Here is a 144,179-nt window from a genome sequence, read left to right as displayed (position 1 = left end):
CGACTGATACTGAGATTTGTTGTTGATTCCCAACTTGATTGGCAGCATTGTCTTCAACAGTCATTCCTTCATAGAAGTATACAGAAGATCTATAATCTTCTAATTTTCTAAAATCATCAGCTTGGACTTCTGCATGCTCATAAAAATTTACATTTTCACTTTCCACTATCTTGTTAGTGTTAGTGTTCAAACACTTATATGCCTTACTTCTAGTGGAGTATCCAAGAAATATGACTTCATCACTTTTTGCATCAAACTTGCCATTTCTAGTATCTTTAAGAATATATAATTTACAACCAAAGACTTTGAAATGTTTTAAATTAGGTGATTGACCATACCATAGTTCAAAAGGTGTTGCAATTGTTCCTTTCTTTACTTGGACTCTTTTCAAGGTGTAATCAATAGTACTTACAGCTTCTCTCTAGTACTTTAGAGCAACATTTTTCTCCATCATCAAGTTTCTAGCATAGTCTATTATTGATCTATTCCTTCTTTTAGGAATTCCATTCTAAGGTGGAGTTCTTAGTGCTAATATTTTCCTTTTGATACCTTTGTCATTGCAGAATATCTCAAATTCCTTTGATGTAAACTTTCCTCCTCTATCTGATCTTATTCATTTTAGACTCTTACCTATTTCCTTCTCAACTTTGGCTAAATACCACTTAAACATTTGAAATGCATCAGATTTTTGTTTCAAAAACATGTCAGTCATCATTATAGAGTAGTCACCCACAAATAGCATTATGTATCTGTCTCCTAGGTAGCTTTGTACTTCTATTGGTCCACATAAGTCTGTATGGAATAGCTCTAGTAATTCTTTGGAAATGTATGTTTTTCTTTTGAAACTAGATTTAGTCACCTTCCCTAGTTGACATTGTTTGCACATTGTGTTTTTAGGCTTGTTTAGTTCAGGCAAACCTTTGACTTTCTTCTTTTTGCTGATGCTAATCAGATTGTCAAAATTGACATGACATAATCTTTTATGCCATAACCACACATCATCAAGTCTAACAACAAGACAAGTTGCATCTTCCATATCTAGGTAAAAAAAGTTACTTCTGGTTTGTTCACCTTTTTCTATCAAATTTCCATTAGTGTCATACATTTTGGTAGATTTCTTTCCAAATTCTACTTTACAACCTACATTGCCTAATTGTGATACACTCAACAAATTGTAGTTCAATCCTTCAACATAGTATGCATTATCACATGAAATTTTCTCTATAAGTTTAATTGAACCTTTTTCTTTGATTTGACATGGAGCATCATTTCCAAATCTAACACTATTTCCATCATATTGAGTAAAGGTAATAAACTTACTTGTGTCTCCTGGCATGTGATGTGAGCAACCATTGTCTATGATCCACTTGTCATTCTTGTTCACACAAGTCACCAGTGTTGTTGTTTCATCTTCATCTGATTCATCCTTTATAGCTACATAGACTACTTCATCATCATTTTCATCAAAATCTTCTTCAAAAATGTAGCATATTTTTCCTTTGTCCTCATAATCTCTGCTATCATCTTCTCTTTTGTTCTTGTACTTGTTTCTTTCTTTGTAGTTTTTCTTCTATGTACACCTTGCAGCAATATGACCTACTTCATTGCAATTAAAACAAATGATAGGGAGCTTACCTTTGAATTTACTTTTGCCTCTATGGAATCATCTAGCCAGTAGTGCTTCTAACTATTCCACATCTTCTTCATCTATTCTATTGTCACTGGATGCATGCTTTCCTTTTCTACTCTTATTCCTTGATGTCACCTCCTTAGTATCTTTCAAAGTTCAATAACTCGAATACAATAAGTCTTCCCACTATTCCTTCAAAGGTTAGTGTGTTTCCTTGTACACACCTTAGTTCTTGGATGGCTAAAATTCTAATAGCATAGATAGGAAGCAAGGTCCTTATGTATTTTCTATTAATAGTCTCTTCTTCCAATTGACCACCCAGACTTCTTATTGCACTTACCACTTCTTTCATTCTAGCAACATATTGAGCAACATTTTCACCTTCTACCATTTTCATGTCATCAAACTTTCCTCTAAGGCTTTCTCTCTTTTCTCTTTGGATATTCTGATCTCCTCCATAGATATATGACAAGGCTTTCTACATCTTGAATGCAGTATCATAACCTTTGACGTCATCAAATTCAACATAACTGAGTGCAGAGGCAATCTCCAACACTACCTGATTGTGCTCCTTCCTTTTCTTCAAATCATTTGCAGAGAGGGGTCCAACTAGGTCTACATGTTCTATTTCAATTGAGGTTTTTGCATAATCACCCATTGATCCAAGGTACAATTTCATCAGACTCTTCCATGCAACAAAGTTGTCTTTGTTGAGCTTGGGAACTTCTCTTTTGGACATCCTAATCTTCCTGCTTCTAGTACCTTGAAACTAAATCAGTAGATGGCTCTGATACCAATTGTTAGAAATGATTTAGAATAACTGAGAGGGGGGTGAATCAGTTATTCAAGGTCCATATGTCTAATTCAAACTTTTTACTAAGTGTAGTGAGCCCATTCGACCATTCATTCATCCAAGCTTTAACTTTCCTATTCAACAAGTTATTGTAAATCAACATGCAAGCATAATAGATAAAAAGTTCAACACATAACATAGTGATTTACATAGAAACCCAATTTCAGAAAAATCACCAGTAACATGCTACTCAATTCTTACTCTTCTGAAGTGATGCCCTGTGAAAGGTCTCCCTTTTTAAGGCTACAACACACTGTTAAATGTGATCTAGTTAAAGGATTTAACCACCCTGTTAGAAGTGGGCCTAGTTAGAGGACTTTAGAACATTCACTTAGAATGACACCCTATTAAAGGATTTACAAATGGCTATTAAACCACCCTAAGTCAATAGGATTTTCCTTTTCTCTAAATAATACAATTGTTAGAGAGTAACAATAAGGGATCTTGACCTGATTACAATTCACAACTTATCTTGCAGATCTCAAACCACTATTCAACTCTTCACATTGCCTATCTTTTAGTCTCTGTAGCTCTAATAACTTGTGATCCTTTCAAGCTTTGTCTCCTTGAGTCTCCATGTTCAATGTACCAATACAATCCTCTCTTTTTGACCACTTGTCGAAGCAGAGTCTCTATGCTCTATTCTTCCTTCTCCTAGATGCCTTCTCCTTGAAACTCTTCAACTACTTTGCAATTTGGCACACCAGCAGCTCTTGCTTCTTGGTTTGTGACTCCTTAAATGGAAGTCTTGGAATTTCTTTTCCCACTCAATTCTTCCCTCCTTTAATTTTAATTTGTATGGATTAGGTAGGATTCATTGGATCTAACCCACATTTTATTTCTGCTAGAAACATCATGAAGAATCCTTTGGAATTTAGTCAAAAATGGCTTACATAGAATTTTGTGCCACCAACTCATCATCCTTATCCTCCAATTGGTTCACAAAATTCAAGGTAACAACTCTGTTGACTCAGATTTGGAAAATCTTTGACATTTTCAATAATGTAGCAGCTTGACACTATTGAAATTCTGGTGCTCGACACATACTGTGTTACTTAGCACCAACTATGTTTTACTGATGCTCGACACTTGAAGTTTACTCAACACCTACTAAGATTTTCTGACACTTGGCTCCTTCTATATCACTCGGCACCTGAAGTTCATTGGCACACACTAGATTTTGCATTTGCTCGGCTCCAATTGAAAATTTTCTTGACTTAAACTAGCTTGCTCGGCACCCACTGATGAACTTAGTTTAAGCTTTGTAGTCAACCTTATTACAACTTATTTCTCCAATGTTTCTAAGTGTTTCCAGCTTCTATATTCTCAAGTATGTTATTAATACATTATTTAACCATTGTATTAACCGATCCTTGCACTTCATTACAAAACCACAACTCAACCTTTCCCTTAGGTACTCTTGTTACATATTGTTGATTAAATCCTCTTCATCAATCAACTAAGTGATAGTACTCGGATCTTATAAGAAAATGTCATTCCTAAGAATAGCAGGTTTGACATCAATGAAAAAATAATGATTGAAAACATTCTTTTAACAACAATCTCCCTCTTTCAATCAATCTTCTTCATCAAGATCTTTTCAATTAGATTTTCAACATCCTGAAGAGATTTATCCTCACTCTAGATAGAGGTTTGGTGAGTATGTCTACTATCTAATCTATAGTGCAAATGTATTTCAATTTTATAGTATTCCTATGTACCATATCTCTTACATAATGATAAATAATTTTGATATGCTTGGACCTATCATGAAGAATTGGATTCACCAAAAGCTTGATGGAACTCTGATTATCACAATGAATAATCATAAGATTCATGGCTTGCCCAAATGATCCCACAAGTAACTTAATTATCCAAACTACTTCTCAAGAGGTCATCACTACTACAATGTATTCAACTTCTATGGAGCTTTAAGCTACTAAAGATTGCTTTTTGCATATCCAAGATATCATAGCTAATCCTAAATTGAAACAACATCCTAAAGTACTTTTTATGACTTTAACACTTCCACCCCCATCTGAGTCATTTAATCCATGTAAATCTAAATCAACTTTCTCATATAGAAGGTCTTGTATTTACCAAGAACACGAGGCATTAAGGAAAAATTGACTTAATGCATTAACAACATAGCAAATAGTAGGTCTTGTATTTGTAGACACCTAAAAACCTTTAGAAAATAAAGTATTTTTATTTTCTGAAAAAGTTCTGATGACATCATCATTAATTAATTAATTAATTAATTTTTATGCCATTAAATCCCTTTATCTTAATTAAAAATATTTAATTAAGGAATCCCTCCCAAAAATGTTTAAATCTTATTTAAACATTATTTTCTTATTTATTAATTATTTAATTAATAAATTGACCAAAAATCCTAAAATAAATAAATAAATTATTTTTTGCCCAAAACTTGGCCAATTTCTTTATGACCAATAACCTCTTCCAAAATCTTCTAATCCTTCTTTAATTTCGATTAAAGGCTAATCTCATCATTTCCTACCCCTAATCCCAACTCAAAATATTTAATTAAGATTAAATATTAATCCTCATGTTTATTAAAAAAGTTTTAATAAATATCTCCTCAACCCAAACCCTTGAAATAAATAAAACTTTATTTATTTCCTAAAAATCTAACTTATCCTCATCCTAAGAAGTTCTAGACTCTTCTAGAAAGTCTTCATCCTTATCCTAGGAAATTCTAGACTATTCTAGAAAGTCTTTATCCTCATCCAAAGTCTAGACTCTTCTAGAAGATGTCTTTAAACCTAATCCTAATCCCCCCCTAACCTTGTCACATTCCCTAAACATGGGTTAAGAATTACTAACCCAAGCCAAAGTTAACAAATATCTCCTCCTTCACCCACCCTCATTAAATGCCATCCACTTGCCTATCCCTAAGCTAATCCTAAACCATCCTAATCCATCCTCTAATCATTTGCACAAGCCTAAGCAAGCTTAAAACCTTCCTAATCAAGTCCAAGTCGAATTTTCTCTCATCACCCTCAAAATATCTCAACCATAAAACTTTATGAAGTCCACTAGGTCATAAATGACTCTTACAAGCCCTTTTATTGCTCTTACAAGTCATTATGAGGGTCTTTATGAAGATTTTATCCCTTGAGCCTCCTTTGTTGACTCATCTTTCCCCTTTTCTCCATCCTCTCACCATGTGACATGTGTCACTCCTTGATTGGTTGTAAGGAAGCACAATCCATGTGCTCTCCTCTCATGCAATCTAAGCCCTCCATGAGCTTTTTCCCATCCTTGCATCTTAGCCCTCAATCCCTCAAGCCTCTTGCCTATAAATTGGATCCTTCCCCTTTGCAAAATAAAACAATCCATGAAGTAAAGTTATAATGCTATTTTGAGAGCCAAATCCATACTAAAGCCATCTATCCACACCAAAAATCCACAATCATCCATTGAAGCCCTTTTTGAAGCATAAAGCTTGAGCATACATCCTATCTATTTAGACAAAGCTACTCAACAAGAGAGCTTCTTATTGAGAGAGCCCATTAATGGCTCATATTCTCAATTAAGAGCTCATCTTAGTCTATCTTGAAGTTTATGAATTTTGTTTAGTTTGTAGAAGCTTTATTTAAATTTGGTTTCTATTAGCATACTAACATTTTCTCATATACAGTATTTACCAAGTACACAAGGGATCCAATCATCTATCTGTAGAGTAGAATCTATGGAAGGTGATTATGCTATTACTTCTTTAAATTTATGTAGATTAATCTCCATTGGAGAAGACACAAAATTTAAATTCCACATTCCAAGTCTCTTCAAAATATTTGATGTATACTTCACTTGATTAAGTATAATGCTATTAGAATTATATTGTACTTCTAGCCTTAGGAAGTAATGAAGGAGTCCCAAATCTTTCATCTTGAATTCTCCAATTAGATCTTTCTTGCATTGATCTATGAGATGATCATCACATGTTATTAGTAAATCATCAACATACACTATTAGAATTATCATATCATCTTTATCTCTTTTATAATATAAATTTGGACAAGCTTCATTTTTGGAAAATCCTTAGCCAGTGAAATACTTATTAATTCTTTCATACCAAGCTCTTGGAGCCTGGTTAAGCCCATAGACAGCTTTCTTGATCCTAGAAAAAAAAAATTTAGAATCATGAGTTTCAAATCCTTCAAGTTGCTTCAAATAAACTTGTTCTGTAATCTTTCCATTTATAAATGTTGTTTTTCCATCCATCTAATGTACTTTTCATCCCTTTAATACTGCAATGGCTAGAATTACTCTTATAGAGGTATATCTGGCAACAAGAGAAAATGTTTCTTCATAATCAATCCACCCTTTTTGAGAGAATCTTCTGGTTACAAATCTACCTATATATTTCTCAATGCTACCATCAGTAGCATGCTTTATTTCAAATATCCACTTGGAAGAAATAATAGATTTTCCTTTAGGTCTTGGAACAATTTCTTAAACAACATTCTTCATAATAGATTGGTATTCTTTTGTCATAGCTTTTTTTAAAGCTATATGTTTAATAGCATCTGAAGGAATGGTTGGTTCTATTTTGGACAAATCATTCATGTTTGTTGTATAACTAGAAAATCTTTTGGGTCTTTTGCTTTCTCTGACTATTCCAAAAAGGTGTAGCAAAGTTTTGTGCTTCCTTGATAGTTTTAATGGCCCAAAGTGGTCTTTTCTTTGAATTTTGAGTTTCTCCAAGATTTATATTTTGAATTTCATCTTTAATTTATTCCATGTTCTCCCTTTGAGATGCAGACTTAGTATTTCTTTCAGAACTAGGTAAAGGAGAGGATTCTTCAGAACTTAGGGCTCTTTTGAATGCTAGATCTTCAAAAATTACATCCCTACTAAGTTAATATTTTTTTTTATCTTGGTATGAAAATCTTATATGCTTTATATGTTTCACTGTACCCTACAAAAATACTTTTCCTTTCGAAGGGTTCTAACTTAGTTCTCTTTTCTTTTGGAACATGTATGTATACAGGGCACCCAAAAATTCTAAGATGACTTATATTGGGTTTGACCTTAGTAAAGACTTCTTCAAGAGTTTTATCTCTAAGGTAAGAGTGATGGATTCTATTTTGAATATAGACAACAATACAAGAGACTTCTACCCAAAGGTAATATTCTATATTTTGATCAAATATCATAGCTCTAGTAGCTTCCATAATTGTTCTATTCTTTCTTTCTGCTACCCTATTTTGTTGTGGATTATAATGGCGTACTCCCTCTTAATTATTGTTTCTTTACAAAATATTTTAAACAAATTTGAGGTGTATTCTCCTCCATTATCAGTTCTAAGAGTTTTGATTTTATGTCCTAATAAGATTTTAGTTAATGTTTTGAATTTTTTAAATCTCTTTAGGATTTATTCTGATTCTTTGCATTTTAAGAAGTAAATCCATGTTTTCTTAGAGGAGTCATCTATGAAAAAAATATAGTATCAAAATCCTCCAAGAGAAGGAACAAACATAGGTCCACATAAATCTAAATGAATTAATTCCAAAATATTGTTGGTTTTTCAAGTGCTATCATGAAAAGGACTTTTGGTGTTCTCACCCAAAGCACATGCTTTGCATATGCTTGAGTGTTCTTTATTTAGTTTAGGTAAACTAGTAACCATCTTCTCCATAGTTGATAAGATTTTGAAATTTAGATGTCCTAACCTTCTGTTCCATATTTCATTTATGTCTTTAGCTTCATGAATTAAAGCTTTAATAGGTTGACTATGTTATGAATTTATTCATACAAATACCCTTTTCTTTGACCAATCAACTTCACTTTCTTAATTGAGGAGTCTTTAGCCTAGGTTATTACTTTACCATTCATAAAAGCAACATTATGTCCATCATCTTCAAGTGTGGTAACCGAGATCAGATTTCTTCTTATTTATGGTACATAGAGTACTCCTTTGAGAAGAAGAGAATTTCCTAATTTTAGTTTCAAGGTGCAATTTCCAATTCCTTCGATAGAATGTGTTGAATTATCACCAATGGTGACTTCACCATTAACCTTTCTTGATATAGAGTCTAGTGCTTCTTTGTATCCTATTATATGTCTAGAATCTATCCACTATCAATTAACCATTCTTTACTTGAGTTTTCATTTGATAGTGATGAATAAATTACATGATTCTCCGGAGCATAGTTATCTTCTTCCCTAGTAACATTTGTACAATTTACTTGTTGTTTACAATTCTCAGGATAATTAGATTTGTAATGTCTAAATTTCTCACATCTAAAATGTTGGAACTTAGAAGTGGAAAGTATATTTTTGCGAGAAGGGTGGGGGGGTGAATCAGAAGTATCAAGCTCTAACAAATAAAACTTTTTAACTTAAATCAATTCATGCATGTAACATAATTAAATAAGATGAAATTAAAAGCGTGCATGAAGATAGTTGACACCAGATTTGATCACCCAGAAACCCTCCAAAATGAGAATGTAAAACTAGGGTGGGGATGACACCCACAACTTATCACTGTAGCAAAAATGTAACTTGTTAAGGTTACAATGTTTAACCACGAGCCATGGTCTATCATATGAGGGTCCTGCCCTGTTAAGGCTCTTATGCCTTGTTAAAAGTGTAAATGTCTAAAGGATTTACAAAATATTTACTTGGAATGTCACCCCATTAAAGGATTTATACAATGGCTGTTAAACCAACCTATCTCCATAGGATTTCATTCCACTAATTTAATTATTAGAAAGTATAGTAGAATGTTTGACCTAATCACTTGCAATCTACTACTATTGATTTTAGATTGCTATTCAATCCAATCCAATCCTTGCTGATTTCATATGAAGCTATTTGTAGTACTAATACTCTGTTCTTCTAACTAATCTTGCAATTTGCTAAGTCACCTTGTATCTCCTCTTAACACTTCAACCCTTGTTCCTTCTATTCTTTGCTCACTCACATTCTATTTTTTCTATTGAATTATAGGGCTTTGACCTCCTTAAAAGGTTTTCGTGACTTAGGGTTAGGTATGAATCTATAGTTGAGATTCATCCTTTTTGCCTCTTTAGCATTCCATTTTTCTAATTGGTTGCATGTTGATTACATAGGGAATCATATAGATTCAATCTAATCTCTAATCTTTGAGATCTATCCATTAGTTGACATGCAAAATAGTTTAAATCTTAGTTTGTGAAGGCACAAACTCATATGTTGATTCTGTGTTACTTGGCACTTGATAAAACTGTTTCTCGACACATACTATAATTCTATCTAGCTTGGCACCTAAATATGCTCAACATTTGTTATTCACTTAGCACACATACTTGCTTGATATTGTCTATTTGCTTAGCACCTAAATGACTTGACACTTACTATCTTTCTAACTTGACACCTATTGCAACTTGACGCTTGCATATATCATGCTCGGCATATGTTGCTAGCTTGATATGAACTTAGAAAATGGCTTAAGTGTGTTGACACTCAATTGTCAAAACCATTATAAGATCAACATAAAACACTTTATTTTGGATAGATATTTCTTAGGTTTGCCATTCTTTTGATTTTTCCTTTTCTTATTGAAATGATTCTTCTTGCCCTTATAGGAGTTTGTATTAAGAACATGAAGTTCTTCATCTTCTATTTTTTGTTTCCCTCCTTTCTTTAGTTTTCTAGATTCTTCTTGAAGACAATTTCCCTTAAGTCTATTGGAGTCAGGAACTTTATCTCTACCACTTATTCCTTATGCAAAAGTTTCTCATGAATCTGGTAATCCATCTATAGCCATTAGTTTTAGTTCCATGTCACTAATAATGGTTCCTATACTTGAAAGTTCATCTCTTATACTAGCAACCCTTAGGAAGTAAGAATTCATTGATTCTCCTTTTTTTATTTGTATGTGATTTAGTTTCCTTTTTAGTGCAAGAACTCTAATTGCATTGTTGACCTCATATGTATTTAGTAATACATACATCATATCAAATGATGTCTAATGTTTTGTTAGCATAGGTACAATATCATTCTTTACTCCATATAATATGATTTGAATGGCTTTTCTATTTCCATTACTCCATATAGTTTTACGAGGTTCAACATTAGGTTGTTTGGATGTTGAATCAACAAATTGTTTTACATCATTTTCTTCAGGAATCATCATGATTATGAATTTCTAGACATCAAAGTGTTTTTTCCATTGAACCTGTCATGGGGCTAATTACATATGCCATCGAAGATAGGAGAATGATGCTAGATATATAAGGTTTGATTACTTAAATCTGTAGAGCCTAGGTTTTGTTAGTGGAGTTTTTTATTTTTCCTATATTACTAAGTTTTTCCTACACTTTTAATAATCTTACTTAGGTTAATAAAGCATGTCTTATTAGGTGAATGGTTGTGAGGTGTCACCTTCCTACATGTGAGCATCCATTAGCTATCTTGAGAAGATTCTTTGCTATCTTTAGTCCGATAGATGGTTGCTCCTCATTGGTTTGTGTTGCCACCTCCTCCCTCTTCCTAGCCTATATAAGTATTTTACCTGGCTTGTATTTGCATCTCTTATTTTTGCATCCTCTTAATGCTATTTTGCTTCTAGCATTTGCATTTCTCTCTTGGAGACTAACTCTATATTACTATTTTAATTTTATCAGTTGCATTCATAGCTTAAATATCTATTCTTTGCACTAGTTTTTTGGGTTATCAATCTTTTTAGATTTTAACATGGTATCAGAGGTTTTCTATGTGCAAGAGTAGATTTTAGTTTCCTTATTTGAGTGATTCGAAGTCTTTTTTGAAAAATGAAGTATACTCTTCTCTTGCATCTTTGGATGATCTTGAGAATCAGAAAAGTTTTGACAAAAACATTTTTAATCTCTGGGGTTTCAATCTCAAATCTAACAACCAACATGCATATTTGAAGTTTTCAATCAGTATTACAGGTTCTAGCATCTCATTGATGGACTTAGGAAGCTGATCCAACATTTCCATGTCAAATTTTGGTTGCTGGGGACATTTCTTGATTTTTTGAGCCATTTTTTATTGTTAAAGGCGTTTAATTTACACTATAGCTACATATTTTGTACATCAGCAAGAAAAATGCTTTCTGGGTTTTGTTTGTAGCCCCAAAAAACCATCTGGGTATCTTTTAAATTTTGCATGCAATCTATATATTTTGTAGAATTGAGCATGAAAAGTTACAGTTGTACCCCTCTCCGTTGGCAGTCGCATATTTGAACGCAATTTTCAAATGTCTCATTCTTGCTCATATGGACTCCAATTTTGATGATTCTTGTTATGACCTTGACTATTTTTTTGTGCTCTATCCACTAGTGGAGTTTTTTATTTTATTTTTATGCATGAATTCTTCAAAAATTGTAGATTCTTGGCTATGACTGTGCATAGTTCTCATTTTGGAAACTTCGGAGGATCATAACTTTCTCATACAACCTCGTATCGAAGTGATTATTTTTTTGAAAGTGCATGATTTTACGAGTAGATCATAGTGGTGCTATTTGTTTCCTTGATTATTGTGTCTAAGTTTCACTTTCAGCATATGCTCTTCAGGAGGGTTTGTAATGCATTGAAATCAAGACCACTATGTATTTCTTTCTAGTGGTAATTATAAATGCACTAAAATAAAGTGCAAAATCATATTTCTTTTGGGCGGGGGGGGGGGGGGGGGGTTCTTTGATTGAGTAAACAGGGGGGGCATTGTCGTGGCTGGGTTCTCTTCTTTTTCGCATTTCTTCTCTACATTTCTTCATCAGGGATCAAACAAATATGCCCATCCTAACTCCATACAATTACTTTGAGTGGAAATTATGTATGAAAATTCACTTAAGAAAAGCTGGATTAAATAGGATAACTATGGGACTTGAAACCGAACTTGATAAAGATGAAGATAAGCCTAAGTGGTTTAACAAATCTGATGAGGCATATGGAACATTGTGTTTGTCTATTTCTCCTGACTTGCTATTTCACACTGAGTCTTTGGATACACCAAATGAAATATGGACAAAGCTAGAAACACTATTTGGCACACAAGATTCAATGAGGGGTAATATGTTGGAAAATGAATTAATTAGTTTAAGTCTAGGCAATTTCAATACAATCCAAGATTTCTTCACCAAATTGAAATCACTAAGGCTGTAGTTAAAACAATGTGGAATTGAAAAGAAAGATGAACAACTAATTCTTAATATTCTCTCTAAGCTAAGTTCAAAATATTATGTGTTTGTCTCTATCTTCTATGCTACTAAGGGTGCACTTGGTACTCAATTCACCATGCCATCTTTAGATGATTTTGCTGTCAATCTCACTCGAGAACAAGACAAGCTAATCTAGATGGGCACTCTTAAGTCCTCTAAGTCACATGCCTTGGTTACTAACCAAGACACAAAAGAAGAAAAAGGAAAAAGTAGTAACAACAATAGTAAGGAAAAGAAACAAAAGAATAACAAGGAGAAGAAGGATCAAATACCAGTTGCTTCAAAAGAAACTATTGATACACCATCTTCTAAGGGTGATAAGCCTAAGAAAGAAAAGGTCCAATGTGCCTATTGTAAAAGACCTGGTCATGATGAACATAAATGTTTGAAGAAACAAATTGATCACTTGACGCACATTCTTGAGAAGAATAATATTAGTGTTCCTAAGTCTATCAAACAAAGTTCTAATGAAGGGTCTAACAAGGAAAAAGAAAATAGCAAGGAGAAAGGAAAGGGCAAGGCCCTTGTTATAGTTGCTTCCTCACCATCCACTTGGGTTCTTGATTCAGGTGGTTCACACCACATGGCTTCATCTAAGGAAGAACTTGCATCCTTGGAGCCGTGTACTATGCCTTCTATTTTGATGGGTGATGACACTCCTTTTGAGGTGTGTGGGAGAGGGTCTGTTGATGTGGGGGATGGCACATTTAATGATGTTCTTTGTGTACCCTCATTGTCAACTAATATCTTATCAGTATACTAGATCACTGACACAAGTTCAGGCAAATGAGGTTAGTTCACTCCTGATTTAGCGGAGATACGTGAGCTGCACAATGATTCTACAGTTGTAGTTTGGAGAGCAGATCATCAGTCACAACTCTATATATTTTCTCACTTTGTTCCTAATCCTCCTTTGGCTATTTTTCTCACTCACACTAATGATGTGAGTAAATTATGGGATGAGTGATTTGGCCATATTAACTTCTATTACTTGCATCAACTTAACCAACAGAGCATGGTCATAGGGTTGCCTTCTACTTTGACATTGGAGTCACTTGGAATATATGACAGATCTTCTGATGAGTCAAATTCACTTGAGCAGTCTTCTACTTCCACTTCTGATGCAGAGAGTGATTCAGAGGACTCACCTCCTTTCTCTCCTAGTCATCATTCACAGGTTGATGATTCTCCTCTAGATTCTCCATCTTCTAGTCCACTTTGGGCTAGACAGACCTTGCAGTCTGCAGGGGATTAGGTTGGGGATCCATCAGACACCAAGCAAAATCGTTCACAATTCTAGGATGCTCCACATATCTTCATTGCTCTTTCCTTAGATCCATAGTCCTTTCATGAAGCTTCTGGTATTCTTGAGTGGGATACAGCTACACAGGAAGAGTATAGTTCCTTGATGAGGAACCACACTTGGGATCTTGTCCCTTTTCCCAAGGGAAGAAAAATTGTTCAATGTAAGTGGATCTATTGGACAAAATTTGTAAGCTTTGTTGGGGGTGTGGGATGCTTCATCTTTTGGAGGGGCCTCTTCCTCTCACTTGGAGTCCTATTTTTTTTTTGGGGAGTCTCTTTTCTCTCTCTTTTGATGGAATTTTATGTACATGGGTACCTCATCAGGCTTGACTTGTCGGGACCCATTTCTACATCCACCTAAGCTTCACTTATGGGGGGGTGTTAGTGTAATTTTTTGTTTTTCCTATATTACTAGGTTTTTCCTACACTTTTAATAATCTTGCTAAGGTTAATAAAGCATGTCTTATTAGGTGAATAGTTGTGAGGTGTCACCTTCCTACATGTGAGCATCCATTAGCTATCTTGGGAAGATACTTTGCAATCTTTAGTCTGATAGATGGTTGCTCCTCATTGGTTGGTGTTGCCACCTCCTCCCTCTTCCTAGCCTTTATAATCATGCTACTTTGCTTGTATTTGCATCTCTTGTTTTTACATCCTCTTAATGCTATTTTGCTTCTAGCATTTGAATTTCTCTCTTGGAGACTAACTCTATGTTGCTATTTTGATTTTATTAGTTGCATTCATAGTTTAAATATCTATTCTTTGCACTAGTTTTCTAGCTTATCAATCTTTTCAGATTCTAATAGGTTTGACTACCAGAGCTCTGATACCATGTAAAGTTTTTACAAATTCTGTACTAAATAATTCAGACTTGTATTGTATACTTTGTTGCTGAAAATGATCTTCTTATTATTCTGAAGTATGGAGGAGTTGTCAACTCTTATTCTAATTTGAATATTATTTATTTCTTCAAAAAAATCAAATTGGTATTATTTCTTTAGGGAGAAAAATTGTAATTATTGTGTATCCTAAAACTATAATAATTCCTACCCTATATATCAAGACCAAAGGACATCTCCCTTAAAGGGACATGACCCTATCTAGGTCGGCCAAACACCTCTTATAGAAATCAATGCGTAGAAGGAAGTAACACAAGATTAACTAACATAACCATTAGTTACAATTAGTATACAATGTAATCTCTACCCAAAGATCACCACCCATTCTAGAGTCAAGAATGATGTATATATATGTCATCTATAATATAATAGGTGAAGATAAAAGTGTGCTCTGCACTTTCTCAAACAAGTATAATTATCAATGTTAATATTTTACATGGTTTGATTACTTTATCCAATTTATTTGGTTTGAAGTTTTGTGGTTTATGATATATTATTTAGACTTAATTATTTGATTAGTATTTTGATTGCATAATTTATTTTTTTGAAAGATATGGTTTACATCAAATAAAGATAACTCTATGGAAAGTTCATAGAACACTTAGAAAAGTTCATGTTTGATCCAAGGTTAAATTAAGATGTTTTGGCTAACTTTGATGAATCTCTTGTGATAACAAGTATTATGGTGATATGTAAATAATGTGCAATATTGGAATTATGCCTACTTTTCCTTGCATCAATTGTGGTAATTGAATTTCTTGGTGTCATACATATATGTTGAAAAAAAGTGAAAAATCGTAGCTATTCCATGTTAGATCAATGAGCAGTTGAATTTGGTGTCCAACTAAAATTGGAAAATGATATATTATGGTATGGCATTATATTTTTGTGGGATAGAAATGAAATTAAAATGTCATTCATTTTTATTGAGGTGGTGGCTACCCTGACAAGTGAAAGATATTTTTATATTGTACTTTATTAAATTTACAAGTTTTTAGATCACAAATACAAGGTGTGGTCAAGTAATTTTGTTGATAATCTGCAAGAAGAGGGAGCATTTGTGCTTAATTTGGTCTATATAATAAAATGAGAAGTGTTAATTTCATATCATATTCCTTTTTGAATTCTAATAGGTCTAATTATTAAATCCATTAAACTAGGTGGCTCATTAGTTTGGGCTTCATAGAGATGATCAACTAGATTCTTTCTCACATCTTCTCCCTTGAAGCTCAGAAATACATGATACTTCTTATTGCTCTCAATAGGCATAATTGTGAGAGGGATGTATTCTTCAATCTTGAATTCTTCCATGTTAAGTGTAGCAACTGGAAAAAAAAAGTAGAGGATTGAACCCAAATCTAAGTAGCTTATGCAAAACAAGAACTATCATACATTCTAGGGTAGGTATAAAGATTAAAGTAGAATATTAAAAGTTGTTCACAAGATTATAAATGGTATTTGTTATTGCAAATTTTATTTATTATGGATAAATTATATACAAAGCATAGAATTCTTATTCCTAAACCCAAGTACATAATTTGAGCTCACAAACATGATTGTAACTTGCATTGAGGAGTGCTTCATATTTGTTGAAATAGAATAAGTGTTATGATCATATGAATTTTATAATGAGATCTTGAAGTTATATATAATTAATTCCTAATAATTATCAGTTTTTGTTTTGGATTAAGGTAAAATTAGGTTTTGAGGGGACATAAAACTCCATACAAAAAAAAAGAAGATAAATGATAAAGAGTCCACCTAGTTTTACAAGGACCTGAAATCTACAAGTAGCAATCTAAAAAAAACCAACTGGAAAGTAAAATCATAGTAAAAAATAACTAGCACAAAGGTATAGAACCAGAACCAAAAACCTATACCAATGATCATGGCTAGAAAAAGGAGAAAAGGAAAACCTTGTCACTGGAGCTCCTCGACAACCTTAGTCAAATCATTGGTGGTATCAGTAATCCCTTGAAGGATATCCTCATTAATTGATGTTAGGATTAACCACAAACAGAAAGCTCTTTTCTATACAAGTATTTTAGCCACTTTAGGGTCAAAATTAGTTACAACATGTTGGCCCAAAAGTATGGATAAAATAGCCCCAAAACAAAATTTCTTTGAGGATCGGGCTAGCCTCAAACCCCACCAAGGAATTATGGAGTATGCATAGTAATTCCTTGATTAGTCACTACAAACTAACAATATCCCACTTGGGGATTGATCAAGATCCACACTAGATAACAATCTCCCACTTGTAGACTAATCCTATACCAATGTTGCTACTCCATGAGGCTCATACTAGAACATCAAACCAGCCTAGAATCAATTTTTCTTTTATTGTGCTCAATTGAGAAGACCAACCAAAGTTGAAGAGGATTTCAGATTCTCCCTTGTCACTACTTTAGTAAACATATCTACTAGATTTTCATTTGTATGTATATTTTCCAACATCCAAAACTGACCGAATGAAATGGTGCCACAATTGTATGTGTTTTGTCTTTGTATGTCGAGCATAATTCTTTGTAAGATGAGTGACACTCTAGCTATCTGTAAACATATAATTATCCCTCTAAGGGTGTCCAATTCTTCTAGGAAAAATTAAAGCCATACCATCACCATGGTTGCCTCTATACCAAAAATATACTTTATCTCTATAGTGGATAAAGCATTAACCTTCTACAATTGAGAAACCTAGCTCACTACTACCCCACCAATAGTAAATACATAATCTGTATGACTCCACCTAGTATCAAAGTCCCCTCCCAAATCTAAGTCAAAATAGCCCTGTAAGTCAGTAGTAAAGCCCCCAAAGTGTAAACACTTAGTGGATGTTCCTCTTAAATATATGAGAATCCATTTGACTACATTTCAATGCTCAATTCCTAGATGAGGCATATAATTGCTAATGACCCCCATTGCATTTACAATATCTAACCTTGTATATACCATATCATACATCAAGCTTCCTATAGCTAAAGAATAAGGTACCTTGGACATTTTATCCTCCTCTTCTTATGTCTTTGGACACATCTCCTTAGTCAACTTCAAACGATCAAGTAAAGTTGTGCTGACAGCTTTAACATTCTCCATAGAGAAACGTTGCAACACCTTCTCAATATAATTAGCCTAAGATAATGTCAATATTTTGTTCTTTCTATCACTACAAATTTTCATACCAAGGATTTTTTTTACTATCCCCAAATCCTTCATAGAAAATGAATGTGCTAATTATTCTTTTAACCCCTTAATGTGATCCATGTTAGACCCAAAGTCAAGCATATCATCAACATATAAACATAAAATAATTTAGTTGTCATCCTCTAACCACTTAAAGTAAACACAATGATTTGAATGACACCTACTATGGCCATGCTTATGCATAAAACTATCAAATTTTAGATACCATTACCGAGGTGCTTTCTTCAAGCCATATAAACTTTTATGCAATCTACATACTAAGTTCTCCTTACCTTTGACCTCAAATCCCCATGGTTGTGCCATATAGATCTCTTCATCCAAATCACCATGAAGAATTTTCTTTTTTAAGATCAAGATGCTCCAAATCAAAATCAATGCACTTTTTCTAAGCCAATCATTTTACAACTAACCTAGCTTTAAATATTTCATTACCTCCATCCTCTTATTTCAACCTATAAACCCATTATTCTATAAAGTCATTTTACCTACAGGTAGCTTACATAAATCTCAAGTCTAATTTTTTAGCAAGAAGTCCATTTTTTCTTTCATTGTAGATTCCCACTGAATCTTAATATCCACCTACACAACTTCATCATAACATTTTGATTCACCAACATAAGTTAATAAAAAAGAGTACAAAGAGGAAGAAAATATTTTTGAAGGTCTACTTAACCTTGTTGACTATCTAACATTCACTGGGGTGTGTGGTATTTTTTGTTGTGGTTGTTGTAGATCATGAGGAACTACTAGAACATCATCTTTTGGAGTATCATTCAACACTACATAATCATTTTATTTCTTCCCATACTAGTGCAATAGATATTTGTACAATACTTTCTCATTGAATATGACATCCTTGCTTCTTACAAATTTATGTTTCTCAAAATCCTAAAGCCTATAACCAAATTCATCAATGCCATAACCAACAAATATACATTTCTTTGAGTTAGCTTCTAGCTTGGTTCTAATTTCAGAATCTATATGTGCAAATGCTTCACAACCAAAATTTTTGAGGGAAAAATAACTCATCTCCTTACAAGTCCATGCTTCCTCTAGAATACCATAGCCTAAAGGAGTCTACAGAGGGACCTCTATTGATAAAATATATAGTAGTATTGGTAGCCTCCACTAACATGTTTAAGAGAAACCCAACATGTAACCTCATGCTCCTTGCACACTCCATTATTATCCTATTCATGCATTCGACCACTCCATTTTCCTATGGAGTCCTTGGAATAATTTTCTATCTATGAATACCATTATTGGAGAAATAATATTCAAATTCATGACTATAAGACTCACCACCATTATCAGATCTGAGACATTTTAATCTTTTACCTATCTCATTTTCAACCAAGCATTTCCATTTCTTAAAAGTTTGAAATACATTAGATTTCTATCTAAAGAAATAAATCCATATTTTATAGTTGCATCATCAAAAAATGTAACATAATAATGAAAGCCACCAAGGGAAGATACTTGGTCTAGTCCCTATACATTTTTCTTTTCCTTCCCACTCTTCACAAAACCCACTCTCTTTTGTTTTCTATACACACAACTTTCATAGAAATCTATATTAGTGCATTTTAGACCTAGTAAAACTTGATTTAAATGAATTAATTTCATACCTTTATCACTCATGTACCTAAGTTTTCTATGTCATAGAGCTATATTAGAATCTACAATAACTATTTGTTCTCCTTGCTTAATTATAGCAACTATTTCTGAATATTCATTTTTCTCTAAAATAATTAAAGTAGAAGGAATAGTATGACCTGTACAAAGATATAAGATGCCTACTTTCACACCTTTTTCAACTACAAGGGGACCTTTTGAAACCTTCCAATTTGTATCATTAAAAGTAACAACACAACCTTCATCATCGAGTTGCCTTGCTGAAATTAAATTCCTACTCAGCCTTGGAACATGTCTTACCTCATGTAGTAGCCAATGATTCCCATTCTACAACTTAATCTTAACTTTTCCATTTCCAACAATCTAACAGGGTTCATTATCCCTCAAATAAAAAATCTCAAAATCTCCTTGGACATAATCAATAAAATAACCTCTATGGGGTGTAGCATGAAATGAAGCCTCAAAATCTTAAACCCAAGAATCATCAACACTTTCTAAAGAAAAAAGCAAAGCATCCTCTTCAGATTTGTTACTTACCACATTTTTCTCCTTGTTATCATCTTGTTTGTCTCCTTCATTGTTCTTTCAATTCCAACAATCTTTCTTCTTATTCCCTAGTTTACCATATGTTGAGATAATGGGTATTGCACACATTTCATAATATTTTTGTATTGTACTATTTTATTTTATTATGTAATGTTGTACCTAGGAGTACCTAGATGGATATGCAACATGTAAAGATTCCCATGAGATATACTTGATGAGTTGTATTGTAACATTGTAATAATATTTCATATAATTATTTAATATTGGCAAAAAGAATTAAATGCCCAATATTAAAAGTGGGGTGAATGGGTTAGGTAGCACATGGTTTTGGCACATAGTTTATGTATTACCACTTGGTAGTTTTGTGAGACTTGCTACTATATAAGCAACTACAAGGGTAGTTGTTGGTGTGACAAGGAGAAGAAAAAAGGCAAGAGTTGAGCAGGACAAAGCTTGACAGGTTAGCCAAGGGAGGATTTGTGAAGGTTGGAAGCATGGCATGGGATGTGCAGATTCGTGCTTGTTCACGTAATTTTTTGGGTGGTGGCTATGGCTTTGAAGACTTCCATGGTTGTATGAAAATGGTGTTTTTGCTAAATAATACATGAATATGGATGCTTTTGGAGGCTATTTTTTTTCTTCAATGAGGGTTTCCCAAGGTATATCTTGTGTCACATTTTTTTGTGGGTATGTTGTCTATTCTCTTACATGTGGATTTTAATTTCATGTTTATTTCATATCTATTATGGGTTATGTGGAAATGGTTATATTATTTCTCGCAAGTTTCCTTACACGATAGTACCAACAATCTCTCGATCCTCTAGATTGAGACCTCTTCCCCTTTGACTTTCCTCTTGATTTTCCACAATTTCCAGAATTACTTCCTCTCTTAGTTGTTTTGTCTATGCTTTGTGCATTCAAAGAACTTCCTGATGTAGATCCACTTTAGGTTTTCCTATGAGTTTTCTCACTCAAAATAATACCAATCACATCATCATATTTTAGGGTATTATATCCAAAAAAAAATTACTTATAGCCATTACCAAGCCATTCCAACTTTCAGACAAAGAACATAAAATCAAGAGAGCCCTAATTTCTTCTTCAAAATTAATATTCATAGAAGATAATGTTGGGATAAAGATAGGGTAACTGAGGAGAGGGGGGGGGGGGGGGCAGGGGTTCAATCAGTTACTTACAAAAATTAATCTACAAATCCCTTAGATGTCTTAAAGATCTAGTTACTGTTGATACTCGGTAAACAAATGTTGTAACTCAGTAAATTAAACTATTACTTATTTTTTAGGCATTCATGCATGTAACTTAAAAAAAAATCAACACAAGAGACACTAGATTTAGCATGGAAACCCAATATGGGAAAAACCACCAAGTAACTAATCACCAATTTTTCACTCTTCTGAAGTGAGCCCTATTAGGATTCAACCTTGTTAAAGGTTACAATACACACTATTAGGTGTGACCCTGTTAGAGGATTTTAAATCACCCTATTAGGAGTGGCCTTGCTAGAGGTCTTTAGAAAAATTCAACTGAACTGTCACCTTGTTAGAGGATTTGCAAAATGGCTGTTGAACCAACTCTGTTAAGAGATTTGAAATCACTGCTATAATGGTTATAAAGAAATAATAAATTGACCTGAACAAGATGCAACTGAATTTGCTAGTTACAGGTCTCTGTTCAACATCATTAGATCCTCCTTGATCAAATATGGCTTTGTTGCTCCTCAGTGATCTCTGATCATCCTTCAAATTTTCTTTCACAATAATCAATCTTCATATTATATTAATTCCACACCCCATACTCTTAGAATTCATGACTTGACCTCTTACTTATACCATTCAGATTGTCAAGCTGGCCCATTTACATGTTACATTTACCAATAAACCATACATCAGTTGACTACATATATTACTATGAACAAATAAATGTTATTTCATTAAACAATGAAATCCTTTACTGGCTGACCCTGCTCGGTAAATACTGCTTCCATAAATTACCCGAGTTAATCATCTTGACTCGGTTAACATTGCAATATCTATAAAATCTTTTGGCTACCAAGTTTACTCAGTAAGAACTAAATTCTTTTATGAGAGCTCAGTAAGAACTAATTTTGCCACATTTCTTTTGATGACCGAGTGAGCTCGATAATAACTACTTCAGTCACATCTCCTTTGATGACTGAGTGAGCTTGGTAAGAATTGCTTCAGTCACATTTCCTTTGATGACTGGGTGAGCTCGGTAGATTTTGTCCTTTTGCCTCACTGACCATCTGAGCTCGGTAGACACTGTCCTTTGCCTTGCTGACCTTCTAAGCTTGGTAGATATTGTCCTTTTCCTTGCTAACCTTCTGAGCTTGGTAGACACTATCCTTTGCCTTCCTGACTTTTTGTGCTTGGTAGGTACTATCTGATGACTGATATAATATTTGTGTGACATCAAAGACAATACACAATTTGAACAATTGTATCTGATAGATAATTGACTAATAACAATGTTAAACTCATTTAAATGATCTATAATAGATCCACTTTCTTCCATCTTCATATTAAATAAATGCTTCATGAGAAATACCTTATTTGAAGCAAAAGGCTTTTCATATAGTGTTTCTAGGGTTTCCATCAACTCTTCCATCATCTTCACTTTTGTAATGTTAAATGTCATTGATGGTGCTAGGCATAATCAAATACTTCCAAGTGCTTTTCTATCTAAAATTTTCCATTCCTCTTCTGCCATTCCTTTCTTCTCAATTTTTCCTTCCAATGACTTCCATAAATCCTTTTGATAAAGATAGTCCTCCATTTGCATTTTCCATGATTGAAATTTCTTCCCATTAAACTCATCAACCTTCAACTTACCCTCAGTTGTCATCATAGCCACTCAACTGTGAGACTTTCCAAAAAAGGATAACTAAAAAACTACCTAGCTCTAATACCACTTGTTAGGATTAACCATAGACAAATAAAAATTACATGCAAATATAACCAATATCAGAAAATAATAAATCATATAGAAGAGAACACAAGACACCAAGATTTAATGTGGTTCACCTAATCCCTAGGCTACATCCACCAAATAGAAAGTCCAATATTATTACCCTCCACTAATTACAACCTAATTACAATCTATAATCCCTTACAGCTCAATATTGACACATGAAGCAATTTTCACATCACACATTATACTAACAAACTAACAAAAAATGGAGATAGGGGAAACTTTAATGGCCCTTTTAGTACTCCATCTTGTCCTTCTACTAGGTCCACGAGTCATTTTGTTATGGATAGGAGAGATAATTTCCTTAGTTCTCCTTCTGGCCAAACTAAGTATTGCCACACATAAATGGGTAGTTATCATGGCCATCTTCTCTCTATTGTCCTTGATCAATTGCCTAAGGCCATCTTTGTAGGCCACTAGTTTCTCAGGAATATTCCCAATTTTCCCTTCAAGCTCAATTCTTTTGTTTCTTTCAATATCTACATTCTTCTACAACTATTTAACATTTTTCATTAATGGAATGATTTGATTATAGAGTCATGTATCAGCTTGTAGAGTCACATCTGCCTTCATTTTCACTTTGTCAAGAAACAAAAGTCTTCCACTAAAGCTCTTTTCCCCAACCTCCTTGTTCACACTCTTCAGCTCATGGTGGCAAGAATCCATGTGGGTCTCTTTTTGTGTAGCCTCTTCCAACCTAGATTTGGTGTCCCCAACAAAGTACTTTCCCTCCTTATTAATAGTATTTGGATCATGGGTAGTAAGCATAGTATTATCATCCTTCTTGGTTTCCATTTGGCCCCCTTCTTCCCCAACATCTTTATTTTTGTGTGTAATATATGTCACCTCAATATCTTTGTCCTTTGAAATCAAAGAATTTTCTAGATTCTTAATTTCAAGTTTCAGAGAACCCACATTACTCCCCATCCCACCTAACTTATCCATAGAGTCATCCTAACTACCCGAATACCCTTCATTGTTTGAGCCAAACTCTCCACTCTCTATTTCTCCTTCCTCTTCATTCTCATTCTCTACTTCTATGGTGCTCTTTTCCTCTTCCTAGCTATCTTAGCTAACCTCAAGTTTTTTCTTACATTTCCTTTCACCTTTAACCTTCCTATTTTACATTTTAATTAGACTTTCCTTCTCACTAGCACAGTCACTATCTAACTTGGTATAATTTTCTTAATCTCCTCTTGATTTTAACATTGTGTGTTTTAACTTTTTGACACTAGAATTATCCTGAATCTCCTTCCTAGAGGTCATTTTTCTTTTACCATTTGATAGAGAGAGCTTAATCATGTTGTCCCTGCAATATGCCTCAATAAGAAGGATCAATCCTTCATGAAGAATAGGCCTAGGAATCTTTTTCTTATGTGTAGTGAGGTTGTTTAACAAGGAATACTTCAAGTAGAATGGAAAATAAACCATGTTCTTATATTTGAAGTGATTTAATAAAAAATAAATAAAATTATGCACTCTTTTGGATCCCCCATCAAGGATGAAATACTCATGAATGCATGATAGAACATATTTTCATATAACCTTAATCTAGTTAAGATTAAATAAGTCCCCTTAATCAATTTTCTCTCTTCTTTAGGGTTCTTCATAAATTTTTTGAGGGAAACATTCAAGATTTTAGTCTCTTTCTTGAATTTTATTTCCCCAAAAAAATCCCATTTATTTCCACAATAAACTCTTCCATAATATTCATAGAAAGCCCATGCAAAGTCACAACATCCCTAGTCTAGTTTCTAAAAAAACTTCACTAATATGGGTTTTTTAGCCATGAAATTTTCCTAGGTAATCAATAATGTTACCTTTATGAAGAACATTCCAGACCTCTGTTTTCTCCTTCCAATGCTTACATTTTATCGGTTCTTGCTTCCTTGGCTCACCACCTATTTTGTGATTCATTCTAATCACCAAACTTTGGCAATGAAGAAACATGTTGTAATAATAGAAAAATAAATATTTCTCATTACAATTTGAGATAACCCACAATACGTGTAAATCTAAGAGGGTGATAATTAAGAGTTACCTCCTTCAATATTAGTGAAAAACTTAATCAAAATAACAACAAAAATAGGGGAAGCTTCAATAGCCCTTTTAGTACTTTACCTTGTCCTTCTACTAGGTCCATGAGTCATTTTTGTATGTATAGGAGAAAAAATTTCCTTAGTGCTCTTCCTACCCAAACTAACCATCATTGCACATAAATGGGTAGTTATCATACCCATCTTCTGTCTACTATCCTTGACCAATTTCCTAAGGCCATCTTCATAGGCCACTAATTTCTTAAGAATATTCCCAAATTTCCCTTCAAGCTCAATCTTTTTGTTTCTTTCAATATCTACATTCTTTTGCAACTCTTTAAAAAATTTCTTTAATGAAATGATTTCATTATAGAGTCACATCTGCCTTCATTTTAGCTTTATCAAGAAACAAAAGCCTTCCACTGAAGTTCTTCACCCCAAACTCCTTGTTCACACTCTTTAGCTCATGGTGACCAGAATCCATGTGGGTCTCTTCTAGTGTAGCCTCTTCTGGTTTAGATTTTGTGTCCCCAACAAAGTACTTTTCCTCCTTACCAATAGTATTTGAATCGTGGATAGTAAGCATAGTATTATCATACTTCTTGGTTTCCATTCGACACCCTTCTTCCCTCACGTCTTCTTTTGTGGGTGTAATATCTACCACCTTAATATCTTTGTCCTTTGAAATCAAAGAACTATCTAGGTTCTTAATTTTAGGGTTCCAAGAACCAACATTACTCCTTGTTCTGCCTGACTTAGCCATAGAATAATCCTGACTACCTAAATACCCTTCATTTTTTGAGATAAAATATCCACTCTTAGTTTCTCCTTCCTCTTCATTCTCATGCTCTGTTTCCATAGTGTTCTTTTCCTCTTTTGAGCTATGTTATTTAACCTCAAGTTTAATCTTACATTTCATTTCACCTTTAACCTTCATGTTTTTCTTTTTCTTTGCACTTTCCTTCTGACTAGCCAAATCACTATCTCACTTAGTATCCATTTCCTTGATCTCCTTAGTATTAACATTGTGCATTTTGACTTTTTTGACACTAGAATTATCCATAATCTCTTTCCTAGAGATTTTCTTTCTTTTACCATTTGATAGAGAGAGCTTAATAGTGCTATCCCTAAAATATTTCTTAGTAAGAAGGATCATTCCTTCATGACAAATAGGCCTAGAAATATATTTCATGTGTATTGAGGTTGTTTACCAAGGAAAACTTCAAGTAGAATGGAAAAGAAACCATGTCCATGTATCTGAAGTGATTTTAAAAAATAAAATAAAAAAATTATGCACTTTTTTGGATCTCCCATCAAGGATGAAATAATCATGAATGCATGATAGAACATCTTTCCATAGAACCTTAATCTAGTTAAGATTGAAGAAGTCCCCTTAACTAGTTTTCTCTCTTCTTCAGGGTTCTTCAGAAATTTTTTGAGGGAGACATTTAAGATTTTAGTCTCTTTCTTAAATTTTATTTCCCCAAAAAATAGCCCAATTATTTGCACAATAAACTCTTCCATAATATTCACATAAACCCCATGCAAAGTCACAACATCTCTATCCCAATTTCTAAAGAAATCTTCAGTAATATTAGGTTTTTAGCCATGCAATCTTTCAAGGTAATCAATAACCTTACCTTTATGAAGAACATTCTATACCATCATTTTCTCTTTCCAATGCTTACATTTCACTAGCTCTTGCTTCCTTGGCTCACCACCAATTCTATGACTCACTCTAATCACAAAACTCCTATATTGAAGAATGATGTTACAATAATAGGAAAAACAATCTTTCTCATTGCAATTTGAGATCAGCCACAATATGCACCAATCTAAGAGGGTAATAATTAAGAGTCACCTCCTCAAAAAAACAAGACCATTATCATTAAAGTTACAACCTCCTTCGATATTAGTGAAAAAATAAATCAAAGCTTGCATTAAATTTAGCTTCAATTGCATTTGTCCCCTCAAGTTGAATTCAATCGACTTTAAATTTTCTTCCTTGCTTAGGTTATCTGTCCACAAAAGTTGTTTGTTCATACTCCCAACTTTTTTGGTTAGCTAGTCAGCAATCCTATTACCCTAACGGTAAATATGGGTGATAATATTTTTTTCAAAATTATTAAGAAGACTTTTGATTTTTGCGATAATCATTTCAATATTCCAAGTAACCAAATAATTATTATTAAGCATATTAACAGTAATCAAAGAATCTCCTTCCAGTCATAGTATCCTAATTTGAGTTGCCATGACCTTACAAACAATAAACAAAGAAGTGCTCACTTTTGCCCTGTGACTAGGAGCAATGCCAATAGGAATAGCCACAACATCCACCACTCTATAGTTACGATCTCTAAGGACTCCCCCACACCTAGCTCTCCCTAGGTAACCTTTCATAGAGCCATCAAAATGATCTTTGATCCATCCATTTGGAGGTGATTTCTAGATTACACCCTCTTTGATGGTATTATATTTCATCTCTTTGTATTTGATTGGATGATTAATATCAAATTGACCAATATTGTTGTTTTGATTAAGGAAATTTTTCTTAAGGTCCCTAACAATTTTGTGGCCAACCACCCAATAGGACATTCTTTCTCTCTAAATATTGTATTATTTTTTCCTTCCCAAAGTCCCCAACATAGATGTGGGAGAGAAAGGTTCCAAAGGGATCGAACTAAAGAACAATTTGTATGACATTTCCAATACAGAAAACAATCCATAAGGTTACTAGTTTGAACCCATTGAATATTCTAGTACTCCAAAAGGATATTGAAGACATTATGACTGCAATTACAATGAATGAAAAGGTGATCACTATCTTTATTGGCCTTTTTACATAGAATATATCTATTAAATATATATATATATATATATATATATATATATATATATATATATATATATATCCATTTTTTGGAGATTGTCTATAGTTAAGATTTTATTTTGAAGAGAAATCCAAAAGAAAATTTCAATCTTAGGGATAAGACCATTTCTCCAAGCTTTTCATCAAGGAGGGTGAATTGCATTAGTGTCAAATTTGAAGATAGAGGCCACTTTATAATTTCCACTTGGGTTAGAACCCCAGATAAGGGTCGTCCTTGCCCCCTTTTAGGCAAAAGGTATTGAGAGAAGTTTAAATAAACAACAGATGAGGACTAATTCCACAAGATTCACCCACCCATCATTCCTCCAATATTTAGAAATATAACACCCATGTGTTTGTTTAATTCTTTCAATAGAAAAGACATTAAAATAACCTAATTCAACAAAATGTCTAAAATCCATATGTCCTCCCTAAACTTCATCATTTTTCTATTTCCCAATTCCCATCTGCAACCTCTTTGAAGAGTATCTTTTACTCCTTAAACAACATTCCATATAGAAGAAGGGTTAATAATCCCAAGAAGGTCCAAATACTCAGAGAGAGAGTAGGCATTTTAAAGATATTTGTGCTTCCATATAGTGCTCCATTCCTTATCTTCCTAATAAATTTTCCACCCTTGCTTAGCTAACAAATCTTTATTCACTCTTAATTTTCCTAATACTAAGTTCACCTAAACATTTAGGCTAACAAATATTACATCATGCAATTAAGGGAAAACTTTTTATGTCTTCTGATCTGGTACATAAAAAAATCTTGAGGATCTTATCAATTGCCTTTGCATATTTACCTAGAATTTTAAAGAGGCTAAGGCCATAGGTCGGAAGCCTTTAGAGAGCTGACTTAAGAAGGGTCACTTTACCATATTGACTGAGCCTATTTCCTTTCCAACCTACCAAATTTTTATTAAACTTCTCAATTAGATTCTCCCAAAAAGAATCAAGGGGTTTTTGGCCCAGAGGAAGGCCAAGATAAGTTCCTAGAAAATCACCAATAGTACAACCCATTATATTAGCAATCTTCCTTTTCTTGGGAAAAGAAGTTTTTAAGGAAGAATAAAAAACTTTTCTCCAATTAACCAGTTTCTCTAAAGTATCAGAGTACAAATTAAGGGCCCTTTTATAGCTTCTAGCCTCCTTGATAGTAGCCAATCCCCAAATAAATATTATCATCAACAAATTGTTCATGAGAGAAACTTAGATGATGAGAAGAAGGATTAATACCATGAATATCTCCCTTAACCACAAGAGCCTTGATATACCTTCCCAAACATTTAGCCATAATAGTAAACAAAATTAGAGATATATGATCTCCTTGCCCTAGCCCTCTAGAAGGTTTGGAAAAATTGGTAGAGACCCCATTAACCAAATTTCCAACAAAAGTTGTAGTCACTAATTAAGATATCAATTGAAAACATTTGTCACCAAAACCAGAAGTCTTCAGAACTCTAAAAAGGAAACTCCATTGTATACAATCATAGGGTTTTGCAATATCTGCTTTCATCACATAACCCTCGCTTTTAGAAGAAGCCATAGAGTGAATATTTTCATGCACCACAATAATAGAATTCAAAATTTTCATTCTCAGAACAAAACCTTTTTTTTGTTTAGAAATATGATTTGTAAGAATCTTTAAAATACAAATAGTGAAAACTTTAGAGATAATTTTATAAATCAAATTGCAAAGGCTAATAGGTCTAAAGAACTTTGGAACATCTGCTCCCACCTTTTTTGGAGTCAAGCATAAAAATGTTGAATTTATCTCTTTAAGAAATTTTCTAGCTCCATAGAACTCCTTAACAACATTACACACATCTTTTCCAACCACTTCACATAACAATTGGAAGAAAACTTAGGAAATCCATTCGAGCTTGGGCATTTATCTCCTTCAAAAGATTGAATTGCCTCAAAAATTTCTTTCTTAGAGGGAATAGCAATTAACCCATGAATCTACTCTTCAAAAACAACTTTAGGGATAGTTACAAGAAATTCTTCCTCCGTTGTCCTATCAATATTTTGATCAATAGTTAGGAGAGAAGAAAAAAAAGGAAACCAGTTCATCAACAATCTCATTCTCTTTAGTCACTTCATTTAGGCCCACCTTCAATTCAATTAGTTGATTGGAAACCCTATGATTCATAGTAGTCAAGTGAAAAAATTTGGAGTTTCTATCTCCTTCCTGAAGCCATATTGATCTAGACCTCTACCTCCAAAAGGTATGTTCCTTTGAAACAATATTGTGAAAATTGACCATTTTTTGATTTTCTTCAGCAAGAATGACCTCAAAATAACCTTCCATCTGAATTGTATCATGAATATCTTTTAGTTCCATCAACATATTAGATTTTTCCTTAAAGATATCTTCAATTTCACTTGTATTCCATTCCTTGACTTTCCTTTTAACATGCCTAAGTTTATTGGCTAAGCAATAGAGAGAAGTCTCTTCCACCTTTAAATTCCACCAAGTTTTTCATCACTAAGCAAAATCTGGGTGTTGGGTCCACACTTTTTCAAATCTAAAAGGAAAGTTTTTCTTTTCCTTAATCAAATCTACCACAAAAACCAAAGTTAAATGGTGATGAGCCACATTAGAGATATGAAACAAGGAGAAAGAGAACACTTGAGCCCAATCAGGAGGGATAATGACCCTATCCAAGTGAGCTTGAATACAATTCTCTCTCATTCTTTTATTATTCTAGGTGTAACAAATTCCTTGAAGGTCCATATCCATCAACCCTCATCTATTGATAAAGTCCATCAGATCCAATCTACCATCAAGCTGTCTTAGATTGTCTCCCATTTTTTCATGTTGATAGAGAGGATCATTGAAGTCCCCCAACATAACCAAACTACCATTATAATCCTTACTTTTAAGATTTGACAATCTATTCCAAAACTTTTTCCTCAAATTCTTAGTGTTAGGGGCATAAATATTAACCAAATTCCAATTGACACCAAAATGTAAATGTTAAATCTTAACTACGAAGAACTTCTTATTCAAATCAATAAGATCTCCAAAAATAACAGCTTGATTCCACATAATAAGAGTTCCCCCTGAAGCCCCTTCAAAACTACTAACCAACACCTCACAAGTTTTGAAAAGCCTTAAATTTTTCCTTCTCCATTTTAGTCTCTTGAATGACTAAATTATTAGGTTTATAATCTCTAACAAGATTTGTAACCACCTCCATCTTATGAATACTATTAAGACCCCTTATATTCCATGAGATAGTTTTCATTTTTTGGGGGGTAAATTCCAGAATAGTAGCTTGATTTCCATCTACTATATTCTACAAACTCTCCATCTCCCTCAAATTCTTAATTGTTTCCTTTCCTTCTTTAATTGAAGATCCAACATCCACTTTCAATTTAGGGGAGATTTTTTCCATTTTCTTCATCCTAGTTGAAACTCTAGAAGATGACATTGAAGGGCAACCTTCCTTATCAAATTTCTTCTTTGAACTTGCCTTCTATTTTTTCTCACCTTTAGCAATTTTTTGGTCCTTTTGCTTGATAAAATCCTTTAGGTTAATGCCAAGTACCATATCACCCAAAAAAGAATTTTCAATAATAAGTTCATAAAAGGGAAGATTAAAATCATCAAGAAATATATCCATACTCATTCCCAAAGTCTCAATGGGGTTCTCCTCTTGAATTTCCCCACCCTCAAATCCACCCTCTAGAGGAGAGTCTTCTTTATCTTCCAACAATATTTGGGAAAAAAATATGGTTGAGAGTGCTCCATATCTAACTTTGAACTATTCATGAGAGGGGAATGAAGAGAGGACACCTCCTTTCTTAAGGCCATATCATCTCGATCTTTCTTCTCGACATAGTTTGCTTTCTCCTTCCCTACTAAATCAATTTCTTTGTCTGCCTTCTCAATCATGATACTATAAATTTCCTTACCTACCATCTCTTTGTCCACCTCATTATTTTTAACATTGATAACATTCTTCACAAGATTAGAGACATTTTCTTTTGGATATTTAGGTTTTTAGACTAGGGTAGGGGATTTCTTCTTTTCACAAACCACCTTATTTTCCTGTACCATCTAAGTAATTTATTTTTTTTTTTGGGAATTTTTTAGCCAAATGGCCCACTTTCTTGCAATAAAAACATACATTAGGAAAATCTTCAAATTCTACCTCCTAAGACCTATTTCCTAGTTTAGAAAAAATGTCCAACTTTTGAGGTAAATCCTTAAACTGAGAAATTTTCACACAAATCCTAGCATACAAAAGTCTAGTTCTAGCAGTAGTCATATTATCAATAGTTATAATCTCCCAAAAGGGTCCAATAATCCCTTTAAAAATATCTTCATGCCAAAATTCCTATGGGAGACCTAGAAACCGAACCCAAATAGGTGTAGTAATTAAGGAAGAAGGCATGAGATAAATCCTAATTAGGTTCCCATTTCTTAACTGTAAGGGGAAAACTTCCAAATAACCAAGGTCTCTTACAAAGAATCATATTCAAATCCTCCTTATAGGTAAACACAAATGAGAAGAAATATTTAGGGATAATTGCTATGTCAAATTGACCCAAGAGGACCCATTTTCTCTTGACCATATTCCTTAAAGAGTCAATATCCAACCAAACCCCCCAAAATTTACCAACAAGTGTAAAGTCCATATAAGAGATATAGGAATCAACAATCGGGTCTGGCACAAATATTTGGAACTTACCTTTCTCTCAAGAAAATTTTGAAGAAACAATGGGAAAAGGAGACTTATTTGCATGCTTTTTACCAAAGAGCGATGACCATCTTCTCCCCTTGACATCTCCTACTTTATCATTCATGCCAAATTCACATGGAACCTTGATCTCCTAACTGACCAAATGTAACAAACCATCTCCTCTATTTTATTGAAGTGGGTCCCCAATATTACCTTGGTCAGTGGAACAACATGAAGCACCATTCTGCACTTTTTGAGATCCCCCCTCTAACTTTTTGTCCTTACCATCATTTGATTCCTCGTTGATTCCTTCTAGATTTCAAGTTGCATCTCCATCGCCATGCTATGCATCCACATTCCCGCCCTTCCTTCCCAACAACTCCATTCAAAAATTTAAAAGTTAATGTAAGATGTTAATATTATTATAATTATCAGTTCTTGTTACTTACAATTATTATTAGGGTGATTTCTAGATTAGATTGAATTCTTTAATGGATCATATTATCTCAAGACCCAATTGTACTATTCAAGATAAATTATCTTCTTGGACTTCTAGTTTCATTGTTTTTTATGTTGCTTTTGAGATGAATATTTTTTTAGCAATGGATACCTTTTTAACTACTAATACAAAATTCCATCTCACATTACTCTCTTATCAGAGAATGCTCATCATTGTTTCCCCTATACTATCAGAGGAAATCATATATATATATATATATATATATATATATATATATATATATATATCAAGGATACAAGGCTCATTCATATGTAATTCATAAAATTTTGAGTTTTTTTGTTGTATCCATTAATTTATTTTTGTTAAGAGTAATATAAAATAATGGGGTCTCATGGAAGGTTGGGTTGTTGCTGCAATGTCTACTTCCATGGGTCCATGGAGTTCATTTGTCTATAATATTGTAAATATATAGTCTATACTTGATATTGTAGGGAAGCAATTTTGTAGGATGAATCTATGTTTCTAGTTGTTGTGGGGTGTTGGAACAAAAACTTGTATTGCGCCCATTGTCCCATGAACTCATATGTTTGTAAAATTGCAAGTTTAGGATCTAAACATGAAATTATGGGGAAAATATTTCATGGAATGAATCTAGGATACTAGTTGTGGTGGGGTACATGAATTTTCCATAATAGCAAATAAATTATTAGCATTTTCTTGGCCAAATAGTAGTTTCTTTGTTTATTTCTATTTTTTAATAATTCATTCTCTTTCAAATCTATACACCTGTTAGTGATTTCAATGAATAATTTTTTAAATGTGTCACTCTAGGTAAATGGATTATTGAATTTTGCAAGTATTACTTAAGAAGGGAAACTACTAGATGACAAAAGAAGAAACACATTTTAAAAGAGAAATGGTTTCGTTATGTTTTTGCTTTGTTCAATTCATTTCACTTTTACGTGTATTATTGTCATCAAACACTTGTTGCTTCTATTTTGAAAATCTAAAGGCTTGCTTATTTTACTAGATGACAGAAATAATTAAATTTATTATTTTTTCTTGATTTTTGAATTTCTTTTGTAAGTTTTCTACATTTGACAACACCTCCACATACCCTTACATATTAAAATACTTATAGCATTAAGTACACAACCCCTCATTTGCATAGTGGATTGAAAGTAATTTGTGAAAGACTAATGGTAGGAAACCCAATCATTATTTTGTGTGTTACATTCAAGAATGAATCCATGCCTTAAACTCATCCACTATTGAGCCCTGTTAGTCAACATTATCATGCCAATAAATACATATAAATAATTATAAAGTTTTATTTTTGACTTCTATATATGCATGTATGATTGTAATTCTTGGTGAATATGTTTGTGTATGGAAATCATATAGTTATATTTTGAACTTTTGTTGGTAAATGTAGTTGTGTATCATTTATATTTTAGATTTATATTCATCGATAAGCATAATGATAATGAAATTTTGAGAATATATTTACTAAAATTGGGGAAAATCCAAATTTGTTCAAAGGATTTAGTTGCTACCCATGTTAATTAAACTTCCTGGTGGGCTCCTTCTAAAACCTCTTACATAAAGTTGGTAAAGCTTGTTAGAGATTTCCTTTGTGCTTCAGGAGCTTCAGTGTCATGGATTTTACAGAGTTTCTTAGGAATACTATTATTTTCCCAATCAATCTAGAGGGCTTGGCCTCATTTCTACTCAGAATTAGGGAATTTCTTTATGTGCTAAATGGGTCATCTAATCCCCCACTAGACATGAAGCTTGAAAAATTCTTCCTAGTCATTGCATTTCCTCTGGATTCCCATTTAATAGACCCAATTGGAAGGGGATTGATTTTTGAACCTTTCTTGTTATGCTAGAACAAGTACAAATCCAAGGCTCTTTTGTTGTCAAAAGCATCTAGAGAATCTCAAAATCCATCAAATTGTGGCTTTTTTGGGTTGGTAGTGGTTTTAGAGATGGGATTTCTATGAACCAATACAATCTTTGGTGGTCACCCTTATTTTCCATTCAAAGTGTGTCTCTTGCTAAGGTTTAGGGTGGTAGTACATTGTATTTTTTCAAATGTAGCATCAAGACTCCCAAAAACTTTTTTCCAAAAGTTACCATGTGCCTCGAATCGTGGGAGGATTGTAGGTCCAATTTTGTCTATCTCAGCTAGATCGACAGACTTTTGACCTAGAGGTCTCTGCATTGCCACCCCATATGCTTCACAAGCTAGGTGTCTAGCCCATCAAACCATAGTGAAAGGACTGGAAACAATATCCATCAACTCTTCTTGTCAATTACAAGCCCAAGATGGGATACCTTTGGCTAGTGCCTCATTTTCCTATGGTTGACACTCTCAACCAATTTTGGCACCTCTAGTCTTCATAGAAAAATTGGAGATATAGGTTTAATACTATTTGGAATTCCAGCATTGAGCTGAAGATTGTAGACTTTATTTGCTGTGTCCTTTTCCAAGGATTTCCTCTAGGTCCTTAGCTCAAGCACTTGGGTAAACCTGACCCCCGTTTTACTTTTTGTGGGAAACTTGAGTCTTTCCTGCACATCTTTTGGTTTAGTCACAAAGCTCATTGTTATTGGCTCTAGATTCATGACTTTTTCAAGCCTTTTACGTGAGAGCCCTTTTATTGGCATATGGTTCTCTTGGGGGAATTCCCCTAGAATCTCTTTTAAGTATACCAAAATTTGGCTTAGTTTATGGAAGGATAGAAATGATATTCTTTTCACTCACAACTTTCTAGATATAAATGTATCTATGTAAATTAAAGCTTACATATGTAATAATGTGACAATACATATTCAAGTTCACACCAACAAGGTGGCTTGCTTGTATGAGCTACTTGATCATTGGGGTAATGTGCCTTGTATGATTTCCTAGGTTCCATAGATTAGACTCCACCCTATAGTCACTGATGGGATCATAGCTCCTTGGCCTACCCCTCACAGATGTCGCATTCCTAGGCCCCTCGTCACTCTCTCGGCTTTGGTTGGGATGACTGCCATTGCCACTTTTCCTCTCTATGGTGAGGTTCTAGCTGGTCCCCAGTTGTTCCTCCTGGTACCGTTGGTTGGCCTTCCTCTAGTAGAGATCGCAAGTGGTCATTCTCTCGCCTAGACCTAGAAATTTTGCCTCCCATGGCGAAGGGAGAAGAAGATAAAGAGAAAGATTATGTTGTTGATGAGCGGGTTCCTCCTAGGCTACTCACTAATCTTGCCAATGTATGGGGTTTTAATGATTGACAAGATCCACAACCCTCTATTGGAACTGCCTTAGCTACCTAAAAGTTGTTTACATGTGTTTTTCAAGAATAATTGTTAGATTTTCATCTTTGTCATGTAGACTTTTGCTAGGTTTTTTTTGTATCCCCCAACCCTATTTTTTGTGAGTATATAATTTTAATATTTAATTAATTAAAAAGAGAGTATTCATTAATTTTTTTTTATAAATTTACAAAACAACATAAACATTTGACATTGCCACTTACCACCAAATGTTCCAATACCATTAGAACATTGTCACATTCTAACATCAACTATGGACTTTGAGTAGAAGAGACAGATTCAACTTAAAATTTTATTTTTCTTTCCATAGATTGAACTCCTATTCAACTTAAGAAAATTATTTTTCTTTCCATAGATGGAACCCCTTCAAGCTTTGTTTGTGGAGAATTTATATAATTTCCACATGGAGTTCACTTATCCAACATACTTAACCATTATCGATAGATCATGATAACATATAATAAACCCATTTAAAAAGTCTAATTTGACTATTTAACACTTTTGGTCTAGGAATTAAACTTAGTCTGTGATGTTTAAGTTGTTCCCCATTTAGGGAGAAGCATACTATACTTAGTCTTGTAGTTGTTCTAAAGATGATCATCGAATTTACCAGTGATCTCATTGAAGAAGTTCAAGTCCCATCTGGAAGTCATCTTAGCATTGATGTTGGCAACAACAAATCTAGAGTTGACACTATCACAACACTACAAGAAGTAGGTAGTAACATCATTGTCACAATACTACAAGAAGTAGACAGTAACATCATAACTCTGGTCTGAAGTCTCTCCACTACATGGGCTAACCCAGTAAGAAGACATAAAGGGAAAGCATGATCAGGCTGCACTGAAATAGGAGAATCATCATAGCAAGGAGCTCAAAACAGCAAAAGACCTACATGTAATCATTGTGAAAAGTTAGGGCATACATCAAACAAATGTTGGAGCAATGGAAAGTCTAAGTCTAAAGGTAAATTTTATACTTGTAACAAGTGAATGCACAAAGAAGATTGAGTTTGAAGGAAAATGCTTCACATGTAACAAACAAGGCCATAAATCTTCAGAGTATAGAGCCAAGAAATTAAAACCTACTGAACAACATGCTAAAGCTATCTTTGGTTGGGATTACAACACATGGTACATATATTATCTATGTGGTGAATATGAACACATTCGAGCTAGTTGTATGAAGACTTGGTTTATAAAAAGGAATCCTACCAAAAGATGTTATGTATGCAAAGAACTTGGTCATCTAGTAAAGAACTGTATGAACCGAGCTATAGTTGAAGATAAAAAGAAAACAAAAGATGATAAAATCAGGACTCAAATGAAGTAGTAATGGGTGAGGAAATATCCAAAGAGCTCAAACCAAAACAATGAAGTTATTGACACCCAAGGCAATGAGTTGGGTGATCCAATCACCTTTGTATAAGCATGCAAAAAGACCATTGGAACTATGAACAAAATCATATTCTACATTAGTTCTAGTCATGCAAACAAGAAAGTCCAAATCAACATAATAGATGCACTAGGACAAATGGAAGAATCATGTCAAGTCTTGGTTATAACCAAGCTGTCAGTCCTTACCCAAATACACTTAAGGTTTAACCGAGCAAGGTCAGACTCAACTAAGTCATTGACTAAACTGAGCGTAGTCAACTAATCTTAACCGAACTTCATGGTGCAATCGAGTTTGAAGACTTAACCAAGCATTCTTGACCTACCTAAGTACAAAGCATTAATGAGGCCCTAAAAATTGAAAATTTGATAAAAGGAGAAATCCAGAGAAGGGGTCCAGACTGTTATGTAATTTTTAGTTTCTATTAGGTTTACATTCGGTCCAGTTTCCTTGACGCTAATTTTATGATGTATTTTCTCTGCAAGTCTAAGAATACATTAACTTTCAAAGATCATGTTGCTTTGTCTTGATTTGTTTTGACTTTTATTTCAATGTTATATAATTTTCAAAGAGAATTAATACAAAGATGAACTATCACCATATCTTTTTCTCTGAATCTTGTTTTCATTGTTATTGATTCGTTATCTTTAGGTTGTATGGACAAAGCTTGTTCAATTTAATGCAACTAGAATAGGTTGTATATCAATTCACTATTGCTTTTAATTCAAGGAATTAAGTAAATGCTCCAGTGATATGATAGGATTTCCAACCAATAAAAAGGATATGTATAATAGTTAGTTTTAAAGAAAATTGCTGATAATATTGATTGTAAGGCAATCAATTAGATCAAAATAGTTGGGTAGACTCTGATAACAAGTCTTCTTAGGGAGAAGCATTAATGACAGATCATGATAACAGGAAATAAACCCATTTAGGGAGAAGCATACTGAGCCTTGTAGTTCTTCCAAAGCTTATCAACGGATTTACCAGTAATCTGTTTAAAGAAGTTCAAGTCCCATCCGGAAGCCATCTTAGCATTAATGTTGGCAACAGATCCAGAGCTGACACTGTCACAATACTGCAAGAAGTAGGCACTAACATCATAACTCTGGTCCCAATTGTATCCACTGCATGGGCTAACCCTGCAGTCAGGCTCACGTACCCTACAATTCCTTCAATGAGATCAACAGGAGCATTCCCTTGGCTGTTCCAGTGCCACACGTGAGTCATCTCGTGGTACAAAACTCCTCTTATTTCCACCACCACGTCCCCTACAAAGTTGCCAACATGAGTTATATCGTGGTACAAAATTCCTCTTATTTCCGCCACCACGTCCCCTACAAAGTTGCCAACATAGTCTGCGCTCAGGTGAATTTCGTCAGCACTTGTGTATGCAACGTCGTCCATGCTTTCCACGATGAGAGATGAAATCAGTAGAGGAGCTCATGATTTCAAAGTACCTCCTGGTCGAATCTGTCGCCGCTGGTAGTTACTTGCGCATGATTGGAGTATTCGAAAACCAGCGCTCCAGAAGTATATTGACACATTAAAATAGCTATTAATCCAGACATGTTACCCAGAATAACAGAGGGAGGATTAATTATATTAATTTCAGAAAGAGAGATTAATTTTTAGCTAAACCAACTTTCTCTCTTTCCATACTTTTCTCTCTTCACGTACTAAAACTTTTAGAGAGAAGTTCGGGGTTTGAGTTTGAGTTTCACTCTCGCCTCAACATTTTCTCTCTCCCCGTACTCAAACTTTTAGAGAGAAGTATGGGTTTGGGTTTGGATTTTCTCACTCAAATTTTCTCTCTCCACGTACTAAAATACTCTCTCACTACGTACTCCAACTTTTTGCCCTAATCCTAACCCAAACTCCAACTTTCAAATAACTGCAGGTGGCAGATACAAGGCAGAATTTCCAGCACGTTAATCCTCAAGAAAAGCATGTAACTTCGTTGCATTTCTTAGCAAACCATGGCATTCTAGAGAACCAAACAAGGCATGAGAACTATTTGGAAAGTGGACTTCAATTTACCTGCAAGAATCCTAAAGATTGAGAATTGAAACTTAATCGTTTCACATGAAATCCCAAGAAGTGGCATCTACATCTACAGAATGGTGGGACGTTCTACATGAAGAAAGTTGTGTTAAGCTCCAGCAAAAATGATTGGTAAAGTTGTTCAAATGTCCTGACTTCAATTTACTTCCATAACATAATTGACTTGAGCCATGACATTCCAATGGAAACATAGTCAAGGCACGTATTCTATTTCTCTTGTGTGACCTGCGGCCTGGAGGAAAATCAGCAATATCATCTGTAAAAACCATTTTTGAAATGCCTGATACAATGTGGTAATGCATTGGAAATTATGTGAGCATTTACCAAGTCAAAATTTCAAGCCAGATGTGTGCTCGTATTTGTGATATGGTAGCTATGGCACAAATTATTAATACCACTCCAGCGATTTCAGAGCTAGACGAATAATCATTCTGGCAACATTCAAACAAGTTTTCTAATGTTTTTGATGAAGATGTACTTTATAAAATGTTTTTGAAGCTGATCTAGTGTTGAATATTATCAAGAGGAATTAACTCTTTTGTATTAAGAATTCAGAGAGATTCGGGCAGAGTGTGGCTTTTAGGCAATTCTTATTACTTCTAAAATATTTAGAAGAACCATTGGAGAGTCAATGCTCTTAAAAGGATAATGTGAAATAATCTACATCTTCTTAGCCTACAATAGTTCAATGAAAATATCAAAGTGCATGGAAACTACTTGACAAAATGCCAAATCTATGTGTACCCACATTTGTCTAGCAGAGTTGCTGAATTGTTTGACGAAATGCCTCTATTGTATATGAGATGTGTGCATTGTTTAGAAGAAGAGAAAATTGACATATGGTTGAAAAACATCAGATGGAAAAATGATAGCATGAATCAAAAAGTGAGTGAAGAGGAGCAAAACTTGAACTCCTGCAAGTTATTGAATAGAAAAAGGCCTTGGGGGATATACCGATGATCATAGAAGGCATTCCTATTAGTGTAGAGGCAAAAATCAGCACCGAACTTGGCAGTACACAAAGTTCAGATGCTAGCATCATGACAAGAGTGAGTAGTCTCTCAGCACATTGGACTCCTATACTCAAAACTTATCTAGTTATGTCATATAGTTGGATGATGTTAAAAAGAGACATTAGCTATTCAAGTTGAAGATACAGAGTTTAATCATCATTAAACACAAGACTTTGGCTCAGGTCATCAAATCATTTAGAGCGTACAAGGAAAACTTGACTCAGCTACTCACAAACCTACAGATTAAGGAACGAGTTTAGGGATATCAGTGATTAGAGTCAATAGTTAGAAGTGTATTTGTCTAAAGTTGTCTTAGAATTTTATTTATGTATTTTGTAAAAAGGTCAACTTTAGAATTAAGTTTGGTTGGTTTTTCTAACTATAGTTAAGCTTTAAAAGTTAGAGTTGGTTATGAACCATCTTCGAAATAGTCCAAACACTAACTTTTTGAGTAGTTATGAACCAGAAAGGTTAGTTATTCTAGAATAGCTATAAATTCCTAAAAATAATGTAATAAGGGACTTTTTGGACTTGGATACAGGGAACACTTATGCTCTGATAATAAAGCAATTTTTGGAAAGTGTGTACAATTGTTGTTTTTGTGTAATCAATTATTTCTTTCTTTCTTGGTGCAAGAAATAAAAGGAAGTACATTTTGCATTCTCTCTCCAAGGAATCTGAATTGTTAAAGTGTTGATTCATCTATGATTACTTTCATGGTATGATGTGAGTATTTGTGGATGGTTAAATTAGCATTGTGTTGATGAAAGTTCTCAAGCATAGTCCTTGATAGCTCTCATTAATAGTTACATCATCCTTATGAAAATGTTGAAGGCGTGTGATGCATTCGCTATCAATGGTTTTCCTTCCTATTCTCTAAGTTCTTTATCTTTATAGAAAAATCACAAATTTTATCTTACGAGGAAGCTGCCCCTCTAAACGCAGAGGAAGGCCAGATATCAAAGGCTTATCCAACTATTGTGAACGGTTTGCCACACACTCCGTTGGGCACATTCTACTGTGAAAAATCTGTTTACCAACAAGACATAATTACAAAAGAGCCAGCAGCCATTTTTTCGCTAATTATACTTTCCAACCCAAGGGAAAAAAATAGCTTGGAAGCTTATTCTTTGCTATGTTGTGGCAGGGATTATATAGAGAGAAATTCAGGATTGGATCAAACTCGGAGTAATATTCCATTCCATTCCATCTTAGTCAATTACACATTCTGTACACCTGATTTTATTACTTTATGTTATCTTTGTCCACTTGTCCAAATCTTTGAACTGATCAACCTTACTTTGCAGGACGACATGTTCTCACCTCTCATCATTCATATCCAACATTGAATAACTTCTATTTCTCTATTTTAAAAAGTAATATATAAAATATGCTAAGAAACATCATTTGAAAGAAACATCATTTCTTTAGATCCATTTGCATTTTAAAAAATTTGATATATTTTATTTAATATGTAAAAGATATATATCAACCAATATGATTAGCTTGCAATTTAGTTCAAATGAGCATAGCATTAAAAATGTATTATAGAGAAGGAAATTATGGAAATGAGAAACCTAAAAATGGGCTACCCTGAACATAGGCCTTTATCATTCAATTTATAGAGGATTATACATTAAATTCTACATAAGCCACAAACCAAAGTTTGTTGCAGCATTAATGAAAAATAGGTGAAATGGTCCATATGAAAAGCATGGTAAAACTGGTGGACAAATTTCTTTGAATAATTAATTTACCTATCTAACACATAAGTCACATCTATTACATAGTTTTCTTGATCACATTGAAAATGTATTTGTTGAGACTAATTCATCTCTAAACTTGGTAAAATAATTCAATATTATTCAATATATTGTAATAAAGGAAAGAAAAGGTCAAAAAAATTCTTGAATTGTGTCAATTCTTTTAAGATGATTTCATTTAATACATTTGCATCTAGTAAGCCATTCTTAACAAACAATGCTCAAAACTGCCAAACATAATAATGGTACAAAACATTTGTTTATCCTATTTTAGCTTCAAACATAGGTATTGAAAATGTTACTCCAATTTCACTAATCATATATGTTGTCAATTCATGTACAAACCACTAAACACACTTTTCAAGACATTCATGGCCAAAATTAAATAATTTACCATTTTATTGTTTATCAAAATATTAACATATAGAATGATGCTCTAATGTAAGTGAGAGCTCTGCATAATGTAGAAAACTAATTCCACATAAACAAAACTCAAGAGAAATGTATAGATACTTACTTTGGGACACCAAACAAGGATATAAATAATCAGGAAAACTATTTTGCCACCCAAAACATGATTTAATAGTTAACATCCTAAATAGCCACAAAGCCTAAGATCTAATACAAAAATTTATTTTAACAAACTGCGGAAGAGATTTATAGTGATATTAGAGTTGTATATCATGTCATAGTAAGTATACTTTAGGATGAATAGACAATGACATAAATGATGGTGTAGAATGTTTCAATATATACTTATTGATTAACATTTACATGCATTTATACAATGTGAATAATGATAACTTTATCAATTATCAATTTTACAATTGACAGTTACAAGAAACTTACTTTTTATAATCAATGTAATACTTATGCCAACATTTCCCCCTTGTTATATTGACCCTAATTTTATTAACCACAATTTTCCCTAAAGACCCAATCCCAAAGTGATCACATAAGAAAACATATAATTACATAATATGAACACTTATTTTGATAAAATATTCTCATAAAGATGCAAATTCTTAGCCAAGCAAGCACCGATCAAGTTGTCCCATGATGATAAAAAATGTTTAGCTTCAAGATGTGTTCTCAATATATCAGTCCTAAACTCTTGGATATTCTAGTTTTGAATTATTGAACAATGACCCCTGATGCAATCTACATCTATCATTGTCCACTTATTGGAAAATGGTACAATTCATGTTCTTATACTATTAACCTCACTTGAAAATAATCCATATTGAGCACAATATCATGTCCTGAAGCTATCTCCAAAAGGTGTGTTCAGACAACATACATTCTTCAAATTTGTTAAAATTAGAAAGAAGAAAAAATACAAAAAGACTTCTCATGAAAAGTACCATCTCAAAGTGAGAAGTGATTTGAGAAGATGGAAATTTCTCTATCCTTTGATAACACCAAACTCTTGAAGTTGTTAGGCCTTGTTAGATTCTAAATTTTGCTCAAAATATTAAAGGATATTTTAGATATCATTGGTGCATCCATAATATTGGGCATGAATGCACAATGATTTAATTTTAAAACACCTATAATCACATAACCTATATTTTTAATTCTTAATTTGTGATATAGATTATCAAAACAAAATTTTAGTCTTATCATAAATTTAGTCTTTTTAACACCTATTAAAAACCTGAATTCAAATGTTACACACATAGAACCATTTATTCTTGTAAATTCCATCTACAAAATAAAAAATCTATAAATATTTGTAGATGAAAGTAGATGAAGATTAACATTTCCAACAATGAAGAGTTCTAAAAATCCTCTACAAAAATATTTTTACACAAACAATTTGAAAGATATAAGACCAATTATCTACCTACGAATTCATATCCATGTTCCTCATAAGGCTCCTCACAAGACTTATCAAAAACCTCAAATGCAATTGACTAACAATTAAAATATCAATTGCTCTTACCTTTAAGAAAGACTTTGATTCCCAAAATGCACAATTTTTTACTACATTCCATCATTAGAACAATAAACATAACTTAGATTTGCATCTGTAGAATTTGTTTATAAAAATACTCTCTTTGACTTATGACTTAGTCTCATCCATGCCAAAGCATAAATAAGGAATGTATTCATGTTATCTTCAATGGTTTTACCTTGGCCATAGTTTCATTGCTAAAACATCAATAAAGCAGATGCATTTAGAATGTAAATAAAAATATGCACCATAAGATAAAGAGTTGCACCCAATATTAATGAGACTCTTCAAAAAAAAACTCACAATATTAATCTTGGCCATCAAGATAATAGTGTCTTATAGTTTAAAACAAGATCTTGGAAAATAAATGAAGCTCAAGGCACTCATCTTATTGATGCCTAAAAGAAGCTTACACAAATATTTAAAGAGGGAATTGACACATGCACGCACACATGCATGTACACGCACGCACACACACACACACACATAACCATTATTATACTATGACTACTCCTACTCCTCAAGGACAAAGATATGCTATAAAGATCACATTCCATTTGTCTTGTATAATTGGATAAATTTTATCATGACATAATATATCACAATGAAAGAGATAAGTGACACATGAACACAAGTATTCATAAAGTAAGGGTCCCACCAAGATCTCAACTCAAATTTCCCCTTTAAGCTTTGTAGGAAATGGTAGTGATGAATGAATTACACCAATCACATTAAAGGAATTACCTCAAAATCCACCCCTTAACATTGCACATCTGAATCATCACATTCATTAATATGAAATTCCTTGTGACATGTTGTCAAATATTTTTTACACCATTTACAAGTATCTTTATTTGGAATATGAGTGTGGCTCCTCCAATGGTGTAGGGATCATGAGAGAACCAATCACCTTTACACGATCACCACTACGTAGATGTCTTTCATACCAAATAATAGAGTACAATATTTTAATATATTCTTTTTCATTAACCTTAAGCAAAATTTTTATAATGTGAATAATGACAGTTTCCAATAGTCATGCTTGCAACTAATAGTTACAAGAAACCTATTTATAGTTACCAATCTAAAAGTTTCACCAATGCAAATTGATTCGAGAGTGTATAATAATTATCACATCATTATAATAATCCCCAAAAATAAGGAATTATTTAATACATATAAATAAGAAAAAAGGAATCCAAAAGTAAACTAAGATATGATTAAACAAGTCAAAAGGAATATGTTTAAAGAAGGGATCTAAGGGAAAATAGATTTCTAAGCTCTTTGGATACATAGCTTATACATATTAACAAGAAGAACATAGAGCTCAACAATAGAACAAATGGATGGATCTTTTGAGTCAAAATATGGCTTGATAGATGGGTGTGATAGAATTCAATAAAAAAAAATTAAAAATGAAAGGAGAGTTGTTAAAATTTAGAGAGATTTTGTAAAATTTAAAGTACTTGAATGAGTATCTTGTGTGGTTAAGATTTATCTTAAAAGAGAAATAAGTAAATGAAAAATATTCTTTTAGTGCAATAAAAATTGAGAAAGAAAGAAATGAAAATAGTTTCATGATAGGGCATTTGAGTGGAAATAGTTCCTTTATACATACACACTATTTGATAAAAGTTTGAAAATGCCCTTTGGACATACATACAACTATAGTTGGTGTGATTATGAATGAAGGGAAAGATAAACCATCAACCTTGGGATTAATTTTAGATATGTATAATAATGATAGTTTAGATAGATGTAGGTTGGATGCAATCATACAAAACCTTTGGAGACAACCTTTTATAGAGATATCAATACTACTAAGTTTGGGAGTGACTCCTCATAAAAGTAACAACTCACAAAGTGGAAAAAAAGAAAATTATTTTTATACTAACACATGAGATCCATCTATGTTGTCACCTAAGTATGATAGAAATCCTACACAAGATGAATTCCATTCTAATCATGGGGATAACCAAAATGAATGTATGAAGGATAGTAATGATAATTGTAATGAATACCATGAAGAAACATATTATTAATATTTGGATAGGGATAATTATATGTTTAGGGATAATTGGTCATCTATCAAATTAAAAATTTTACCCTCTAAACAAATCAAATCAGGTCTATTCATTTATCAATAAACTAGATGCATCCAAAATTAACTTTGAATCAGTGAGAATTTAAAAATATAAAACCATTCAAAAAATGCCACACAAGAACACCAATAATTTTAATGTAAAACCCTTGGTTAGAGGAAAAAACATGTTGGGATTCAGTACCCACAAATATGTGTACTCTTACAAAGTATTCCAAATAAAAGGCCTAGTTAGGATTAGGAGGTTGTATTAATTCCTAACTAGAAGAATATCTTGTTACAAGTCAACTAGTTAAGGGATTTTCTTGTAGCCTTATTAAGAGCTTTAGCCTATTAGGAGTAACCTTGTTGGAGGATTTCAAGCCAAACCTAATGATCTACCTAGTTTAATGGATTTAATATTTAGACCTATTTAGATTCAAAAAGTATTATGATATGGAAGTAACTCTTCTCATTTTATTATATAGACCCAATTAAGCACATATGTCACCTCTTCTTGCACATTATCAACATAATTACTTGACCACACCTTGTATTCATTATCTACAAACATTGAAATTAAATAAACTACAATATAAATATAGCTTGAATCAGTTTTTAGGGTGACCTCTGCCTTAACAAAAAAATTTTACATTTGAATTTGAGTTCTACACCACAAAAATGTAATAACAAACCCTGATCCTTCATTTTCCAAGTTTAGTTGGACACCAAATTCAAGTGTTCATTGATTTGACATGGAACAGCTAGGCCTTTTCACTTTTTTTGACATATATGTATGACACCAATAAATTTAATAACTGTAATTGATGCAAGTAAAAATAGGCATAATTTTAGTAGTGTGCATCATTTACATATCACTACAACATCTATTATCACAAAGGATTCATTGTAGTTGGCCAAAACATCTTTAGTTAAGGATCTAACGCAATTTTTTTGAAGTGTTCTATAAACTTTCCACAAAATGATCTTTATTTGATCTAAACCATATCCTCTAGAAAAAATAAATACTATGCAATCAAAACACCAATTAAATTTAACAAATTTTAAATCATATATCATAAAACAAAGAACTTATAACCAAATAGAATTGATAGACCAATCAAATCATTCATTTTTTGTCATAGAATACTTTTATTATTATTTTAATCACATTTTAATAGATTATAACTCATTACATAATTGTTTCTATCTTGTGAAAACATAAACACTTTATCTAGAGACATCTCTAAGCATCCAATTCCATCCACACACTCAAATTCTTACTACAAAACAAATGCAACAATGATTTCCACTATGCATCTACTATAACAATACTATTGGTAAAGTGTCAACCAAAATAACTTCAGTTGAAATCAATGATAACACAATTACTAATTGAATAAGCATCAAAGTTGCACCATGAAACCTCTACTACACATTCTACATTATGATGCAAGAGCATTAAGTATAAGGGGCATCTTGTATCACCCAAGAATATTTATAGAGATAGTTTCTATTTTTTGTGTTTTTATTACTAGATACCCATTTGGGAAAAATAGAGATTCCAACTCTTAGATTTCCATTGTTATTTTTTTGGGTTAGTATTTTGGGAATCCTTAGGATACATGTGCAAATGTAGATATTTTGTTAGTGAAACATAATTATGAAGAATGTTGTAACTAAAATCGCAAACACTCCAAAAAACAAAATCTTAACAAAATATTTCATTTTTTGAAAGTTATTGCTCTTCAAGTTGCCCAAAGACCTCTTAGAAATGCTTTAATGTCATATTTGAGGCACTAAATGGCCTTGTACAACCTCAAAAAATGGGATAGTTTTCCCATAAGCTATAGATATCTTGACGATATTTTCAAAAATGTAAATAATTCATCATTCAAAGTCTTGAATCAAAAGTAATGCTTCCCATAAGTTGTACTAATTTTCTAGAACCTTCTATTTTTGCACTTATAATTTGAATGAACTAGTCTCTTTTTGGTGTCACCAGCAAAATTCTAAAATATAAATTCTATTCTCAGACCTCAAAATAAGGTGGACTATTTAAGGCCCATTCTTGAAGTAAAAAGGTATTCCTTTTTTTTAATGTTCATTTTCTTCTCAAGTTGTGCCTTCATCAAGTGGTATTAGAGAGATAATTCTTGAGTGTGTAGATAGATTACCAACTATGAGGTAGTTTGCATCAAGACTGTGGTTGTTTATTACGGGAGTGTGATAAATTTCCTCCACAAAGAGAATGCACATAATATTTAGAGGTGTGGCATGAATTTCATTTCCCTCCAAATGAAAGTAGAAGCCTTGAGAGAACAACTGCAAAGAGGTATTGATATTGAGACTAAAGATGAAAGTGAGGAAGAGTTTGTAGAAGATGGATAATTTTAAGAGGTTCAAGAAGAATAAAGGGATTTGGAGACCAATAGTCTTTTTACCAATAGGATTTTTAGGGTTATTCCCATAATTGGAAAGGGACCCAAAATTGACAATCCCAATTCTTAGAAAATCTAAGTCCAAATATGTTAATTGACTGGATCACTGATCTAGATGAGTATTTTGAGTATTGTGAAGATGTAGAGGATCTTGAGAGGGTTAATTTTGTAGATGCAAAGTTGATGGGGGCATGCTAAAATCTGCCAGCATAAGGTCTAGTTGGAAAGAAATCAAATAGGAAAGAAGAAAATTACAATATGGCTTTAGATCATGGTGGAAAAACTAAAGAAGCAGTTCGTTCCTATTGACTATGAGCTTGATTTGTTCAAGAAGATGCAAGGGTTAAAGAAAGTAGGAAAATATTTCTAGGAATACACAAAGTCATTTTATGGAGTTCTCATCTAGATGAGGCATGCACAAGCTAATAAGAAGAAGGTTTTCCCTTACTTTAATGGGTTAAGGCCAAGAATTTAGGATCTAATCCATATTAGAATGACCTATATTGAAGAGGTATACTAATTTTACTTGAGTATGAGGAGAGACTAAGAAAGAGGTTTGATGGAAATAAAAGAGGGCAAGGCCAAGGAGCAAGGGGCGGTGGTAGGTTTTTTGTAGGCCAAAATGAAGACTAAAAGAAAAATGAAGATGTGGGTACCAATGAAATTCAAAAGACTTAGTGTTTTAATCACTCATGTGATAAAAATTATGGATACCAAAGCTTGTAGGAGAAAGAGGAAGGTCTCATTAAGGACTAGGGAGAGGATTTTTTAGAAGAACCTTTTTTTTATTGTGATAAAGAGGGTTTGAGAGCTTATGAATGCCCTCAACTTTAAGGAAGGAAAAATCGAAGAGATGAAAGCTACAAAAGGGTTAGATATTTAGATGAAGATGTCAAGTCATGGCATACAAAAGATGTTTAAAGAGGATACATCCTACTTAACAAAAGATTCTTGTTGAGTGGTGAGAACAGACTTGAAATAAGGAGGAGCTAATTTTGTACTAGGTTAAAGTGTGATGGATTTTTTTTTTTCATTAATGATGGTGAAAGAACTGACAATTTGGTTTCTAAGGAGATGGTTACAAAATTAAAACTCAATAGAGAGAAAATCCCACATCCATACTAGATTACTTGGGTGCATGATAATCACAAGGTTATGATCAATGAACAGTGGTTGATGTAGTTCAACATTGGAAACTACCACAATGAGGTATGATGAGATACAAGAAAAGGTTGTTGAGTGCTAGGAAGCCAACACCGAGAAACCAGAAATACAAGCTAAGATACATGAAGTATAACCTAAAGAAGTTTTTAGGATGAACCTGAAGAAGAAGAAAGAAGAAATGAGCCTACATTAAAAAATATGTGAAAATATATCATGCATAGATCTAAAAAAATCATTGGAAACAAACTCTAGATTTATGACAATGAAAAATATTAAGAAGGATGCTCTAGATAATTAAGATTGGATTCAAACAATGAATGAAGAAATTGAAAAGAAAAGTAAAGAACAAAACCTAGTCACTAGTACCTAGACCAGAGGATAAGAATGTAATTGGAACAATGTTGGTATTTGGGAACAAGTTGAATGAAAAAGGAGAAATCACAAGGAACAAAGCTAGATTGGTATAAAAAGCATATGCACAAGAAGAAGGCATTGACTATAGATAAATATTTTCCCCACTTGCAAGATTGGAAGGAGTTAGAACTCTACTTGCATATTCTTCTTACAAATAATTTAAAGTTTATTAAATGGATGTCAAATCTACATTTCTGAATGAAATACTAGAAGAAGATGTTTACATTGAACAACTAGAAGGATTTTCTAATCCAAGCAAGAAGGACATGGTATGTAAACTACATAAAGGATTCCATGGACTAAAACAAGACACTAGAGCATGGTATTAAAGATTGATTTTGCAAGGCAAAATGAAAAAAATAATCTATAATTGAAAACTAAAGGTGGTAAAGGTATACTATTGGGTAAAATATTGTGGATGATATCATATTTGGAGGACAATATGACTTATGCAAATAATTTGCTAATGAGATGCAAAAGGAATTTGGAATGCCTATGTTTTGGGAAATCAAATTCTTTGTTGGTTTACAAGTATATCAAATGAAGAAAAGTATCTATATTACCTAATCCAAATATACCAAGAGATACATAAAATATTTTGGATGGAAGATTCAAGACTAATCAGCATGTCTATGGCTAGTGGACATAAGCTCTTTAAGGATGATGATTCTACTGAAATGAACCTGACATTGTATAGATCAATGATTGGAAAGTTACAATATGTTGTTCATAGTGGACCATATATTACATTAGTAATTGGGATTGTTGTATTACTTTTTAAAAATCCTAATGAGAATCACATGATGGCAGTGAAAAGAATACTAAGATATTTGATAGGAACATAGGATGGTGGACTATATTACAAAAAGAATGACAAGTTTGAACTTAAATTGTCCATAGATGTCGATTGGGCATGAAATAATGGTGAAAAAAGAGTACAAGTGATGGAGATTGCTTTGTAGAAAAGAGATTCATTTCATGCACAAGCAAGAAGCATGCTTATGGCTAGTGGACATAAGCTCTTTAAGAATGATGATTCTACTTATATGAACCAGACATTATATACATCAATAATTGGAAAGTTCTGATGTTCATAGTAGACCATATATTGCATTAGTAGTTGAGATTGTTGTAATATTTTTTACAAATCCTAAGGAGAGTCACATGATCATAGTGAAAAGAATACTAAGATATTTGAAAGGAATAGAGGATTATAGACTATATTAAAAAAAGAATGACAAGTTTGGACTTAAAGTGTCCATAGATTCCAATTGGGCATGAAATAGTGATAAAAAAAAGAGCACAAGTGTTGGAGCTTTCTTTCTAGAAAAGAGATTCATTTCATGGACAAGCAAGAAGCATGCCTATGGCAAGTTTACATAAGCTCTTTCAGAATGATGATTCTATTGAAATGAACCAAACATTGTGTAGATCAATGACTAGAAAGTTACAATATGTTATTCACAGTAGACCATACATTGCATTAGCAGTTGGGATTGTTGTAATATTTTTTACAAATCTGAAGGAGAATCACATGATGGTAGTGAAAAGAATACTAAGATATTTGAAAGGAACAGAGGATTATGGACTATATTACAAAAAGAATGAAAATTTTGAACTTGAAGTGTCCATAGATGCCAATTGGTCATGAAATGGTGATGACAAAAGAGAAAAAGTGTTGGATTTTTATTTCTAGAAAAGAGATTCATTTCATGAACAAGAAAGAAACAAAACTAATTTTTGAACAATCAACAGAATCTAAGTTGGCTATGTAGTAGTAGCATTTAATTGTTCTAATTGTGTGGATCAAGCAATTGTTGAAAGGGTTGAAGGAAGAGATCACTAATCTAGTTGCTATCTATTTTGATAACACAAGTGCTATAAATATATCAAAGAACATTGTGATGCACATAGAGACCAAGCATGTTGCTATCAAGTATTAGTATTTGAGAGAACTAGTTCAAGATAAAGAGGTAAGATTGGAGTATGTGAAAACTAAGGAGAAAATAGTTTATATTTTCACTAAGGCTTTACCTAAGGATGCACATGAGTATCTAAGTGGTAAATTAGTGATTCCCTAGCTAAGGCTATTTGAGAAAAGATAGAGCTCTACATCAATTGCATTGATTCGAATATCTGACAAGTTGATGTAGAAAGTCATACTTTAGGAGATGCCTAAAGTAGTGAAGAAAGATGATAGATGAACAACCAAAATTCAAAACACTAACATAAAGATATCTATATCGTTAAGATGTATGAGAAAGACAAAGAGTCTTTGATATTGTTTTCAAAGAGGGAGATATTATACAGTTACCATATGAAGAAGAAAATAGAAAGAGATGTTGTAAAGAGGGAGAGAATGGAAGTTACCATCTAGAGAGAGAATGCATTAACAAAGACAAATTAGTGAATGGTGTTGCCACCAATCAAGGATCTTAGAAGTTTAGGATTTGTATATGAAAGAGGGAGTTGATTGATGATATGATATGATAGAGGGATTCTATATGTTGCATATTAGAGATGCATGAATGAGAATCAAAATGAATCTAAGGATATTAATGAAGATTAGATACTAAACTCTAAGGGAGTTGCTTAAAGAAATTACATATTTTTAATGCATGGTAACTAGAGGTGTTTTCATCAATGCCAAAAGTGAGATTATTGGAACTACAATTGAAATAATTATTATGCTATCATTGATGTCAAACTTTATTGGCGAGGGTAAAAGCGCAAACCTGTGTCACCTTTTATAAAGGAGAAGTGATATCAGAATTTAAAGTCTTCAACTTTAACGAAATAAAAGTGGCATTTGTACTTAGAATTTGAAGATGATGTAAACTAATGAAATGTGTAAAATTGGATGAAGTTTATGTCTATAATTTTTTTTAAAAAAATTGAGTGAAAATTTTATTTATTTAAAAAAAATTTAAGTGTATTTTTTAATTTTTTTAAAATACTAAAAATATAGAGTTTTTTTCCCGTCAAACAAATATATGCAAATTTTTATATTTTGGTTTGATTTTGGAATATGTTAGAGTTAACATGTATACCTGGTGCACCAAAAAAGAAAAATTGAAATTCGGCTAATATTTTTGAAGTTATAACTAGTCAAAGTCAAAGTTATTAGAAATAGATAATTTTTTCCTCCCGTCAAACTTTTTCCATCAAATCTACATATTTTTTTTAAAAAATTACATATTCTTGAAGAAGACTCTCTCCTCTAGTGCACCATAAAAAAAAAAAAGAATTTAACATGATTTACTATTTTTTTCTTATTTTTGAATAGACATCTTCCTGAATCTTAAGATACCTACTTGTAATATTTTTAAATTATAACATATTATTCATAATCAAAACTTTAAAAAAATTATACAATCATAATCGTGACTCTGAGAACTACAAAAGTATATTTTTAGTTTTAAAAAATACTTCAATTTAGTAGGTCAAATTGGCCTTCAAAGTGAGATGTTTACAGAAGTTCTAATTTTTGCTTGTTTCGCTGCCACATAGGTTGCCACATAGACTGTTACGGCCAAAACTCTTTCGGCCGTAATCATTTCGGCCGAAACAGTTCTAGCCGAAACCCCCAGTCGGCTTGAGAAACCGCTAGCGGTTAGTGTGACTTTTTGATATTAAAAAAATTGTTTTATCTTTTGTAAATAATTAAATATATAGGGACATCAAAAATTGGAAGAAGATTTGCAAAAAACAATTAATTTTGAAGCAATTTTCAACAACTCTTTTGCGGATTTAATCAATATTGCAAAGTATCAAATATTTTGAAGGTGCTTTTTTTCTCTTCTAATTATTTTTATTTTTATGTATTATATATTGAACCATTAGCTGATATTTAGTGAAATCTAAATTTATTTATTTTTTTTCTATAGGTTGAATTATTCAATGGGTAGTAAAAGGAAAAGATCAAGGAAATATGATAGAAAAAGAGATGACAAAATGAAAGGCCATACAAAATATGCTCAAAACCAACCTACTGAAATTCCTGAACATGATGAGATTCATGAAGAAAATGAAAGTAATGAAGAGGAAGAAATTGGCGATTCTATTGATAGAGACAAATTAGAAAGCATAAAAAATTTGATGGATTTGGATGAAGAACTACTTTTAAACCACATTCCATCTAAAGATATGATAAATGATAACACTATCAAAAAGCATTGTCAGAACATGTGGGATGAATATTTCAAGGATAAAAGCATATTTGAATAGGCACAATTATTTGTCAAGTTATTTAGGAGAAGAGATATGAGACCTATCTTAGAGTTGTTGGGTGTTGATAACAGGAAAAGCCATGCTAATAATATTAATAAAACAATAGTTGAAAATTTGCAAAATGCTTATAACAAAATTGACAACACAACTCAAGGAGGTGATTTGAGTAATGCACGTAGAGCATTGATAACTACTATATCTAGTAGAAAATTAACACATAGAAAAAAGGTACGTGCATTTTTTGATGTACTACATATATCTACAAGAACTGTCCAGAGATACATCAAGAGGAGAAATATGCTAGATGAATACATTGAGAATAAATGGATGAATATTTGTAGAGTTCCTCGAAAAGACAGGATTTCTGAAGAAGTAAAAAGACAAGTTATTGAATTTTGGACCACACATTCTCGTGTTTCTTCCAACAGGCATGATACTATACAAATTAAAGATCAAGAAACAGGGGCCAAAATTGAACATCCAAAACATTTCATAGATATAACTCAAAGTGAACTTTTTGAAGCATTCAAACAAGAATTTTCAAATGTCAAAATATGTCAGAGAATGTTTGAGAGTTTACGTCCTTCCTTTGTACGCATAAATAAGATGCGAGAAACTTGTTGTTGTAGAAATCATGTTGAATTTGGTCTACACTTGCAATCATTTAAAAAAGTTATGGCAATACTTGATCCTAATTTGGTCATCCCTAGCAGTACAACACAATTTGTGAGGTCCATATTATGTGATAAATTAGAAGATTCAGATGAATTCAAAGTGCAATGCATCAAAACTCAGTGTGAAGTTTGTGCAGATTTACACAAATTTTCTCAAATTATGCAAGTTGAGAATATTAATGAATCTACACCAGTTTCATGGATGAGATATGAATATGAGACATACCAAAATAATAGAGGGGATGAATCTAGAAAAATTGTATTGAAGGAGAGTGAATTGCATTATGATGAGTTCATGGCCAAGTTCCGTCCATTGATATATCCACATATCCAACATTGTCATGGTGCACGATGGCAAGCTAAACAGTTTCATGATTCCAAAAATTGTTTTCCACCTGGTTGTATACTTTCAATTGTAAATTTTTTTGAGAATTATACATTTGCACCTCATACAGAGCTCCAAAGCCAATATTATCATTCTGAACAAGTTGCAATATTTGTGCAAGTGACCTATAGACATGCACAGTTTGAGGTGGATCAGATAGAAAGATTGGATGAAAATGAACGCATCATCATCAAAGAGGTTCATTTCTATATTAGTGATGATAAAGTTCATGACAGGAGTTATGTGGCTCATTGTTTTGCAATGTTCTCTGAAGATCTCAGAAATCGTGGAATAAATGTTTCAAAGCACTAGATTTGGTCTGATGGATGTGCAGGTTAGTATACACGAAATAGTTACACATTTATTTAACTTTATTTTAACTTGTATTTATTTGGACATGTCTATTTCTATTCAATATATGTACTTGGATAATTGTAGATACTTATCATGTTTTACGTTCACAGGACAATTCAAATCTGCAAAAGCATTTAATTGGTTAGCAATGCAACATGCTAAAACCAATGTTAAGTTTTTATGGAATTTCTTTGAAAGTGGACATGGAAAAGGGGAGCATAATGGAGCAGGAGCATGTATAAAACGTGCGCTTCGACAAGATGAACTTGTAGGTAAATATATGCATTTTTTAAATGTACATGTTTAATACTCTAATAGCATATATTTTAAATTTTATATATACATGCATATTTTATGTACATACAGGGAATAGGATAGAGAGCGCAAATCAAATTGTTGAATGGTGCAAAGTTCATTTTGCTACTCGAGATACTGAATACAATAAGCGTTACTTTTGGGAGGTGAAAGGTGAACTAAGTTATATTTATTTTTAATGTCTTTTTCAAATCAAGTTGAGTTTTTAATTAAATATTTATTTTGAAATATGACAATTAGTTTTTGTATTTGTAACAGATATAGATCGATCTAATCCTTACAATTGTCAAACGATTCCTGGAATTAGAAGTTTACATCAAGTGATGACTACAGGAAACCATAAACCTCCAGTACTTAAAGTAAGAGAGAAAACATGTTTTTGTGATGACTGCATTAAGAACAATGCAGTGAGTGCATGTGAAAATATTGAGAATGGATATGTTTCACGTTGGGATTTGAAGGAGATAGTTAGAAAGCCTCCTTTTGAAGATGTTGACATTGACATTGACATTCATGATCCTATATATTCAGCTGATTATGAGCGCATTTTTGATTTAGTTGTGGCAGGTTTGTGTGCATATATACATATATAAATTAATATACATGTATATTTGTTTTAAAATTAATTTATATTTCTCTTTTTATATACATGCAAGAGATATTTTTACAGTTCAAGCCTTACCAGATAATGTAGAAAATGTGGACTATTATCTTTTAAGATGCACAAAAGAAAAACACAAGTTGCTAGAAGGAACTATAAATGCTGATGAACAGTCATATCCAATTGGATCAGTTGTTATTGAAGGAACATATTATCAACAAACAAGGGTAATTAGTAGTGGTATTGAATTTATTGAATACAAGCCTGGAGAAAAGGTTTTACACTATTGTAACCATGTTATAGCAACCAAATTAAAATTTGAAGCAGTACAAAGAAAAGGACGTTGTGGAAATCAAAAGTGGAAATTGCCTATTGAAGAACATGAAAAACTTCTAGAGATAATAAAAAGTAAAGAGGATCCTAACAATACATTGTTTGTAGAGCTCTAGTTTACCTAGGTACTTATTGTGGAGCTCTAGTTGAGTTATGCCTGTATAGCTCTTATACTTTCATATTTAATATTGATATAATATTTGTTTTATATAAATTTTTGTACATTGGATCATTTATCTTGCATATGCAAAATTAGACATGTATTGTTATTTTTATTTAAATTCGACATGGATATCTCATTTAAGACCAAGTCTCTTAGGACCTCCCCCTAAGACAACCTTTTTAGTATTTGTATGTATTTGTATGTACATATAATCTTTATATGTTCTTATATGATACATTCTTTATGTTTGTATATAATCGTTATGTTCTTACATGTATATGTTATATGAACTATGTTACATATTACATGTACATTATATTTTATTAATTAAATGCTGTTAATTATAGTTAATTAAGAATGTATGTCATTAAATACAATTAATTAAGTCATTAAATAGAGTTAATTATTAAGACATTAAATATAATTAGATTAAATATAGTTAATTAGATTAAATATAGTTAGTTATAGTTAATTAGGTTAAATATAGTTAATTATAGTTAATTAAGGCATGTCATTAAATAGAGTTAATTAAGTTATTAAATAGACTTAATTATTAAGACATCAAATATAATTAGATTTAATATAGTTAATTATAGTTTATTAAGGCATGTCATTAAATATAGTTAATACATGATCTACATTAAATATAATTAGACTAAATATAGTTAATTATACAGTTAATTAAGACATGTCATTAAATATATGTTATATTGTTATGTACATCGACCATTAAAATTATATAGTTAATTAGACTTAGATTAAGGCATTAAGATGAATAACTATACATATACATGTAAACTTGAATATTGAAAATATGAATAACATATAGAAACATGTGCATAACACATAAATAAGTTACATAAAAGATGAAGACATCAAAAGATCAATAACATACATGTGCATATATCTAGAGAATATAATGTACCCATATTAAATGTATAAAAATAGATCATGTAGATCAAATGTCTGGAAATAACATATATAAAACATCAAAATCTCCATATAAACATGTATCTGGAAATAACATATAAAACATCATTTAGTGTCTATGATATAAACACGTATCTAGAAATAACATATAAAACATCAAAGTGTCCATATAAACCATGTATCTGAAAATAACATATAAGACATCAAAGTGTCTAGATATAAAATGTATGCATATGGAAATAACATATAAAACATCAAACTGTCCATATAAATATGTATCTAGACATAACATGTGTGTAATAAAATAAAAGGCCACATATGATCTAATCAGCTACATCCCCCCTCCTGATCCTAGGCCTTGTCCCCAAAAGGGTCTATCAGCTCTGTGTCAAATGATAACAAGTGAGCCATTTAATTATGTGTACAGACAAATTATATCAAGATCTACATGTGTGTGTGTGTGTGTATATATATATATATATATATATATATATATATATATATATATATATATATATATATATATATATATATATATTGTAACATACCTGGGACTCACGACTTGTAGGATCTGTCGGTGTCTACAGATCAGCAAAATGTAACATACTATCACTCAAACCCTATAACACATACACAAACACACACACATACATTAATTTAAACATATAGACATATTATTTACTATAATAAAAATAAATCTAAACATATAGAGATATTTACCATAGCATTATGTAACGCTTTGCCGATCTGACTGATATCTGAATCATGTAATGAAAAAATAGTATCAGCATTCAAGTCAATAGTGCGGCCCTGATCTGAAAGCATGGAAGTAAATAGACTAGGCTGTATGGTGCCACTGAGATCCTGAGTAGGGGGGGGTGTTGTAGGGTCCTGAGTAGCTGGGGCTGGTGTTGTAGCCTGGGCCTGTGTAGCAGTAGGAGTAGTAGAAGGTGCAGGAATGTCCTCCTGCCTCTATGAATCCTCTGGGACTCCTGTACGTGACAAAATATGTCTAATTTGAGATCTCATGTTATGAAGTGGAATCCCTGAGAGTGTAGATAATGCTCGATATGCATCTAAAAGATCAGATGCTAAATATGATGCCAAACGATGCAATGCATCCACCTCTAAGACTGCAGAAATGTCTATAGGAGAAGGTATGTCTACAACTCCATAATCATCATCAACAGGTGTGCTAGATGATGCAGCTGTGGGAGTGGTACCTCGAGACCGTAGCATATATTGACTACATCGATCAGAAGAAATCTCGTGTAACTGTGTGGCGACGGTGGCGATGCTCAAAAAAATTTGTGTCCTAATTGTGTCATCAGGAACACTCTCACCTATAGTAGCCATCTGTGGACCTCTCGGCATAACCAAAAGGTTTGGACCCACCATTGCCCATTTTTTAATGGGCGCAGGAGTGTCTGCGGGTCTAAATCTATCAGAAAGTCTCCCCTGACCCTGCCCAACATGCCCTGGATAATCTGTATAGTCAACATCATAGTGTAAATGAAATTTTGCAAACAATTGTTTGCAGAAATATAGGAGGAACTCATCCTTCTGTGGCCATCTATGATGAGTAGCCAACCAATGAGGATACATCAATGGTGCGACGAGTGGATCAGTACACTTCATCGCAGAGTAGCCTTTGACTCTGCGATGATTTGCATAAGATGGAAACATGGTTTTCACAATGCCGGTGGAAACCTCAGTATCAATCTGTGTGTACTTCACAGTGCCAATGACACTATGAGATAAAGAATAATAAAATGTCTCAATGCTCATATCATCAAAAGGGTTGTATGGTTCAACTATCTGAATCATATGAAATAACTCCTCTCGCATCGCTATGACCTTCTCCCTATTAGGGAGGGTGGTAGAAGAGGAAAGCGAGGTATCCAAAACCTGCATAGCATGAGATAATCTTGCCACTGTATATCTAAATAATTGTTGTCTATCATGTGTGGAGGTCGATCTACGTGTTGCACCAGAATCAACACTCTGATCCCCACCACGAACACTGGCATCCCCTGAGGATGCAGGAGCACGATCCCTAGAACCGAATGCCATAATGTATATATGAAAATAAATATGATAATATGAATGTGAAGCTACAATCTGAGTGATAAATATCTAGAGATCTGCACATGCATATATATACAAATATAAACATACAAGTCTATTTAAATTAAAATAATTAAATGTTAAACTTAATTTGAAACACATGTACATATAAATACACAACATTAAATGTATGGTCCTAAATGAACAATCATGTAACATACATATGTATTTTAAAACAAATTATCTTAGAGACCATATCTAATGTACATTGTAACGTGCTCATGCAAATGTGAAAAATAAATATTCGTACATGTACATGTATATGCAATAAAAGTAAAATAAAATTTCTTGATTAAATGATAACTAAGTGGACACATGTACATACATGCAATAAAAAAATATAATTCTTGACTAAAATCTAAATTTTGATGTAAATGCTTTGATGATTATGGGGAGTGTAGATGAGAGTTAGGACATAGGGATAGAAAAATTTGTTACTAGATAAGTAAATGAGTTTAGTTAGCAAATGTTAATCTACAATTTAGAACTCATGACTTAATTTAGTAGTTTGAATTAGAGTTAAGAATGTTAATAAAGTAAATGGGATATAGTTTTGTTAAGGTTGATAGTAAGGTCAGTCTATTATGTGCTAGTTTAAACATATGAATACCTATTACAACCTATAACAAACATAATGACCTAGTAGGAGTCCCTAGGTCCCCTTAACATATATATATGGATAAAAATACCTAGAAATGTATCATGAGGTTGTTATGTGTCATTTGATAATGTAAGAATCATCATTACCTAATAAGACCTATTATATCCTAATAATACATATTAAGAGTTATTAGAACTTAAAAAAAATAGTTTGACCTATTACGACTCCTATGTCCCCTTAAGACACACATGTATGGATAACATATTGAAAAATGTAGTTGACATAAGTGATCTTAATGTGTTTTTTGGTAAGGGTATGTGCAAGATCATGGTGTACCAAACTATGGCCTTAAGTGGCAGTGAAAAATTAGCAAATCAGGTTTATGTCAACTTGACACATAATTTTGAAGTGGTTATGGACTTTATATCAAAAAGTTGTAAGAAAATAATTTGTAGAAAATTGAATGTAGTTTCTAAAATACTAGGCCTTATCAGGAGAAAAAAATAATTGATTGGTCAAAAGTTTGAATTTTAATGCAGTACTAAGAAAATTTCAAGGCGAAAATAAAAAGTAGGTGTATGTCTGACCACCTTAATCAAAATCAAATCATAATATTTTTCTAATATAATTATAGATATGAAAACTAGACTCATGCCCGGATGTGATGCATATTTTTTGATATTTTTATTCCAAATAAATAATTAAATATGAATTTTCTACCAAAACTTTTTCGGATTAAAAAAAGTCCCGTGTTTGACCACCCTAACTAATAGAAAATTTGATCAAATTTTCCTTTTTTTGTTTTTTTCTTATACTAGGAGAAGTATAGAATGTGACACAACTTTTAGATTTAAAAAATGTTATACCGTTTGAAAATTATAGCTATTTTTCATTCAGTATGTCAATCAACACTTTACAATAATCTTCATTGATAATTAACTAATAAATACTTATCGAACTCAGAATTTGACAGAAATTATATTGATGGAATCTAGAGAGCGATATTAAAAAACTCATTTTGTTTCATTCAATTTCGATCAAAATAACATTGTCAGACGACTACCTGAAGTCTGAGTATCACTAAAACTCTCTATAAACACGTCTTTGGGGTTGACCGGGCAGGCTTGGTAAATACCAAGCCTGATCGGATATCCGATTTGACATCGGATATCTGATATGGCTCGGTAGACAAATTCCAAAAATCTTCAAATTTTGGAGGGAAATTCGATTTAAACGTTTTAGTTTTTTATTTTTAAATTATTTCACTTATATTAATATGTAAAGGCATATTTTAATATATTATATATATATATAATAACGTAATGTAAACATACAAGATATAATCTAGTAATATATAATAATATTTTATGTTAACCTTACTACAATCTATAAATATAATATATATTATTATTATTTTTACTAAATATAATAACGTAATTTATATATATATAAAATACGTATTATATATTATTATATTAATATGTATGTTATTAATATATACAATAACGTAATATTTTCATTAAATGTAATATGTATTATATATTATTATATTAATATGTATAATAATATAATATTTATATAACAATGTAATATTTTTATTAAATATAATATATATTATAAATATTATTATATTAATATGTATGTTATTAATATATTTATATAATAACGTAATATTTTCATTAAATATAATAATGTAATATGTATATGTATATATATATTAATATTATTATATTGATATGTATATTATTAATATATATGTATATTATTAAAAAGTATATTATTAATATATAAGAGTCAAAGGGGGTCATAGGGTGACCTATAACCCTCTTTGACCCATTAAACAACGATATATGTCTCTTGGGGTCCTAGGACCCCTAGGGACATACGTCGTCCTTTAATGGGTCAAAGGGGGTCCCTTTGACCCATTAAATGATGACATATGTCCCTAGGACCCATAGGGACATAGCCGAATCATTCATATCAGTCAAAGGGGGTAGTAGGGTGGCCTATGACCCCCTTTGACCCATTAAACGATGACATATGTCTCTAGGGGTCCTAGGACCGCTAGGGACATATTCGAATGGGTATTATGGGTCAAAGGGGGTCATAGGGTGACCTATGACTGTCTTTGACCCATTAAACGATAACATATGTCGCTAGGGGTCCTAGGACCCCTAAGGACATAGTTGAATCGTTCATATGGGTAAAAGGGGGTCATAGGGTGACCTATGACCCCCTTTGACCCATTAAATGACGACATATGTCCTTAGGGGTCCTAGGACCCCCAGGGACATAGTCGAATCATTCAGATGGGTCAAAGGGGGTCATAGGGTGACCTATGACCCACTTTGACCGATTAAACAATGACATATGTCCCTAGGGGTCCTAGGACCTCTAGGGACATATTTGAATGGGTAATATGGGTCAAAAGGGGTCATAGGGTGACCTATGACCCTCTTTGACCTATTAAAGGACCCCTAGGGACATATTCCAATAGTTCATATGGGTCAAAGGGGGTCATAGGGTGACCTATGACCCTCTTTGACCCATTAAACGACGATATGTCTCTAGGGATCCTAGGACCCCTAGGGACATATTCTAATGGGTAATATAAGTCAAAGGGGGTCATAGGGTGACCTATGACCCTCTCTGACTCATTAAACGACGACATATTTCTCTAGGGGTCCTTGGACCCCTAGGGACATATTCGAATTGTTCATATGGGTCAAAGGGGGTCATAGGGTGACCTATGACCCCCTTTGACCCATTAAACGACGACATATGTCCCTAGGGGTCCTAGGACCCCTAGGGACATATTCGAATGGGTAATATGGATCAAATGGGGTCATAAGGTAACTTATGACCCTCTTTGACCCATTAAACGATGACATATGTCCCTAGGGGTCCTCAGACCCCTGAGGACATAGGTCCTCAGACCCCTAGGGACATATTTGAATCGTTCATATGGGTCAAAGAGGGTCAAAGGTCTTTGACCCATTAAACGACGACATATGTCCCTAGGGGTCCTCGGACCCCTAAAGACATATTCGAATCGTTCATATGGGTCAAAGGGGGTCATAGGTCACCCTATGAACCTCTTTGACCCATTAAATGATGACATATGTCCCTAGGGGTCCTAGGATCCCTAGGGACATATTCGAATCGTACATATGGGTCAAAGGGGGTCATAGGGTGACCTATGACCCCCTTTGACCCATTAAACGACGACATATGTCTCTAGGGGTCCTAGGACCCCTAGGGACATATTCGAATGGGTATTATGGGTCAAAGGGGGTCATAGGGTGACCTATGACCCTCTTTGACCCATTAAACGACGACATATGTCCCTAAGGGTCCTTGGACCCCAAGAGACATATTCGAATGGGTAATATGGGTCAAAGGGGGTCATAAGGTGACCTATGACCCTCTTTGACCCATTAAACGACGACATATGTCCCTAGGGGTCCTAGGACCCTAGGGACATATTCGAATCATTCATATGGGTCAAAGGGGGTCATAGGGTGACCTATGACCCCCTTTGACTCATTAAACGATGACATATGTCCCTAGGGGTCCTAGGACCCCTAGGGACATATTTGAATCGTTCATATGAGTCAAAGGGGGTCGTAGGGTGACCTATGACCCCCTTTCACCCATGAAATGATGACATATGTCCCTAGAGGTCCTAAGACCCCTAGGAACATATTCGAATGGGTAATATGGGTCAAATGGGGTCATAGGGTAACCTATGACACTCTTTGACCTATTAAATGATGACATATGTCTCTAGGGGTCCTAAGACCCCTAGGGACATATTTGAATCGTTCATATGGGTCAAAGGGGGTCACAGGGTGACCTATGACCCTCTTGACCCATTAAACGATGATATATGTCTCTAGGGGTCCTAGCACCCCTAGGGACATATTCGAATGGGTAATATGGGTCAAAGCGGGTCATAGGGTGACCTATGACCCTCTTTGATCCATTAAATGAAGACATATGTCCCTAGGAGTCCTAGGACCCTAGGAACATATTCAAATGGTTCATATGGTCCAAAGGGGGTCATAGGGTGACCTATGACCCCCTTTGACCCATTAAACGACGACATATGTCCCTAGGGGTTCTAGGACCCCTATAGACATATTTGAATCGTTCATATGAGTCAAAGGGGGTCACAGGGTGACCTTTGACCCCCTTTGACCCATTAAATGACGACATATGTCCCTAGGGGTCCTAGGACCCTAGGGACATATTCAAATGGTTCATATGGGTCAAAGCGGGTCATAGGGTGACCTATGACCACCTTTGACCCATTAAACGATGACATATGTCCCTAGGGGTCCTAGGACCCCTAGGGACATATTTGAATCGTTCATATGAGTCAAAGGGGGTCATAGGGTGACTTATTACCCCCTTTGACCCATTAAATGATGACATATGTCCCTAGGGGTCCTAGGACTCCTAGGGACATATTCGAATGGGTAATATGGGTCAAATGGGGTCATAGGGTAACCTATGACCCTGTTTGACCCATTAAACGATGACATATGTCCCTAGGGGTCCTAGGACCCCTAGGGACATATTCGAATCATTCATTTGGGTCAAAGGGGGTCATTGGGTGACCTATGACCCTCTTGACCCATTAAACGACGACATATGTCTCTAGGAGTCCTCGGACCCTTAAGGACATATTCGAATGGGTAATATGGGTCAAAGGGGGTCATAGGGTGACCTATGACCCTCTTTGACCCATTAAACGACGACATATGTCCCTAAGGGTCCTAGGACCCCTAGGGACATATTCGAAGGGGTAATATGGGTCAAATGGGGTCATAGGGTAATCTATGACCCTTTTTGACCCATTAAACGATGACATATGTCTTTAGGGGTCCTAAGACCCCGAGGGACATATTCGAATCGTTCATATGGGTCAAAGGGCGTCATAGGGTGACCTATGACCCTCTTGACGTGTTAAACGATGATATATGTCTCTAGGGGTCCTAAGATCCCTAGGGACATATTCGAATGGGTAATATGGGTCAAAGGGGGTCATAGGGTCACCTATGACCCTCTTTGACCCATTAAACGATGACATATGTCGCTAGGGGTCCTCGAACCCCAAGGGACATATTCGAATGAGTAATATGGGTCAAATGGGGTCATAGGTCACCCTATGACCCTCTTTGATGCATTAAACGATGACATATGTCCCTAGGGGTCCTAGGATGCTAAGAACATATTCCAATCGTTCATATGGGTCAAAGCGGGTCATAGGGTGACCTATGACCCCCTTTCACCCATTAAACGAAAACATATGTCCCTAGGGGTCCTAGGACCCCTAGGGACATATTTGAATCGTTCATATGAGTCAAAGGGGGTCATAGGGTGACCTATGACCCCCTTTGATGCATTAAACAATGACATATGTCCCTAGGGGTCCTAGGACCCCTAGGGACATATTCGAATGGGTAATATGGGTCAAATGGGGTCATAGGGTAACCTATGACCCTCTTTGATCTTTTAAATGACGACATGTCTCTAGCGGTCCTAAGACACCTAGGGACATAGTCGAATTGTACATATGGGTCAAAGAGGGTCATAGGGTGACCTATGAGCCTCTTTAACCCATTAAACGATTATATATGTCTCTAAGGGTCCTAGGATCCGTAGGGACATAATCGTATGGGTAATTTGGGTCAATGGGGGTCATAGTCACCCTATGACCCTCTCTGATCCATTAAACGACGAGATATGTCGCTAGGGGTCCTAGGACCCCTAGGAACATATTCGAATGGGTAATATGGGTCAAAGGGGGTCATAGGGTGACCTATGACCGCCTTTGACCCATTAAACGACAACATATGTCTCTAGGGGTCCTAGGACACCTAAGGACATATTTGAATGGGTATTATGGGTCAAAGGGGGTCATAGGGTGACCTATGACTCTCTTTGACCCATTAAACGATGACATATGTCCCTAGGGGTCCTCGGACCCCAAGGGACATATTCGAATGGGTAATATGGGTCAAATGGGGTCATAGGGTGACCTATGACCCTCTTTGACCCATTAAACGACGACATATGTTACTAAAGGTCCTAAGACCTCTAGGGACATATTCGAATGGGTAATATGGGTCAAAGGGGGTCATAGGCTGAGCTATGACTCTCTTTGACCCATTAAACAATGACATATGTCCCTAGGGGTCCTAGGACTGTAGGGACATATTCGAATTGTTCATATGGGTCAAAGGGGGTCATAGGGTGACCTATGACCCCCTTTGACCCATTAAACGATGACATATGTCCGTAAGGGTCCTAGGACCCTTAGGGACATATTCAAATAGGTAATATGGGTCAAATGGGGTCATAGGGTAACCTATGACCCTCTTTGACCCATTAAATGATGACATATGTCTCTAGAGGTCCTAGGAGCCCTAGGGACATATTCGAATTGTTCATATGGGTCAAAGGGGGTCATAGGGTGACTTATGACCCTCTTGACCTATGACCCTCTTGACCCATTAAATGACGATATATGTCTCTAGGGGTCTTAGGACCCTTAGGGACATATTCGAATGGGTAATATGGGTAAAAGGGGGTCATAGGGTCACCTATGACCCTCTTTGACCCATTAAATGACGACATATGTCCCTAGGGGTCCTAGGACCCCTAGGGACATATTCGAATAGGTAATATGGGTCAAATAGGGTCATAGGGTGACCTATGACCCTCTTTGACCCATTAAACGAAGACATATGTCCCTAGGGGTCCTAGGACCCTAGGGACATATTCGAATGGTTCAAATGGGTCAAAGGGGGTCATAGCGTGACCTATGACACCCTTTGATCCATTAAACGATGACATATGTCCCTAGGGGTCCTAGGACCCCTAGGGACATATTTGGATCGTTCATATGAGTCAAAGGCGGTCATAGGGTGACCTATGATCCCCTTTGACCCATTAAACGACGACATATGTCCCTAGGGTTCCTAGGACCATGGCACATATTCGAATGGTTCATATGGGTCAAAGGAGGTCATAAGGTGACCTATGACCCCCTTTGACCCATTAAACGACGACATATGTCCCTAGGGGTCCTAGGACCCCTATGGACATATTTGAATCGTTCATATGAGTCAAAGGGGGTCATAGGGTGACCTATGACCCCCTTTGACCCATTAAATGATGACATATGTCCTTAGGGGTCCTAGGACCCCTAGGGACATATTCGAATGGGTAATATGGGTCAAATGGGGTCATAGGGTAACCTATGACCCTCTTTGACCCATTAAACAACGACATATGTCTCTAGGGGTCCTAGGACCCCTAGGGATATATTTGAATCGTTCATATGGGTCAAAGGGGGTCATAGTGTGACCTATGACCCTCTTGACCCATTAAATAATGATATATGTCTCTAGGGGTCCTCGGACCCGTAGGGACATATTCGAATGGGTAATATGGGTCAAAGGGGGTCATAGGGTGACCTATGACCCTCTTTGACCAATTAAACGTCGACATATGTCCCTAAGGGTCCTAGGACCCCTAGAGACATATTCAAATGGGTAATATGGGTCAAATGGGGTCATAGGGTAACCTATGACCCTCTTTGACCCATTAAACAATGACATATGTCTCTAGGGGTCTTAGGACCCCTAGGGATATATTCGAATCGTTCATATGGGTCAAAGGGGGTCATAGGGTGACCTATGACCCCCTTTTACCCATTAAACAACAACATATGTCTCTAGGGGTCCTAGGACCCCTAGGGACATATTTGAATCATTCATATGAGTCAAAGGGGGTCATAGGGTGACCTATGACCCCCTTTGATGTATTAAACGACGACATATGTTCCTAGAGACATATTCGAATGGGTAATATGGGTCAAATGAGGTCATAGGGTAACCTATGACCCTGTTTGACCGTTTAAATGACAACATATGTCTCTAAGGGTCCTAGGACCCCTAGGGACATATTCGAATCGTACATATGGGTCAAAGGGGGTCATAGGTTGACCTATGACCCTCTTGACCTATTAAACGACGATATATGTCTCTAGGGGTCCTAAGACCTCTAGGGACATATTCGAATGGGTAATATGGTTCAAAGGGGGTCATAGGGTGACCTATGACCCTCTTTGACCCATTAAACAACGATATATGTCCCTAGGGGTCCTAGGACCCTAGGGACATATTCGAATGGTTCGTATGGGTCATAGGGTGACCTATGACCCCCTTTGACCCATTAAACGATGACATATGTCCCTAGGGGTCCTAAGACCCCTAAGGACATATTTGAATCGTTCATATGAGTCAAAGCGGATCATAGGGTGACCTATGACCCCCTTTGACCCATTAAACGATGACATATGTCCCTAGGGGTCCTAGGACCCTAGGGACATTCAAATGGTTCATATGGGTCAAAGGGGGTCATAGGGTGACCTATGACCCCCTTTGACCCATTAAACGACGACATATGTCCCTAGAGGTCCTAGGACCCCTAATGACATATTTGAATCGTTCATATGAGTCAAAGGGGGTCATAGGGTGACCTATTACCCCCTTTGACCCATTAAACGACGACATATGTCCCTAGGGGTCCTAGGACCCCTAGGGACATATTCGAATGGGTAATATGGGTCAAATGGGGTCATAGGATAACCCATGACCCTCTTTGACCCATTAAATGATTACATATGTCTCTAGGGGTCCTAGGACCCCGAGGGACATATTCGAATCATTCATATGGCTCAAAGTGGGTCATTGTGTGACCTTTGACCCTCTTGACCCATTAAACGACGATATATGTCTCTAAGAGTCCTCGGACCCCTTGGGACATATTCAATTGGGTAATATGGGTCAAAGGGGGTCATAGGGTGACCTATGACCCTTTTTGACCCATTAAATGACGACATATGTCCCTTAGGGTCCTAAGACCCCTAGGGACATATTCGAAAGGGTAATATGGGTCAAATGGGGTCATAGGGTAATCTATGACCCTCTTTGAGCCACTAAATGATGACATATGTCTCTAGTGGTCCTAAGACCCCAAGGGACATATTCGAATTGTTCATATTTGTTAAAGGGGGTCATAGGTCACGACGCATTAAACTACGATATATGTCTCTACGGGTCCTAGGATCCCTAGGGACATATTCGAATGGGTAATATGGGTCAAAGGGGGTCATAGGGTGACCTATGATGCTCTTTGACCCATTAAATGATGACATATGTCGCTAGGGGTTTTCAGACATTAAGGGACATATTCGAATGGGTAATATGGGTCAAATGGGGTCATAGGGTGACCTATTACCCTCTTTGATGCATTAAACGATGACATATGTCCCTAGGGGTCCTAGGACGCTATGGACATATTCCAATCGTTCATATGGGTCAAAAGGGGTCATAGGTCCTTTCACTCATTAAACGACAACATATGTCCCTAGGGGTCCTAGGACCCCTAGGGACATATTTGAATTGTTCATATGAGTCAAAGGGGGTCATAGGGTGACTTATGACCCCCTTTGATGTATTAAATGATGACATATGTCCCTAGGGGTCCCAGGACCCCTAGGGAAATATTCGAATGGGTAATATGGGTCAAATTGGGTCATAGGGTAACCTATGACCCTCTTTGACCCTTTAAATGATGACATATGTCTCTAGGGGTCCTAGAACCCCTAGGGACATATTCGAATCATACATATGGGTCAAAGAGGGTCATAGGGTGACCTATAACCCTCTTAGACCCATTAAACGATGATATATGTCTCTAGGGGTCCTAGGACCCCTAGGGACATAATCGAATGGGTAATTTGGGTCAAAGGGGGTCATAGGTTGACCTATGACCCTCTCTGATCCATTAAACGACGAGATATGTCGCTAGGGGTCTTAGGACCCCTAGAGACATATTCGAATGGGTAATATGGGTCAAAGGGGGTCATAGGGAGACCTATGACCCCCTTTGACCCATTAAACGACGACATATGTCTCTGGGGGTTCTAGGACCCCTAGGGACATATTCGAATGGGTAATATGGGTCAAATGGGGTCATAGGGTAACCTATGACCCTCTTTGACCCATTAAACGACGACATATGTCACTAGGGGTCCTCAGACCCCTAGGGACATATTCGAATCGTTCATATGGGTCAAAGAGGGTCATAGTGTGACCTATGACCCTCTTTGACCCATTAAACGATAACATATGTCCCTAGGGGTCCTCGGACCCCTAGGGACATATTTGAATCGTTCATATGACTCAGAGGGGGTCATAGCACCAATTAAACGACAACATATGTCCCTAGCGGTCATATTCGAATAGTACATATGGGTCAAAAGGGGTCATAAGGTGACCTATGACCCCCTTTGACCCATTAAATGACGACATATGTCTCTAGGGGTCCTAGGACCCCTAGGGACATATTCGAATGGGTATTATGGGTCAAAGGGGGTCATAGGGTGACCTATGACCCTCTTTGACACATTAAACGACGACATATGTCCCTACAGGTCCTTGGACCCCAAGAGACATTCAAATGGGTAATATGGGTCAAAGTGGGTCATAGGGTGACCTATGACCCTATTTGACCCATTAAACGACGACATATGTCCCTAGGGGTCCTAGGACCATAGGGATATATTCGAATTGTTCATATGGGTCAAAGGGGGTCATAGGGTGACCTATGACCCCCTTTGACCCATTAAACGACGACATATGTCCGTAGGGGTCCTAGGAACCTTAGGGACATATTCGAATGGGTAATATGGGTCAAATGGGGTCATAGGGTAACCTATGACCCTCTTTGACCCATTAAATGATGACATATGTCTCTAGAGGTCCTAGGACCCCTAGGGACATAATCGAATCATTCATATGGGTCAAAGGGAGTCATAGGGTGACCTATGACCCTCTTGACCCATTAAACAACGATATATGTCTCTAAGGGTCCTAGGACCCCTAGGGACATATTCGAATGCGTAATATGGGTCAAAGGTGATCATAGGGTGACCTATGACCCTCTTTGATCCATTAAACGATGACATATGTCCCTAGGGGTCCTTGGACCCCAAGGGACATATTCGAATGGGTAATATGGGTCAAAGGGGGTCATAGGGTGACCTATGACCCTCTTTGACGCATTAAACTACAACATATGTCCCTAGGGGTCCTAGGATCCTAAGGACATATTCGAATCGTTCATATGGGTCAAAGGGGGTCAAAGGGTGACCTATGACCCCCTTTGACTCTTTAAACGATGACATATGTCCCTAGGGGTCCTAGGACCCCTATTGACATATTTGAATCGTTCATATGAGTCAAAGGGGGTCGTAGGGTGACCTATGACCTCCTTTGACCCATTAAACTACGACATATGTCCCTAGGGACATATTCGAATGGGTAATATGGGTCAAATGGGGTCATAGGGTAATCTATGACCCTCTTTGACCCATTAAATGACGACATATTTCTCAAGGGGTCTTAGGACCCTTAGAGACATATTCGAATCATTCATATGGGTCAATGGGGGTCATAGGGTGATGTATGACCCTCTTGACCCATTAAATGACGATATATGTCTCTAAGGGTCCTAGGACCCCTAGGGATATATTCAAATGGGTAATATGGATCAAAGTGATCCTATGACCCTTTTTGACCCATTAAACGACGAAATATGTCCCTAGGGGTCCTAGGACCCCTAGGGACATATTCGAATGGGTAATATGGGTCAAATGGGGTCACAAGGTGACCTATGACCCTGTTTGACCCATTAAACGAAGACATATGTCCCTAGGGGTCCTAGGACCCTAGGGACATATTCGAATGGTTCATATGGGTCAAAGGGGGTCATAGGGTGACCTATGACCCCCTTTTACCCATTAAACGATGACATATGTCCCTAGGGGTCCTAGGACCCCTAGGGACATATTTGGATCGTTCATATGAGTTAAAGGGGGTCATAGGGTGACCTATGACCCCCTTTGACCCATTAAATGACGACATATGTCCCTAGGGGTCCTAGGACCCTAGGGACATATTCGAATGGTTCATATGGGTCAAAGGGGGTCATAAGGTGACCTATGACCCCCTTTGACCCATTAAACGACGACATATGTCCCTAGGGGTCCTAGGACCCCTATGGACATATTTGAATCGTTCATATGAGTCAAAGGGGGTCATAGGGTGACCTATGACCCCCTTTGACCCATTAAACGACGACATATGTCCCTAGGGGTCCTAGGACCCCTAGGGACATATTCGAATGGGTAATATGGGTCAAATGGGGTCATAGGGTAACCTATGACCCTGTTTGACCCCTTAAACGACGACATATGTCTCTAGGGGTCCTAGGACCCCTAGGGATATATTCGAATCGTTCATATGGGTCAAAGGGGGTCATAGGTCACCATTAAATTATGATGTATGTCTCTAGGGGTCCTTGGATCCCTAGGGACATATTCGAATGGGTAATATGGGTCAAAGGGGGTCATAGGGTGACCTATGACCCTCTTTGACCAATTAAACGTCGACATATGTCCCTAAGGGTCCTAGGACCCCTAGGGACATATTCGAATGGGTAATATGGGTCAAATGGGGTCATAGGGTAACCTATGACCCTCTTTGACCCATTAAACGATGACACATGTCTCTAGGGGTCCTAGGACCCCTAGGGACATATTCGAATCGTTCATATGGGTCAAAGGGGGTCATAGGGTGACCTATGACCCCCTTGTACCCATTAAACGACAACATATGTCCCTAGGGGTCCTAGGACCCCTAGGGACATATTTGAATCGTTCATATGAGTCAAAGGGGGTCATAGGGTGACCTACGACCCCCTTTGATGTATTAAACGACGACATATATTCCTAGGGGTCCTAGGACCCCTAGGGACATATTCGAATGGGTAATATGGGTCAAATGGGGTCATAGGGTAACCTATGACCCTCTTTGACCGTTTAAATGATGGCATATGTCTCTAGGGGTCCTAGGACCCCTAGGGACATGTTTGAATCGTACATATGGGTCAAAGGGGGTCATAGGGTGACCTATGACCCTCTTGACCCATTAAACGATGATATATGTCTCTAGGGGTCCTAAGACCCCTAGGGACATATTCGAATGGGTAATATGGTTCAAAGGGGGTCATAGGGTGACCTATGACCCTCTTTGACCCATTAAATGACGATATATGTCTCTAGGGGTCATAGGACCCCTAGGGACTTATTTGAATGGGTAATATGGGTCAAAGGGGGTCATAGGGTGACTTATGACCCCCTTTGACTCATTAAACGACGACATATGTCTCGAGGGGTCCTAGGACCCTTAGGGACATATTCGAATGGGTATTATCGGTCAAAGGGGGTCATAGGGTGAGCTATGAAACTCTTTGACCCATTAAACGATGACATATGTCCATAGGGGTCCTTGGACCCCAAGGGACATATTTGAATGGGTAATATGGGTCTAAGGGTGTCATAGGGTGACCTATGACCCTCTTTAACCCATTAATTGATAACATATGTCCCTAGGGGTCCTAGGGACATATTTGAATCGTTCATATGAGTCAAAGGGGGTCATAAGGTGACCTATGACCCCCTTTGATCCATTAAATGACGACGTATGTCCCTAGGGGTCCTAGGACCCCTAGGGACATAGTCGAGTCGTTCATATGGGTCAAAGGGGGTCATAGGGTGACCTATGACCCTCTTTGAGCCATTAAATGATGACCCTCTTTGTATTATATATTATTATATTAATATGTATAATAATATAATATATATATAACAACGTAATATTTTTATTAAATATAACATATATTATAAATATTATTATATTAATATATATGTTATTAATATATCTATATAATAACTTAATATTTTAGTATATATAACGTAATATTTTAGGATATACTATTTATACTATTTTAGGATAATAATTATAATATAACTAAACACTAAATATTAATATTATTATATGTATAGTAATAGTAATAATACTATTATAGCTATAATAATAATATATATTAATACTATATATTGTAGCTTAATATAAATAAACACTATGTATTTACACTATTATATCTATATTATTAATATTAATACTATTATAGGTATAATAATAATATTGATACTATAGGTATATTAATACTATTTTATATTAATATTATTGATATTTTATACTAATACTAATATACTATTAACTTAGTTATAAATTAAAGTTGTTTGCCTCCAAATATTTTCATAATATTAATATTATTGTGGCAAAGGAGGGAAACCTTAGCAAGTTTTCCCCCCAAAAGTCCTTTTGCTATATTGGATATCCGATCCTGGATCGGATATCCGATCTATTATCAGATATCCGATCCTGGATCGGATATCTGATCTATTATCAGATATCCGATTATACTGGCATCAATTTCAAATATTTGACTGTCCCTACAGACTCGACAACATTACTTTTTTACCTCTTTTTTCACGAGATTTATGAAAAGTCGTGTTTTGGGGCCCAACCAATCGAAAAGAATTTGAAAATATAACCTTAGGTGTTCGAATTTGTCATTTGAATGGGGAGCAGCAGTCATGGAAAGAATAAATGTAAAAGGAAGATATCCAATGAAGACATTGTAGCATATAGGAAAAAGGACAAAATGAAACACCGAAAAAAAAGACAAGGTATGCTAAATATCAATCAAGTTGACGATGAATTAATAGAAGGTGAAATCATAGAGTCAGATAATGAAAATGTACAGTTGGGGAATGAAAATGTACCTATTGAAAATGATAATGCAGAAATTTAAAATGTAGAGATTGAAAAATTTGAAGAAGAAATGCCACCAAGTCATAATCCAAATTGCATAATTGACCATGTTGAAGATGACAATGCGCAGGAACTTAATGCACAAGAACCTTACATATCTCCTAATTATAATTGACATGAAGGTTCTAAAACACCAAAATGGATAATTGAAATTGATGAAATGATTATGACTAGTTTGGAAGGAAAAAAATCAGAAAGAACCATTCGGTTATGGGCTTTAAGACTATATCAGATATTTTTCGGCAACAAGACAATGGTAGAGCAATGTCAGCTTTTCATGCACTTATTAAAGATGCAAAAGATGAGACCTATGCTTTCCAAATTGAAAATTCGTGTCAATAAAAAGTTGGAAAGAAATACCATTATTGTGAAGAATCTTTTCAGTGCTCTCAATAGCGTTGGAAAAAATAGCAGAGAGAAGGATAATAGAGTTGCTCGAAGGGTTATTACAACCTCTTTGGTAAGTCATCATTTGAGAAAGGGTAGATATATGAGACAAACTTGTATTCATTTGAATCTAAATCATACTACTTTGACAAGAGCACTTAGTCGATGAGAGAAAATTGATGATCCTCTTCAAAATGAAACATGGGCATTTGGTGGGAGACTTCCACGTTTTGATAAGAAGCTATCCGACGATGTGAAGGAATAAATTATACAATTTTGGCACTCTAACTCACGAGTATCACCCAATGCTAAAGATGTCTTAAAGTTGAGAATTGGCATCAGAGACCGCACACCACATCCTAAACACTATTTGGAGGTAAGTCAAACTATGTTGTTCAAATAATTTAGAGAGAGTCATCCAAGTGTTCATATATCACAAAGGGCTTTTGAATCTTTGAAGCCATTTTATTGTGTGCCACTCAAAATTCAAAATACATGTTGTTGCAAATATCATGTTGATTTTTCTATGCACCATGAACTATTATGCTCCATTCGTTCTACTTTGCATAGTAAAGAAATGTTGGAGGATTGTGGGGCTAGTGGGCTTCCAAAATCATCAAGAGACTTGTTAGATCAACTCTTATGTCGTAGAGTTGATGGTTGTTCCTTTTATAAAAATGCTTGCTTAAATGAGAAGTGTTCAGAATGTGGTGGCTTATCCAAGTTTGACACATGTTTCCATGAGGGGTGTGAACAAGATCTTGGAAAGACAATAGTGAAAAAAAGGGTCTATGAAATGGTGAAATACACATTGAAGAGTGGGAGTGAGAGCTCTAGATTTGAATTGGTTGGAAAAGATATCAATGTGGCTAATTTTATTTGAAATTTCAAGGAAAATCTTTTTTACAAGTATGCAAGACATAGTCACAGGTCTTAGTGGTTGGATCAACAATTTAGAATGTGTAAGGAGACTTTTTCCATTGGCACTATTATATCAGTTGTTGATTTTGCTGAGAACTACACATTGCAACCTCAAAATGAGACATAATCTTAGTATTACAACTCTATTCAGATTGCAATTTTTGTTCACATAACATATAGACATGCCCCTGATAGTGCGGAAGATAATCGAAAGATTATTAGAGAGTATCATTTTTATATGAGTGATGATACATCTCACTCTCACGAGTTTGTGCAACATTGTTTCGAGAATTTTTTTTTATTTCTTACATGAGCATGCAATTGCTATGGATAGACATATCATTTGGTCATATAACTGTACAGGTCAATTCAAGAATGCTCGCATGTTTTATTGGTTGTGTAGGATGCACGTAGAGAGAGGGGTGCCTCATATTTGGAGTTTTTTTGAGTCTGACCATGGAAAAGGGGAACATGATGGAGCAGGGGCATGTGTGAAGAGAGCTCTAGTTAAGGAGCAACTAAAGATTTCAACAACAGAGCTTCCTGATGCTTGTAGCATTGTTGATTGGTGTAGTTTAGCATTATCACAGGGGGGGACTCTTAATTCAGTGGTACGCAGGTTCTTTTGGTTGGTTGAGGAAGGGTCCATAGGTGATAGATCAGATTGTGCTACAGTGACAGACTCATCAAAAATGCATTCATTTCGGAGCTCTAATTCTAGTACATGGACCATGTGGAGACGACAACTAGCTTGTTTTTGTCGTACTTGTTTTCAGTGTGATTGGGATCACTGTGAGTCAAGTGAGTGGGTGGACACATGGGCTCCACATTATCTTCTCCATTGTCTATCATACCCTCTATCAAAAATGATGACATGGAAAGTTCACTTGAGCATAATCATCTATCAGATCTACTTCAGCCAGGACATGTCTTTGCATTGGTTGCACCACAGGGGAATGATGAGAAATCCGATTATTGGTTAGCACGTTGTGTAAGAGGAAAACAAAAACTTGCACAACCGATCACAGATGATGATGGATTCACGTATCCTACTGGTTCAGTGGTTTTTGCTGGAACATGGCTGCGGACATACATGCTTAGAAGGAACGGAATTCCTGCATTCGAAGACTATCAGAAGCACAAAGTAATTCTCATATATTCGCATCTTATTATAGCAACAAATGTAAAGTTATTGAAGCATCAAGGAAGACCAAAAGTAAAAGAACTTTTTACTATTGCTAATGCTGATCATGAAGCCTTGTTGGAGACCCTAAAACAGAGAGAGGACCCTATTGGAATACTTGACTAGGTATATATACTTCTTATGTTATTTTCTTCATAACGATTTAATGAATTGATGATTATCTTGTTTAATACAATAAGTTACTAATTTTTGTATGATATTGGAATGTAGGTACATCATGAAGAGTTGGAGGGGGGTGGTATTGGGGAGAATTTCTAAAATTTATGATGTATTATGATGTAAAATGTGTAGTTTTTTGTATATGGTTTTTGTATTTTGGTAGGTTCTTTGTAAGGAATTATAAGAGGAAGATATTGAACAAGTTCTTCCAAATCATATTTGCATGTGATACAAGGCTATAACGACAATTTTAAGAGCATTTATAACTATATGAAAGATAATTGCATGCGGATATCTTATTACAAATTTGGTTTTTTCCTTATTTGACATAAAGCTAACATTATGATTATTAAAACTATTTTTATCAAACTAATCAAATAAGAAAAATCCATAAAGTACGGATGAACAATTAGAATACTTGATTTCTTCCATTCTACAACCAATCATAGCATTTGAAAGCATAAAGAGTCATAATATTGTATAATTTTTTGAAAGACTTTCATATTGAAAAGTTGTATGAAGCACATTTGGGATAAGCCATAAAATCCATGAAAGAAGATAGCATGTAGGATAAGCAATTAAAGCCAATAAGCAAGATAGCACATGCATACTGACATGATATGAAGTTGGATATGAAGGCTATGAGTGGATGAGTCATTAGAGGTATCAACAATCCCATCATAAATGAGATCTTGGATTTTATGTTTCAACACTATGGAATCTTTAGTTTTATGAAATTTTCTTCCATGGAGATTAATTTAAGAATGCCCCGTGTGTATGTAAAGGTCTTAAGGGAGATTAATTTAAGAATGCAATATTCTCTTCTAACCTTTTCTCAAGTTTAGAATTGATTTCTATCATGTGCTTAGAGAGATGAAGGTAAGAAAGATTATTTGTCTCTTCTAGCTCTTTGTATTGAACATATAGAAAGAGAGATGACAAGTGAACAAATTTAAGTGTAGTCAATAGATCAAGGAAACCATTTAGTGAAAGAAATTCTTAGTATGCATATCATAGACCATGAAGTTAGAAAATACAATAGCTCTAAGACCAAAGAGCCATTTTAAGTATGTTCAAGCACTAGAGACATAGAAAATCAAAGTCAATTTATGAAACTCCCCTTAGCAAAAAATGCAAACAAATATTTGCATTTGACATTTTGACTTGGTTGAAAAAGTTTGACAATAATTGATAATATTGCAAGCTTGATGTTCAAAAGCAATTTTTTTCCAAGAAAGATAGTGACACATGGAGTAGTCTTCAAACAATCATCCATCATTTGCGGCCACCTCGTACCGAGGAGTCTCCAAGGTGCTCTAAGTGCATTTGGAGGTCGATCTTTCAAGGGTCATAACTCAAAGCTTGTGAGGGCTATTGATGAACTATCAAATGCTATAGGATGATGATCCTGAGGTCTAAGATAACCTATCTCATTTTTGAGAGATCACATTCTGTTTGGATTCAGCACAACGATCTCGCTCGATGCCAAAACTCGCAGTGTGCCTTAGTTCATAGGTGCACCACAGCGTAACTTTGAAACCGTTGATCTTGGCATCGAATCGTCAGTGCCATTAGCTCCAGATGGATGGGTGAACCCTAGTCACACCCTTGTTCTAGCCACGAAGACCATCCATCATTTGCGGCCACCCCGTACCGAGGAGTCTCCAAGGTGCTCTAAGTGCATTTTGAGGTCGATCTTTTGAGGGTCATAACTCAGAGCTCGTGAGGGCTATCGATGAACTATCAAATGCTATAGGACGGTGATCCTAAGGCCTAAAATAACCTATCTCATTTTTGAGAGATCACATTTCGTTTGGATTCAGCACAATGATCTCGCTCGATGCCAAAACTCGCAGTGTGCCTCAGTTCATAGGTGCACCACAACGTAACTTTGAAACCGCTGATCTTGGCATTGAATCGTCAGTGCCATTAGCTCCAAATGGGCGGTTGAACCCTAGTTACACCCTTGTTCTGGCCACGTAGACCATCCATCATTTGCGGCCACCCCGTACCGAGGAGTCTTCAAGGTGCTCTAAGTTCATTTTGAGGTCGATCCTTCGAGGGTCATAACTCAGAGCTCGTGAGGGCTATCGACAAACTGTCAAATGCTACAGGACGGTGATCCTAAGGCCTAAAATAACCTATCTCATTTTTGAGACATCACATTCCGTTTGGATTCAGCACAATGATCTCGCTCGATGCCAAAACTTGCAGTGTGCCTCAGTTCATAGGTGCACCACAGCGTAACTTTGAAACCGCTGATCTTGGCATCGAATCATCAGTCCCATTAGCTCCAGATGAGCAGGTGAACCCTAGTCACACCTTTGTTCTGGCCACGAAGACCATCCATCATTTGCGGCCACCCCGTACCGAGGAGTCTTCAAGGTGCTCTAAGTGCATTTTGAGGTTGATCCTTCGAGGGTCATAACTCAGAGCTCGTGAGGGCTATTGATGAACCGTTAGAGGAGACAAGTTCATAAGGATGGAGTGGCCTAGTGTTTTTGCTAAAATAAGTTAGTGGGAAGGCTTTATTAGAGGGTCTTGGCCAAACTAGTGGGGTGTTTGCCAAAATTTCTTGTTTTATTTCTACTTGGTTTTTTTTTCTTGTTTTGTGCTTGAGTATTGTTATGGGATTGGGACTTACACTCACCCTTGTGGGAAGGGAAGAGAAGTCCAGGGTGAAGGGCTTAATTTGGGTTTGAAAAATGTATTGAGAACCTTGGAGTATGGGCTCCATTGTATGCCATAACATTTCATATCTTGCTGGGGGTGATAAGGAAAGTATGGTGTAGAAAGGAAGTTTGAGGAGTTACAACTGATGGTAGTGGGTTTGGAGGAGGAAATGTGGAGGCCCCAAGAGGGCATTAAATGGTTCATTTATGATAGCCCTGAGAGGGCATGAAATTTGGTGAATTATGATAGCCCCGAGAGGGCATGAAAATTGTTTATTGCAAATATGGTTTGGTATGGAAAGTCTCCATTTTAGAACACACCTTCACCCTATGTTTATGGTTCCATCTGTGAAGCCATTGTGAAATAGTCTTGGGGGGAAATTGTTCAAGTTTGAAATGTAATGTTTATGCATTGAAAGATTGTATATGTATCCCAGTTTGAGCCTTGTTCCCTAGCGCGGGGGTGGTCTCTTTGAGGCCTATGGTTGGGTGGAAAGCACCCATGGTCCTTGTTATTTTGTTGTGTTGCATATGCATATTTGTGTCCAAGGGAGCAATGGAAATGGCTTGGAATGATCATCTTGCAGATTGATGTTGGATGAGAAAACTTGACATTGTGCCCTCATTTGTGAAGGAGGCTTCACTAGCTTGTTCATGTTCTCAACGATCATGTTGGACAATGTTCATGCTACTCATTGTCCATATCTTTCAATGTCCATGTTCCTTATGATTTTGAAAAGTCCCTTATGTTGCCCCATTGTGATGGAAGGAGATTGTATCATTGTTACCTAATGTACGTGTAGAAGAAAATATTGATAAGGTTGCATATGCATGTTTCATTTGGAGTTTATATTGTTATGAAAGCATTGGTATGAGTCACAGATTTGCTTTGACATCATTGTTATCATTTGAAAATGTGAAAGAAAGTTTTCTCCTTGTGATATTGTAAATGCCTAGTTGATAATAACAATCCATAGATGTTATGTGATACCATTGATTGTATAAATTTAAAACTTAGTAGATTGCTTACAATCTTGTTGTGCACTCAATAATTTGGTGAGGAAGCAATGTTGATAGATAATGAGGATATAGTAATATACTAATTGTCACATTAATATATATTGTAATGATTAATGAATGTGTGTACATTGGTAATGAGGATAATAAGTAATTCTGATCCCCTTCCCTTACATGCTAGAATCACGACCTAGTCCATATGATACAACTGACAAACCCTAATAGAATATTAGTATCAGAGGCTTGTTAGGATATGAATTACCTCACTAATTTATGAGTGTTGTATCTTGAACTTGCTCATTTGACTCGTGACGCTAACTTGAACTAGACTGTCATCCAATCTATTTGAAAACCACCTGTGACTAAAATGTTAACACCTTCACACTATTCAAATGAGTCTTGAACTCCTATTCAATGATAACCTTGTTTTACAATATGTAATTTCTTATGTGACTTCATAAGCTTAAAAAAAAATTAAAATTGTTGTGTTTTTACTAGTAAAATTTAGGGCATGACACATGATCCACGATAAATTGAACAATACTAGATACTAAATTAATATGTATATCATTGTGCATGTAAATGATAAAAATATATATCAAAATACATGTATCCATAGACAAAATTTTACACAAATATATATCAAAGATCATGTATCCATAGACAAAGTACTCAAATATATATATATATATCAAAATACATAGATCCATATACAAAATGTGGCTGATCCTGCCACCAGAATGTGTATAATATCAATGTTTCTATATACAATGTGGCATATGCCATCTCAAAATGTCTCATGATGCATCCTACGAAAACTATACTATCCTAGGGTGCTGGTGGATGATCAAAATGCAGCCTCTTCGCTGCACTAGGTGGATCGGATGCCTCCTACATAAACAAAAAAGGAAAACCCAAAGTTAGACTACTAAATTTATATGATTCTACGTATCTAACATTGAATTAATCAAATGCATAATGATCTTTTCCGTATTGGAGATTAATACTATCAAAATTTCATAATAAATACCTCTCTCGTCGACCTCCTGCGTCGGTCAGGAGTCCTCTCGTATGCCCTCGGCAATGCTGGTACCTCTGTGATTGTGGGCTGTATATGTTCAAATACCTTTGTCAGATGAATCTACAATTTAAACTATAACATTATAATTCATAGCATGCTAAATTTATAGCATATTTAATCATGAATTCAAACTACAACTTACTATTGTAGGCTCCTCCTCAGGAATGAGTGGCCGCGTCATCAAATTTACATAACTGTCCCGTCGAACCTCATGTGCACTAGGAGTCTCCTATGAGATACAAAATAGTAGTTGTTAATATCACGAAAAATTAGTTTTGAATTTATTTATGAAGATAAGTGATGCAAGAGCATCCCATGCTCATCAGGGGAACATTGAAGATCCAAGGCATTACAGAGGTCATGGAACATCTCTTGAAGTCAATTGGGCAATCCTTGCACCAATTATGGCTCATGGAAGCATACAAAGTTATAATGTTGGACTCATATGTGGAAGAAAGTTGTAATTGGGCATGAGATAGGATTTTAGGATTTCATATGGTAGATGTATCATTTGATAGGTTCATGTAGGTTGTCATGATCATATCTTGTCATTAGACAAGTCAAAACGTTCTAGAATTGAGTTTTGGAGTTTGAACAAGCAGGCCCTGGTTTTTAAGCCATTTTAAGGAGGGTTTTGAAGTTTGGGTGTTTAGGAGTGTGACCAAGACCTATAATCTTGAAAATCCTTAGTGTGTTGGTCCCTTTGTTGAAGCCTTGGTGTGTCTAATTCCTCCTTGTGTGTCCCAGAGTTGAAAGGTACATAAGTGGTGTCCAGAGATTTCTTGGTGAGGAAAGAAAGAGAATTAGTGAGTTGGCCCTTGGGAAGGAAGAAAACTTGTTGTGAAAATGCCTCCTAAAAATCAAATGGCTAGAGAACTTGAAGAATTGAGAGAAGAGTTGGCAAAAGAGAAAAGAGAGAGGAGAGAACTTGAAGCATCTAGAGTGAGGGAAGAAAGACAGATGAGAAGAGAGAGGCTGAAGCTTATTGCAAGGATAGAATCCTTAGAAAAGGAAAGGCAAGAACCTAGAGGAGAAGAGGTTAGAGGAAGAAATCATGGAGAGAACCATGAAGAAGAAGAGGTTGGTAATGCAAGGCAAGAGCATGAGACAACAGATGATCCTGAAGAAAGGAGATTTATGAGAATCATTAAGGCAGTACAAGGTAATGGTGGGAAGAACCATATTGATTTTCCAATATACCAGGGTAAAATGGATAGTGAAGAAGTGCTAGGGTGGATAGAGGCCCTTGAGAACTACTTTGATCTTGAAGACATAGAGGCAGATAAGAAGGTAAAAGTAGCAACAACAAGACTGAGAGGAACATCACTCACTTGGTGGACTAGTGTTCAGAATGAGAGAGAGGAAAGGTGGTGCAGGGCACCTAACCTATGTGGCAGGGGGGAACAAGTATCTTTGTTGCCGGACACCTTGCCACTCCATGAAAGCAAGGATTCAAGTAGATTAGGAAGTTGGAATAAAGGTTTGGTCCATATTTTACAAGTTGGTCTATGTTTTGTAATAAAGGCACATGTAAGGCCCACAAGCATTTTGGTGTGGTTATAAACCAAGTGACTCCATGGGACCAAAAGGCCTTAGAATAGGGTATTTAGAGTCTAAACAGTATTAGCAAAAAGTGGTTGTTTGTTTGTTTTATGGTTGGGAACGCCTATATGGTTGTTCCAACGGTCATGTAGACCTTTATATATGTCATATGTGATCTCAGTTGAAAGGGGGAGATCAGAGTGTTTGGTGGTTTGGAGAAAAAATAATAAAAACTTCAATTTTTTGGAAATTTACTTAGTTGCATTTAATAAATCCATATGACCAATTTTGAGTCAATGGAATAGTTTAGAAAGTTAGGGAATGCATAAAAACTATAGTTTGAAATTTGAATTTCAAATTCAAATGGTCATATTAGTTTTGGAGGGAAAGTAGTAATTTGGTATTTGTTTGATTAAATAAACCTTTGTAACAAACTTGGTCGGTTGGACAGGTGCATATAAGCCTATTTAAGTTGTAATGAACATATGCAAGACATGAATCATTATTGGTACGGAAAAAATCATAGAAATTGTATAGAACAACAATCATACTTTCCTTTGCATCAATTAAAAAAATAAAAAATAAATGATACTTATACATACAATGGGGCTCTCTGTGCGAATGAAAATCCCTAATGATCTAGGACGCCGAATTTGTACAGGCTCATCGCCAGTAGCCACACCCTATATACAATAAATAATGTAATTAAATGAGATTACCACAAACATTTTACAAGAATGCATCAATATTTAATCAATTAGAAAACATCTAATTACCTTTCCTTTGTCAATGCATGCTGGCTCACCCCCCGCACTTTGTCCCCCCGGGGTAGGTGGTATCTGCAAGATAAAAGAAAGATTAGCAACCATATATGCTACAATATCAAATAGAAAAAAGAAATGCGAACACAACATAATGTACCGTAGATGTCTCAAGGCCAAATGAAATGGCCGAGAGTGTAGCATCATCTATCTGTCTGAGCTCCTCCTCGGTCATCAACTAAACATGAATGAAGATCACATACATGTAAAAGTCAGTATGGCTTAAAAATTAAAATTACTCTATTATAAAAATTAACTTTAAATCACATATGTCATAACAAAAAAATGTATACACGTACCGACACCAAAGGAGTCCATGCCTCTACATTCCCCTCCTCTCTCGCATTAGGGTCTGTAGCCTCTGCACGTGCGTCTGGTGTATCCTCGTCTAATACAAAGTGATACTCAGGAAGATCACCTATGTGACCCAGGAAAATATTCTTGCATGTAATGAAAGTGTGAGGCACACAAACGTGTGATGAGCTAGCTGATGATGAACTGGCACCAACATCATCAACACGAGGAGGCAAGACTGACCTAGCCTGAGATATCATTAGGCTACTCAGCTTATGAATGGCTCTGATGGTCTAAGAGTTAGCCTCTGCCATAATATCTGGATGCTACACTCGAGGAGGAGGGGAGATATCAGGGGGGGGGACAAAAGTGCCAAGTTTCTTCCACTGGGAAGAGGGTCTATCCTGAGGAGCTCCTAGTCCTAAGCCCATGTTGGAATTCATGCTCCAATAGTTCACTTTAAGTTTCAACACAAATTCTGCATATATTTTTTTAAGGAAATAAAATGGTATGTCTAAATTGCCATGTGGAGGGATATCAAAGACCATCCACCAACGGTCTCAAAAATTTGCACGTATGGTGTCATTTGCGCACCATTTAATCGATAGTTTGGTTTTTTTTGGGTCAACTGGTATACCCGTTTTTGGGTTAGCAAAAACGCTTGCCAAATCGTCTTTGGTTATGTTGAGGGCTGCGACCTCATCATAATCCAAACCATCATCAAACATCTGGTGCATTTCATCACGCTGACGAAGAGCGGCATTTTGTTGGTTTGTAAGAGTTTCAATGTTATCCACTATGGTGTTTAACGTGGATAACATAGGAGCCAGTGCAGGTACATTATTGTATGTTCTATGCAAACCTCTCAGCTCAGTGAGATTTTCATTTATCAAATCCTCGATTCGAGGAGGGTTTTGAGGAGGTAGAGGATCATTTGGTGGACGGTTTTGTGGGGATATTGGATCGTTTGGTGGTGGGTTGCGAGGAATATTATTCCCTGCCTCAGTGTCATCATTTTGATCAGCCATTCCTATTGAATTGCAAAACGTAATATATATTTAAAAAAAATCTAAATTTTAACCATTTTTGTCAAAAAAACCCTAGATTCAACTAAAACAAACAAAATCTTGTTAAAATCTATTAAATTTAGGTTAAAAATGAGTCGGGGGGGGGGAACATACCTGATATCTGATATCCGATTTGCTATCTGATATTCGATTTATTATCTGATATCCGATCTGACTGGCCCAAATTCACGTGAAAATAAGGGCCGCGGGTCTATGATTTTGTGTTTAATCCATGCACAGGTATCAGATATCTGATATTATATCGGATATCTGATATTATAATATATATAATATAACATATATATTACATTTTATATATTTTTATATTATATTTTATATTTATTATATTAATTTACTATATATTATAATATAAAACATTATTATTATACTATATTATTATAATTTATAATATATTATACTGTTTTATTATATATTATATTATAAGATATTACTTTTTATTATTATATTATATTATATATATATATTATATTACATTACTATATATTATAATGTATGAAATATTATATTATATTATTATAATATAATATTATACGATTATAATATAATAATAATATTATTATTATATTATAGTATAATAATTATTATAATAATATTATTATTATATTATAGTATAATAGTAATTATAATAATATTATTATATTATAGTATAATAATTATAATAATAATAATATTAAATAATAATAATAATATTATTATATAATAGTATGATATATTATTTAATAATAATAATATTATTTTATATCAATAATAATAATATTAAATAATATATCATACTATTATATGATTTTAATTATTAGTTGGATACTGGATTTAAAATCGGATATCTGATAAGGCTCGGCTTAACCTTCCAGGTTTGGTTCCTGGATAGGTAAAAAAAAGTCAGAGCGGATTTTGAAGCGCTTTTAAGCGTCTTCAAACTCTCTTTTTTTCACATCGCCACTTTTTGGCACACCATGATCCTGCACATACCCGTAATGTAAGACTCATTATTACCTGACAATACCTATTAGGTGCTAGTAAACATATGAATACCTATTACAACCTATAACAGACGTAATGACCTAGTAGGAGTCCCTAGGTCCCCTTAACATATATATGGATAAAAATACCTAGAAATGTATCATGAGGTCGTTATGTGTCATTTGATAATGTAAGAATCATCATTACCTAATAAGACCTATTATATCCTAATAATACATGTTAAGATTTATTAGAACCTAAAAAAAATAGTATGACCTATTACGACTCGTATGTCCCCTTAAGACACACATGTATGGATAATGTATTGAAAAACGCAGTTGACATAAGTGATCTTAATCTGTTGTTTGGTAATGTCAGACTCATTATTACCTAAAAATACCTATTATGTGCTAGTAAACATATGAATACCTATTACAACCTATAACAGACGTAATGACCTAGTAGGAGTCCCTAGGTCCCCTTAACATATATATGGATAAAAATACCTAAAAATGTATCATGAGGTCGTTATGTGTCATTTGGTAATGTAAGAATCATCATTACCTAATAAGACCTATTATATCCTAATAATACATACTAAGATTTATTAGAACCTATAAAAAATAGTATGACGTATTACGACTCCTATGTCCCCTTAAGACACACATGTATGGATAACATATTGAAAAACGCAGTTGACATAAGTGATCAAGTAATGTGTTGTTTGGTAATGTAAGACTCATTATTACTTGACAATACCTATTATGTGCTAGTAAACATATGAATGCCTATTACAACCTATAACAAACGTAATGACCTAGTAGGAGTCCCTAGGTCCCCTTAACATATATATGGATAAAAATACCTAAAAATGTAACATGAGGTCATTATGTGTCATTTGGTAATGTAAGAATCATCATTACCTAATAAGACCTATTATATCCTAATAATACATATTAAGATTTATTAGAACCTATAAAAAATAGTATGACCTATTATGACTCCTATGTCCCCTTAAGACACAAATGTATGGATACTGTATTGAAAAATGTAGTTGACATAAGTGATCAAGTAATGTGTTGTTTGGTAATGTAAGACTCATTATTACCTAACAATACCTATTATGTGCTAGTAAACATATGAATACCTATTACAACCTATAACAGACGTAATGACCTAGTAGGAGTCCCTAGGTCCCCTTAACATATATATGGATAAAAATACCTAAAAATGTATCATGAGGTCGTTATGTGTCATTTGGTAATGTAAGAATCATCATTACCTAATAAGACCTATTATATCCTAATAATACATATTAAGATTTATTAGAACCTATAAAAAATAGTATGACCTATTACGACTCCTATGTCCCCTTAAGACACACATGTATGGATAACATATTGAAAAATGCAGTTGACATAAGTGATCAAGTAATGTGTTTTTTGGTAATGTAAGACTCATTATTACCTAACAATACCTATTGTGTGCTAGTAAACATATGAATACCTATTACAACCTATAACAAACGTAATGACCTAGTAGGAGTCCCTAGGTCCCCTTAACATATATATGGATAAAAATACCTAAAAATGTATCATGAGGTCGTTATGTGTCATATGGTAATGTAAGAATCATCATTACCTAATAAGACCTATTATATCTTAATAATACATATTAAGATTTATTAGAACCTATAAAAAATAGTATGACCTATTACGACTCCTATGTCCCCTTAAGACACACATGTATGGATAACATATTGAAAAATGCAGTTGACATAAGTGATCAAGTAATGTGTTGTTTGGTAATGTAAGACTCATTATTACCTAGCAATACCTATTATGTGCTAGTAAACATATGAATACCTATTACAACCTATAACAAACGTAATGACCTAGTAGGAGTCCCTAGGTCCCCTTAACATATATATGGATAAAAATACCTAGAAATGTATCAGGAGGTCGTTATGTGTCATTTGGCAATGTAAGAATCATTATTACCTAACAATAACTAGTTGTTAAAATGAACATCATCAATATCTAAGTGTGGTTTATTCGGTTAGTAGAGGGCCTATGTTATGGTTAGAATGTGGTATGGGTTATGATTGTAGTTAATATAAGGTTATGCTAGAAGGTGTATTTAATGTCAAAATTAATTTCACCATAAGATATTATTGTTTCACCTCTAGATCCATCAGGTTATGTTAGAAACTGAATAATGTTCCCTAAAAGTTCGCTACATTTTTTACTAATATTTTTTCACATGTTTACCTCATAACCTAATATTTTTCTATATTTTAACCTAATGTTTTTCTAAATTTTAACCTAATGTTTTTCTATATTTTAACCTAATGTTTTTCTAAATTTTAACCTAATGTTTTTCTATATTTTAACCTAATGTTTTTCTACACTTTTAACTAATGTTTTTCTATATTTTACCCTAATGTTTTTTCTAATATTTTTCTACACTTTTAATTAATGTTTTTTTACATTTTTATCTCATGTTTAACTACATTTTTGCTAACAAATTAATTTAAATACCATTCTAAAATAATCTAAAATAATTTAAATAATTTAAACATATTAAAAAATAAATAATTTAAAGCATTTCACTCACAAAATACGTCAAAAACAACTATTTTAAGTACGATTAACATCTATTAATTAAAAAATACGTTTAAAAACTATTAAAAAATGGGGAAGAAAAAACCACCAACCAATTACGGTCGAAACCCTTAACCTGCTCTCCAAACATTCAAGAACTGCAACAGTAACAATGATAGCCGCTAGAGGTTTGCGCCGAGTTTTATTGCGGCTCAGGGTTTCGGCCAAACTGGTTTCGGTCGAAACAATATGCGCCACGTAGGTGCGCGAAACCGCCATGTGTGTACGGTCGAATCTGTTACGGCCGAAAGGGTTTTGGCTGAAACGGTACAAGATATCACAAACGGTGATAGGGCTTTGTGCTTTTACCCATAAGATAGTTGTTATCTGAGTAGAGTGTCATATCAAGATGATTCATGAAGACAATTTGAGAAAAAAGAGATAACAAAAGGACCTAGAGGAAAGTTTGAGTTATGTGAATAAACAATGGGCACTTGATTAGTTAGAACTTGACAAGATAATGTGATCATTTAATCATAACCTAAGTAGAGAAGATAGTTGTATTGAAGCCTAGAAGGAATAATCAATAGAAGATCAAATGCATAGGATCAACCAAGAAAAAGAGTAGAAGATTAAGGAACTAGAAGTATATGTTGAGTGATGCTAGCATTGACTGTTGGAAGGCTTACTTGGAAACCAAGATACTAGGGGAGGGGGCTGGGGTTGAATCATGATCTTAAACTCTTTAAAATTTTCAACAATTCTATAATGCATTCATCACATTTACCATCTCATATCCAATTTCTTATGCATGCATAGCTTATATAATCAAATTATAATAACATATAGATATAATCTATCATTCATGTGCATGAAAAGTAATCACATGACCCAAAGTTTTTGGTTACCGAAAAACCCTTCAAGGTGAAGGTGAAATTGGGGTGGGGATGACGCCCACAAACCTTTACTATTGTAGTAATAAAGTTAACCTATTAGGGTTACAATGTTTGACCATATCCAATGATCTACCCTGTGAGGGGTTTGCCTTGTTAAAATCTTTTCAGATTGTTATATCTCATGTAAAGCCCCGCCAAGGGATCCAAAAGAAATAACTTAAAGTTTATACTAAGTTTTCCAAACATGTTTTTTTAACAAGAAAGATAATACATACACATCAAACACATAGTAGCGGAAGCAATAACATACAATCAACTATAAGCATACATAACAAGTTACATTCCTTAAGGATCTCAAGATGTTGAGTCACATTTAAACTTAATTAATACCAAGTCTAACAACTACCACATCCACATGAAAGAATAATTAAAAAGTCCAAAGTCCATAATATACATTTTTTCTGAATGCCTCTTGGCAAATGAAATTTGGAATGCTCAATCATCCACCACACATGAAACATCCATCCATCATAAAGATACATAGATAGAATGAAAGGAAATGCAAACAAGGAATGCTCTAACCACGGTGACTACGAACGGATCTCAATGCTAAGAGTGAAAAAAACACTACCACCTGACTATGTGGAACCTAAATGGCCCACTCCCACCATGCTAAGGAGATAGTATCAAGTCCCAAATAAGATATCAAACCATATATCAAAATACTCTCTAAGTCCAAGAAATCCTAAAAGTATTCTAACTCAAAGGGTTCCAAGATTGGTCAACATCTATATCCAAAGGCACACAAGACATATAGGAAACCTACTATGTAAGTGGGCAAGTGTCATCACACAAATCACGTTGGAGTTACCCTAGCAGTCACTCAGGACCCCAGGGTCCCTATTGATCCCTATGTGACGACTAGTATCCTCTCGTACTGACAAGGCATACTATGGAATGCAAGGTCACAACCAAGCGTTCTCTCTACTCTCATCCTAGTCTATACTAGCACTCGAGGCATGGGCAAGAACATACAAAGACTCTTATTAGGTTCATATTACTCTCATTTAGTGTAATGTTTTCACTTATTAAACAACTTACAATGAGTTACCCTAGCAACCACTTAAGGCCCCGACACCCATTGCAAGCCACTTCCCGACACTACAAGTAGATAACCTACTCTAGGCTCATAAAGCTAAAAATCAAAAGATAAACATAATAATCACATCAGTTCTCTACGAGCAACTGGAAAGCATCAAAGATAAATCACAATATCCATCACAACGAGAAATCAGAAAGTATCCCAATAATACTGATCAACAACCCAAAATGGTAAAGTAAAACATGTCACAACATGACATAATCAATAACATAGCAAACACTTCAGTCCTATCAAAGCAACTAGAAAGCAACCCAAATATAACTGATTGAGGTCTCATAAACAATTAAGTCAAGTAAATCATACATTCACTTCAGTGTTACACAAGATCACTAGAAAGCAATAGCAAATAGTAGATACAAACATATCATAGAGCATACCATCACATTACCATGGTTGGGTTAAAAAAGATGGAGATCAAAACATCATAACATTACATTCACATAACCCTCAAGCCTCTGGTAACAACCTAAGATTGGTCAACGCTAGGACCATTCAAACCCCAAACATAGGCATCACAGAGAAACAAGATAATCCCACAGTTGTAATCTAGAAAACACATTGTTGAGTTTCAAGTAATGTTTTAGTTTTTGTTTCAATATATATCAGGTAGATGAAATTTCTAGTTTTCCCCACCAATTAACCCATTTTAATATTCGATGAGGAAACAAAATTTACCACTATTAGCTAGAATTAATTTTCTAAAATAATCCAAGGGTAATCTATTTATTTAATTCATTAAAATAATTCTTATTGATAGAATAATTTACAATTCTATTAAAGATTAACAATAATAATCAATTAGAATTTACTATTCTATTAATTTACTTTCATTATCAATTAACTTAATTAAATAATATTTAATCAAATTAATTAATAATTATCAATAAAATAATTAATAATTAATAAATTTAATATTTAATTATCTATTAAATATCTTTAAAAAATTAATAAAATCAATAATAATTGTAATTTTAATATTTAACATTTATAAAAATGATCACATATCATTAATAATAACTATAAATCTAATAACTAACATTTATAAAAATTATTTAATAAAATTAATACTAATTATAAATTAAATAACATATAAAATTATAAATATAAATAAAATTAAATTTAAAAAATAACTTAGGCATTTCTAATAAAGCTCGTCAACTTTTAAATAGAGCCGCAGGGGATGCTGCATAGCCTCCTATTGATGCAGGGCCTGCGGTAGCCCTACTGATGCAGTCCCTGTGGCACTAGTGTGGTTGTTGGTGGTAAGGATAAGGTAAGTGGGGAAGGGGGCAAGTAAAATCCACCCCTTCCCAATTTTTTTTAAAATTTTTTTTTAAAATTTTTTTTTTTTTTAAAATATTATGTTATAAACAAACCCTTCCTCCCGCCCCCACCCCCCTCTTATTACAATTTTTAATATATACTTTTTATAAACATTTACAATTTTAGTATGATAGGAGAAATACAAATATCCATTCAAATTTTTTATTTAAAAATTCCATATTATTTCAAAACCCTTTTCCCTATTTAATTTTCCATAATCATATCTATTAAAAGAAGGTTTTCACAATATTATATCCCCCATGTATTCATAGATATTTCCAGAAGCATTCTAATAAATTCAAAATATAATATTGAAAGATTCATCACAGGGAAAACCAAACAAACAATTCTCGGTCACAATGAAGACAAGAAAGGAAAGAGCGCAATCAATTGTTTAAAAAATCACAAGCATCTACCTAGACTCTAATGCTAATCACTACGCTCAAGACAATTGTAGAGAAATCCCTCCTCTTAAAGCCTTCTGCTTTCCAAAATTCTTTTCCCTTCCAAAATTCTCCGTTGATTCGAAAATGAACCCGCAAGTTGTGATATTGAGTTCTCTCCCAAAAATTAGGGCACTAATTGTGCATTCACCCCAAAGAACTCCTTGCTCACGAGACTTGAACTCTAAGTTAACTTTCCTTAATTTTTGCTTTATCTCTTCCATGCACGTTTATTGAATTATTAAATAATTTTATTTAATTATTACTTGACTTCACTTTTAATTAATTAATTTTAATCTCATGCAAACTTAAATTTTTTAATAATTTAATTTCTTTTCCACTTTTTAAATTTATTTTCGAAATTTAATCAATAAAATATTTATTAACTGAAATAATAACAATATTTAGCATTTATTTAAAAATGAACTCTAAATATATTATTATTAAATTAAATAAATATTATCATGTTCTAAAATTATTTTTATAACTTTTATCTTCAAATTTAATTCTTTTTATTTAATTAATTTCCCAATTAATTAAATATAATTAAATATTAAAATATCATAATAAATTTTCATTAAATTAAATCATTAATTTAATACTTTAATTAGATTTAATTAATAGAAAAATCATCAAAGATTCATAAAGTAATATATGAAAACCCATCATAGAAAAACACATAAAAAATCAAACTAAAGGATTATAATTATGAATTAACATCATCCAACGTGTTTGGAGGGTACTTGACTCAGATACTTGTCCTAATTTTCAATTAGGACAAATGGCTTAAAGGTTTAGGATTTGGACTTAAGAATTTATCTCCCCTCTTACCATTGAGATAATGCGATAGGTTACGCTCATCTTGGCAATTCAAGGAAGTCAATACCTGGTACCTACAACTTGCATAAGATCCATGCATGTACCAACACAATATTCTAAGATAAATAGGCAATGGCAGGAAGTGGTGCATCGTGTAGATCCTGACTAGTAGGTGACTACGACTCCCTTCCTTAACCACATCAGAAATGCCATACATAAAGAAAACAAATATGCACACCATACACATGCACTATGGGGTAAGTATCCATAAGAAGACACATGATAATCCATCCAACTAATCATCATCAATAACTAAAAACACTATAATAATCATCATACGTACATAAAGTACATAGTATCAAGTAATCTCATCATATATCATTTGAATCTGATACAATAATTGATAATCTCAAAATAATACTACTAATCATTAACATAAAACTGGCCTAAAAGAGTTCAACAATGATAACATAAATGTGAACTAGGGGTAGGCACTACATCTCGCCCTGTTAGAGGACTTTACACTTACAACAAAGTAACCTATACATTCAAAGAGTGTAAGGACTTTTCAAAGGAAAAATAATAGCAATACATAAAAACTATGATAAGACACCCAAAATATGTGAGCCAAAAAATAGAAATTAAATCTAACCCCTTTCCAACTTATACTAGAAATCTCCTTATGTTTTAACAATGTAACCTGAAATAGCTCATATTTAACTCTCATAGAATTGGTGGCTTGGAGTATGTTGCTCTAATAATGCATGCAACTTGTGTTAAATTGTCAAGCCTAGGTATATGAAAAGACTTTTAATTTCAATTTAATAATTAAATTAAAATTCAAAATTTTAAAAGCCTTGTCACTTGCTTTTTGTTTCTAATATAGCCAACTCCTACAAAAATGGCTTTGTAATTGTTGATTTACAAAAAATCAAACCAAAAAATTTAACCTTTCCAAGATCTTTTAGAAGTCTCAATAATAGCACAAAAGTTGATGATCTGACAATAGGGAGTAACCTACATGAGATGAAGTGTTGGATTTTTAATAAATTTGTTTATGCCTAATGGACTAACATGTTTGCATATTTACACTTATACTAAGCACAAATCTAATCTAATCTGGGAGTCACTTTTGAATTTTCATGTGTCCATATTTAATTGATTATTTCTCATAAAATACCATGTCAAACCCTACCCCATGTTTTTGGTAAATGGGTTAATGCTTTAGGAGATCAATAAGTAGGATAAATTTAATCTAGCAAGTCTATGAATGATTGAAACATCATAGATTAAGATTTGACTCCTAGGCTAAGAGAGTTAAAAAATCAAAGTTGACATAGTTTTTCCAAGTTTGTTTTTTTCCCTTACTATGTGATGTTTAATGGTAATCGTAACAACCAAGGATTAAGCAACATAGTTGTAATGAATTTCCTCAAGGTCATGCCTCCCCTAGGTAATGCCTCTTGTGTGAAAATATAGTGAAACTTGTGTTTATTCCTTTTCAAAGGATACCCAACATTTCTTTAGTTCTTAATCATGTAAGCCAAATAGTGTATTTGTTAACTTGTCTTGATCAACTCAATTAATCATATTAGGTTCTAGAATGCTCTAATACAAACATGTTTAAATAGAATAACAATATTCATCACTTTCTTAGTCTATGTAATTCCAAATAATTCTTATTATTGTTGTGTGTAGCCTAATCAATCTCTTAATATTATATTAATGGTATATGATGACCAATCATATTATTAGCTTAAAATATAAAGATCATGAGATGTGGTTTGGCATGTAAACCTACCTTTGTAAGTTTTCAATAAGAGTTCGATAAATAAATGATTATGGGGTGTGATAGTCCAAAATATTTGATAAGTGATATAATGTACAAAATTTTGATTAATTTTTGCTAAATAACAAAAGAAACTATTTCTCTATAAATATAATATGTATTTAATGAACCACATTAAATGTCCATATCATTGAAAATTGACATTTTTATTGTTATTAGGGGAAAATACCTAGTAGTGGGCTTAGCTAACTTCACCCTAGTTAGGTGCCAAGCAATGTAAAAAAATTATAATTTCTATATTTTTATTGTTCTAGTATGCAACTTAATTACTTAAAGCTAATGTTACAAGTTCCCACCAATAACATGCACTCTATAGAAGCCATTATGCATGAAAGGGTCTAAAAGTGGTCCAAAGATTTGTTCATTATACTTGACCCCATTGCACCAAAAATTTTACACTCAATCACCATAGTGGTTCAAAATGTGAAGTAGTGATTCACAAATAAATTAGATTGTAGATGTGTTTGAGTTAGTTTTTAATAAGTCTAAGTTAGTTGTGAGCCACATTTAGTTTATTATCAATTCTCATTTGTATTAGAATAATTATAGGATTTTGATGAAGTCACATGACTATATATTTGTAATTACTATTACCAATGATTAATAACAAGCTTCTTGTTTAATCTCTTTGTTTTTAAATTTGTTGTTCTATTTTCTAGTACATTTGTGCACCACTTTCATGATTTATGAAGTGCTATTGGAGACTAAACATGAAGCTTTTTATTAATCATTGGCAATAGTAATTACAAATATATACACACTCAAATTCATTAAGATCCTATAATTATGCTAACACAAATGACAAGAGCATAATACAATTGACAAGAAACTAAATATGGCTAACAACCAACTTAGACTTATTAACAACTCACTCAAAAAATGTCTCCAATCTAATTTGATTCATTTTCTTACTCTCTAACTATTAGAACGTTAATTTCCAACAAAATGAACCAATCATAGATAGAAGAAGAAGAAAATTTATGAACCATTTATTAGCCCATAGGCTATTATGAGGGGATTCTCCACTGGGAAGTGTCCTATTCGGGTTGGGAAAAAAAGTAGTGGTTCAATTTCCTATTCAAGTTGAAATCTTTCTTTTGCAATAGATGGAATATAATTTTAGATGTAGTGGAATATAATTTCATCTTAGGATATTTCAAGAGATGAGTATACCAAATAATGTATTTGATTGCATTTTTCTTCTATCAAGAAATTTTATATGAAGCTACTATGGTAATCAATCTAGACCAATTAGATAGAAAAACAATGTCTTTAGTGCACAAGGAAATTGTTCCCTTTGAAGTTTCTAGGTCTCCCTTTCTTTAGGTTTTCTCCTCTAAAGTTGAATCAAGTCTCATAATTTACATTAGCAGACTTATTTAGTTTTAGGTATAGATTAATATGTATATTGTGAATTATTTATTAAAGTTAAGTAAATTCAAACTCAAAATCTCTCACATAAGAGATTCATAATGTACTTTTTAGAATAATGTTTATTTATTCAATGGTAGGAATGCATTTAATGTACACTCTAGAACTTTCTACTTACCTCATGAAAAGCAATATGTAAATTTAAAAATATATAGAAATCTCTAGAATGCTTCCTTACTTGAAGCTCCTCAAGAAGCCTCTAGAAATATGTATAAGCTCTATAAATAGAGCATTCCTCTCACCTATAAATGTAAGAAGAAAAAATATAGTGCTTTAATAATAAAGTGTGCATATTTGATATATTCAATCTTGTTTTTCTGCTCTATTTTATTTAGCTCTGTTTTGTTGATCATTTCTACTCTATTTTATAGTCCATGTTATTGTTATTAATAGTTCATCATGGTATCAGAGCACATTGTGATTCATGGGCTGTGCTATCTTTATTGTTATGTGAAACTCTAATTTTTTTGCAAATCTAAAGTTCTGTAATAACCAGATTGGTGGTTGTAAAGAAATTTGTCTAAAGAAGAGAAATGCTACTGAAGTCTAATTTGGTAAAATGATTGGCCTAGCTACAAGAAATATCAAGCATTGTTTTGGAGCAGCCAGTTCTGAAGAAGAAAAAAGACACCACTATGTTTACAGAGCACATTGAAGTGTATTAAAAGAAAAGAGGTTATGTGTCTTCAGCTCCTGACCAAGGTTAAAAGTGATCAAAGTTTGCAAATTGCTGCTAGGAGTGCCATAAAAAATGAATCAAGGTATGCATGATATTTGATGACAATTTTTGACGTTGACAAAGAGTGTTAAAAATTGCGTATAGCTTACGAGTTAGCTTGGATTGAAAGGTTATAGTTAATAGAACAATAATTGTTTGGTAAATGTGTTTGTTTCAAGATTTGAAATATTGCAAAGAAATTGACAAAAGAGAGAATTTTAAGAGTTAAAAAGGAGAAGACCAATAATTTAGAAGAAGAGTTAATGAAGGCAAAGAAAGAAAATGCAAGAGTGATATGTGAAAATGATGTTTTGTAAAGAGAATTGACAAAGCTAAGAAATGAACTAAGTGTAGAAAGATGTAACTTTTTAGAACATGTTAATGTTTATATAGAAGCAAATGGAGAGCTAGAACAACAATTAAAGTCATTTGATATTGTTAAGAAAAGAAATGAAGAAAATAGAAGAAGAGAATGGCTTGTTAAAAGATGAGTTAAATCAATTACATACTTTGAGGAATGTATGCTTGGAGACAAAATCAGTATGTGATATTTCATGTACTACAAAAGATTTGGAAGATTTGGAATCATCACTTGATAAATGCATTTTTAAAGATGATAATGAATTTAAAAAAGAAAATGGCAATGTGTTCACAAATAATACTAGTTGTGATAATAAGAATGTTGGTTGGAATATCATGAAGAAAATGGGTTACAACAGTAAAGGATTGGGAAAACATGAACACAGAATCATAAAACCTATTTTACTAACAATGAGACCAAAGTATGAAGGACTAGGATACACAACAAATGAAAAAAATGATGTTATTGGTTCAAGAAAAATTGTTCAAAGTAAAAAATATATGCAATGTTCAAATTGTAATAGGAAAGGACAACAAAAGACAAGTGTTGGGATCTACATCCATGTAATATTTGTGGCTTAAAGAGTCATAATGAAAAGACATGTTGGAATAAAGAGTTTAAAAATATTTCTATTGAGAAGTGCTTAAAAATGGACTTTGGATGGAACTATGGATCAAGTTGGCAAAAGATTGTTGATATAATAAAAGGTTTGTTTAAGTACAAATGTTCAAGTGTGAGTAATAATAAAAATCAATCAAAATATGAATTCTCAAGGAGTACAAATGGTTTGAGAAAATTAGAATCATTGTTCAATAAGACATCCATGAAGAATGAAATTTCATAAAGGAGAAAATCCTAAAGATAGTTTCCTCATTATTGAGATGATATTTGTATCAAGTCTTTGAAGGGTTTGTGATAATCCAAAACCACTTTCTTGGGTGAAAACTTAAAGCAAAAATAAAATGTATTAGTTGAAAAATCTCAAGTGGTTATGGGTAAACCAGTTCAAAACCCAAAGTATAATGACAAGAGAAACAGAGTGATAGTGATAAGTAGAACAAAAATTTGATGTTGCAAATGGGTACCTAAGAAGGCTGAATGCCGGGACCCATCCTATTTGAATTTTTAATTTCTCCCACATATAGATCCATTAGTGGTAGAAATTAAGGGAGGGTGTTAGAATAATGTTTATTTATTCGATGGTAGGAATGCATTTAATGTACACTCTAGAACTTTCTACTTACCTCATGAAGAGCAAAATGTAAATCTAAAAATATATAGAAATCTCTAGAATGCTTCCTTTCTTGAAGCTTCTCAAGAAGCCTTTAGAAATATGTATAAGCTCTATAAATAGAGCATTCTTCTCAGCCGTAAGAGCATGAAGAAAAACTATAGTGCTTTAATAAGAAAGTGTGCATATTTGATATGTTCAATCTTGTTTTTTAGCTTTGTTTTATTTAGCTTTGTTTTAACTCTGTTTGTTTTATTTAGCTCTGTTTTAACTCTGTTTTGTTGATCATTTCTACTCTATTTTACAGTTTGTGTTACTTTTATCAATAGTTCATTAGTACTATTGTTGAATAAAGGATTCATATTTTCTCATTACTCTCCTTCCCAACAACATTAAAGCAATTACTGGTTGAATGACTAGAGTTTTAAAATAATAACTTATATACCTTTGAGATAGCTTTGACCGTTGTTACTGTGTATAAAAAATGTCTAATTATCATGTTGTTCAATACTATATACTCTTTAAGTATCTATAAATGTTTAGTTTTTTCCTTTTTCTTTTATGAATTCATATAAATACTTGAAACTCTAGAACACTATAATCTGGTTTCATTTTTTAAATTTATTGTTTAATAAAGTGTAATAAATGGAAGGTGATTTGCAAGTACGAAGGAAGACTAATAAAAAGAGTTGTGAAAGATGTCTTAGATACTTTGAACAGTACTCTGTTGGATGTCTTTGGGCATCTTATTCGACTCCAAACTGATATTTATAACCTACTTGAAAAAGTAGATCTAAGCTCCTGGCATAAAATAGTGAAAGTGGGAGTCATTGGTATCGACCATGTCAGTATAACCACATTGGAAAAATCTATTTATAATAAAATTTACAGTGGTTTTGATGCTCAGTTCTTTGGAAAGAGAAATACTAAGCAGTTTGGTAAAATACCACAGAGAAGTTTCAAGTGGGGAGAAAGCTCTAATGAGAAACCGATTGTGAGGAGTTCATACCCTTGTCATCTTGGACGATGTGAATGATGGCATCCACTTGGATGGATCGGTTTGGGCCGAGACCGACATATACTCAATCTTGCCAAGGTTGAAATTTTTATTTTAACTTTCAGGCTTATATTTATAAGATGCTTGCGAAATGTTTAGAAAAATAAAATTGCATTTCAATAATTTATGAAATCCTTTTATTTTTTTCAATATATATCATTCTCAAAATTTTGTTTGATTATCTAATGGAAAAGAAAATTATACCAAATAGAAATGTTGTTTTCAATGAGAATTATTTTACAACCGTGCAACCTCAATCAACACAGTCCAAAGAATGTGTGCCTTAACGATAGTTTGTAGACATTGCATTCTACAAATCTTTTTTGACATACATGTGTATTAGCTCCTATTGTGAATAGAGTATTGGCTCAAACTTTAACAACATGGGAAATGAAGTCTTACAATCTCTATCAAAAGACACAACAAAAGATAAGAACACTTTGTCCAAAAAATTGAATTTGCAGTCAAAATTGATAGATCATGCTCCAAGCATATTTAACCACTGCGGAGCACAATTTAACCAAACAACTAGTGACTTGGATGCCATGCAAGCAAATTTCTCTATCAACACACAAGTTGATCCTACTAAATATCAAATTAGAGGCAGTCACAATGTTTATGAACAAGGCACTCATGTGAATCTAGAAATATTTCAATTGGGTCTGCGTTGGGAATTTTTTACAAATGGAAATTAGAAAAAGGATGATGGGGTTGATTTTTTGGCTAAATGGGTCTCTGAGCATGGACCAAATTGGAACATTATTGATCATACGATACTTCCCCTTGATTTATCTTAGATGCTGGTTCAACTTGTGGACCAGGATAAAGTTTTGTAGTTCTCTTTTTTTTTTGTGTTGTTCAGCTCTCTTTGTTATTCAATAAATTTTTTACCCCTTTTTTAGTTAAATTTGGAGTCTCCTCAGTGCATTGATTTTTTTTTTTTTTTTTTTTTTTTTAATGAATAGTCCTTTTCTATTATAAAAATATACTAAGAATACAATTCACAAAAAAAGGGGCCAGGGGATACAAGATCACCCCACGAAAGAGTTCACATGGCCAAAGTCAAACTTAATAACATGGCCTTAGCTAGAAATAGCAACTATTTATTAAAAAAAAACATAATAAGCAACCTCAGGTAGCCACAACAGTGCCAACCAAGGGAGGAGGATCATCTTTGTCAGGAAAACCCCACGCAGCAGTGGGATTGTGGGGCAGGTTGGGAACAGTCCAGCCATCATCAGCAGTAGCAGGATCAGTGGCAATCTCTGCATCTTTAACCTTGGGCCGCGAAGGAGAAATTGCCAAGGCCAGGTGAGGATACTTCTAGACTATACTTGCTGAGGACCAAGAGGAGAAGCCGGGGACTAGCCAGAGCCACCATGGGGTGGGGAAGCAGAGCGGTGCCTCCATCCGTCATCACCACCACTGGGAGAGTGGTGGCAAGAAGCCTAGGAGTGTGGTGTGTTTGAGTGGTGATCTGAGGATTGGCACCGAGAACGGTGGCCACAAGGCGTTGAGACATTAGCCAAAGCATTAGGAGGCACTCTGGCAATAGTGTAGAGAGCATTGCCCCAGTGATTTAACAACTCCTGCAGGTGAGCAACTTTATTAGCTTGCCCTTGGATTTGCATAATAACATTGTTACAAATGCATACCTTAGTGTACATAGAAATGTTAAGGTATGCCAAATCTAGTTGAACTTCTGAGGAATTCTGGGGGAATCATCCAGCCGGATCATGCTCCATGAAAATGGTTCGGGCCTGAAATTAGAAATAGTAATACTGTTGAAAAACTAAAAAAAGATAATTGACTGAGGTACTTGAAAATAAATTGTGCTAATGGCTTAAACAACATCACCCACTAAGACTTAATTCTTAGGCTAAAAGTATTAAATAATTAAAGTTAACTTATTTTTCTAGATTTAATTTCCCCCTTAGTGTGTAATGTTTAAGGGTGACCGATAATTATAGTCCTTTTGCATGCATGCTATGTGAAGTGACTTTGTGAGAGTATTGCTTTTGAATTTGAATTTTTAATTTTTTTCTTTGTAGAAATTTTGATTTGATTATCTAAAATTTAAAAAAAATTATGGGCTTTAGATTTTTGAATTTTAGATTTTTTAAAATAATATTTAACTTTTATAAGTTTACAAATTTCTTAACTTTTGACTAAACATAAATGGGATTTTTTTTAGAGGATTTAAATCTTTCAATTTCACTTGTTTCATATAATATTAAATGTTTTTACTTAGTTGTGTACTTAAACTTTTTATTATATTACACAAAAAAAGCTACATGTCTCAATCTTCAAAATTTATAAACAAAGTTAAAGAGAAAATTTAGAAGTGATATTAATTTCATAAAGTGTTTGAATTTTAAAATATTATTTTGTTGATATGTTTAAAAAAATAATAGTGAAGTTTAGCTAATCTTGGAATTTCCTTAAGTTTCTTAAATACAATTTTTTTAAAAAAATTGTTAGTCATTTAATTAATTTTTTTGACAAAATAATAATTGATGTTGTTTTCCTTTTCTTTTCATAATATTATGACCATCAAGTGAAAATCCTAATATGTAAATTGAATCATAATAAATTCTAAATAATTTTTAGTAATCATTGTGAGAAATAAATTTCAATTAATATTCATTTTGAAGATTCTAACCTAATATTGCTTCTAATAACACTCGCATTATTATGTCCTTGCCAATAACTTTAAGGGATCGATGATTTTTATGTGCGTTTTTAAAAATAATTATTTATCTCTTACTCACCCTTATTAATTTATGTCTCATCCAAAACTACATTAAAGAGCTACATCACTCATCTATCTCTTCCCTTCCTATTCTTAACTAAATCATACATTCTTTGTTTCCTACTATTATACTTCCATAAATATCCTTTCCCATTCCTCTTGGTTGAAGATATATCCTTTAAAACTTTAAATTTCCCTTCACCTTTACATATAAAATAAAATGTTTATCTCTTTATGTTTCCTCCAGCACATTCTACACAACCCATATAATATTATTTCTCTATTACTTTTTCAATAGGAACAAACCTTAAAATATACCACTAACAGACCTATCTTTTAGGATATATATCCTCCTCATTCTGTAAGCATCTATGAAGGATGGATCCACACATTCTCTAAAAAAAATCATCCACATATATCTATTGCCTTGGTTGAATAGGTCCCCTCATGTAGAAAACATAAATGTGATACTAGATAGTGTGGACCACTACAATTCCACTCATGTAGAAAACATAAATGTGATACTAGATAGTGTGAACCACTAGCATCTTGGGTATGAAGAATTACTTAATGAATGTAACCAATATTTTCTTGAGGCATAATCATGATATTATGAGTGTGTAGAAAACATAAATGTGATACTAGATAGTGTGGACCACTAGCCTCTTGGGTATGAAGAATTACTTAATGAATGGAACCATTATTTTCTTGAGGCATAATCATAATATTATGAGTGTTGGTCTTTATTTAAAAGTTATGAAGGCCTTATTTAGAAATTTTAGTGACTTGTTTTGTTAATTGGTTTGTATTTAAGATGCGACTTTGAGATGAGTTAACTCAATAGCTAATAATTGAACATTTTCTTTTGCAATTTCTCAATAAATTTTGGTTTGTTTTTCAATCTTAGCAAGTACGAGTTTTGTTGACAATAGAAATTCCCCAAGGCTTGCACCTACACTTTTTAATGTATATTTTATGTCATTTGCTTGGTCTTATTTTTTATCAACATTGCATCATAATTTCACTATGAAATTAATGTTGACTATTTAGTTAATTTAATTGAATATGTCTTATTTTCTTGTCTTCCCTTATTGATTTAATAATCCATGTAAATTTCTATCACTATTCTAAGTAAATAGATGTTTCAATTTAATCTCTTTCTTCTCTTATCATTAATTTGTAGTAGTGGAAAATATTATCTTTTCACCCCATTATTATAAACATGCCTCTTTGGTAAATAAACACATTTATTTATTTTCCTTTTTTCTCCATCTTACACAAACAAATATATTGACCTATTTAATTGTCTAACTTATTAACATGAGAGTAGAGTAGTAATTTATTATTATTTATTACTCTCTATTTCTAATTTCACTTCCTAATTTCTTTCCACTTCCCTCTCTTCTTTGAACTCCCCTTCACTCCACCTCACTCGTCTACCTTTATCATTTCACTCTAGAAACAACTCTTAGTAAGTTTCCATTACCCTCTTTACTTCCAAAAAACAGTGAACCATTTTACTCCACTTAACTAGCCCTAACATTTGATCTTGTAGGTTGATTGTGATCACTCCCCATATTATAAAAATCATAATATTTTCTTTATCCTCATTATTATTCTATCAATTTGTCTATTCTTTTATTATATTTATACAATACTATTAAACTAACCAACCCCCTTTTGTAATATCAAAAAAATCCAAATTAAGATGTTTCTAATTTCATGCCTTGAGCATACACAACAAAACTCATAAGCATTCATTATTAGGTTGTCCAGTATTATTGATGATCTATACTTTATTGCCAATATTTGTATATTACGGTTCCATATTATAATTGTTCATTGCCTAGCTGATTGCATCTTTCAACTGTCATTCTACCATAATAATTTCTTGCTTAGTATTTTTTATGTAGCATATGGAATGGAATGAGTGTAATTAACCTTTCTTCTTGGTGTTCTTAAATCTATCTAGCCGTGACACCAAGAGAGTAATGTATGATGATGGCTTCGATGATGATGATGACATGAATGAGAGTTTCTGCACCTATCTTTGCTTTTACAATTCATTTTCTTCTGAAAGTATGATTCATTTCTTTTGAATCACCTTTCTATGTTTGTATGCATAGATTCTTACAAAGATACCATCATTTGACCGTGTCTTGTTAGAGAGTTTGTAATATTTAGAAATAAGGGCTGTGGAATTTTCAAATCTGCAGAAAATAAGAGCTATGAAGCTTATCGTGAGAAAATATAATCTTTACATGAAACCAACACCATAAATTTTGAATTTTACTAATTTTCTATTCTTAATAAAAATAATTTAAAAATCTTTTGAAAAATTGATTGTTGCATTAGCATGACCCTTGGACCTGCAAGTAGATGCTATGTACTACTCAAAACTCCAATGCCCACAAGTGACTGAACCTCTTTTAACTTCCCCAATCAATTAAGTCCAATCTTTCAGAATCCTAAGAACTTCTTGACTCCTTCTGACCATCGACACATTTAATCACATTAAATTCGACTACCCTGCATCGCTTATTGACCGCATTTAATCACATTAAATTCAAGGTAATCGATTAACAGACGTGTCACAGTATGCTGAACGGATTATTCAATCCACTGCAAGTTTATATGATGAGCGACCTCGATCCATAACAATAAATGCACTTGATTTGACATTTTCTTAAATTTATAAAAGAACTAATAATTTAAAAAAAAAATTCTCAAATCTGATGCATTTGTTCTGCTATTTAGGTACAAGCTATACGATGTGTTCTAACCAAACCTGGCAAAGTACTTACATTGACAAACAGTTCCCCTGTGAAGTTAGCCAAATCTGAATCAAAGCCATGGTGCATGTTCTGCAACAAATCTTCTTCCAGAGCCCTCCATCTCTATATCTCAAAGCTACTGGAGTCATTACTCTCATTGCCGCATTTAATGCTGCGTTCTCCGAAGTCAGAGGTACCAATCTCACATACTCCAAATTTGCTCAGACAAGAGAAGTAAAAGAAGCCAAGAAAATATCCAGTAGAAATGGCATGCTTATTTGCTATGGCCCATCCTTGGCAGCTTCATCACTGTTCTTCATTTCTAAACTGGAAAACATTGGATCAGCAGGCCCACATCTGCTCACCCTTGCATTTGCTTTAACTGTACACTTCCTTAAAAGAGAATTGGAGGCAAGTGTGTATATGATATTGCTTCTCTTCTCTTACTATTATTTTTCATTTATAGAATAGAAATATTCTCTTACTATTATTTTTTATTTATAAAATAGAAATCTACTGCTATGTTCTAGTAGTTTAGATTGTGTATAATTTTTTTGTTTTTTCATTAATTATGTTTTTTGTATATTCTAATGATAGATTATAGAATGTGATTCAAAATCTTAATGACAATAACTATACATAATCTAAGTCAGAAGAACATAATTGCATGGATCTTAGAAATCTAATAGCATTAACAGAAAGGCACCAGCTATCCTCCAAGAGAACGCACCAAAATTCAATCATTTTTTTTTTTCAAATCTCAAAAAATATTTTGCAATATTTTTGCTGTTTTCAATTACAAAACTGGAGATGGTAAAGAAAAAATGATAAATTTGAAGATCTATCTATTTTTTAATTTTGGTCAAAGATATATTTTATGTGAGCATCCTAATAGAAATAGAGATTAGACATTAATATCATTGTGGACTGAACCTCATTGGAAATGGGCTGCTTCAAATTTGTTATATTCCCTGACTGACGATTGAGAGTTCTATGGCAGTAGAAACAATGGTTTTGATGCTTAGAATTCAGTTTTTTTTTCTTTTGTGGTGTTGTGTTAACATAGAATTCTGCTTGTACCATACGCTAAACATCAATGTATATATAATATCATGGGTTTTGCAGGTCTTATTTTTGCACCGTTACTCTGGTGATATGACCTTGCAGGCCGCTTTATTGATTTCAGTTACATATTTCTTTCAAACTGTTAATCTTTTGTACGCCCAGCAGATCTCAGAGGGCTTGCAGCCTCCGGCTTGGAACTTGATGTGGGTTGGAGTTGTGTTGTTTTGTGTTGGAGTTGTGGGAAATTTTTATCATCATTATCTCTTGTCAAGGCTCAGAAAGGATGGCAAAAGAGGGTATGTAATTCCCAGTGGAGGTTTATTTGATTTGGTGGTCTGCCCACATTATCTATTTGAGATTGTTGATTGGATGGGATTGGCCGTCATCTCTCAGACTCTCTACAGCTGGGTTTCTGTGTTCTGGACAGTGATGTACTTGGCAGGTAGAAGCTATGCCACCAGACAATGGTATTTGCACAAGATTGATAACTTCCCCAAGCAGAGACAAGTGCTTTTTCCTTTCATATTCTGAATCTTGTAATTTGGTTGAAATATTATTTCGCTTTAAATTTAACACAGCTCTTTTCATTCCTTACATTGTCATTGTCTTTCCATGTTTAATACTGAATAGCAATTGCACTCCTATAAAGTGTAATGGCTAGGCTGATAAAAATATATAATTGTATAAAATATTAAAAAAGGAGATAATATTTTAATACAATAGTTATCTTATATTATAATGTCTTTGGACATACAATGTATCTAATTTAGAAGGACATATAATTTATTCAATTCAAGAGGACATGCAATTTAAGTCTTCAGATACATAAAATTGTTAACCGGATACATTAGCCATGTATAATACTTTTTTTTATGTTCGTTACCAATATTGTCGTGATACATAATAGTTGTATCGAGACCTAAAGAACAATAACATTCTCAAAGAAAAAAAACAAACCGCTCACATGTCAAAGAAAAATGATGAGAAAAACCGCCCAAATTTGGGTATATACCGTGGGTAGAAAATACCGCCATGTGCTGGAAAAATACCAAATCCGCCAAAAAAAAAAAAGGAAACTAATCCTCCAAACAAAGCATCCCAACAAGCTATGTTATACAAAATCTGCCCAAAACTATCGCAGAGGTGCAATATGCATCCACTTCTCAAGCTCCGGCGTCCCTCAAAGACCACGTCCATCTTTCATAAGACTCCCCAAACATATACGACCAGGAAGGAGTGTAAAATGAGGCAAGACACCCTTCCCAAGTGTGACAACTCCTCTCGAGAAGGAACACCAAGTATACCCTCGAACTACGGAAAGAAACTCTCGCCTGAGAACGTAGCATTCACATAGACTATGTGATGGGGGAGATAGCTACATAGATATCAATGAGTTGGCCATGGTAATCATAAATATATATGCTAAAGGTTTCTGTGTATTATGGTCCTTTCCTCCTAATCAGAAAACGTTCCATGCAATACATGTTCCACTAACCGTTAGCAAAGTTTAATAATATGGATGAAGAAAATGGAGAGCATGAATTTTGCACCTAGAAAAGATCCTATTAGGCTTCAGATGGAGAGACTTTTAATGCCAGTGACCAAAAACATAATGATATCCCTAATTCTAAATGGTTAAATATAACTAAAAAAAAGGAGCATTGAACCATTTAGATCAACCTCACAAGGAATGCCGATTGGACTGGTTGAATCTGCATGTGCATTAACACATGAAATAATCGCATGCAAATCCACACGCGGTCAAGGAGACCCAAAACACAAGAACTCCCTAATCAAGACTGCCAAAGAAAAAAATTGCACGCCACCAAACAAATCTGGTCCACCATTTGAATGCCCATCGATTTTGGAATAACACAAGCACCAAAATATGTCGAAGACCAATGCGTGGGGCCTTGGGCCTGGTGCAGGGCACTGGCTACCCAGGCAGGAGGATCGACTGCCTGGGTCGCCGAGATTTTCAAACGCCGTGCCACGCTCTGCCACGCCTGTCCTTTCCACTGACAGTGTCAGAAAGTCCATTGTGCACCCATTCTATGGAGATGATTTTTTTTTTTTTAATAAAGTATTAACATACTTCACATAGTTTAGTTTTATGATTGTTAATATAAAATTAAGTTTTTATAATTGTTTATAAAATATTTTTATAATTAAATTAATTTCTATAGACTTAATTTTATGTTTTATTACTTTTTTAAATTATAAGGTATATTCATTTTATTTTATAACTTAATTTATTTTGTATTTATTAAAATATTTGTATTAATCGTGTAAATAGTTTCAAAATAACAATATATAAATAACATTTATATTTATTGAAATAACATTTGTATTTATTGCAATAATAAATTTATTGTATAATTTTACAAATATTTAATAAAAATAAAGATTATTATTTTTTGATTAAAATGAATTGTCAACAACTTATTACTTTTTATATTTAATATCATTTAATAAACCATTACATTCAAATTTAATTTAATTTTTATCTTATTAAAAAAAAATAGTTTGTAATACTTTATTATAAATTTTGCTAGCTAAATAAATAAATAATTTTGTTTAATACTAGCAAAATTTATAATAAAGTATTAAAAATTATTTCTTAAAATGATTTTTTTAATTTATGTTTGACAGTATCAATAGTGCATATTGTGGAATACAAAAATGGATCTACAAAATGCATCGTGCTATACATTTGGGAACTCCAACTTGATCAATAAAAAAATTAATTTAATATGTGACTTGAACTATTTAGAGAAATGATTTTTCACATTTTCATAATCTATTTAGTCTCATTTTGACCAACTTGATCAATAAAAAATTTAATTTAATATGTGACTTGAACTATATAGAGAAATGATTTTTCACATTTTCATAATCTATTTAGTCTCATTTTGAACAATATGAATAGAAAATAAGTTTTGATTAAAAACTGAGTCAAAGAATGATCTTTGGAGAAATTTTCTCTGTGGAGTGTAGTTAAGAAGCCACTTTCTATGATTTCTGAAATTTGAACTTCATTTTTGTTGAGTAGTATTAGATAGTTAACAATACAAATTCAATTATTTTTCATAAGGCAGAGTACATTTTAAGTTTACAAATCCAAATTTGCCAAGCTTTGTTATATTTTTATTTGTGGAGGGGAGATGTTTTGGATTTATTTAGATGATAAATTCTTTCATTTATTCAATCATTGTTATTGAATAACATAAAATAATTTCAACTATATTAGTTATTTTCCTTGCTTGAATATTCACAAACTCAATGATATCTTTGAATCCTATTCTCAAGATCAAATTTTGTATCTTTGCAATTCTAGTCAAAATCATGCCTATTTGTTGCCAATGATGCAAAATCTAGAATTTTCTAGGTACGAATTTGTGGTTGTTCTATTTAAGTGTTCAACAAATTTCAAGAGCTTTCATTATTTTAATCAATCTTACTATAAATGAATGCAATTGCATTTCTGTTAGACTTTTCTCCTGCAGTAAATAGAGATAGTTCAAGCCAAAAATAAAAAAAGGTGAAACATAGGAAAACCTGATGAAAATCGATGCAATTACTATTCATTATTCATTGTTGCAGTTGCAAACTTATCATAAAGCAATAACTTCACCAAGGCAAGCATAGACTCTCCAGTCAAATTGAAAGAAATGTCTCCAAGGTTTAAAAAAACACATAAAACTCCATAAAGTTTAGCTAGAAAAACATAAAGAAAATCCAAATCCTTGAGGAGTTTTGTAGCATCCAAGGACTGGTAAAAATTGTGGCAAAACAAAACATTGATAAAAGACTACAACCCCATTTATTAAACCCGAGAGGAAAAATTGGAGGTAAAAGGGTCTAGTCAATTTAGCAATGGATGATATAGTATAGTAAATACCCCAAGCTAACATCTTTACAAAATAAGATCTTTTGCATCAAGAAAATAGAAAAGTGGAAGCACACTCCAAGGAGTCGATGATGAGTAATGTGCATTAGTGAAGCTATTTAGGAGTCCTCAAAGAGAGGGGAGATTGATTCTTGATACTTTTATTTGGAATTCATTGAGACAAGCACACAATTTTAACTAAAATGCAACTTATATCAAATACTCATCGAAAAATTAGAAAATATGTAAATTCTATAATCATTAAAGGTGCTTCGTTGTTCTAATTTTCACCGTCTTGAACTTGACATTTCCATTGTTCTTGTCCTTTATGAGATGGTGAATATATTAAGTTATGCAAATAATATAGTCATGATTCAAATAAAATTTATATAACTTAATATAGTCTTGATTTTAAAAAAAATCTTCCAAAAAAATGTTGTAACTTCAACCAACTTGAATATTAATAGATTTGAGTTCATTTTTTCAAAAATTTATAAATTTGTTATATTAAATAAAAGATATTAATTTTAATTAGCTTTATTATGATTTAGAATTTAATTAAATTCAAATATTTTTTGTAAAATTTTACTAAAATATTTTTTCTAAAAAATAAAGCACTACAAATTTAGAAAATGAAAAAAAAAAAAATCTTTTAGTGTAATTGAAAAGTGATTAGATAAATTTTGCTAGTATTAAGAAATTGTTTTTAATACTTTATTATAAGTTTTGCTAGTATTAAAAAAAATTATTTATTTATTTAGCTAGCAAAATTTATAATAAAGTATTACAAACAATTTCTTTTTAATAAGATAAAAATTAAATTAAATTTGAATGCAATGTTTTATTAAATGATATTAAATATAAAAGTAATAAGTTGTTGACAATTCATTTTAATCAAAAAATAATAATCTTTATTTTTATTAAATATTTGTAAAATTATACAATAAATTTATTATTGCAATAAATACAAATGTTATTTCAATAAATACAAACGTTATTTATATATTGTTATTTTGAAACTATTTACATGATTAATACAAATATTTTAATAAATACAAAATAAATTAAGTTATAAAATAAAATGAATATACCTTATAATTTAAAAAAGTAATAAAACATAAAATTAAGTCTATAGAAATTAATTTAATTATAAAAATATTTTATAAACAATTATAAAAACTTAATTTTATATTAACAATCATAAAACTATTGCAATGTGAAGTATGTTAATACTTTATTAAAAAAAAGAAAAGTCATCTCCATAGAATGGGTGCACGATGGACTCTCTGACACTGTCAGTGAAAGGGACAGGTGTGGCAAGGCGTGGCATAGCGTTTGAAAATCTTGGTGACCCAGGAAGTCGATCCTCCTGCCTGGGTAGCCAGTGCCCTGGTGCAGAATCCAAAAAACTCGGCGGGGTTGTTCATAAAAGAAAGGGTCCCGCACAGCTTCTGTAACTCAGTCAAACAAGGCTGACAAGATCGTACAACATGGGCTTATCAAACAGACACATGCACAGAGAGAAACAAATCTTCTCTCTTTTTTTTAAAACAAAAAATAATAGAATTCTCCAACGCATGCCATTTTTTTTCATAGATACCCCAAAAATTATGATTTATTTTTGACTAATCCAATAAATAATAAAAATTGCCTCGATTTGAACTTCAGATTTCAACGTCTGAACTAAACGTATTTTATATGGAAATGGGGGGTTTTCGATCACTCTGAACTCAATGTTGATGTCTATTTTTGCTTAAGGTGCCTCAAAAATCAGAAACCCCTAGATCCAATACAAAATATGTGTGAAAATTGAAACCTTGTGAAAGAGAAAACTTCGATCTAAAAACAGATGCCAAATCTCTCACGAACATAACAAGGGCATGAAGATCTGGTGCTTTGATACCATGTGTGAAGTTGATGAAAGTTCAACCTCGTAGCTCCTAGGAATCACCTGCATGCAAACACCTATCACAGAAAGAGAGATGAGACACTCTTGATGAGCAAAAAGAGAAATTGCTATTATCGAAAGTGTTTTTTTCTAATTACAAAGAGAGATCAACCTTATAAAGGAGATTGAAACCCTAAAATGGGCTAACCTAGGTTGCATCATAATAATTAATAAAAGAATTCATTATAGATGCCTAAAGTTTACCTTATGAAAACTAGAGTTAATAAGGAAATATTTAATTACTCTAACCCAAGCCATCACTATGGGGAAACCATCATCACTTTGGGATTTTCTCTTTCTATACTTGCATCAAAGTGATACTGAATCCATTTAAAAAGGAATTCATCTACTGAGATACATGGGTATCCAGCCATTGTACTCTCTAGTTCTATAGGAATCATTTTCAAAAAAGCCTCATCAATATGTCAAACAAAAACCTTTGAGGTGTCGAGCACAATTGACAATGCACCCCATACATTCACATATTCTAACAAAGATCTTTAAATCAATCTTCATAATGTTGTTGGGAGATTTCAATCCAATAATCTTCTATTACATGACCACACCTTGACAACATCATAGCCTTCACAGTTAGACACACAAATTATCATGGTCAAACAACCACTTTCAACCCAAACTACTGTAAGATAACACTAAGATTCAAAATCTAATGTAATACACCTAGGGCTATATTTTAGAGAAAGATGAATGTCTTCGTTTTATAGAGAAAGCTTTATCTTTTTTTAAAAATAATCAAGTTACATAAATTATTATAATTAAGAAAATCAAACACAAGAATTATCAATTTTGTATCATAATAAAAAAAAACCCTAGTAATGTGGAACAAATAATTACAAAAATTACCATAAATAATTCAAAGTACTATACCACAAGTGATAGAAAATTGTACTTGGTATAAGTTACATGGAGCTTCCACAAATGATCAATTCATAGAACTACCACCACCCATTCAAACTACTGTGGAATATGCAATAGAAAATTGTACTTTGTATAAGTTTAAAGAGCTTTCCAAACAAACAAGCTATCAACTCATAGTAACTAGTATCTAGTACATTCAAAGTGTACAAGGACTTTCCAAAGGCGAAAGGCTAGCAATACATAAAAACTATGAGAAGACACCTAAAAGATATGAACCAAAAAATAGAAATTCACTCCTATCCCTTTCCAACTTATACTAACCATTTCCTTACTTTTTAACCATGTAACCTAAAATAGCTCATGTTTAGCTCTCATAAAATAGGTGGCTTGGAGTATGTTGCCTGATAATGTGTATACATTGTGTTAAATTGTCAAGACTAGGCATATGACAAGACTTTTAATTTGAACTTAATAATTAAATTAAAAATCAAAATTTTATAAGCCTTGTCACACACCTTGTGCTTCTAGTATAGACAACTCTTGCAAAAATGGCTTTGTAATTGACAACTTGAAAGAGGTCAAACAAAAAAATTTACCCCCACCATGATCTTTTAGAAGTCTCAATAATAGGACAAAAGTTGATAATCCAACAATAGTGAGTAACCTGCATGATGAAGTGTTAGCCTTTTAATAAATTTTCTATGCCTAATGGTAACAAGTTTCCTCATTTAACAATTATATTGAGCATAAATCTAATGAAATCTAGGATTCATTTTTGAATGTTCACATGTCCATATTTAATTGATTATTTCTCATAAAATACAATGTCAAACCCTACCCCATGTTATTGGTAAATGGGTTAATGCCTTAGGACATAAATAAGTAGGATGCAATTAATCTAGTAAGATCATGATTGACATGAACATCACACACTAAGACTTGACTTCTAGGATTCCCCGGGGATGCATCCCCCCCAAAAATACCAGCATTTCGGGGACGGGGACATCCCTGTCCCAGAAACTTCATTGGGGACTTGCATCCGTCCCCAATTTTTCAACACACAAAAAATTAAAAAAACTATAAAAACATGTCACTTTTTTCGTCCCCATTTGCTGTCCCCCGCTGTCCCCAAAATCAGCAAAAAAGATTGCTGTCCCGATGTCCCCTGCCGTCCCTGTCTCAAGAACTCAGGGGAACATAGGATAAGAGTGTTAAAAAATAAAGTCAACTTACCTTTTCCAAGCTTAATTTTTCCTTAGTGTGCGATGTTTAAGGGTGGTCGTAAGATCCAATGATCAAGCAACATAGTTGTAATAAATCTCTTCAAGCTTATGCCTCCCCTAATCATTGCCTCTTGTGTGAAAATATAATGAAACTCATGTTTATTCCTTTTCAAAGTATAACCATCATTTCTTTAGTTCTTAATCACGTAAGATAAATGGTGTATTATTTAACTTATCTTAATCAACTCAATTAATCATATTAAGTTCTAGTTCATTCTAATACAAATATGTTCAAACACAATAACAATATTCATCACTTTCTTAGTCCATCTAATTCCAAATAATTCTTATTATTATTTTGTGTGAAGCCTAATCAATCTCTTCATAAATTATATTAATGGTATATGATGACCAATCATGTTATCAACTTAAAATATAAAGAGTGTGAGATGTGGTTTGGCAATGTAAACTTGCCTTCATAAATATTAAAAAAGAGTTTGATAAACAAGTGGTTATGGGATGTGATAGTCCAAACAATTTGATAATAGGTATAATGTACAAAATTTTGATTCATTTTTGCTAAATAACAAAAAAATAATTTCTGTATAAACATAATCTATATTGAATGAAACACATTAAATCTCTATATTATTGAAAATTGATATTTTTATTGTTATTAGGGGAAGAAACCTAGTAGTGGGTTTTGCTAACTTTGCCCCCAGTTAGGTGCCAAAAAATGTTTAAAAAAATAAAAAATTCTATTTTTTATTGTTCTTGTATGCAACTTAATTTCTTAAAGCTAATGATACAAGTTCTCACCAATAACATGCACTCTATAGAAGACATTATACACGAAAGGTTCAAAAAGTGGCCCAAAAAAATTGTTCATGATACTTGACCCCATTGTACCAATAATTGTTCATTTAATCACTGTAGTGGTTCACAAATCTCCAATTGTAGTTCATAAATCATGAATAGTGGTGCACAAATGTACTTGAAAATTAGAACAATGGATTCAAACATAGGTCCTTATAAATAACTAACTCAAACACATCTACAATCTAATTTGATTCATTTTCTAACTCTCTAATGATTAGGAATTGCACCAGAACATGGTGCAATGGTAATGCCAATAGGAAGATATACAATATATTGGAGAGTTAGGGGAAAATTAGGAGACCCCATTCATATTTTCCTTTAAAATGGAAATAACAAAAGTAAAATATTGTGTTGATATTGTCAACTAGAATACAAGAGATTTTGTATTTCAATATACATGCTAGCTTCTTGAAATTAGCTCATTTTAGTTGTTATTTGCAAAAGAGAGAATTGAAAACTAATGAATACTATATAGATGTAGAAGCAATCCAACTTTATAAGAATAAACATGGAGACATTTATAGCAGATTTGTATAATGAATTATTAGTGGAAAGGTGATGTAAGTGTCAAATAGAGTTTAGTGTAAGAAAACCATAGAGGCAACCTTTAGGATACAAAGCACCAAAAATAGAGATTCTTGAACCTTGTCATAGTTCAATGGCTTAAAAGATTGCTAAAGTGCAAGCAAGATGATTTTGTCATGGTTATTTTTTATTTATTGGGCAAGCACTTTGTGGAAGGAAAACATCATTTTCAACTTAATATGGACATTATCACATTAATTTTGGCATGAGAATAAGTGTTAGTTGAGGAGGTGGAAATCACAAAATGGGTGATGAGATCAATTGTTAATGAAGACTTTTTTATTGGGCTTGATTTGGTCTTTTAGATAGATATGAATCTAATTCACCCTCTACATAGATATAAGATGCATGCCAATTTCTAGAATTTAATAAAATCATTATTATAACCAATCAAAGAAACAAGTTAAAAGGTAATATGTCATTTTCTATTTTTTTTTAACAAATGATAAGAATCTATATATTTTAATTATTATTTTTTCAAATTGAAGTGTTTTGAAATTACTAAGTTAGCTTAGATTTTTAAAAGCAAATAATATTTTGGTGCAAGGTAACAAAGTTTCCCTTGAGGTAGCTAACTTGTAGGAGTTGCTGAACCACTGGGGCAATGCCCCCTGCACTATTGCTAGAGTTCCTCCTGATGCCTCAATAGATACCTTGATGCCTTGTGGCCACCATTTGCAGTGCCATTCCTCAGGTTGCCACTCACACACCCTGCACTCCCAAGCTTCCCGCCACCACTCTCCCAGCGGTGGTGATGGAGGATGGAGGCTGGAGGCATCGCTTAGCTTCCTTGCTCCATGGTGGTTCTGGTTGGCCCCCGAATCCTCCTCCCAGTGCTCGTCGGGTGCTTTCTGGGAAATGACCTTGCCTGGATCTGGCAATTTCTCCTTTGTGGTTAGAGATCAAAGATGCAAAGGCTTCTACTGATCCTCTTGTTGTTGCTACTGAAGATGGTTGGACTATTCCTAGCCCGACCCCAATCGCAAAGATGATTGGGGCTTCCATGATAGAGATGAACCACAACCCTTGGCTAGCACTGCTTTGGCTACCTAAGGTTGCCTTATATATGTTTTTTTTTTATGAATAGTGCCTAATTCCGACTGTGGTTGTGTGTTTCTGCTCCAACTCCGGCTATGTGAACTCATTCGTAGGGTGATCTTGTATCCCCCGACCTTTTTTTGTGAATTATATTCTTAGTATATTTTTATTAATAGAAAAGGACTATTCATAAAAAAAAAGCAAATAATAAAAAGATTTATAAATTATTATTAAATATTTTTATAATATGATCAAATTTGAAGGATATAAAGTTAAATATTTATGATCAATTAGAATATATAATATGTTTACTTCATCATAATCATTTTATAATTAATATATTTAAGATATATACTAAATTATATTTTCCTAAAACAATTCATAATAAAAAACAAATAAAAAACATGTTTATTAATAGTTCCATATTAAATATATTTTTAAAAAAATTAAAAGGAAAAGTTGAAAAAAAAATTATTTTAATAATATTGTTTAAGATTGTTTTATTTATTTATTTATAATTTGAAATGCTATTTTTCACAAGATATTTTAACAAATAGTTAAATTTTGATATTGATTTATTGTTTACAGTTTTTAAAAATCTTCTATGCAAATCATGTACACGCCAACCTTATGACACACTATTGTGTTGAATGAAAGAAAATCATGTCAAATAGAAAAATATGATGTTATCATGTGTGAGACGACAACGTCTATCCAGTGGAATAAATGCACCTAATTTGACATTCATAAAATAATTAATAAATTTAAAAAAATCTCAAATCAGGTGCATTTATTCTGCTATTTAGCCAAGGGCTACACGACATGTTCTAACCAAATTTGACAAACTACTTACATTGGTGTTAGTAAATAGATTTGTTACTGTAAAACTAACCCAACGGAGCGTATGTGGAAAATTGTTCACAACAATTGACGTTCCATGTCCCTACTTCCACATTTTGCATACATGTTATTCACAACATCTGCAAGTATTGAAAGTCTTTAGTTGTTTTGGGTATGCACAGATATCAGGTTTCAAGTGCGATTTTCCATTGAGTAGTGTGGCAAGCTTACATCTCTGTAGAGGTTGTGGCCATATCTGCACTTGCGACCATGATGCACAACCCATGCAATCAAACATACAGAATATGGGCTTTGCTTTTGTTGCTACATTTAGGTGGACCAGATGCCATAACCACTTATTCCATGGACGATAATGAGTTGTGGCTGAGACATGAATTCAACATGATCTATCAGATTTTCGTGGTAGTGTACATTTTATATTCATCAGCATTGGCAGGCTACGCATTGGCTTTGAAGCTTAACCTTAACCTTTTAAAAGGTTAATTTTTTGAACATATCTTAACCATTTTTTAGAAGGTTAATGGTTAATCTGGTAAGCTTATCTTAACCATTATTTTAGAAAAGAGGTCAATGGTTAATTTTGTAAACTTATCTTAACCTCTTCAAAGGTTAATGGTTAATGGTTAATGATAGAATTGAAAATATGTATTTTGGGTCTCTCCATTAACTTGTGACAACTTTTTGAATCGAAGCTGGATTTTGAAAATTCAAAGTGTGGAGCTGGGATATTGAAGGGAAAAATTTCTCAAAAACTCAGAGATGAAATGACCATTTCAATGCTTAAAATGAGGCATATTTCAAAAATAACCATAACATTAACAAGATAGGAATTGAGACAATTTTGATAACCTGATAGCAATTGGCAAACAGTTCCCCTATGAAGTAACCCATGGCACATGTTCTACAACAAATCTTCTTCTAGAGCCCTCCATCTCTATATCTCAAAGCTACTGGATTCATTACTCTTATTGCCGTATTTAATGTTGCGTTCTCAGAGGTCAGAGGTACCAATCTCACATACTCCAAATTTGCTCAGACAAGAGAAGTAAAAGAAGCCAAGAAGATATCCTATAGAAATGGTATGCTTGTTTGCTATGGCCCATCCTTGGCAGCTTCATCACTATTCTTCATTTACAAACTTGAAAACATTGGATCAGTAGGCCCACATCTACTCAGTTGCATTTTCTTTAACTATACACTTCCATAAAAGAGAATTGGAGGCAAGTGTGTATATGATATTGCTTCTCTTCTCTTACTATTATTTTTCTTTTTTCATTTATAGAGTAGAAATCTACTGTTATGTTCTAATAGTTTAGATTGTATGTAGGTATTTTTAAAAAATTAATTATGTTTTCTTGCATATTCTGATGATGGATTATAGAGTGTGATTCAAAATTTTGATGACAAAAACTATACATAATCTAAGTCAAAAGAACATAATTGCATGGATCTTAGAAATCTAATAGCATTAACAACACCAGCTATCCTTCAAGAGAAGGCACCAAAATTCAATCATCTTTTTTTCAAATCTCAAAAAATATTTTGCAATATTTTTGTTGTTTTCTATTACAATGATAAAGAAAAAATGATAAATTTTAAGATCTATCTGTTTTTAAATTTTTTAAATTTTGGTCAAAGATATATTTTATCTAGAAATCCTTATGGAAATATAGATTAGACATTAATATCATTATGGGCTGTACCTCATTGGAAATGGGCTGCTTCAAATTTTGATCTTCCCTGAAAAATCTTGAAGATTGAGAGTTTTATGGCAGTAGAAACAATAGTTTTGATGCATAAAATTCAGTTTTTTCATTTGGGGTTTTGTTTTAACATAGAATTCTTCTTCTACCATTTGCAAAACATCAATGTATATATAATATCATGGGTTTTACAGGCCTTATTTCTTCACCTTTATTCTGGTGCTATGACCCTGCGGGCCACTTTATTGATTTCAGTTACATGTTTCTTTCAAACTGTTAATCTTTTGTATGCCCAGCAGATCTCAGAGGGCTTGCTGCCTCCTGCTTGGAACTTGATGTGTGTTGGAGTTATGTCGTTTTGTCTTGGAATTGAGGAAATTTTTTATCACCATTATCTCTTGTCAAGGCTCAGAAAGGATGGTAAAAGAGGGTGTGTAATTCCTAGTGGAGGTTTGTTTGATTTGGTGGTCCGCCCACATTATCTATTTGAGATTGTTGATTGGATGGGATTGGCTATCATCTCTCAGACTCTCTACAGTTGGGTTTCTGTGAGTTGGACAGTGTCGTAGTTGGCAGGTAGAAGCTATGCCATGAGACAATAGTATTTGCACAAGATAGATAACTTCCCCAAGCAAAGAAAAGAACTTTTTCATTTCATATTCTGAACCTTTTTTATTTTTCTCTCACAGGGTGATCTTGTATCCCCTTACCATTTTTTTGCGAATTGTATTCTAAGTATATTTTTTTAATAGAACAAGACTATTTATCAAAAAAAGAATCTTGTAATTTGGTTTGAATATTACTTTGCTTTAAATTTAACATAGCCTTTTTCATTCCTTACATTGTCATTGTCATTCCGTGTTTAATACTAAATAGCAATTGCACTAATATAAAGTGTAATGGTTAGGCTGATAAAAATATATAAATGTATAAAATATTAAAAGGGGAGAGAATATTTTGAGTAACACAATAGTTATCTTATACTATAGTGTCTTTGGACATACAATTTATCTAATTCAAAAGGAGACACAATTTGTTCAATTCATGAGAACATGCAATTTAAGTCTAAAGATGCATAAAATCATTAACCCATTAAAGTGGCCATGTATAATACATTTTTTCTTGTTCGTTACCAATGTTTTTGTGATACATAGTAGTTGTATCGAAGACCTAAAGAACAATAGCATTCACAAAGAAGAAGGGCATATGCCAATATTCACAAATAACCCACCTAATAAACTTCCATGACAAACCTAAGAATGGTGGCATGCAATAGTAAAAAGAACAGCAACAAAAAAATCTAGGTTGTACTTTGATGATTTGTTTCCTTTCAATTGTGAGGAAAATTATATTCTTTGTTTGAGATTGTAATGATAGAATGATTATGACAATAAGAAACATTTATACTTGCTTCAATGTTGTTGATATCTCTTCTAGTGATAAATAGTTAAAGAAAATAAGTTTAAGAGAAACCTTTTTGTGATAAACAAAACTTTGATTATCATACATTTGTTGTGTACCTATGGTAATCAAAATCCTTTTAGAAACCTCCTGCTCAAATTTTGAGTAAATTAATATAGCATAGTGAAAATCTATTTGCATGATGATTTATTCTATATAACAATTCAAGCTTTCAACATAAATAATTTGAATCTAACTATTGAGTATTGCCAACTATTGCAATCTATAGCTTTCTTTACGATAAAAATGCAAAGAAAATATTACAACATTCAAACATAGCAATTTTCCACAATCCAAAGTTGATATTAAAATGATTGTATTGTTTTCTCCTTTAGCTCTCTCATGCAAATCATGGATCAAAAAGTGTGATTTGAAATGTTTATGCAAGTAAGAACACTCTCATTCTAGAGAAAAGTGTGGAAGATAATGTGTAATGCCCCACCAGGGAACCCAAAAGAAATAAACCTAAAGTTTCATTAAGTTTGCCAAAATTTTTTTAAAGATAATAACTTAACAACAATAAAATTTAAAGCATTAATTCACATACATAACAACCATCATAAATAGATTACATCTCTTAGGGTTTCATGACATTGAATCACATTTAAGTTTAATTAATACTAACACCAATATATAACACATCCATATTAAAGAATAAAAAGTACAAATTCTATTTAAACAATAAACAATTATCCCAAGTACCACTTGGCAATAAACAAAATGTACAATCATCCATTGTACAGATCACAGGGTATGAAAAGATGAAATAATATACATCATGAGATAGATTACATCATCTCATAAGATCTATGAAATTAAATACAATACACTTAGAGTATAACCATCTATCACACTACATAAGAAACAAAATGAAAGAGAGTATAAAACAAGGAACTTCTAGCCATGACATTGAACTGTCAGATCTCAATGGTATAAGAAAATGCACTACCACCTAATGTCGTGAAACCCAAAAAGGTTCACTCCCACTGCATTGAGGAGATAGTCTCAAATCCCAAATAGGATAACAAGCACAAAAGTAAAATCCAACATCTAAGTCAAGGAAAACCTAAAAGTAATCTAACTCAAAGGTTTCAAGACACATAAGACATCTAAACCTAGAGGAAACAATGACACATAAGGAATCTATTATGCATGTGGGAAAATGTCATCACACGAACCAAATCTAAGGCTACCCAACTAGTCTTTTAATCCTTCGGCCCCCTAGTGACTCTATGCAGCACTAGTGTCCTTTCGTATTGACAAGGCATACTAACGAGTCAGCTCTAAGGTTACCTAACTAGTCTTTTAATCCTCTTCCCCCCTAGTGACTTTTTGTAGTATCAATATCTTATTAATTGATTTTAAACCCATTTAATGAAATATTATCACTTATTAAAATAACCCACATTGGGTTCCCGTTAGCCTATTTAGGGCCTCAACCTCCATTGAAAGCCACTTCCCAACATGACATATAGATAACCTAGCCTTAGCTCAGTAAAGTAAAAAGATCTCAAAAGACCACTTACCATACATCCATTCTTAACCAAGCAACTGACAAGCATTGAAATATCACTAATCAAAATCACACATTCCACCACTACAATCATCCTAATAGGACTGATAAAAAAATAAGTACACATAAACCAATCCATGTCATAACATGGCATCACCAAAAACAAATCATACAAACACCTTAGTCCTATGCAAGTGATTGAAAAGCAATCCAAATACAAATGATCGAAGAGTCAAAGGTTATATCAAATAGGTCACACCATTTGCCTTAGTTTCACACAAGAACACTGGAAACCAGTAACAATCAATAGATCAAAACAACTCATAAAGCATACAAGACACATTACCATGGTTGAGTATAAAAGATCATGATCAAAACATCATCATGACATCCCAAAACATAACTCCCAAGCATTGGGTAAACACCTAATTTGGTTAAAATACTAAGTCAACCTGACACCCAATAGTAAAATCACACGTCATAAAAAGAGTACATAGAAAAGTAACTTTCACAAAATATTAGGTATAGAAAACATAATGGTTTAATTTTAATTTAAGGTTTTCAAGTTTTTATTTTTTTATTTTTCAAATATTACAGTTCATAATGTTTGCGATCTCAAATAGGGTTTCAGTTTCCCTTTCTCTAGTTACCAGATTTACTAAGGTTTCCAAGTTCACTAGAATTCCAGATGATTCAACAAATCATAGAAAGTTGTTTAAACATAGTTTCATAGTTCAATTTGTTACCAAAAAAACACAAGATCCGATGTTCAAAACTAGCATTTTTTTTTCATTAGCAAATTATCAAAACTACTAAGGCTTTTAAATTATCGAAAGATTTAATCAATTTCCCCTAATAGTAAAAAAATCATTTTCATATAAAATCGGATCATTAAGCAAAACCCAAGTTTACCAAGTATGTTGAACAAATATATTTTAATAATAAATTGATTAAAAACCTTAATTAAATGTTATTAAACTTTAACCAAAAATCATTAAATTGTTAATGATTATAATTACCTATTAATAACTTAATTTAAATTATTAATAAAATAACTACTAATCTATAAATATAATAATAATTAAAATTATTAATAATATAATTAACAAATTATATTAATTAAATTAATTAACAACAAATATAATAAAACATTTATTAAATATTAATATTTTAATAATTTTAAATATATTAAAAAATCTATATATAAAATTATGTATTAATTTAAAAATTTTAATAATGAAAGTATATAAATTAAATTAAATAAATTAAAACCACTACATTTATTTAAAGGCCTATTAGCCTTGTAGCAACACTGTTGCAATAGCAGTACAAAGTATTATTGTTGTTGTAGTAGTACTTGCTACACAATGATAGTACCACCGTCAACAACAAGAGAACTTGGGGGAAAGAAGAAGGGGGTGGGGAGGTTTGTAGCCCCTACCCACCCCAAACATATATATATTCTTGTTTTATTATTATAATCAAAGAAAACAAACACCCCTTCCTCAAAGTCAATTTTTTATATTTAATAATGTAATTAAATAGTAATTACACACACATGCACACACACACACACACACACACACACACACACACACACACACACACACACACACACACACACACACACACACACACACACACACACACACACACACACACACACAAAATAAAATTGTGAACAATATTCTGGTAGGTAAACCCATAATAAGAATTTGAATTAATTTGATTTTTAATCAAAAACTCATCTGATTAAAATTTAAAAAAATGAGGGTTCCAAATTTTTATTTCTCAATATACAGAAAATCAAATGAAGAACAATTAAAATACACAACAAGGGCTTCAATCAAATTACTTTTCTCAAAGTTGTATTAAGAACAAGGCAGAGGATATCTCAACACAAGGGTTTTTAACCACATTAAAAAATTTTGAAAATAGATTTATCCAGACAAGAAGAAAATCAGAATTCAAAGAATGGAAAGCACGGTACAAATAAACCACGAGATCCTACCTGGATTTAATGATAAAGAGAAAATCACATGAAGCACACAAACAATCCCCTTTCTCTGGAAATCTTCCTCTCTAAAATTTGCTCCTCCAAAACCTATGTAATTGCATAATGAGCTCTTAATCTCTGATAAAGAGTTCTCCCCTAAAATTGGGGCTCTGATTGTGCAATCACCATAGGGAACTCATTGATCAATTTTTATTATTATTCTATTATCGTTTACATTTTCATGCACAACTCTTTTAGATATCTAATTACAAAATATCTTAATTAAATAACTACTTTCTCTCTTTAATTAATTTATTATATTTTAGTTTCATGCATAGGCTTTATGCAATTTAATTAAAATAAAATTTATTAAATTTATGTTTTCTCTCTCTAATTAATTACAAGACATTTTAATAATAGATTTATTAATTCAACTAATAATATTATTTAGAGATTATTATTTAAAATCAAACTCCTAAATAACTATAATTAAATAAAATAAATATAATTATGCCTAAATTAGAACTTTAGTAAAATCTTTTAAATTTAATTCTTCTATTTAATTAATTTCTCAATTAATGAAATATAATTAACTATTGAATCTTATTATAAAATTTCTATTAAATTAAATCATTAATTATTCTTTTATTATGATTTAATTATAACATAAAATCATCACAGACTCACAAGACAAAATACGAAAAATATATCATAAAGCACAGAATACCAAAACAAACTCTAGGGTAAAAATATTAAAAAAACTATATATAAAAATATTTATTAATTATAAAAATTTTATAATTAAAATAAATTAAAACCATTACATTTATTTAAAGGCCCATTGGCCTTGTGGCAGCGCTACCACAATAGTACCTAGTGTGCAGTGATGACAAGAGAAGCTAGGGGGAAAGAAGAAGGGGGGTGGGTGGCCCCCGCCCACCCCAAACACACACACACATCTTGTTTTATTATTATATCAAACAAAAAAAACACCCTTCCCTCAAATTCAATTTTTTAATATTTAATAATGTAATTAAATATTAATTACAAACTACTGCATAGCTGGATTATTATATATATAATTTTTTATAAAACTTTGAACAATATTCTAATAGGTAGACCAAGAAAAAGCATTCTAGAATTCAATTTTTAATCCAAAACTCATCTAATTAAAATTTAAAAGAACGAGGGTTCCAAATCTCTATTTCTCATTTACAGAAAATCAAATGAAGTACAACTAAAATATACAACAAGGGTTTCAATCAAACTACTTTGCTTAAATACGTATTAAGAACAAGGCAGAGAAGATCTCAACACACAAGTTTTCAACCACATTTAAAAATGCTAAAAAAATATTTATCTAGACATGAAGAAGATAGGAATTGGAAGAACATAAACCATAGTACATATAAACCACGAGATCCTACTTGGACCTGATTCTAAAGCGACAATCGCACAAAGCACACAAACAATCCCCTTTCTCTAAAAACCTTCTTCTGTAAAATTTGCTTCTCCAAAACTTGTGTGATTGGAAAATGAGCTCTATATATCTAATAAAGAGTTCTTCCCTAAAATTGGGGCTCTAATTATGCAATCACCAGAGGGCACTCGTTGATCAATTTCTTTTATTATTTTATTATCTTTTACATTTTCATGCACAACTCTTTTTAGATATTTAATTACAAAATTTCTTAATTAAATAATTCAGTTCTCTCTTTAATTAATTTATTATATTTTAATTTTATGCATAGGCTTTATGCAATTTAATTAAAATAAACTTTATTAAATTTATGTATTCTCTCTCTAGTTAATTACAAGATGTTTTAATAATATATTTATTAATTCAGCTAATAATATTATTTAGAGTTTATTATTTAAATTAAAACTCCTAAATAATAATTATTAAATAAAATAAATATAATTACACCTAAATTAGAACTTTAATAAAACCTTTTAAATTTAATTCTTTTATTTAATTAATTTCTCAATTAATTAAATATAATTAAATATTGAATTTTCTTATAAAATTTCTATTAAATTAATCATTAATTATTCTTTTAATATGATTTAATTATAATAGAAAATCATCATAGATCCATAAGACAAAGTACAAAAATCCATCATAAAGCACATAATACCAAAACAAACTCTAGGGTAAAAATCATGAATTCACATCACATGACGAATTCGAGAAGGTGAAACTAACTTAGATACTTGTCCTACTTTCTAGGACAATTGGCTTAGGTTAAGATTTGGACTCAAGAGTTATCTCCCTATTTATACCTTTAAAATATTGTGATAGGGTATGCTCATCTTGGCAATTTAGGGAAGTCGATACTCGGTACCTGCAATCTGCATAAAATCCATGCATGTACAAGCACATATATTCTAAACTAAACAATGAATGTCAAGAAGTGTACATCATGTAAATCTTGACTAGCGAGTGACTGCAACTCCCTTCCTCAACCATATTAGAAACATCATACATAAAGTAAAATAGACATGTACACCATACACATGCAAGTATGGGGTAGCCATAGAAACTACATATAAATCATTCATCTACTAATCATCACGAGATGTTTAAAATCACTAAATGAACATAGATATATCATCATCAAAGTAATCTAGAAATAACTAAATAACTCATTACATAAATTAATTCAGTATGAAATGCCATATAATCAAATCCAATAACCAAAAACTGATAACCATAAACATAGATGTAAAATAGGCCTAAAATAATCCAACAATACAACAAAAAAGTCAACTAGGGGTAGGCATTACATAATGACACCTACTTTGATATATGTTACCTATATAACCTAATATAAAAGGTTAATTTGGGAACATAAGAATATTCATCTCTAGAAACTATTTTTCATAATGGCATGCATGGGGTATAGTATCTAGTGTTGTTGTCTTAGCATTATATTGCTAAACCATAGAACAAAGTATAAGTTATCTATTGATAGCAAAAAAAAAAAATTCAACCTTGCAACTTTGTACTATTTCTACAAGGTGCCTTAGGTTCCTTACTTGCACTCCATTGAAAGTCAATACCTAAAAATATTTATTGAGAATATCTAAAGAGTATGAATCACCACCAAAGCCATATTACATAAATAATTTAAACAACCAACTAAAGAGATGTTACTAAATATAGAATTTCATTTGTCACTTTCATACCTAAGTATTCATGGTCTAATATACTCATAAAAAAAATATATGTTTGTCACAAGTACCCATCATTACAAAAAGTGATGTCTCAAGTGATCCAAACTTTAAGAAAGTAGTAAACATCCATTTGCATAATTTTTTTCGCAATCCAATGTATCTTTTGAAAGTGGTAAACTAAGAAAGCACCACTAATTGTCCATCTTCTACTTGAGACACTAAATGTAGAAGCATGTCCAACAATGTTATTGGTGTGTTGTAGTGATAAGCACTATCCTCATCTGAGTAACATGCTTTTATGATGAAATATTCCTAGGATGCCTTGCAAATAGGCAACTTGTAACTTGAGTTTGGGACCTCCATGAAGGCTTGCAAAGACTATCACAAGGCTCTTCTCCCCATCCTCCAATGGTTCTTAGAATTCTTTCTCAATGCACAAAAATAACATGGAGAAGCATCTATCTTTTCTTGTTGTATCTTGCCAAATGATTGATATTGGGTGTAGTAATGATCCATATTCAAAACACTACCATGCCTTGTTAAGACGATAGGCTTCTTCTATGGAGCAAAGGCTCCAAAACAAATGTATTTAGTGTCTCACGCATAGTCAGCTATCTCATGCCTCCTTGTTATCCTTCTACTCATTCAAATATTTCACAAATGACTATGTCTTAAGATTCTTTATTTATGACACTCTATGCCTTTGACGCATGACTTAGCACATTAAACACGTTTGTGTTGCCACTAATGACTCAGTCTTAATGATGAGTGGGATTGTCCACATCACGTGATGTTAGAGGAGACCAATACACAACTAGGTCACTAGAACCAAGGTGATAAATCACATATATGTTCATTCAATAGTCAACTATGTTAATTCTAGAAAGGTGCAGGATTCAGTGGATTACTCCCTCTATACTCACACATTCCATTGCTATAGATGCCTACCACCACATACTCATATCATGGTGTCATCACCCACTACATCATTCAAACAAGATTCACCAGTGGATTACATTGAAGTTACAAGTGATGGATGTGTGTTGAAAAGTTGTGGGGATTTTAGAGGCACTGATCCACTAAACAAGCCCTATTGCCCACTACACACTTTGGCCTCATCTACATAGTCTATGAATTGAATTTGTCCTCTAATTAGTACATGTTCATCTTTTTTGTTTTGGCTAATGGCTAAACTTGATTCCAAGTTGATGTGTATTGTTCTAGTGTGACTAGTCGTTGGTGCTGAGCATTTAGGGATTTGGTGTTGTGTCTAAGAGTTTGATCTCCGGTAAAGTGGGATTGGATTTTGTCTACAGTAAAACTTGAGGTTCAAATATTGAAGTCTTACCTTTGACAATTATCTTAACCAACTATTGTTAGGGTTAAGTTGCCATTTCTATCTACTGATCATGGAAAATAGAAGTTGTGGAACATATAGGGAAATACTAGAGTGCAACATAGATTGCAGTAGTGTGGACTATAAAATTTGATTTACATGGTTGTATGGTTTAGTTGGGATAGCATCATCCAATTTTCTTTGTGTTCATTCTTGTATGCCTGAAAAGACAATCTGATTTTAAAAATAATCAATTTTCCTCAACCCTTATATATTCCTAATATTTAAAATCTCTCTCTCTTAACTTAATAGCAAGGTCAAAAGCTCTAAAGAAAGACACATGAATGTTTGTAGGTTGTTGTGAACACATCCTTAACTATAAAGGGCCAATCTTTGATTTAAAGTTAATAAATTATGTTCTCTATATACTCCACTATAGGGCCAATTTTTGTAAAATTCTCATTTCGTAAAATTCTCATTTTGTTTTAAAACATGCCTACCTTGGTAAAGAAATTCTTACAAACAATAAATACTCAAAAACCACTTAATGTAGGCTTAACCTGCAAGTTATGGAATGGCCAATAAAGAATGCAGCTACAATAGGCATGATTTTTTTCTTGCACTGCCACATCCATACTCTAGTACAAGGCCTCATAGAACACTATTTTTATTTGAAACATGCCTATATTTGTGACATAGAAATAAATGTTGCCCAAACTAATTTCTATTCTATAGCACCAAAATCAAAAGAGAATCATTGTATGTCATTGGTCTGAAAAGCATACAAAATACAAATTTAAATGCATGCATCGTGGACACCCATCATTGAAAACAATGAATTTTTAAGCTGCATAATTTTTAAATATAGTTGGGATATTTAGTAGGAGTAATGCTTGTCATATAACTTTACTACAACATTGATTTCATAAATTAAAATTTAACTTAAGAAATATTAAATGTTAACCTCCCCTTGAAAGTTTAATTCCAATATAGTTTTGAAGACTTTTCTCTATTATTTCAAGCTACTTTCTTCTAGGCATGCTTTATGGCTAACTATCTTAAGTTGTTGGACAATGTTACTGAAATTGAGAACAAACACTGATTGGCAAGGATACCAAGTAAATCATTGAGAAAAAGGAAAAATAGAAAAGAGACAAGTTGAGGAAATCAAGATTTCAATTTAGATAATTATCAAATTTGTTCAATAAAATTCTAGAAAGAACTGAAAAATAAGGAACCACAATTCATCAAAAAATCAAGACAGAGATTTTGTAAATGGCGAACACTAAATGTGTCATGACCCATCTTGCAACTTACTTTGTTTGTACCTATGTGGCAATCATGTGGCAATCTTGTTGATTTTGAACTAGTCAAACTTTGAAATTTAAACTGGATTTAAGTAAAGATTAAGTTGACTACTTCTTACAATGTGATTAGTAGTGTGATTAAATGGATGATTAATGCATTAGAAGTTGTGGTTATATTTTTCTATGTTAAATATGATTAGGCTTATAATGCTATTTTATGATGTAGTATATATTTCTAGATGATGATGTTGTAAGTTATGTTTCATGATGATGATGCATTGTGGATATTGGTGCATAAATTATTACATTGTTATTAAGATGCTTAAGATGTCGAATTGTTTATCTTTAACATATATTGACTCAATTTTATTTGCGAGTGATTGAGTGGATGCAACATTGATAGGATGAGAATGTGGTTGAGGTAGAGGGGGTTACCCTCTTGGAAGGGGATGAATCGAATGATCTCACAACCACACACACATTTACACTTATTTTTTACGATGATTTGATTTAATGTGTCATGTTATTTTTGTTAAAGAGCATCTTTATGACCAGATCAGATAGAAGTAGTTTTAAATTACTTGTTTATGATAGGAATATATATTTAGTGAATGTGAGTATTAAGGCGTTCTTTTGTTGAGATATGAATTTCAATAATAATTTATATAAAATTAAATCTTTAGAGATCTAACAAAAATAAATATTTAGTTGTTATTTGATCATTATTGGTAAATTTAAAAATGTTTGAGGTGTTTCTTTCTATATGCTAAAATAAAAATGTGTTTTTGGCTCCTTCCATCATTATGATGGCCAAAATGGCTTAAGTGACATCCCTCGGATAAGAAAAGTATGATGAGGGAATTGAGGGTGGTTGGGGAAAAACATTTATGAGGAAGAGAAATGGAAGGGGGAATTTTCAGAAGGGAGAACTAAATCATTAAAGAGGATATCTCACAACTGGAGGAGGGGACAGATCAAAATGCAGACATCTCATACTTCTTGGCAAATGATTCCTCTTTAGTTGGTGGAAATGGAAAAGTAACTATTTAGGTGGAGCATTCGATTCATAAATTTATTTAGCTTGCTAGATTTAGGTTTTTAAGAAAAAGAAAAAAAGAAAATCAAAGACAGGCAGGGGAAGTTAGAAGAAAAAGAGAACATCAACCAAAAGGGGAGGAAGGTTTGGGAATGTAGTAGACATCTTCTCTAGGTTCCATACTAACTCATCCTTCTTAGAGAAGTGAAAGATTATCTTAAAAGTTGTTGACTTTTGGGTTTCAAATAATAAAAAATTGATCATTCTTGCTGGTAGATTGCTTTTTATTTTATACCAAGTTGGAATTCATAATTATGTTTTATTTTCTTTGAAATTATTCTGTGTTGATAAAACCCAATTAGTATTCTTGGAAATGAAGATATAGAATGGTAAAATATGGGTAAGGGACTTCACTAGTTTGAAATCTATTTGAGAGACATGTTAAAATAATGCTATGTCAAACCAAATACTCGGGTTCCATCTTTACTTATTTTTAACATTTTTCTTTAGCCTGTGTTAAGAGCTATAGAACTAAATTTCACCTAATAGCAATTGAAAACTTATAATGGGATTTTAGGTGTGTGTGCATGTTGGCTCTCCATTCATCATTCATCTAGACATGCTGCTACCTTTGAAAAATGTAATGATCAAATGGGTAGAGAGAGGGAGACGTGGTTGTATTAATGCATTTTTGTTTTGTTTAAACCACTCTCTTCTCAATAACTTTGAAAAGAAGTTAATGATTCCTAAAACTGAATTGTCGATTCTAAAATCGCTTAACTTGTAGAACTCTACCATCTACTTTTGTTTTAGTTGTTACAACCTTAAACTAATTTGTATGGTGTCAATTTGTAGTCCATATCTCATTGTTTCCCCTAATATCAAATATCGGGGCTAGTAAAATTTAGCTATTGTGAGATAACTTGTCTGACTGTGATCATATGACAAATAAAGATATATATTTTGGTCTGGTAGGCATTTCACAATATGGTAGGATTTCAAGTAATGAACAACTTCTCATGTAATCTTTGTATTGCAAATAGCTAGTAATTTGGACTATCATTGTTGTGGCCTATCTTATATTTGATTTTGAATGAATTCTGTTAAAAATATTTGCAACAACAGAGAAACCAAGATTTAACACCTAGCAGTGGAGGATAGTTTTAAAAACGTAGATGTTAATTGATGTTGTATGATGTGTTGGAAGTTTTATCCCAATAAATTATGGGTTATAGATTGGTTATTTGTGTTTGAAATGAAGCCTTTAAACTTTTATTTTATTTTTAAGAGCACTAATTATCATATTTTAGGCACATATACTTGACCAACAATGTTGATGCTCTACTACAAGTAGGAAATAGTTATCTCACATTATTGTTTTGATCTAACCAGCAATGTGTATATTATTATGTTGTCACAAAACTACGTGGTTGGTTTTGAAACTTGTTCTCATTGAGGGTGTATGAGTTTTATCTTCCTTTTGGTTGGGTGGAATGTGGTATCAAGGAGGGTGGGAATGGTTTCATTAAGTTTTACTTCTTCTCTAGCATGTCATAATTCTAAAAAGTAGGATTTATGATGTTTTGCCTCTCTTTATAGTAATGATGATGGAGTAGGTGCTTGGCCAAGCCATTTATTACTTGCATTTAAGTATTTTGTTCTAACATTTAGCATAGGTGTGTGTAACCATGCTTAAATTATCTTGCATATGTGTAGATATGCTTTATTTTTTAAGAAATGTACACGTGGGTAGATATGTTACAATTTTTCTTTCATTGCATATGAGTAGAATGTGTAGTATTCTTTTCTTTTCCCTACCACATTCCATGATTAGGCTGCTAGGCACATGGATGCACATAGTATGTTTCATGGCTATAATAGATCCATTCGATCTATCCTTTTTCGGTAAGCTAGGATTCTCATATCAGGGTCAGGGTATTTTTCCTAACAGGAAGAATACTAGTGGAGTAAACCCTCCATGGTTGGCAAGGTAAAAGTTTCTGGTTGACTCTCCCATCTCAATTAGCAAATGGACAATGTCTGTGGGCTTTGGAGAATGGATACACTTTAGAGAACCTGTCAAGTCTCAAAACCTTTCATATAGCCTTGTAACTTCAACTTAGCAATGATGTTCAGTATTATTCTATTGATGTAATGCTGATTATTAGATATTGTAAACTCTAAAGTTGGTTATGAACTAATGTTATGTGCATGATGATTAAATGATGCTATATTTTGGCAAATATAAATCAACAACTTAATGCTATGCTAAATTGTTAGTGAACTAATTGTACTCTTATTTATGAACAACATTGTATTAAAAGTTGCACTTTACATTAACATCTATTAACCTTGATTAAACATCTTCTAACCTTGATTGATCATTTTGCATATACAAGATGTCTGAGTTTTCTAATTTCAGCATTTTATGAAGTGGCATTGTTTTCCCACACTTTTAGCATTTTTGTGTGACTTGGAAGTCTTACGATACGGTTGGTTCTTAGATATGGTATCATAGATGTGTTTTAACCCTAGGCCCTTGGCATACCATGCTAACTTGCACTGATGTGTGCTAGGTGTTTGAGTTACCATCATGGCCACAAGAGCTAACTATAGAGGTGGGTCCAAGAGTGGTGCACAAGCTAAGGAACCTAATGAGAGGTTAGATTAGATAATGAAACTATTGAACCAACAGGGGGATTTATAGCAGCAACAATGTTAGAGGATGGAAAATCTAGATCATGGGATTCGAGGTAGACAAGTTGAAGAAGAGGCAAGGAAGCATGAAGAATGTTAGGATTAAACCTTAGATAGAAATAACAATTACATGAAAATATAAACAATATCAAAATACAATAGATCACATAGAAAGGAACACAAGACACCAAGATTTAATGTGGTTCACCCACTCCCTAGGCTACCTCCACCAAACAACAAATCCAATATTATTATGATCTAGTGATTGCAACCTAATTACAATTAGTAATCCCTTACAACTCAATACTGTCACAAGAACCAATTTTTGCATCACACCTTATGAAACAATCCCTAACTCTAAGCCCTTTTATACAAGTATTTTTGCCACTTTAGGGTTAAAATTAGTTATAACATGCCAGCCATAAATAGGAAAATATAAGCAATAGCTAATTGGTGAATATTAGCCATTAGTGAATAGTAGCTCGCCATTGGCAAATAGTAGCCCAAAATAATTTATGAAGTATGTACAATACTTCCCTGATTAGTCACCACAAACTAACAATCTCCCACATGGAGACTGATCATACTCCACACTAGACAAAAATCTTCCACTTGGAGATTGATCCTGTAGCAATACCGCTACTACATGGGGCTCGCACTAGATCAAACCACACCCTAGACTGTGATATTATTTTATTCTTGTTCAGTCTAGAAGACCAACCAAAGCTGAAGAGTAATTTAACTTCTCCCATTTCACTACCTTTGTAAACATATCCACTAGATTGTCATTTGTATGTATCTTGTCCATCTTTAACTGTCCATCATCCAAAACTGACCAAATAAGATGGTACTGCAACTATATGTGTTTGGTCTTTGAATGTAGAACTGAATTCTTTGTAAGATGAATGACACTCTAACTACTTGTAAATAACTAATTATCCCTCTAAGGGTGTCCCAATTCTTCCAAGAAGAATTGAAGCCATATCATCTCCTTGGCTACCTTTGTAGTGGATAAAGCATTTACCATCTGTAACCTAGAAACCTAGCTCATAGCTGCCCCACCAATAGTAAATACATAACCTGTAGTGCTCCACCTGGTATCAATATCCCTTGCTAAATCTAAGTCAACATAGCCTTGTAAGTTAGTAGTAGAGCCCCCAAAGTGTAAAAAATTACTGGATGTTCCTCTCAAATATCTAAGAATCCATTTGACTACATTCTAATGCTCGATTCCTGGAAGACTCATATACACCCATTGCATATGCAATATTTGGCCTTGTACATACCATAACATACATCAAGCTTCCTACAACAGAAGCATAGGGTACCTTGGACATCTTATCCTCCTCATCTTCTGTCATGGGACACATCTCCTTAGTCAACTTCAAATGACCATGTAAAGGTGTGCTGATAGCTTTAGCATTCTCCAAAGAGAAACATTGCAACACTTTCTCAACATAATCAACTTGAGATAGTGTCAATTTCATGTTCTTGCTATCTCTGCAAATCTTCATACCAAAGATTTGTTTTTCTGTCCCCAAATCCTTCATAGCAAATGCATGTGCTAACTAGCATTTCAACCCCTTAATATGATCCATATTAGACCTAGATGCAAGCATATCATCAACATATAAACATAAAATAATGTAGCTATCATCATCCAACCTCTTAAAATAAAAACAATGATTTGAATGACACCTACTATATCCATGCTCATGCATAAAACTAGCAAATTTCAAATACCATTGTTGATGTGCTTGCTTCAAGCCATATAAACTTTTGTTCAATTTGCACACTAAGTTCTCCTTACCTTTTCCACTCATGTGCCCAAGTCTGTTGTGCCATAGTACTGTATTAGAATGTACAATAGCTATTTGTTCTCCTTGCTCAACTGCAACAACAATTCCTAAACATTCATTTTTCTCTAAAACAATCAAAGTAGAAGGAACAATATGACCTATACAAAGATATAAGGTTCTTACTTTCACATCTTTTTCTCCTACAAGGGAACCTTTTGAAAACTTCCAATTTTTATCATTAAAAGTAACTACACAACCCTCATCACCAAGTTGCCCTACAGAAATTAAATTCCTACTCAGCCTTAGAACATGTCTTACCTCATGTAGTAGCCAATGATTCCTATTTTGCAACTTAATCTTAAATTTTTCCTTTCTAACAATCTGATAGGGTTCATTATCCCTCAAATACATAAGTCCAAAATCCCCTTGTAAATAATCAATGAAATAACCTCTATAAGATGTAGCATGAAATGAAGCACCAAAATCTAAAACCCATGAATCATCAACACATTCTAAAGAAAGAAGCAAAGCATCCTCTTTAGATTTGTTACTTACCACAATTTCCTCCTTCTCTCCATCTGGTTTATCTCTTTCATTTTTCTTTCAAGTCCAACAATCTTTCTTTTTATGCCCTATTTTACTACAATACCAGTAGTCCTTTGGTCCTCTCAATTGAGACCTCTTCCCCTTTGACTTTGTTCTTGATTTTCCATGATTTCTAAAATTACTTCCTCTCTCAGTCATTCTGCCTTGACTTTGTGCATTTAAATCACTTCCTGATGTAGATCCACCTGAGGTTTTTCTATGAATTTCCACAATCAAAATGGCATCGATCACATTATCTTATTTTAGAGTATTAGATCCATAAACAAAATTACTCACAACCATCACCAAGCCATTCTAGCTTTTAGGCAAAGAACACAAAATCAAGAGAGCCCTAAATTGTTCATCAAAATTAATACCCATAGAAGATAACTGACTAGTGATAGTATTAAACTCATTTAAATGATCCGCAATAGATCCACCTTCTGTCATATTCATATTCAATAAATGCTTCATGAGAAATACCTTGTTTGAAGTAGAGGGCTTTTCATACAATTTTGCTAGTGTTTCCATCAACTCTTCTGTTTTCTTTGCTTTTGTAATAGTAAATGTCACTGGTGATGCCAAGAATAATTGAATCCTTCCAAGTTCCTTTCTGTCTAAAAGATCCCAGTCGTCATTTGTCATAGATCCATTGTTTGTGGTTTTTCCTTCCAATAGCTCCGATAAATCCTTTTGATAAAGATAGTCCTCCATTCACATCTTCTATAACTGAAAGTTCTTCCCATTAAATTTGTCATCCCTCAGCTTACCCTCATCTTCCATCACCCTCACTCAACTGCGGGACTCTCACTCAACCATGAGACTTTCTTGTAGAGGATAACTGAAAAACAACCTTGCTCTGATGCCACTTGTTAGGATTAAACCTCAAATAGAAATACCAATTATATGCAAATATAAACAATATCAAAAAATAATAGATCACATAGAAAAGAACACAAGAACCCAAGATTTAATGTTGTTCACCAAATCCCTGGGCTACATCCACCAAACAACAAATCCAATATTATTATGATCCAATGATTACAACTTGATTACAATCTATAATCCCTTACAGCTAAATACCACCACAAGAACCAATTTTCACATCACACCTTATGAAACAATCCCTAACCCTAAGCCCTTTTATATAAGTATTGTTGCCTCTTTAGTGTTAAAATTAGTTACAACATGTCAGCCATAAATTAGTGACTATAAGAAATAGCCAATTGATGAATATTAGCCATTGGTGAATAGTAGTCTATGCCATTGGTGAATAGTATCCCAAAAGAATTTACAAAGTATGTACAGTACTTCACTGATCAGTCACCACAAACTAAAAAAAAGGATTGGTGTGTTAAAGACTTGTATAATCAAGAGGATGAACTAAGGAAGAAATATGAGGATGAGAAGTTGGCTGAGGCTCTTAGGAGATCTAAGGAAGAACATAAGGTGAAAGCTGACCATCAGGTTGCTCTCATTAATATCAACAGGGTATAGATAGTTGTTGACTTGAGAAAAGATCTCAAGAAAGTTACACCACCCATATTTCATGGTAAAGCATCTGAGAAAGATGTTGAGGCATGGATTACTAGCATGAAGAAGTATTTCCTAGTTTGGAACTATATAGGAAAATCTAGAGTAGTCCGGGCCACATTTCAATTGATGGGTGACACAACTACTTGGTGGGAAAACATGATGGTTAAAAAGAAATTTTAGCATGGAGAGGTAACTTGGGAAGAATTTTTGTAGCTTTTTTGCAAATGATGGTTACCACAACTATTCTATGACAAGAAATCATTAGATTTCTACAAGCTATTTTTGGGGAGCATAAACGTCATGCCCAGTATCATGAGCACTTTTATCATTTGGTGAAGAATGTTCCATAGTACCAACATGATGAGCTATTCAGAACCCAAAAATTTTTGATATGTTTGAAACTTGAGATTTATAGTGAGGTTGAAATGTAGGAGCCTAAGACCATGAAATTTGCATTGTGTAAGGCCCTTAAGTAGGATTAGAGGTTGAAGGATGTTTCCTCATCTAAATCCTCCAACTAGAACCAAATTTTTAGGATAAGAGATCTTATTAGGATGATAGAAAAAAGTGAAATGGAAAGAAACAAATCAAGAAAATTAAGGATAAGGATCAAGCAATTTCAGACAGAAGCAAGAACAAGGGAAATTGGAACAACAACAAGAATCAGAACAATAGAAATGGAAATGGAAGGAATGGAAACAAAAAGGGTGATTAGAATAGGAATGATAACAGAAGAGGCCCTATGATAGGTTGCTTTGTATGTGGTGGTAACCATTTTTCCACTAAGAGTCCACAATGATTTGATAGAAAGGACTTTCCACCTCAACCCTACATTCATGCTACAATTGATCATAGATAGGCAGATTAACAAGCCACTCCTATTCATATGACTGGTACACTATTTGGATAGCCTATTTCTATTCTTATAAATATTGGTGCTATTGAATGATTTTTAGATCCTAAGATAGTTGCTAAGATAGTTGTTAGAGCTAGTTTTATGGTTGAACCTTGGATTGTAGAATATGGTAACAAGGCTAAACGTAGGGTAGAGCAATGTTTATTTTGCAGTGAGTTGGAACTCCCTAGCTTTTGAATAGAAATCAACTTGTATGTAGCACCTTTTGGTTCATATGATGTCATCCTAGGTATCAATTGGTTAAGTGAGCACAAAGCCATAGTAAACTATCAAGATAAGGTGATTGAATGCCTCGATGACATAGGTCACTTAGTGATTGTAAACGGTGTCAATTGGCCATTTGAATTGAGACAAATTTTAGAAATACAATTGAAGAAAGAAAGGAGGAAGGGTTTCCATTTATTTGTAGCTCATGCCAAGAATCTAGAAGAGGCTCCATCTCATTTTGAGGATCATCTATCTCACAAGAATTTGGAGATGTGTTTCTAGATGAATTGTTTAAACTACCCCCTAAGAGGGAGTTTGATTTTTCCATAGATCTTGTGCTAGGAGCAGAACCGCAATCAAAGGTTCCCTACCACATGAATTCCATAGATATGTATGAGTTGAACACTCAGGTACAAGAACTCTTGGATAAAGGTTTCATTTGACCTAGTGTATCACCATGGGGAGCTCCTATAATCTTTGTTGAGAAGAAGGATGGTACCTTAAGATTGTGTATTGACTACCGTATGCTAAATAAAGTGACCATAAAGAATTGGTACCCTCTCCCAAGAATTGATGAACTATTTGATCAAATGAAAGGAGCAATCATATTCTCTAAAATTGATTTGAGATTTGGATATCACCAACTTTAGATTCAGGAGGAAGACATAGCTAAGACAACATTTAAATACAGGTATGGACATTATGAGTTTGTAGTTTTTCCTTTTGGATTGACAAACACACCTGCCACTTTCATGAACATGATGAATAGTGTTTTCAAAGATTGTCTTGACAAATTCATGGAGATATTTAGTGATGATATTTTAATATACTCCAAGAATGTTGAAGAAAATGAAGAACACTTGTGCATAGTCTTGCAGTGCCTGAGAGAGAGGAAACTTTATGGAAAACTCTCTAAGTGTTCATTTTATCAGAAGGAGATCCACTACTTGGGGCACATTTTATCAGCTAATGGCATAGCAGTGGACCCTACAAAGATTAAAGCCATCCTTGAATGGTCAAATCCACAAAATGTAAGTGAAGTTAAGAGTTTTATGGGTCTTGCTAGGAAATACAGTAAATTCTTTGAGGAATTTTCCAACATAGCAACACTGATCACATCTCTTCAGCACAAGGGTAAAAGATTTGAGTGGACAAAAACATGTGGGAAAGTCTTTTAGTTTCTTAAGGAAAGGTTTACCACTACTCCTATCTTGATTATATTGGATCCTAATGGACATTTTGTTGCTACAACGAATGCTTGCAAAGATGGGATTGAGGTTATATTGATGTAGGATGGTAAGGTTGTTTCCTACAAGTCCAGGAAGTTCAAATTGCATGAAGTGAATTATGTTTCTCTTAGAATTGGCTACAATAGTACATGCTTTGCAGATGTGGAAAAATTAATTATTGGGAAATTTATTTGACCTTAAGATTGATCATATGGTGTTGAGATATATTTTCATTCAAACTAATTTGAATGCTAGACAGAGGTGGTGGCTTGAATTCAGCAGTGAGTATAATTTTGGCATAGAGTATATTAAAGGAAAAGAGAATAGGGTATTGAATGCACTTAGTTGTAGGAGGCATATCACTACTATCACTTCATCTCAAACTCATATAAGAGAGTATATTCTTTAGTACCTTTCTGGAGATTCCCATTATGAATGGGAGAAGTCAGTTTTGGACACCAATGTCTCTAACTCATGATTTGATGATTATTCTTTTGATGATGATGGTGTGCTTAAGTACTAGAATAGGATTTATGTTCTCAACTATGAAGGGTTACAGAAATTTGTTCTTGAGGAGATGCATTGCACTCCATTTTTGGGGCAGCCAAGGGTAAACAAGATGATGGGTAACTTGAGACCTTTATACTTTTGGCTAAGATTCAAACAAGATGTGACAAAGTATTTTGCCTAGTGTTTGGAATGTCATCGTGTCAAGGCTGAGCATGTCCATCTGGTAGGTCTTCTGTACCCACATGAGATTCTGTAGTATAAATGGAAAGTTATTAGCATGGATTTTGTTTAGGGTTTACCCATGACTAGATGCAAGCATGATGTCATCTTGGTTGCAGTTAACAAATTAACCAAAGTTGCTCACTTCATTCCCAATAGTTTGAAGGATGGATCTTCAGTTTTGGCAAGAAAGTTTGTCCAAGAGATATTTTGACTGCATGGTATTCTGAAAACCATCATCTTTGGTAGAGATACCCAAATGACGTCAAAGTTTTGGACAACCTTGAACTTCACTTTGGGTACATGCCTGAACTTCAGCACAACTTACCATCTTGAGATAGATGGGGAGATAGAGAGGGTGAATTAGGTACTTAAATATTTGTTATGCATGTATTGCAAGGATCAATAGTACAAATGGGAGGAGTAGCTTCCATTGGTGGAGTTTTCCTATAACAATTCCTTTCATTCTTCTTTGGCTATGGCTCCTTTTGAGGCTCTTTATGGACAAAAGTGCTAGACTTCTATCAGTTGGGATAGG

General features: G+C 33.4%; 1 protein-coding gene and 2 pseudogenes across 1 annotated transcript; 2 read left to right on the top strand and 1 right to left on the bottom strand.

The window, feature by feature from the left end:
- Positions 1-38,982: 38,982 nt before the first annotated feature.
- LOC149555174 (uncharacterized) lies at positions 38,983-91,510 on the bottom strand (annotated as a pseudogene).
- A 16,615-nt stretch (positions 91,511-108,125) lies between these two features.
- Positions 108,126-109,643, top strand: LOC149555173 (uncharacterized). The gene is made up of 2 exons (XM_089833596.1): positions 108,126-108,458; positions 109,173-109,643. The coding sequence occupies exons 1-2, from the start codon at positions 108,126-108,128 to the stop codon at positions 109,641-109,643; spliced, it is 804 nt and encodes a 267-aa protein (XP_089689722.1).
- Positions 109,644-121,303: 11,660 nt separating this feature from the next.
- On the top strand, positions 121,304-122,782 carry LOC149555172 (uncharacterized; annotated as a pseudogene).
- The last annotated feature ends 21,397 nt before the right edge of the window (positions 122,783-144,179 follow it).

The sequence above is a fragment of the Cupressus sempervirens genome, chromosome 5, assembly GCF_028749045.1.
Source record: "Cupressus sempervirens isolate cs-2001-9-10 chromosome 5, ASM2874904v1, whole genome shotgun sequence".
Classification (NCBI taxonomy): Eukaryota; Viridiplantae; Streptophyta; class Pinopsida; order Cupressales; family Cupressaceae; genus Cupressus; species Cupressus sempervirens.
Note: the sequence above shows the minus strand (reverse complement) of the source record. Positions and strands in the feature narration are given on the sequence as shown.

What these genes read in the sequence shown, in the direction of transcription:
- LOC149555173 (XM_089833596.1), top strand. Translation starts at nt 108,126, where the DNA reads ATGGTGCATGTTCTGCAACAAATCTTCTTCCAGAGCCCTCCATCTCTA. An exon ending in TCCTTAAAAGAGAATTGGAG is followed by an intron (nt 108,459 to 109,172) that starts GCAAGTGTGTAT and finishes TGGGTTTTGCAG; the next exon opens with GTCTTATTTTTGCACCGTTA.